The sequence below is a fragment of the Muscardinus avellanarius genome (assembly GCF_963383645.1).
Source record: "Muscardinus avellanarius genome assembly, chromosome: 3".
NCBI classification, from domain to species: domain Eukaryota; kingdom Metazoa; phylum Chordata; class Mammalia; order Rodentia; family Gliridae; genus Muscardinus; species Muscardinus avellanarius.
Window position 1 is genome coordinate 121,518,212 of NC_137788.1, and position 144,179 is coordinate 121,662,390.

The 144,179-nt window shown below is 42.9% G+C and overlaps 2 protein-coding genes across 2 annotated transcripts; both read left to right on the top strand.

The window, feature by feature from the left end:
• Positions 1–27,276: 27,276 nt before the first annotated feature.
• Positions 27,277–63,291, top strand: FMO5 (flavin containing dimethylaniline monoxygenase 5; the record flags this gene model as incomplete). Its single annotated transcript, XM_080692279.1, has 8 exons — positions 27,277–27,434; positions 37,853–38,041; positions 41,169–41,331; positions 43,037–43,179; positions 47,298–47,497; positions 50,725–51,077; positions 59,521–59,593; positions 62,943–63,291. Exons 1-8 carry the CDS (start codon positions 27,300–27,302, stop codon positions 63,289–63,291), a joined length of 1,605 nt encoding a protein of 534 aa, XP_080548405.1. The 5' UTR covers positions 27,277–27,299.
• Positions 63,292–69,481: 6,190 nt separating this feature from the next.
• Positions 69,482–84,231, top strand: PRKAB2 (protein kinase AMP-activated non-catalytic subunit beta 2; the record flags this gene model as incomplete). The annotated part of the gene is made up of 7 exons (XM_080692617.1): positions 69,482–69,625; positions 74,199–74,365; positions 75,564–75,657; positions 76,087–76,207; positions 80,544–80,677; positions 81,296–81,364; positions 84,154–84,231. 7 exons carry the CDS (start codon positions 69,482–69,484, stop codon positions 84,229–84,231), a joined length of 807 nt encoding a protein of 268 aa, XP_080548743.1.
• Between the last annotated feature and the right edge of the window lie 59,948 nt (positions 84,232–144,179).

Genomic DNA, 144,179 nt, shown 5'->3' on the forward strand with positions numbered 1-144,179 from the left:
TGTTACCTAATCCACTTGATGGAAGAGAAAGTCAACTTGAGATGTGGCTTCTGGACTGCCTGGCCTCGTGCCAGTCTGTTCCTGGAAGTGAAGCATCGCTGATGCAACTTGGCAACAAACAACACACGGGCTGTGCATGTGCTTGACTGACCAAAATTCATAGGGAAGAACGAAAGATCCAGAATAACCGAAGCAATTCTGAGCAAAAGGAGCAATGCTGGAGCCATCCCAATACCCACATTCAAATTAGACTACAGAGTTACAGTAACAAAACCGCACAGTACTGACTTTGCCACAGACACACAGACCAAGGGACTAGAGCAAAACACAGACAAACTCACACAGAAATAATCAGGAGATCCTTGACAAGGAGGTCCAAAGCATATGTCGGAGAAAAGACAGCCTTAGAAACAAATGGGACTGAAAAAACTGGATGCCCATGTGTTGAGAAAGAAAGCAGATCCTTAACCCTGCACGAACGCCAGCTCAAAGTGGATCAGAGACTTCAGAATTAGACCAGAAACTTTGCAACTGCTAGAAGAGAACACGGTCAGCACTCTAACACAGAGGTGCAGGCAACAATTCCTCAAAAGTACTCCTATAGCTCTGGAAATGACACCATTAATAAAAGAGACGGCATCAAATTACAAAGTGAAATCAGGTGTGGTGGTGCATGCCTGTAATCCCAGTACCTGGGAGACCACAGGAGGATGGTGGAAGGTTCAAGGCCAGCTTCAGCTACACACACACACACACACACACACACACACACACACTGGAGTTGTATTTGGCCACAAAGAAGAAAATTATCTTACTTGCAGGATAACTGATCAAACTTGAAAGTATTATGTTGCACAAAATAAGCCCCACACGAAAAGACAAGGGTAGTATGTTTCTGCTCATATGTGGAAGGGAAAGAAAAAATAGGAAAAATAAGGGAAAGGAGGGTGTTATCTCATGACAGCAGAAGACAGACCGGTAGACCAGGGGAAGGAGACCAGGGGGAGGGAGGCAGGCAGGCAAGGAAAGGAGAGATAATGGGATATAAAATGTACAAATATGTCACAGTGAATGCCACCACATTATATATAATTATAATGTGCCAATAAAAACTATAAGAAAGCAAATAAAAAAGTAAGAACTTAAGTAAATACTTAAGAAGGAAGCCAGGGCCAGGTGTGGTGGCTCATGCTTGTAATCCCAGTGCTTGGGAGGCTGAGATAGGAGGATCACACAGGTTCAAAGCCAGCCTCAGCTACTCAGTGAGGCTCTCAGCAATTTAGTGAGACCCTGTTTCCGTATAAAGTATAAAATAGGTCTGGGAGTATAGCCCGGAGGTAGAAGAGCCCCTGAGTTCCACTCCCAGTATCACAATAAAATAAAATTAATTAAAAATAAAATTTAAAAAGAAGGAAGCCAAGCATGGTGGTACATGCTTGAAATCCCAGCATTTTGGGAGGCTGAGACAGGAAGACAGTGGTTTGCAAGCAGCCTTAGATAATTAGTGAGGCTCTTTGCAACTCAGTGAGACCCTGTTTCAAAATAAAGAATTAAAAAATAGGGCTGGGGCTGGGGGTGTAGCTCAGAGGTAGAATACCCCTGGGTTCCATCCCCAGTAGCACACACACACACAAAAAAAAAGGAAAGCTTGGTTTGTATATAAAATCACTCACAATTATGATTTCAAAAACCTATATACATGAAGCTCCATATTTGTATCTCCCCCATTCCCAGAAAAAATAAGAAACTTATACACACACTGAAACACACACAGAAAGACTGGGAGGACAGAGAATACAATCACAGATACAGGATTGTGGAGGTAAAATTTTCTTTTCTTTTTGCATAGACTGTTTCCCCAAAAGTTTTACAGAGAATATGCTCTACTCCTACAATCAGAAGACTACCTAGGAGTTTCTTAATAGACTCACATAGAATAGTTCCTTTGAATAGCTATTTATCTGGAAAAGAGGAATTACAAGCCAGGTGTGGTGGCACACGCCCTGTGGTGGTGCACGCCTGTAATCCCAGTACTTGGGAAGCTGAGACAGGAGGCCTGCAGGTTGAGGACAGCCTCAGCTACTCAGCAACTCCCTCAGCAATTTAGTGAAACACTGTTTCAAAAAATAGCCCTGCGTGGGCAGGCTTGTAATCCGTGCACTTGGGAGCAGAGACAGGAGGATCCCTCTGGTTCAGAACCAGCCTTGCTGGCTTAAGAGACCCTGTTTCCAAATAAAGAAAATATAAAAAATAGGTCTGGGAGTGAAGCCCGGAGGTAGAAGGGCTTCCAGAAACCCCAGTACCACCAAAAATAAATAAATAAATAGATAAATAAATAAATAAATAAAAAACAGGAGTGGGGTGTAGCCTGAAGGTAGAATGCCTGAGTTCAATCTCTAGTAAGGAAGGAAGGAAGGGAGGGAGGGAAGGAGAGATGAAGTTTACAAGTCATAATATTCAGTAGTTATTCTTTGGGCTACAACTACATTCTGTTTCTCCTTACACACACACAAACACACACACACACACACACACACACACACACACACACACACAGCCAGTTCATAAACACTGGCTCATAAACCCATTACTCTCACTAAGTTTCCTATTTGAACCTGTATTGATTGTTGATAAGAGCTGTATTAATTGGTAATAAGAACAAGCTTTCATACTTAGGCAGAACAATAAAATCGTTTTTTCTGTCTCTACGCTATCAGCTAACAGCTGTAGCCAAGACTGACCTTGGTCAGCTAAGAGTTAGCTGTTAGCCCAACTGGACAGTAGAATTATATGGATTTTCACAATAGTTTAGGCTAAAGTAAAGAGAAAAGGCAAACTATGTTAACCCAAGAGTAATTGCTAATTACACAAAATAGTTATAGCCCAAAACTTTCATACCTTAAAAGACTATATTCCCTTGGGAGGCTGAGACAGGAGGATCGCACAGGTTGCAAGCCAACCTCAGCTACTTAGTGAGGTTCTCAGCAACTTAGTGAGACCCTGATTCCAGGTAAAATATGCAAAAATAGGTCTGGGAGTATAGCCCAGAGGTAGGACGCCTCTGGGTTCCACCCCCAGTACCACCACACACAAAAAAATACTATATTCCTGTGTCTTTCTTTTCTTTATTGTAAGACAAGTTTTTAACATAATAAGCAACTTTTTAGCAGAGACAGAGAAGGCTACCGACTCACCATGGACATAGGTAGACAATGCATGCCTTAAAACAACAAAAAAAAACTAAAACCAAAGACAAAGTAGGTTTCTTCAGTGCAAATCCCTGACTTTGTTACTCACAGCCACTTCTTCCTATACAGGCCTCTGTTACTTTGTTAACCAAGTAACACATTTTGATCAGACTCATCTGTCCCTGTGAGGAAAGGTTTTTTTTTTTTTTTTTTTTTTTTTTTACACAGCAGAAATAACTGGCAAGCCTGTATCTGCTTTTGGTGGACTACTGGCTAAGCAGGATGGGAGGAAGGAGAAAATCTTATAAAAAAAATGTTACGTGTTCAGAGGCCCCAGTGTCTTACCTTCAAAGCACTCCACTATGTCTTCTCTGATGTAATGCTTTATTGATCTGTCCCTTCTTCTACTTTGTAATAATAAACTTTGCTTAAGCTTGCCGCAGTATAGTTCTATTTTCTAAACTAGCTAAGAACAAGAATGTGTCAGTGCTTCAAAATGTATTTGAAAATAGCGTTGGTATATCGAAGTCAGCCACTAAGCCAAGCAAGGGAAGAAGGGATGGGGAGGGAATAGGGTGGGAATTGGGTAGGGGTTAAATCAGTGATGTGTACATGTATGTACACACAAGTTCTTTACCCCAATATGATGTATGAATATAATGCACCAATAAAAAAATTTTTTAAATAAAATCTTAGAGAAAAAAATAGCGTTGGTATTAATGTGCTGGCATTGGACAATAGCTTTGGTATTCATGTACTGGAAAATGAATTTGATATTAATGTATCAAAAATTAGTTTCAAAATATAAAAAACAGTCAGGGCCTGGTTACTGCCAGGCACTCAGGCAACTGTTATAATGCAGAGGTCCCTCACTGAAAGTAACTAGGAAGTTAGACAAGAATTGTTGGGACCAACAGCCTTTATATTCTATACACAGGTTTACATAATAAATAACTTACAGCAGATGGGCTAGAATTCCCCAAGAATGTGGGAAGAGGGTACAGGCCTCTGCCAAAAGGGGCAGATACCACATGACCCCTGACTTTGTTCATCATTCTGGTCCTAACAAAGACCTAGGCCTACACCTGCATGCAGGCAGGAAGGCTTTTGGGCCAAGCAAGAAATCTCCAGAATCAGAATTCCCATAATCATAAAAAGGGGCCTGCATGGAGTTAATGGGCGGGCTTACACCTAGGTCAGAAGATTATTGGTTGAGTAAGATGAAGGATAATGTAACTTTATAAAAACTGTTCAGTATCCAAAAACTTTAGTAACTTATTTTCAAGTTACTCCCCTACACTTTCCCCTTTGGGTTGTAGGGCTTTATTAATCTGTCCCTTTTTTCTGTCTTTGTAATAATAAAATTACTTAAGTTTACAGCAAAAAAAATTTAAAAAAAAGAGTTCGGGCTATTCTTTTTCTAAAATCACTCAGAACAAGAACCCATGGTTACATCTTATACCGGTACCGTTTCAGAGCCCAAAAGGGGCACCATAACAGTTTTACCTTAACAAAGAACTCACGCCGACATCTCAAACCATTACATTACTCACCTTACCCCTTCTGCTCTACTCTTTTTCATTAAAACAACACATATTCCCCTGCAAGTCTCTCCTGATGGATTACCTGCAGGGGAATATTATGTGCTCGCATTGCTGAGCCCTCTTTCACGCTTTCAAAGTACCATTTCCCAGTACCACTTGCAAGTAAATGGGCAAGCACATAAGCATATAAACTATAAACATAAAAACCTTACTGGAGACATGCTGGACACAGAAAGGCCAGTACATACATGGACACTTAAATTGAACATGCACTCCTCCAGACTCAGGAACTACGGGATCTGCATCCGTCCCTCCTCTAAACAGAGCCCAAGCTGCACTTTTATTCCCAGTAATAATAAAACTTCACACTTTCCTGGTATTGAGTTCACTGGACGAGTTTACTGAGTATTTGTTTGTACTTTTGAGAGCACCCAGAGTCTAGAAACTCTGGGTGGACAGGCCCTATAATTTGTTTTCCTTATGTTTGTACCCAGTCTCCACTGGCATGCTCTCGAGAGCATTTCAATAAAATAATGAAAAACAGCGATAGTAGTTATTATCATTGTGTGTGTGTGTGTGTGTGTGTGTGTGTGTGTGTGTGTGTGTGTGTGTTACTTGGGATTGAGTCCAGGGGCGGTCTACCTCCAAGCCACACCCCCGCCAGCCCTTTTTATTTCCTGGTTTTAAGAACCTGGGTCTGGCTAGGTGGCCGAGTCTTAGTCCAGCGTTGCTGGGCCGGCGTCTGGTGCCTGGCCTGCGCCCGCGGAGGAGGAGCAGGAGGAGCAGGGGGAGCAGGGGGAGCTGGAGGAGCAGGGGGAGGAGGAGGAGCTGGAGGAGCAGGAGGACCTGGAGGAGCGGGGGGAGCAGAAGGAGCTGGAGGAGCAAGGGGAGCTGGAGGAGCTGGAGGAGCAGGGGGAGGAGGAGGAGCGGGGGAGCAGGGGGAGCTGGAGGAGCAGGGGGAGCAGGAGGACCTGAAGGAGCAGGGGGAGCAAGGGGTGATGGAGGAGCAGGGGGAGCAGCGGGAGCTGGAGGAGCTGGAGGAGCAGGGGGAGCTGCAGCGGCCGGCGCTCAGGGTCCCGCTGGACCTGAGGCCGCAGCTCTTATGACGTCCGCAAACTCCGCTTGGCCAGGACCCGGCCCCGGGGAGAAACGCTCCGCGCCACCCCAGCGCGCACATGCCACGGAGAAGAGGCGGAAGTCGGGAGTTTTGAGAGTTGCAGTAGCAGCAGCAGCAGCAGAGCCACCCCGAGGCCGCGCGCCGCTGCACGCACGCCCCCGCCGGCCACCTACCCGTCAGGCCCCATCGCAGCAGCTCCTGCTCCTGCACCCGCGCCCGCGCCGCCTCGGGCCAGGCCCGGGCCCGCAGCGCCCGCAGGAAGCCCGGCGCGGCGCCCTCCATCGGGCCAGAGGCTCCGCCCCGCGCCTCCCCGCCCTGCGCGCCCGCGGCCGCCGCCAGGGGGCGCTGCGCCGCCCGCTCCAGCCCTGCAGCCCGGGAGGGCGGCGCGGCGCCCGGGACCACGCCCCTCGCAGGCGGGGCAGCTGTTCCCGCTAGCAAGAAATGGTGGTGGCGCACGCTTGTAATCCCAGTACTTGGGAGGCGGAGACAGGAGGATTGCAGATTTGTGGCCAGCCTCAGCTACTTTAATGCACATCTCAGCAACTTAGTGAGATCTGTTTTAAAATAAAAAATAAAATAGGGCTGGGAGTGTAGGTTGGAGGTAGGATGCCCCTGAGTTTAATTCTCAGCAACACACACACACACACACACACACACACACACACACACACACACACACACACCTCTGGAATCCCCTTACCTGCTCCCTGGTAGAAACAGGCCCAAGAGACCCTTTGAATGGTGGTAAATAAAAATCAAATCACTAAAGACGTCATGCCACTGTGGACCTCTTTTTTTTTTTTTTTTTTTTTTTTTTTTTTTTGGTGGTGGTGGTGGTGGTACTGGGGTTCCTGGAAACCTTTCTACCTCTGTGCTACACTCTCAGACCTATTTTATACTTTTTTATTTGGAAACAGGGTCTCTTAAGCCAGTGTGGCTGGCTTGGAACCTGCGCGATCCTCCTGTCTCTGCCTCCCAAGCGCGGGGATTACAAGCTTGCGCCACTTCGCCCGACTCCACTGTGCACCTCTTAAGTATATTTTGAGGACCATATTGGAGTGTTGTACGAATTTAGGAGCCACCATGACCCGAAATCAGCTTTGAATAATTTAGTAGCATACCACTACCACTAATATAAATAGAATAATACTAACAATAAAGTAACTGCGCTTATTGATGTAGTAGTTGGTGCTGCCTTAAGGACTTTACACATACTTTCTAATTTAATAATCATAACAACCTGATAAATAGGGTGACTGGGAACACTGGAGCAGGAGCTGTATTATCCTCTGGGTAATGCCATCAGAATACCATTTCCCTGTAGGCAAATCCAGGTGCTTCCTTCTTTGATAAATTCAGTGTGTGTGTGTGTGTGTGTGTGTGTGAGAGAGAGAGAGAGAGAGAGAGAGAGAGAGAGAGAGAGAGAGAGAGAGAGAGAGAGAGAGAGAGAGAGAGAGAAGAGAGAGAGAGAGAGACAGACAGACAGACAGACAAGACAGACAGACTGGGGATTGAATGAATCCAGGGCCACAACCCTAGAGCTTTATTTTTGTTTTGAAACAGGCTCTCACTTGGCTGCTGGAAGTCTTTCTACACTGCGGAGGCTAATCTTAAACCTGTGATCCTCCTGTCTCAGCCTCCCAAGCACTGGGATCATAGGCGTGTGCTACCAGGCCCAGATACTAAATTCACATTAAGTATGCACTCCTCCCCCACTAAAATAAGTTTGTTTTAAGCTACCAAAGAGATGAGTTCAGGCTGATTTCATCATAAAACCTCAAGCACTTCTTTAAAAAGCTAATTTTGGTGTCTTGAATCATTCTGTAAATACTGATTGAGCCATGTACTTACTATGTATGAGGCATTTCTTATAATACTGAAGATGGATGGAGGCTACTAATCTCAGGGAGCTTATATTTTAAAAAGAAAAGACAGATGCCGGGCGTGGTGGCGCACGCTTGTAATCCCCGCGCTTGGGAGGCAGAGACAGGAGGATCGCGCAGGTTCGAAGCCAGCCGCGCGCGCTGGCTTAGGAGACCCTGTTTCCAAAATGAAAATGGAAAAAATAGGTCTGGGAGTGTAGCCAGGAGGTAGAAGGGCTTCCAGGACCCCAGTACCACCAAAAAAAAAAAAGAAAGAAAGAAAGAAAAGAAAAGAAAAGAAAAAGAAAAGACAGACAATCAAAGAAAAATCAGATAGTGACCAATGGTAAGACAAAGAGTATAGCAGTGAACATAGCAGGGTGACATGACTTTGTACAGCATCCTCCTGATGCTGGAGTCCTAGGCCAGAGGCCTGACTCTGGCCAGAGATCTGATTTCAGATCTGCCCATTTTGTCTCAAAAAACAAATGGAAAAAGTAATGGTAAAAAAGAAGGGAAAGAACTTTAGTCTATAAAACCGTCTTGGGAAGACAAATGAGGTCAAGGGCCTCAGGCGTCTCTTCTGGGTGCTGACACAGCTTTAGGTTTGTTTGTTTGTTTGTTTTGTTTTGTTTGTGGTACTAGGGATTGGATCCAGGAACATTTTACCTCTAAATTGCACCCATAGCCCTTTTTATTTTTCATCTTGAAACAGTATCTTTTTAGGTTGCTAAATTGCTGAGGTTGTCTTGAGCCTGCGGTCCTCCTAGCTCATCCTCCTCAATACTAGGATTACAGGCATGCACTAGCATGCTCTGGTCCTTCAGAGCTGCAGAGTCTTACCCATTTCAAGTAAAGTGCCAGTGGCTTTAAAGTGTATTATTCTATCAGAACTGTGATCTTGAGAGGGGGAGGCAATTGGGTTCCCATGAGACTAGAACTCCGGTTTAGAGGAGCAGCCTCGTTGTGGGCGATGTGCTGCCAGGCTCACTGTTCCGATGGAAAGTGCGGGGCAAGAAGTAAAGATATCTTGGCACCACCCCAGGACACAAGATACAGGCTGTAGTAGAAGCCGGAAGCTGGCACTGCTGAAAATATCTTGGTTACTCTTACCTTGGTGTCTTCAGCTTTGAGAGAGTGGATTACCAACTTGAGATGAATCCTCCTTAAATGATCAACATGCCTGCTTCAGTCCGCATTCCCCCTGCCCAAATACTAACAACCACACCGTAGAGGAGGCAGCCTCGTCATGGCGGTCAGCCCGCCAGGCTCACTGCTCCTGTGGAAAGTGTAGGCCAAAAGGCAGAGGAAAGAAGCTTTGTTTGTTCACATTTCTGGACGATTTAGTCCAGGTTAGACCAGGTCACAAGTGCAGAACTTAGGTCATGGCAGCAGGAAGAAGAGAGAGGCCGCAGCCCCGCTGACCTCCTTCCTCCAACCACAGCCCACCTGCTCACCTTACCACTCGGTAAGTAGTCCCACTGACCAATCAGTGAGTTTCTTCACTGGTGAGATTAGAACCCTCACGATTCACTTATTTTGCCTCTGAATATGTTTGCATTGTCAATACTGAAGCTTTTCCAGAAGACATTCTGTGTCCAAACCATAATAATGCCTATGTGCATAGTTCTCAAGGCTCTGACCCAAAGGTTAAGGAAATAAAAGGGACAAATAAAAAATGAAGGCAAAGGTGCCAAGCTCTACCCTGCCTTTAGATATCCATTGGGCATCTGAAGGCCTATGTGAGACAGTGCTTTTTAGCAAAGGCAGCCTCTCTAAGTCTCTGTCATACCTTCCTATGTAAGTGTTTTCTCCCAACCTTACATCTGATGTCAGTCTCAGTCTTAGTGTGTGCTGCCATGCCCTACTCTTTTGAGTAAGTTTTGCATCCTGGTTTCCAGGTTTGACTTAGTCTACCCTCTCCAAATTCTGGTTTTTTTTTTTTTTTTTTTTTTTTTTGTGGGTCTGGGGATAGAACCCGGGGGCATGCTACCTCCGAGCTACAACCCCTGCCCTATTTTTTTATTCTTTATTTTGAAACCGGGTCTCACTGAGTTGCAGAGGGCCTCACTAAGTAGCTGAGGCTGGCCGCGAAAAGTGATCCTCTGGTCTCAGCCTCCCGAATGCTGGGATTACAAGCGTGTGCCACCACGCCCGGCTTCTCCAAATTCTAATCTGCTAAATTTACTGGCTCAAGAAGCAATATAAATGACCTTCCCCTTAGACAAAAGGATGCTTACTACTGTTTAATGTAAACAGAGAGTGTCATAGCTATAAGCTAAGAGGACAGTTGGTATATTGAGTCTGGCATCTAAAATACAGTTGAGAGAGGTAGCTGAGGGACTCCAGGTCTGCAAGAAAGGTAACACATTGAAAGTTTTACTTTGAGCCAGGCATGGTGGAACATGCTTGTAATCCCAGCATTTGGGAGGCCGAGACCGGAGAATCACAGTTCAAGGACGGCCTCAGCCACTTAGTGAGGCCCTTTGCAACTCAGTGAGACCCAGTTTCAAAATAAAAGAATAAAAAAAATGGGTCTGGGATGCAACTTGGAGGTAGAATGCCCGGGTTCCATCCCCAGTACCAGAAAAAAAAAAAAAAAAAAACTACCCTCGATGCTGTGTGAATGGGGTCTGTAATGGAGGAAGGATAGAAGAAGTGAGGTCAGTTAGGAGGCTATTGCTATAATCTGGGCAAGATGTGGTCATTTGTAGACCAGCCTGTGAGCAGTGGAGGAGCAAGTAGATGTGTTGAACAGGGAGAGCCCACACAATTTACTGGTTGACTGTCTGGAGGAAAACGAAGAGTAAAGGATGCTTTCAGGGATTTGATATGAGTCTCTGGTAGAATGGAGTTGCTATTTGGTAAAAGGAAAACAGAACAAAGAGGTGTGAGGAACATCGAGAAATCAATTCTGAGCCAGGCGTGATGGCGCACTCTTGTAATCCCAGCATCTGGGAGGCTGAGACAGGAGGATCTGAGTTCACGGACAGCCTCAGCTACTTAGTGAGGCCCTTTGCAACTCAGTGAGACCCTGTTTTAAATTAAAGAATAAAAAATGGGGCTGGGGGTATAACTCGGAGGTAGACTGCCCCTGGGTTCCATTCCCAGTACTGCAAAAAAATTTTTGTGTATGCTGGTGAGTATGCAGAAATTGGGAAACGCATACACTGCTGGAAAGAATATAAATTAGTACCACCATTAAGAAAAAATAGTATGGAGGTTCCTCAAAAAACTAGAAATAGACCTACCATGTGATCCAGCAATCCTATTACTGGGTTTATGTATATATCTCCAAAAGAAATAAAATTTCTGTACCAAACAGGTATCTGCACTCCTATGAATATTGTGGTTCTATTCATAATAGCCCAGATATGGAATCAACCTAGGTGTTCATTGGTGGTTGAATGAATAAAGAAAATGTGGCATATATACACAATGGAATATTATTCAGTCCAAAAGATGTTGAAATCATGCCATTTAGAGCAGAATGGATAGACCCAGAGGACATAATGTCCAGTGAAACATAATGTCAGGCACAAAAAGACAAATACCACATGTTCTCACTTAGGTGTAGAAGCTTTAAAATTTTTATTTCACAGAAGTAGAGCATAGAATAGTGATTACCAGAGGCTGGGAATGGGGGAAGGGATGAAGAGAGGACGGTTAGTAGACACAGGAATGCAATTGGATAGAAGGGTCACTTCTAATATTCTCCAGCACAATAGGATACCTATGGGGGACAATAATTAATTGAATATTTCAAAATAGACAGTAGAGAGGATTTTTAATGTTTCCCAAATAAGTGATAAATGTTTGGAGTGATGAATAAACCAATATCCCTAATCTAATCACTACACACTATATACATGTGTTGAAATATCATACTGTATCCCATAAATATGTACAATTATGTCCATTAAAAATTTTAAAATACATACATTGAAAACTTTCTATAAAAAAGAATTTATATTTGAGAAAAGAGAGTACAGTTTTGAACAAGGTCGCATGAGACAGCTATGAGAGAATCAAGTGGAGCTTTTGAATAGATTACAGAATAGACTAGTCTGGCATTCCAAGGAAATATTGGAACTGAATATAAATATGGAAGTTCCATCCTACAATTTAAGAGTGGAAGATAAGATTCATGGATAGAATACCCCAAATGATGACTGGACCTATAAAAATACTAAACCTTGGGCAACTAACATTTAGAAGTAGAGAAAAGTAGCAGAAGAAACTGAGAACAGCCAGTGAAATATTATGAGAATAAGAACACGGTATCCCTGAGGCCAGATGAAGAGTGATTTCAAGAAGTTATTGTGTCAAATGCAACTGAGAGAGAAAAGACGGGGCAGAACAATAACCAACAGACTGGCAATAGATGATGGTCATGGGTGGCCTCTACAAGAATAATTGCTGAGCCTTGGTGGAGTCCAGAGCCTGATTAAAGCAATTTTAAAAAGAGAGAGAGAGAGCAGGAGGAAAGAAAGTGGAAACTGACTGTCTCCACTCTTCTGGAGAGTTTTGATGTAAAAAGAAGCAGAAGCCAGACAACAGTAACTGTGGTGCCAAGGAAAGGTTGCTTTGCTTTAAGCTGAGTGATATTAGAGTATGTTGCACGCGGTTGGCAATGACCCAGGCAAGGGACAATCTGATGCCACCAGATGATGTCCTTGAGCCAGAGGAGATGGGCGCGAATGCATGAGTAGAGGGTTCACAAGGAGCATTCATCCGCTGGAAATGTAGAAGGAACAGTCTAAGAACAGATTTGGGCCAGGTGTGGTGGTGCGCACCTGTAATTCCAGTACTTGGGAGGCTGAAGTGGGAGAATCATAGGTTCAAGGCCAGCTTCAGCAACTTAACAAGAACCTCAGCAACTTAGCAAGACCCTGTTTCAAAAAATAAGAATAAAAGGAGAGTAGGGGATTACCTTGAAGATAGAAGGATCCTGGGTTCAATGTACAGTACAAAAAAAATTAAAAAGGAAAAATGAAGAACAGATTTGGTTCTGCTCTCTCCGGGCCTCTCCTGGTTCTTTCTGTTGTTTAATTGCAATAAGAAACAGTGCTATGGGGATGAGGGGTCAGAGGTTTGAGGACATAAAGAAATGGTTGCCTAGGGGAGTAGAGAGTAAATCGACTAGAGCAATATGGGAGCGTTGCCAGGAAGCAGCAAGGGCCACTTGAATTTGATGGTCCAGAGACTACCCAGCATGGTGTGTGTTGGCTGCAGATGGGAAAGAGTTAGAGAATTTTTTTTAAACCGGGGTTTTATATTTTCCAGGTAAATACGTTAAAGAGTGATTATATGGGTCATATTCCCAGTGTCTGGAGTAGAGGTGAACAAGATAGATAAAATCCTTGTACTTATAGAGCTTAGGTTCTAGTGATTGAGAAATATAAAAAGTGGGGTATACAAATAAGTTATTGGGTAGTGTAGTGCAGAGGAGATAGCGCTGCTATGGAGATCAATGTGGAGGTTCTTTAGAAGACTGGGACTAGAACAACCATATGATCCAGCTATCCCACTCCTGGATATCTTTCCAAAGGAGTTGAAGTCAGAATATTATAGAGATACATACATATCCATGTGGATAACAGCACAATTCACAAGAGCTAAAGTATGGAACCAGTGTAGGTGTCCAACAACAGATGAATGGGTTATGACACTTGAGTGTGTACACACAATGGCACTTGACTCAGCCATAAAAAGAACACAATTATCTAACTTGCAGGAAAACAGATGGATCTAGAGAATATTATGCTAAGTGAAATTAATATCAGAAAGTGAAGGATCATATGTTTTCTCTCCTATGTGGAAGCTAGGGAGAATTTGGGAAACAAAAAGGACCCCAGATAAAGGAGGAGAAAATCTAGTAGAGTGATGGAGGGGGTGTCGGGGAGGGAGGTGGAGAGCGGGAAAGGATGCTTTATGAGGAAACACCTCAAATAACACTGTGTGCATAAACAGAATCGTCACTGCCAATCTCAACAACATGTATGGGGCAGGGAAAGGAGTGGGGTGAGATCAGGAGGGCAGCTTATTAAATGTTGTGGGACATACGTTTCTATCACTGAATCTCATCATGATATATAATTACAATGCACCAATAAAAGTATAAAATAGTAAGGCAAGGTAATGAAATTGACAGCGAGGCTGGGAAACAGCTCTGGACAGAATAGGTGGAAGGGAATGACGCTGAAATGGGGACATTTGAGCTGAGATCTAGGAGATGAGAAGCCAGCTTTGTAAAATCAGAGAGAAAATGTGTAGGGCAGAGAGACCACAAGTGCAGACATCAGACAGGATCAGTAGGGGAATAATGGACTGTGCAAATGAGTGAGGGGGCAGCATGGTGCACACCTGTAATCCCAGCTGTGCAAGTTCAAGGCCAGCCTGGGCATGCGTGGCTGAGGGACAGAAAAAAGTAGGAATAGACTCCCTGGATAACTGAAGGGATGTTTTCACCGCTACTGAAAGATTAGGAGAGATAGAAGCTGGGTTGAGGAAGGGAAGATAATACATTAGCCTCAGGGTATGTTCTATCTGTACCTAGGAGAGGGCCTGCCTCACAATATGCACTCCATAGCATTATTAAATGTTTGACTGAGGTGCTTATGGAGCAATCCTAAAACCTAGGACCTACCATTGTTATAATCTTTTTTTTTTTTTTCCCAGTACTGGGGTTCCTGGAAGCCCTTCCACCTCCGGGCTACACTCCCAGACCTATTTTATATTTTTTATTTTGAAACAGGGTCTCACGTCAGCGAGGCTGGCTTCGAACCTGCGTGATCCTCCTGTCTCCGCCTCCCAAGCGTGGGGATTACAAGCGTGCGCCACCACGCCCGGCTATTGTTATAATCTTGAGGTGCAGAGAGGACATCTCATAGATGGGCAAACCAAAGCTTAGGAAACTTGTTTCAGTCAATGTTAACTGCCAGATAAAATCCAGCCCTGACTCCTTTTCCCTTCATTGCTCAGGTTATATAATTATGCTGTTTAATATTAAATATTTGTTTTATTTCTTCACAGATAAGGTATTTCCTCTGGCAACAGCAATCCGATAAGATGAATGGTCATCAAACCATGCCGTGAATGGGCTGTAGCATCCACAACCCCAAACAGAATAAGCATGATAAAGTGCAGGTCAGTGACCAGGTCATGTTTCATTCCACAATGTCCCTGCATTGTCAGGTAACAGTAGGGCACTAGCTGGCAGCAGCCAGTGAATCAGACATGAAGCTTGAGTAAGAGCTATGACCACAGGGGAAAATGTGCCCAGACCTCTTTCTGAGTACATGAACTTGGACCTTTGGACTCAGGTTAAGATTGGGTCAGTGTCCTAGAATGGAAAATAAGTCACTCTGGTGGGATGAAAGAGATTTGGCTTTTCTTTCTTCCAAGAAAGGGTATTTTGTCTTCATCTTTGGCCTCAAACTTACATAACAAATGTGAAGACCCAGAAAGCCAGGAAAAAGAGAATGTACATTTGAATATACCAAAGAGAATGTACATTTGAGTATAGCAATAAATGTTGATAGAACTCTTGCTCAGTTGCCTCAGAAAATTGCCATCCCCTTGAATATCAAAGGTAAGGGGACAACACTGGAATAGTATCAAGTAACTCACTGAGGAACACAGTTCAGAGTTGTCAGCTGCTTTGCACCAACACTGAAGTTCTTAAAATTTTGAAATTTGGCCATAATTCTTTTTGAACAAGGTGGTACTTATTTTCCCTTTTGGGGGGAGCATCAAACCTAAGGCTTTTCACATGCTAGGCAAGTATTCTACTGCTCAACTATATCACTAGCCTTTTATATTTTATTTTGAGACAGGGTCTACTACCTTGTACAGAAGGGCCTTGAACTGTGATTCTCTTGTCTCAGCTTCCCCATTAGCTGAGATTAAAGGTATGTGCCACCTGTCTGATTTAATCTTCTTTTTAACTGACTACCTTTGAAATTAATCAAATGCAATTGTTCACTGTCCAGCAGTAAAAAAAAAAAAAAAATCCATGTACTCCATCTAGCTGGCCCTTGAAGATTTTGAGTTTGCTGGCAGTGGGTATTTAATTTTTCTGACCTCATTCTACATAAGGAGCAGGTTATCCCAATAATAAAAGTAAGTTAAGCCAACATGTGCTGCATGGTTCAGCCTTTATAGAAATGTCTTTATACAGTGTAATCTTCCAAATGAAGAATATAATCCTAAGAACTCCCTGTGACTTTCCTTCTTCTCTGGTTGGCAAGAACCCAAAGCCATCTTATGCCCTAACCCCACAGAGCCACTGGGTTTGACAGCTGAGCATACCAGTCACCTATATTCTGTGTTCTTGAGATACAGTTGTAATATTGAGCCAAGGGAGACTCCATCACCATCCCCACAAACTACTCAAAAATGGTATGTTCAGTAATCTTTATAATCCAGGTTTTTTTTTTAACAATCAGATATTTCTTCTGAAAGGCTTTTAATGGATAGTAATTTATAGTGAGAATGATAGTAGCCCTCCAGTAATACTGTTATGAAGACTAAACAAAAGCATTTTGTAAATAAGAAACTAAACACAAATTGTTAAGGACCACAATGCTTTAGCTGGAAATGAGTCCAGGGATTATCCAAGTGTTTGCATCTGACCATTGGAGACTCAAGAGATCATTGTTGAGGTGCCATGGTAATGTCATTAGCTTGGGAGGTCCACAGGCATAGAGCTTTGCCCATTTGCATGGTCCACACATGTGGGTCTTAAAGGTTCCTAATATGAGTCCTATAATTCCTTAATATGGTTGTTTTATTTTATTTTATTTTATTTTATTTTGTGGTACTGGGGTGGAACCCAGAGGCTTTCTACCTCTGGGCTATACTCCCAGACCTATTTTTTATACTTTATTTGGAAACAGGGTCTCACTAAGTTGCTGGGAGCCTCACTAAGTAGCTGAGGCTGGCTTTGAACCTGTGAGACCCTCCTGTCTCAGCCTCCCAAGCGCAGGGATTACAAGCGTGCGCCACCATGCCCAGCTTCTTAGTATAGTTTTTAATCCTGAAAGCCTGATAGCTAACTGGTTCACCTTATTTTCCTTGAGAGGTATTTATTCCTTAGTCCAGATGAGGGGGGTTCTGTTTGTCATGGGGATCCCTGACTATGTCAGACCTGCCAACTTCAATGCATGACTTTCTGAGGTCTCTCTGGTTGTCAATAATCCAAGTCCCAAGAAAGGGAAAGAAAAGTAGATCAGGGCTAGCCATTTACTTTTAAATAGGTTAAGCAGAAGTTTCTCACATTGGCTCTTCTTACAAGAGAATTTAGCAAGAACTAAGTCATAAGCATACACACAGCTATAAGAAGAACCAGAAAATGCAGTTCCTCTTTGGGCAGCCACATTCCAGAGGGATATATTGTGTTGTAAGAGGGGAAAAGATTTTAATCAGCTAGTAGTGTCTGCCTCCCTGCTTGCCATTGGCATTCGGTATTCATCTTTTTCCTTATTCACTCATTCCCACTCCAAGGAGGACAACTCCAAACCCATCCAGCTACTATACCCAGCTCAAATCCTGGGATGTCTGAGGGATGCATGATTCTTTCTTCTAGATTCACGTGTGGCTCCTTGTGGCCAAACGATTCGTTAACTAAAAACATAAAATACACCTGTCTTGTTTAAGCCCCGATAAACCTTGGTAAAATAGAAATAGGATGGTGGTGTGTGAGATGTACTGTTCTTAGTGTCTCTTGGCACTTCCGCTACTGTAGGTCATGGGAGGAAGCCAGTGGGATGTTAATTCTTCTGAAATATCAAAGGAGAAACATGTAGGTAACTGGAAAATGAACACTGCTGTTTTGTTTTGGAGAAAGTAGCATCAGATATTGCCCACAAAAGGCATTCTATTTGGTGGAGAGAATCCAGAGTAAATTTAAATTAAATGGCTGCCCTTTGTGTGTGTGTGGTACTGAGGATTCATCCCAGGGGTATTCTACCTCTGAGCTACGTCTCCAGCCCAATTTTATTTTTTATTTTGAAACAAGGTCTCGTTAAGTTGCAGAAGGCCTCTGTCTTAGCCTTCCAAATATTGGGATTACAAGTGTGGGCCACTATACCTGGCAGTGGCAACCTTTTGATGTAAGAAGTATTTCATTAGTTCATCTTTATGTAACTATTGAGAGATTAGTAATACTTTAATGAATAACTGTTTTGATGAAACCAGTTATTAAAAACCAGATTTTAAAAAGTTAAAAAAAATGTATTACCAAGGGTGGGAGGACACACACACACACACACACACACACACACACACACACCATATCCCTCCATTCTTGTGCCTCTGTTCCTTTGTTCTCATTAGGTAATGTTCACTCCAGGTGTTCCTTGCGGTGTGCATGATTAGTATGTTTTCATATAATTTTGACTGTATATTAGGTCAAAATCTTCTTTATGGACTTTTGTGTGTGTTGGGGGCGGTTCTGGGCTACATCCCAAGTTCTGTTTATTTTTTTTCATTTTGAAATAGGGTCTCAGTAAACTGCTGAGGTTAGTCTCCAACTCTTCAACCTGTGATCCTCCTGTGCCAGCCTCCCAAGTTCTGGGATTACAGGTGTGCACCACCATGCCTGGCTGCAAAAGACTATCATAAAACACATTTTAAAGTAGTTGAAAGACTTCCGGGAAGATGGCGACCGAGGGAAGCAGCACTTACTAGTCCTGCTGACACCCGATCTCTATTGCCTCAGAAACAGCATTCTACAAAGCCAGATACACTATCAGTAGAGAAATTAAAATGATAAATACAAGGGACAGAAAAGAAGAAGATTAGAAGACCGACTAGAGAGCAGAAAGAAACCTATCCACCTTATGGCAGTGGGTGCTGCAGCAGTGCCATCTTGTTTCACAGCACCTGACTCCAGAGACAAAAAGGAAAACAAGGGCCTGAAGCAGCAGAAGATCAGTGGGCTTATAAGCCATCAGTTCTTCCTGCGCAAACACCGGCTACAACTTCCAGCAGCTGAGCTCACCATGCCTTCCAGGGATCCTGAGCAGGCTTAACACAGAAAAGAATCCCACATGCTTCACAGCCAAGGGTGTCGCAGCAAGCGCTATCTTTCCAGCAGCCCTCCAGAGATCCAGACCAGTGCACACCAAAATTGTAAGTGAAACTGCAGTCCCAGTAGAATGACTCCCAGCGCTGCACCCCCAGGGACTCACACAACTGCGATAAACTCCCTGGGTCTGGTCAGGCGTGGTGGTGCATACTTGTAATTTCTGCACTTGGGAGGCAGAGACAGGAGGATCATGCAGGTTCAAAGCCAGCCTCACTGGCTTAAGAGACCCTGCTTCCAAATAAAATATAAAATAGGTCTGGGACTGGAGCCCAGAGGTAGAAGGCTTCCATCTCCAGTACCAACAAAAATAAAAAAGGAAAAATTAACTCCTTAGTTATGAGATTTTGTGGTTCAGCCTAGCAAAGGAATAGAGGCAACGAGATTACCACACCCTCCAGAGATCCAGAGCAGTGCTCAATAAGTGAAGTCGTGGTTCCCATGGGAAAACGCCCAACCCAGTGCCTCCAGGGACTCATGCAGCCCTGATAAACTCCTTGGATCTGAGATTTTTTATTACAACCCAAAGAAGGTGGAAAGGGGTGCTCTGCTGTTGGAAATAGCAGAGGCTCAGACAGACTCAGGCTCTGATCAGTGGAAAGTGTGGGAAGAGACCTATGCTTAACACTAGACCCAACTATTAGGATCTCCGGGATCACCACAAACCTCCCAAGCATGGTGAACAGGGAGAAGCCAGACCAGCCCAGCCCTAGCTGTGGAGAACAGAGACTCTCACATTGAGTTTGGTTTCAGAGGCATATGCCACCAACAGTGGAAGGGAGAGACCGACACTCCAAATCTGTGGAAAGTGTGGAGGATGACTTGTGCTTAACTAAATCCAGCCCCATTGATACAGACCATCTACATAGACTGAGAAAGACTCAGAGAACCAGACTCATGGCAGGAAAGGTGCCAGTGGCACTCGGTATCTGCACAGAGAGAAAGAGACCGCAGAGGTGCTGTCTGCTGAATAGTCATTTATTTGTAGGGTTGCATTAATTTGTTGTTGGGGAGGTTTTGTGTTTTTTTGTGTGTGAGTGTGTATGCCTATTTTTTTACCCTCTTCCCAAACCCTCTCCCAAGCTTCTTCCCTTGTACATGCTTACTCTCTTCTCTCTATCCCTTTTCTATCTTTTTAATTCTTTTTTTCTCTCTCTTGTCTTGTATTAAATAAATCCACTTCATATCACTATGCCAGAAACTCTACATTGGTTACTAGAATATGACTATATTCTTACTATTTCTAATCTCTAGTGTATACTACCTTATCAAACTCATGTGCTCACTCTATTTGACCCTATCTGAGGCTTTACCCTATTCTGCCATTTTCAACCTCATTTCTCTCCTCACTCAACCTTCACTGTTGAATACAACATAACTTGCCCTTGGATATACCAGCTAACACCTAGAGACTGAGAGAAATCTATCAAAAGCAACAGATACAAACTTCTGAAATCATAAGAAGGAGGGATAACAAGGAAGTTATGAACTCCCACAACCACACAATAACAGGACCTGATAAAATAGAATTTCAGAGATCTCCAGCAGGTCAAATTAGGAATGTAACTGTAGAAATAATACAGGACTTCCAAAAAGAATTTACAGAACCTGAAAGAAAAAAAAGGATGCAATCATTGAAGTGAAGGCATCGATTCAAACTATAAACAATTGATTAGACCACATGGAGAATAGAATCTCACTCCTAGAAGACGATCGCTACAAAAATGAACGCAGAGTTTATAACTTAGAAAAATCAATTTGACAGCATGAATTGGATACTGAAGAAATATGGGCCCATATTTAAAAAAGAGCTAACCTAAGAATAATTGGCATAGAGGAGGGAAAAGAAGGTGAAACCAAAGGAATCAACAATCTTTTCAAAGAAGTAATAGAACTTTTTCAAACATAGAGCAAGAGGTCAACACACAGGTACAGGAAACTTATAGGATCCCCTTTAGACAAGATCAGAGAAAAGGTTCCCCATGCCACACAATAGTCAAACTGACCAATGTAGAAGCCAAGGAGTGAATCCTAAAGGCAACAAAACCAAAAAACCAAGTGACATTCAGAGAAAAACCAATTAGCATCAGCAACAAGAACCATGCAAGAATCACAATAACTGACTTTAAAATATACTACAAAGCTATAGTAATAAAAGCAGCATGATAGTGGCACAAAAACAGATACATAGACCAATAAAAGACTCAGAAACAAATCCACACACTTACAGTGAATTGATTTTTGACAAAGGGGCCAAAAACGCACACTGGAAAAAAGATAGCCTATTCAAAAAATGGCATTGGCAAAACTGGTTAACCATATGCAGAAAAATGGAAATAAACCCCACTTTCTCACCCTGCACAGAGTCCATTCAAGATAGATCAAAGACTTGGAAATTAGACCAGAGACCTTAGAGCTCCTTGAAGAGGGAATAGGTTCAACACTGCAACACATAGGCAGAGATAAAAACTTTCTCAACAAGACCCCAATGGCACTAAAAGGGGAATCAATATATGGGATTGCACGAAACTGAAGAGCTTCTATATAGCAAAGGAAACTATCAAGAACCTCAACCAAGAGCCAACAGAATGGGAGATTTTTGCCAGCTACTCCTCTGATAGAGGACTAATATCTAGAATATACAGAAAACTCAACAAATTCACCACTCAGAAAACAAATAACCCAATCAAAAAATGGGCAAGTGAATTAAATCAGACACTTCACAAAGGAAGAAATTCAAATGGCCAATAAATGTATGAAAAATGCTCAACATCATTGGAGTCAGAGAGATGCAAATCAAAACTACCCTGAGATTTCACTTAACTCCAACTAGAATGGCAATCATTCAAAACATGAACAAGGCTGGGAGTGGTGGCGCATGCTGCCGGAGCCAGCCAGCAAGAGTGCGGGTTCTGAAGAGAGGCGTGAGGAGGAAGAATTTTTAATTCTAATGTGGGGGAGCCACCAGCCTACTATCTCTACTGGTTGATCCCTGTTTGTGGGTCAATATTTCCTACGGGGCGATGACTACACCTGGGTCAGTATTTTCTACTGTGCCGACACTCCTGGCCAACACAACTTCTGAGTCAATCTCGTCTTTATTGCGCCGACGCCGACGCTAGGTTTCTTTTTCCAGAGGTATTTATACACAGCTACAGGTCAATCAACATTCTTGTGCCATCACCATCGGAATACAATACAGACCAATCCAAAGCACATACATTACAGGTAGATTAATCAATACCCTCGTGCCATCACCACCTGATCTTCTCCCCAAACCTTGTTGACTCTGGGCGAAGGACAGTCAGCTGAGTCAGAGACAATAATTTAGGGGAAAGCCTTAATGGTTCCCCACAATCCCCCCCCCTTTTTTTTTTACTATATTCAAAGAAGACTGTGCCTGTCTTAGGTTGTCTCCTTCAGGTATCAAGGATTACCCATCTTTTGATAAGCTGTATATCCTGTTTTAGGTTTCCTTGTCCTAAGGAAATCTTTCCCATCATTGGCTACCAGCCTCTTAAATGGGTGTACTTTTTAAATGTAAATTGTGCGCTTTTGTTAAATAAAAATGTTTTCACTTTGTCCTAAGACCACGTGTTGTCCTGAGTCTCTAACAAACAAGGTATTGGGAATATTAGTAAGATAGGCATTTCAGTAAGACATTTTCTCAGTAAGACATTTTCTCCAATTAACACAATGATTTTTACATGTTGAATCTCCTTAATAGATAAACAAGTTGTTAGTGGGCTAACATTTTTATTTTTTTTTCCCTGGGTAACCAGGGCCCAACAAGACAAAACCATCAATAGCACATTTACTATCAGTCTTTGTCTGTCCAAAATAATCAAAAGTACCAATTCTTTGTCCAAAATAATACTATCAGTCTTTGTAATATAAATTCTCTGTCCAAAATATCAATCTCTGTCTCTGTACTATCAATTCTCTGTCCAAAATATCAGTCTCTGTACTTGTCTGCAATACCACGGTTGTCAACCGCAGACATCCCATCTTCCCAACATTTTTACCAGTTCTTTGTCCAGCATAACCAAAAGCTTCTGCAATGGGTGCAAAATTCAAAGCAAGAAGTCCCAGCAATCGTGAGTTGTCACTGAAGACAGTGATCTCCTGCTGCTCCTAAACAGCTGGATGAAGTATGGGATGATCTGGAACGTAAGCCCATGTTTCAGTCACCAGCATTAATCTGAGAGTCTTCTATCTTTCCTTAATCTGTATGTCGCACAAGCCACTCAGGTATTATCTTCATCCTGTGAAAAAACACAAACATGCCCTCTTCCCCATATTAGTACGGGGTCAGGACCTTTCCAAATTCCTGTGTAAGGATCTTTCCATTTTACTAAAGCAAAATTGTTTTTGGAGGATGGATGCCAATGTCTATCTGCTGCTGTGCGACCAGTTTTTTTTGCATTCAAAAAATTAAGAATAAAAAGAGCATGATTTAAAGAGTTCTGTGGTGAATGGGGATATAACTCCCCCTTTTATTTATTTTCAAGGCATTCAAAAAATTAATAACACCTCCTTGACCCGGTTTTGTCGGCATTTAAGAAATCTAATAATGCTTCCTTAACCATCAGGGTCTTCAGTATCTGGGAAAACTCTGAATCCTCGTATCTTCTCCGTTTTTTGCAGCCCGATTTATAGCTGCTTGAAGTGGTGATATTATAGAAAACAACTCATCTCTAGTTTCTTCCTTAGGAAGCTTAACACAAAGCATCTCTTAACATATATACAAAAAACAAAAAACTAATTTTTTGACCCATTGTATATTACAATATTTTTTGACCCATTGGATTTTTACAACTCTTACATTGGGAACTAATCTTCTGACCTATCGTCTATTACTATTTACAGGTTAGGCATCTTCATTTTCTATCTTAGTTTCTTTCTTCATTTTTGTCTTAGTTTCTTTTGTGCAAAGCTTTACTTTAATGACCGATTATATATTACAAAATTCCCACGTTTCACCACTACCAAAAATCTTTGAGCACACTACTTTTTTATTCAGTGGTGTCCTTCACAGGATCCTCAGTTTCAGAATTTCCCCGTACGGGCCACCACCTGCCGGAGCTAGCCAGCAAGAGTACGAGTTCTGAAGAGAGGCGTGAGGAGGAAGAATTTTTAATTTTAATGTGGGGGGGCCACCAGCCTACTATCTCTACTGGTCAACCCCTGTTTGTGGGTCAATATTTCCTACGGGTCGATGACTACACCTGGGTCAGTATTTTCTATTGTGCCGACACTCCTGGCCAACACAACTTCTGGGTCAATCTCGTCTTTATTGCGCCGACGCCAACGCTAGGTTTCTTTTTCCAGAGGTATTTATACACAGCTACAGGTCAATCAACATTCTTGTGCCATCACCACCAGAATACAATACAGACCAATCCAAAGCACATACGTTACAGGTAGATTAATCAATACCTTTGTGCCATCACCACCTGATCTTCTCCCCAAACCTTGTTGACTCTGGGTGAAGGACAGTCAGCTGAGTCAGAGACAATAATCTAGGGGACAGCCTTAATGGCTCCCCACAGCATTCTTGTAATCCCCGCATTTGGGAGGGCGGAGACAGGAGGATCTCGCAGGTTCGAAGCCAGCCGCGCTGGTTTAAGAGACCCTGTTTCCAAAAATAAAAATAGGTCAGGGAGTGTAGCCCGGAGGTAGAAGGGCTTCCAGGAACCCCAGTACCACCAAAAAAAAAAAAAAAAAAAAAAAAAAAAAAAATCCAACAACAACAAAAACCATGAACAAGAACAAATGCTGATGAGGATGTGGAGAAGTAGGAATTCTAAAACATTGTTTGTGGGATTGCAAATTAGTGCAACCAACCAATTTGAAAAACAGTATAGAGGATCCTCAGAAGAATGGGAATGAAGTTACTATTGGATCCAGCAATACCACATCTGGGTATCCACCCAAAAGAAAGGAAAACAAACTAGCAAACTAATGCGTGTGTATCTATGTTCATAGCCGCACAATTCACCACAGCCAAACTATGAAAGAGTCAAGATGTCCATCAACAGGTGAATGGATTACAAAACTGTGGGATATGTACACAATGGAATTTTACTCAGCCATAAAGAAAAACACAATTACATCATTGACAGGGAAATGGATGGAACTGGAGGACATTGTGCTAAGTGAGATTAGTCAGTCACAAAAAATAAGAAATAGAATGCTTTCCCTAATATGCAAAGCGGAAGAAATGGGTAACAGGAGGAACTCTTGATGAAAAAGGAGATTTTATAGAGGAGCAAATAAGGTGACCTAACTGAGAGGATGGGAGGGGGGGAGAGGGAAACTCTCTAAAGCACATGATGTACTGCCGGGCGTGGTGGCGCACACTTGTAATCCCCGCGCTTGGGAGGCGGAGACAGGAGGATCGCGGTTCGAAGCCAGCCACGCGCACTGGCTTAGGAGACCCTGTTTCCTAATAAAAATGTAAAACTAGGTCTGGGAGTGTAACCTGGAGGTAGAAGGGCTTCCAGGAACCCCAGTACCACCAAAAAATGTCAAAATGTAAAGGCAGTAGCTGGACAAAAAGAAAAAAGTGCCACTGAGAGGTGAAAATAGTAAAAGAAAGACTCGGGGCTACACATGGTGTAAGAGCGGTATTTGTAGTGATTGAGACCAAGCCTGAAATTGGCTGCCTTTTAAGCCCTTTGAATTACAAAAGGTAAACCCTAAAAAATAACAACCTTGAGCTTGATGGGTCAGTAAAGCAGCACTCGACTGCCTTGGCACTGAACCAGCATGAGTAAAGTTGACTCAGGGATTCGTAGAAAATGAACGAGGATCAAGAGGATCGGCCGCAACCCGTGCCTGAGACCTATGACCCCATACCTGTCCACCTGGAGCCCCGGGCTGGAGCGCCCTGATCGGACCCAGTACTGAAAAGGCTGTGTGCATTACATTGGCAATTTAATACAATTTTATATTTTAAAAACTTAGTTACATTTCAAATGTGGGTATTTTGTGTTTTCAACTTGTCCTGTGAAAAAAAGCACTTTTTAAAGGTTTTTTTTTTTTTATTGAAATGATCTGTGTATGTTTTGGTTTCCACTAAACTGTAAACTCCTGTAAGTAGGAACCATATCTATTCGTGAGTTCTGTTCCCAAGAACTCAGCTCAGTACATGGGATGGGGATGTTCTTTCTCCTCCTCCTCCTCCTCCTCCTCCTCCTCCTCCTCCTCCTCCTCGACAAAAAGAAAAAAGTGCCACTGAGAGGTGAAAATAGTAAAAGAAAGACTCGGGGCTACACATGGTGTAGCCGCCTTCTTCTTCTTCTTCTTCTTCTTCTTCTTCTTCTTCTTCTTCTTCTTCTTCTTCTTCTTCTTCTTCTTCTTCCTTCTTAGGGAGGGCGGCTGCGGGCCGCCTTCCTGGGAAAAGTTACCCTAAGAACATTCAAGATGGTCCAATGAGAGTGCCATCCTCTTTAAAAGAGCCGTGCCAGCTGGGTGTGGTGGTGCACATCTGTAATCCAGTACACTGGAGGCTGAAAGAGGAGGATTGCAGGTTCGAGGACAGCCGCAGCAACATGGTAAGGCTCTCGCAACCAAGCAAGACCATGTTTCCAAAAAAATTTAGAGAAGGGCTGGGGGTATAACTCGGAGGTAGAATGCCCCTGGGTTGAACCCCCAGTGTCTCTACCCCATCACACACGCACAGACGTGCCCCTCCAATTCTAAGGCCCTCTTGTTCTACAATCTATCTCTTGCACTTAGTAGGCTCTCAACGCACGTTTGAAGGACTGAATTCGTTTTCTTAAATAATTTGCCTTTAGGTTTTGGTGTTAAAGTAGGAATAACTAAACAGACACGTTTACACACTCTTTTTCTCTCCCTCGCCCTCTCTTTTTTCCTTGCTCTACTGGGGACTGAATCCAGGGGCCTTCTCCCACTGAGCTACATCCACAGCCCTTTTTACTTTTTATTCCGAGACAAGGCCTCACTAAATTGCCCAGGCTGGCCTCGAACTTGCTGTCCTCCTTCCCGCCTGGGCCTCCTGAGTCGCTGAGATTACAGACTTGGTGACTTGGGGACTTGAAAGAAATCCTGCCACTCGCGTAGCTATTCACCTCGCGGTGGAAGGGAGGGCGGGGACCGGCTGCTGGAGCGGATCCCTGGGCAGGCGGATCCCTGGAAAGGCGGCTGAGGGCTGGGAGGCCTAGAGTTTCGCGTCAGTCTCAGCGAATCACTTAAAGGGAAAAGCAGGAAGTGAAAGTGGCCGCGAGCGGGCGGGGAGGGGCCGGGCAGCTGCGGTGCCAACCTCAGCGGTGGGAGATGGGCGCTCTTCTACCCCAAGCGGGTTCCGCCCTCGTCTCCTTCCAATGAGCGGCAGGTGCGCGGGCGGCGGGGCTGCTGGGTTGCAGGTCTTTAAAGAGGGCCGACAGGGCGGGACGGACTGGCGGCGCTTACTTCCCGGCTCTGCTTTCTTAGGACAGAAGACCCTGATCCAGCCGGGAGACATCTCCGGAGACCATGGCGCAGAAGAGAATCGCTGTGATCGGAGGAGGAGCGAGCGGGCTCTGTTGCATCAAGAGCTGCCTGGAAGAGGGCCTGGCGCCCGTGTGCTTCGAGAGGACCGGGGACATCGGGGGGCTCTGGAGGTACCAGGTGGGTCTCCTGCAGCCGGGTGCCTGCGCCCATGAAGCGGGGCAGCGACGAAACTTGCAGTACAGTTCTGCCTGCTGGCGCTCAAGTCTGCGGCGGGTTCCTCTTTCCCTAGTCTGGCAGCAAAACGCTTCCCAGATACGACACTGTCTGTGAAAGCCATACAGAGATATTTTCATTTTAGGAGTTCTGCCGCTATCCAGAAGAGATAAACACTCAGGTCATCAACTGACTATTAGTGCACCCTAGGGGTCGTTTCTGCTCTGTATTAGTAGGTAAAAGAGCTACAGGTATCCGCTTGCGACTCCTTCCAAGAATCCCCACTTTTTCAATCTTTTTTTTTTCCATTAAAAAAAAAAAATCCAGTTCATTTTAGACAACTTTTTGACAGTCCTAGACCTTGGATTGAATATAAAATTTATGGCCTTGTTTGCTTTGAACGCCTTCCCTTAGGACGTTCAAAGTTCTTGGTCTTCCAGAAGAGTCAAAGGGGCACCTGGATTTTCTTATCTTTGCCTATTCTCACAGGTGTGTGTGTGTGTGTGTGTGTGTGTGTGTGTGTGTGTGTAGAACTGGGATTGAACCAGGGGCATTCTACCGCTGAGCTACACCCCCAGCTGTATTTTATTTTTGGAAACAGTGTCTCACTGAGTTCCCGAGGGTCTTGCTAAGTTCCCAAAGCTGCATGCAATCTTCCTGTCTCAGTTCTTCCAAATACTGGGATCACAGGCATGTGTGCAACCATACCCAGTTCCCCACAACTAGTAACAGTGTAGAATATTAACTACTTAAATGATAGTTATGCTTATTAAATGTCAAAGCTTAAAAAATGTCCAAATTGTTTTACTTTTCAACTCATTTTCTTAACTATTAGATGACATTGAGGTGCTCAGATGTGTTTCACAGTTTATAAAACTAACACAGTGGCTGTGTGAACTTTTTAGCTTAACAGGAATACCATCCTTTTGCATCAGTACTCTGTTTGGGAGACTAACTTTATTTGACGGTAGCCCTAATTCAGATCAAGCATGCATGCCCTTAGCAGATCCCTGCGTATTTATCATAATCAGTCTTGAGCAGGGTTGAAAAGCTAATGACTTAGTTTCAAGCAATCAACAGTAAATTCGACTCTTGAAATGTAGCCATAATACGGTGCGGAGCATTGTACTGGTTCCAAAGCCCGTGTCTGTCATCTGCTTGGAGTGTGTTTCTTGAGTAAATGATCTAACCTCTTGGTGTTGCTGTTTCTTCATCCTTAAGATGGGGATAATAGCTTGGGCACAGGGGCGCATGCCTAGAATTCTAGTACTTGGGAGGCTGAGATAGGAGGATCACAGGTTCCAACCCAGCCTCAGCGATTTAGAGAGACCCTCTTTCAAAATAAAAAATAAAGCAGGGCTGGGAACTGTACATTGGAGGTAGAATGCCCCTAGGTTTAATTCCCAGTACCACAAAAAGGGGAGAGGATGACAGCAGTATCCACTTGATAAAATTATCATGGGGAATGAGTGAATGGATTATATCAATCACTCATAATAGTGCTGGGCACACGGTACTACATGCCACTTATAATTTAGGTTTAGAGTGGGCCCCCACATTTGAGGTCTCTGCTAAGTATTCTAGCCAGGTTTGGCACCTACTGAACAGGGATGATATCAGTTGAAGAAGGAAAGAGGTTGGGAAGACAGCCATTATACTGCCTGAGTATCAGATTTCTGGTTTTTATCTCTAAAATAGTTTAAAGTTCTTCTCTGCTAAAAACATACTTTATTTTTTTATTCTTCTTTTGGCAAGATTTCAAAACCTTATGAGCTACTTCATTGAAAATAAACTGTTTCATCATAACTCTTTGATTTCTGTTAAGGTGGACCATACCTTGACAAACCACCATTGTATTCTACAGCCCGGTATGGTAGCTGGCATATAGAAGCTTTCCCAATATATGTATGCTTATTAAATAAATCTCTGAGCAGCGAACTATCCTGAGAAGCTGCTTAGAATACTTATTCAGGAAGAGACTCTTAACCTCACATTTTCTCTGGTTGCAGAGCCTGAGGTATTTAAATATTAATAAAGTTGAATTAAACATATTTTACATTCTGATAGTGGCTTCCTTTCTCTGCTGTACCCTTGCTTGTTATGCAGAATCGTGCTATTCCTTTTCCCACCCCAAACCTTTTTTTATTTTCTAATCCATTAAGGGTTATATATAAAAAATTAGTCCAAGCACTTTGGGATTCCATCACTGGCTGACAGATGTTCATTAAGAATATTGGAGACCCCAGAAATTCTGCTCTCTCCACTTTCTGATGGGTCCCTGGGAGTTGGTATGTTTTCTTCTTTGATATCATCACATATTTCCTTTCCTCTTTCTCTGTTCCACCCGACAAACCAGTATTTGGCTCCTTCTTGCATAACTGAGTAGTGTGTGTGTGTGTGTGTGTGTGTGTGTGTGTGTGTGTGTGTGTATTTTAGCTGACTACTTTTTAAATGATAATTATACCTCTGGGCATGGTGATCTCTAATCCCAGTACTTGGGAAGTTGAAACAGGAGGATCTAAGATTCGAAGCCAGCCTCAGCAATTTAGCTAAACCCTGTTTTACAATTTTAAAAAATATCATAAAATGGGGCTTGGAGTGTATAGGTCAAAGGTAAAATGCCCTTGGGCTCAATCTTCAGTATCACAAGTACTCAAGATTTTAATCTTAATCAGTTCTTGGTCTCCTTACTAAAATTAGATACGACATGTGAAAATAGGTACTAATTGTCCTATCAGTCAATTTACTTTGATATTTTCTTATAAATGAAATAGCTTAAAATGATATATTCCATGTGAAATGATGAGAATTTAATAAGTACTGTAAAATAGATTATGTTGTAAAATAATCTTTAATACCTTTTGTCAGCCTGGGAACTTTTTAAGTCCTGAACGCATACCAAAGCAGTGCTTTTCAAACTTTACTACCTCCAGAATACACTCCCAGACCTATTTTTTATATTTTATTTGGAAACAGGGTCTCACTAAGTTGCCGAGAGCCTCACTAAGTAGCTGAGGCTGGCTTCGAACCTGTGTGATCCTCCTGTCTCAGCCTCCCAAGCACAGGGATTATAAACCGTACCCCACCACGCCTGGTGGAATGGAAGATTTTGATTGAAATAATATTATAATGTTTTATTGTGTTAGTGGCTTGAAGAATAGAAATAAGTGCATACTGGCGTGGAGGTAAGATCTGTGGTTCAGGAGTCCTTTTCCAGTTTTTATTCCTCAGACAATCAGTCACAGTCCCCGGAGCTGTGGGAGCAGTGAGTGTTCGGGATTAGTGCTTTGAGCTGGTGTAAGGGCACTCAGAATGGCCAGCATTTGTCCTGTAGTCGTAGGCTTTCCCGTAATACAGCTTCTAATAAAACTAGGTTGTCCCAAATCCCTGGTAATAATTGTTTATCTTTATACCAAGAAGATTAGGAAAACATCAAAATCTTTATGTGGAATATGCGCAGATAGGCTTCATGGGGTTCATGCTGTGAGACCCAAAGTTCTTATGAGATTGCCTAAAATGAAAAACAAAAATGTCAGCAGGTGGTTCCATGGGTACTAAATGTGTCCATGAGAGGATCAAGCCCACTTTCATCATTGAAGAGCAGAAAATTATTTTGAAAGTGTTGAAGGCAGAAGTACAGAGCCAGAAAGCTAAATTTAAAAAAAAAAAAGCTTCTTTGAGTAATAAAAAATCAAAAGGCCTCTTTTGTGTTTAAAAAAAAAAAAACGATCTGTGGTTCAATTTGCCCAGTGGCCCCAAAAACCTGCTGTGGTAGTATAACTGTTCTCCATGTGTTAAACTTTGACACTTTGGAAGGCAGGGGACAGATTTATGTTTTGTGGCACCTAACATTGTATCAGAGAAACTTTAGAGATAACATTTTAATTCCAAAATGAGCCTGCCATTCTTCAATTTAATGTTTTTAAAAATGTGCTTGTAGCCAGGCATGGTGGTGCACACTTGTAATCCCCGTGCTTGGGAGATTGAGACAGGAGGATCACGCAGGTTCGAAGCCAGCCTCAGCTGCTTAGTGAGGCTCTCAGCAACTTAGTGAGACCCTGTTTCCAAAATATAAAATAGGTCTGGGAGTGTAGCCTGGAGGTAGAAAGCCTCTGGGTTCCACACCTAGTACCACACACACACACACACACACACACACACACACACAAAATGTGCTTGTATGCAAATACCATGTCTAAATAAACTTTTAAAGTTTAGAACAGTTTTATGTTTATGGATTAGGAAGATAGAACTGAGAATATTCCCCTATATTAACATCTTACATTAGTATGAGGTAATTTTCATAATTAATGAAGCAATATCACTAAGCCCATACTTCATTTGGATTTACTTAATTTTCCTAATGGCTTTTTTTTTGTCCCAGAATTCTATTCAGGATACCACATTATATTTACTAGTCATATCTCGCTAGGTTTCTCTTAGCTATAATTTCTTAGATGCTTCTAGAGTGAGTTGTGTGTGTGTGTGTGTGTGTGTGTGTGTGTGTGTGTGTGTATTCAGGAACATTTTAGCTCTGAACTGCACCCTGACCTATTTTATATTGTTTTGTTTTAAAACAGTCTCTCTAGGTTACTGAGAGTCCTGCTACATTTCTGAAGCTGGCCTTGAACCTGCAATCCTCCTATCTGGGCCTCCCAAGTACTGGGATCACAAACATGCACCAGTGTACCAGGGTTCTCCTAGTTTTTGATACCATCAGCAGTGATTGTTTGTTTGTTTTGTGGAGCTAGAGATTGAAGTCGGAGCCTCACACCCGCTAGGCAGGAGCTCTACCACTGACCTACATCCTCAGCTTCCACGGGCAGTTTTGAGGAGCTCTGGTCAAATTTTTTAGAATATCTCTCAGGAGGGATTGGCCTGATGTCTTTCTCTTGATTAGACTGAGGTTATGGATTTTGAGAGAAGGCCCATGGCAGCAAAGTGTCATTTTTATTCCATCATATGAAGGAAATGTACTATCAGAAAGACTTAATAGTAACATTGTTGAGTTACTCTTGATGCCTCCCTAGCAGTAGAGTTAGCAAGGCCCTTTGCTACTCAGTGAGACCCTGTTTCAAAATAAAGAATAAAAAATAGGGCTGGGGGTGTAGCTCGGAGGTAGAAGGTTCCTGGGTTCCATCCCCAGTTCGAGAGAGAGAGAGAGAGAGAGAGAGAGAGAGAGAGAGAGAGAGAGAGAGAGAGAGAGAGAGAATTGTTAGCAGGATGTTTATTGGGATTGTGTTATATCTACAGATCAGAAGAGCTAGCATCATAACAGTATTGAATATTCCAATCCCTGGACACAGAATATCTTTCTATTTCTTTGAATCTTTGCTTTTCTTTATCTTTTTTCTTAGTTTATTCAGTCCGGTACAGTTTTTTGTTAGATTTATACTGAAGTATTTAATTTGGGAGTGTTCTTATAAAAAATTCCAATTGTTTATTTCTGGTCTATAGAAAAGTAAGGGCAATTGACTTTTATCTATTGACCTTTGTATTTTGTAACCCTGCTGTGCTCACTTAATACTTCCAGGAGCTTTAATTTTTTTTATTTTTTGGGATTTTCTACATAGTCATATAATCTGCAATTTAAAAGTTTCTTCTCAACTGTATCCTCTTTATTTCCTTTTATTGTTTTATTGTACTAAGACTTCTACTAAATGTTGAAAAGAAATGATGAGAGGATACCCCAACTTTGTTCCCAATGTTAAGGAAAAGTGTTAGCTCTAGGTATTTTGTAGATGTTCTTTATTAAATTGAGAAAGTTTTCTCTATTCCTAGTCTGTTGAGAGTTGTTATCAGGTGGATGTTGTACAAAATAAGATTTTAACAAAAATAAAAGGGTAGGCATAGTAATACCTGCCTGTAATCCCAGTACTTGGGAGGCTGACGGAAGGAGGATTGTAGGTTTAAGGCTAGCCTTAGCGGCTTAGCAAAGCCCTCAGCAACACAGTGAGAGCTTGTTTCAAAATAAAAAATAAAATATGGATAAGGGTATAGCTCAGAGCAGAACACCCTGGGTATAAGCCCCAGCACCACACACACACACACACACACACACACGCACACACGCACACACACACACACACATACACAATTAAAAACTGATTTAATTAATGCATCAACTGGTCTTCTCTGTTTTAAGTTTTATATATTTAAAATGAATAGCCAGAGCCAGGCATGGTGGTGCTTGCTTGGAATCCCAGCTCTTGGGAGGCTGAGACAGGAGGATCACACAGGTTCGAAGCCAGCCTCAGCTACTTAGTGAGGCTCTCAGCAACTTAGTGAGACCCTGTTTCCAAATAAAATAGAAAATAGGTCTGGGAGTATAGCCTGGATGTAGAAAAGCCCCTAGGTTCCACCCCCCAGTACCACAAAAATAAAATAAAAAATAAAATAAAATAAAAAAGTAAGTAAGTAAATAAAATGAATAAGATAGCCGGGCATGGTGCCACACGCTTGTAATCCCAGTACTTGGGAGGCTGAGACAGGAGGATCGCGGTTCACAGACAGCCTCAGCTACTTAGTGAGGCCCTTTGCAACTCAGTGAGACCCTGTTTCCAAATAAAGAATAAAAAATAGGAATGGAGGTGTAGCTTGGAGGTAGAATGCCCCTGGGATCCATTATTAGTACTGCAAATTAAAAAAAAGAAATATTCATAAGAGATCCATCTGTTAGAAGAAAGTTTACACAAAGAATAACGATATAAACATAGGTGGACGTGGATTTATAATTGTCACATGCATTATAATATATATTTTGTAATTAAACTATAAATTTAATTTTGTGATACATATTACTTTTTTACTTGTCATGCGCCACTTTTATTATTTATTTATTTATTTATTTACTTATTTATTTATTTATTTATTTTGGTGGTACTGGGGTTCCTGGAAGCCCTTCTACCTCGGGGCTACACTCCCAGACCTATTTTATATATTTTTAAAATTTGGAAACAGGGTCTCTTAAGCCAGCGAGGCTGGCTTCGAACCTGCGTGATCCTCCTGTCTCCGCCTCCCAAGCGCGGGGATTACAAGCGTGCGCCACCACGCCCGGCTGTCATGCGCCACTTTTAGTGTTCTTACGTAGGTTTCAAAATCATAGTTCTTGGTATCTAAAGTTAATTCCCATAGTTATGTAACTAATTCATTCCAAGCATTTACTGAGAACTTGCTGTATTTCAGGTACTGTACTGATGACAGAGATATGAAGGTCCTTCTCAGGACCTTCCCAAGGATGGAAATGCATGCATAATCATGGAGCATGTTTAAGTTACCTTTGGGGCAACATGAATGGGGAGTTTGGGGGGCTTAGAGTGTCTACCACTCTAGGGAGAACAGGGAAATCTTCTCCAAGGAAGTGATATTTGATGGGGCATGAATACTATATTGGGATTTTTCAGAAAAAGTAGTAATGTGTGCAAAAGTTTACAGTTGTGAAAGAGCCTCGAATGTTCCAGAAACAATTTAATGATTTAGAAGTATTGGATTCCTTAAGGAAAGCATGAATTACAGGCCAAAAGGTAGATCAGGCTCCATTATGAAATGTGCTCAATTTCAAAATAAGTAGTTTGGTTTTCCAGCGGAAACAATAGAAGCCACTGGGCCATGGAGGGACAGGATTGGCTTTGTATAGAGCAGGATCCTTGTGGAGTGATGTACGATAAATTCTGTAACATGTTGAGATGCTACAAAGTTACTGAGCCATTGGTAGACTTGGGGGACATTTTAAGTTGTTTTCAATTAATATAAAGTTAATTAAATATTTAATAATAATTGCTATTTTTTTGTGGTACTGGGGTTCCTGGAAGCCTTTCTACCTCCGGGCTACACTCCCAGACCTATTTTATATTTTTAATTGGAAACAGGGTCTCTAAAGCCAGTGCAGCTGGCTTTGAACCTGCGCGATCCTCCTGTCTCCACCTCCCAAGTGCAGGGATTACAAGCGTGTGCCACCACGCCCGGCAATAATTGCTTTTTTAAATAATACAAAAATAGATACTTTTATGCATTGAACTCTTATGTTATTTTGCAATTTTCCTTAGAATTTTTGAGAAATGAGTAATATATCTTATTCACAGTTTTTGTTTTTGGGGTGTGTGTGTGTGTGTGTGTGTGTGTGTGTGTGTGTGTGTTGGTAATGGGATTACAAGCATGTGCCACCAGGACCAGCCACATTATTTTAAAATACAATATACTAGCTGAGTGTAGTGGCACATGCCTGTAATCCCAGTATTTGGGAAGCTGAGACAGGAGGATCATAGGTTTGAGAACAGCCTCAAGCAAATAGTGAGACTCTTGTCAACTTAGTGGGACCCTGTTTCAAAATAAGAAAAAAATAGGGCTGAGGGTTTGGCTCAGAGGTAAAATCCCCAGGAAACAAAAATAAATAAATAAAAATAGAAAATACGATATATTTCATTAATTTCTTATATATTAGGTGAAATTTGCTTCTTTTTCTGCATATACCTTTCTCAAAGCAATTCAACAAAATTGAGCATTTACTGACGTGATTTATAGTTTTAAATATTCTTGGAGAAAACCATGGCTACAGCTCAAAGGGCTCGCAGTGTAGTAGGGGAGATATGGAATATACTACAAGACATTTTTTGAGTACTAAGCTGAGAAATAGAAAATTTATAGGAAATGGGACAATACGTAAAATTTTCATTAGACACAGATATAGTCACAGCTACCTTAAAACTTATTCTTTGGATGGGCCACGTATGGTGATTCACATTTAGAATCTCAGTAATTTGGGAGGCTGAAGCAGGAGGTTTGCAAGTTTGAGGCTAGTCTGGACAACTTAGCGAGATACTATCTCAGAAATAAAAAGAATTGGGGATGTAGCTTAGCGGTGGAGCATCTTTGGGGGTCTATCCCTTGTACCATAAATGAAAAAAAAAAACTACTCTTTAAAAAGTATTAAACCTATGGAAAACTCCCTCTTAACTGGGCACTGTGGTGCATGCCTGTAGCCTCAGCTACTTAGGAGTTTAGCCAGAAGGATCCAGCCTGGGCAGCATAGTGAGACCCTATCTCAACAGAAGAAATAAAGTTCTGGAGACATAGCTCAGTGGTAGAATGTACCTGAATTAAATCCCCAGTGCCAGCTAGGCATGCTGGGCTCATGCCTGTGATCCCAGTACTTGGGAGACTAAGACAGAAGGATTGCAGGTTTGAGGCCAGCCTTGGCAATTTAGTTAGACCTATTTTTTTTTTTTTTTTGTACTTGGGTGATTTAACCCAGAGACATTCTACCTTTTTTTTGTTTTTTTTTTGCAGGTCTGGGATGGAACCCAGGGTTATTTAACCTCTGAGCTACATCCCCTGCCCTACGTTTTATTCTTTATTTTGAAATAGGCTCTCACTAAGTTGCAGAGAGCCTCACTAAGTAGCTGAGGCTGTCCGCGAACCACGATCCTCCAGTCTCAGCCTCCCGAATGCTGGGATTACAAGTGTGAGCCACCATGCCCAGCTGACGTTCTACCTTTTAAGTAATACCTCCAGTCCTATTTTATTTCTTATGTGGAAACAGGATCTTACTAAGTTGCGGAGGGCCTAAGTTGCCGAGGCTGACTTTGAACCTGAGATCCTCCTGTCTCAGCCTCCCCAGTATTGGGACTACAAGTGCAAGCCACCGCATCCAACTTGAGAGACCTATTTCAAAATGAAAAGGGCTGGGAGTGGAGCTCAGAAGTAGGCTGCCTGAGTTCAATCCCCAGTGCCACATACAAAAGTCCTCAGTACTGCCAATACCCCCAAGACAGAAAAGCCCTACGATGCAAAAAGTATAACGTATGTGAGAAAAATTAGAAGGAACTTGAAAGGAGAATCATGAAAACCTTACTAGTAGCCAAGAAGAAATGAAACTGTGGATTACGGGGTACAATGGGCACGGTCAGCTTAGGATTCCTACACTGAGTCATTCTTCAATAGGAGTGGGAGGAAACAAGTCTGAGTGTAGACAGATCTAACAACCATCCTCTTTTGTGGCCTTTGGATGCCTATGTTGAGCTTCCTTACAGAATGGTCGTGTAGGCTGAGCTTATTACGTGGCTGCCGGCCTCTACCAGAGTGCGCCTTCTACGAGACCCAGGTACTTAGGACTAGTTATGACTTAACTTGGACGTCATTCAGTGCCATTTCAACTGTATGCAGTTGGACAAAAGGAAGTCATAAAGAAACTCAGGTTCAAGGGATACAAATACCGGGACTTGTGGAGGTGTGAGTGTGTGTGTGTGTGTGTGTGTGTGTGTGTGTGTGTGTAATTTGTTTGATTGGTGTTTCTTTCAGAAAATTTCTTCAAACATTTATTAGCTGTTTGCATATCATGAAGTTAATTCTTGAGTTGCTAAAAAAATGTGTTTTCCTTATTGTAGGATAATCCAGAAGAAGGAAGAGCCAGTATTTACAAGTCAGTGATCATCAATACTTCTAAGGAGATGATGTGCTTCAGTGACTACCCCATCCCGGATCACTATCCCAACTTCATGCACAACTCTCAGGTCCTGAGCTACTTCCGGATGTATGCCAAAGAATTTGACCTCCTAAAGTATATCCGATTCCAGGTAGGAATTCTGTGGGTATCTTCTTGTTTGAAGTTGTTTGTCAAGCCAGTGAGTAACGAGGCTTCATTAACAAGTGCTCACGTGTAAAGAATGGCTTGGTACACAGGTGTCCAAAGACACCTCTTTTTGTTCTCTCTGTACCAAAAAATATACATCGTATCCATGGAAAGGACTCTTTTCTGTATATTTTGACAGTATGTGCAGGAACCCACCTGCCAGGGTGTTTTCAGTGTGTTTCATGCTCTGTAGTTATAATAAAACAGAAGAGGGGACAGGTAGGTAATGAGGATGTTAAAACCTTCTGGTCGGGGCTGGGATGTAGCTCAGTGGCAAAGCGCCTGCTTTGCAGGTGTGGCGCTCTGGGTTCGATCCCCGGTTCCAAAAAAGACAAAAAAAAAAAAAAAAGAACCCCTTAAAAAAAATAAGCTAAGAACAAACAAACAAACAAAAAAAAAAAAACCCCTAAAACCTTCTGGTCCCATAGCTTGTCTGCTATTGCCTATCTCTTTAATACTTTTGGAAGCACTTTCTAATTAATTATTTTACGTGGCAACCACAAAAACATGGTGAAGTCGTTCTTGAGGAAGTTATGGAGGAAGCAAAGACGTTAACTGTAGTGTAGAGGGAAGGCCATGAATCGGGGAGCAAACCCTGAATTCTGAGTCTTGCTCTATTACTAACTAACTTATGATCGAAGGCAAGTGTCTACACTTTAATGTATCTTAACCTTCTTGTTTATAAAACAAAATGATCACTTCTGGTTCCTTCCTGCTCTAAAGTCTTCTGTATGTGATTTTTCTGCAGTTTGCAGTCCTGGCCATGACACATCCTGTTTAACAGTAGTGATAAAAGGGCAGTATCCAGGCACCTTCCAGGGTCAGTTGTTCACAGGCAGTGCTCTGCTTTTTACCCATTTAAGCAAAACTTCCGGAACAAGTTACTGTAGTAGGCAAAGAATACATACATAAAAAAAACAACTTCATCTAGTTAAGGACACATTCAATAAAGAAAAATTGTATTGTACCTTTACTTACTAAATGTAAGTAGAATGATAAGTGTGGTAGATATGTAGACATGACAGCTCAGAGGAGGAGTGTTTAACCCCATAGAGCATGGGCCATCAGGCTCCAGGGAAGGGCTTTTTGGAGAAGATAATATCCAAGCTGAGTCTTGACGAGTAGGAGTCTGTCAAATGAAGAAGAAGTAACAGGGTGATCCAAGCAGAAGCACTGGCTTATATAAAAGCTAAAATCACATGATAGGAAGGAAATACAAATAGTGCAGGAAGGCTAAAACATAGGTGGTAATCTCTATTCATCCACCAAGGTAGTATAGCCAAGGCCCTAGAAACACATAGAAATACATTCTTGGTGTGTCCTTAGGCTGGGTAGAGTAACTCATATTTATTGTTCTGTTTTTGTACGTGTGTGTATGGTACTGGGGATTGAACCCAAGGGCAGTCAACCTCTGAGCTACACCCCAGCCCTATTTTACTTTGAAACAGGGTCTCACTAGGTTGATGAGTCTCACTATTTGCTGAGGCTGTCCTCAAACCCATGATCCTCCTGTCTCAGCCTCCCAGTACTGAGATTACAGGCATGTGCCATCATGCCCAGCTCTTTTTTTTTAAGTTAACAACTATTAGATAGGTCACATTTAAGAACAAATGAAGAAATAAGTACGCCAATATTTCATGACAACTGCTTTTGCTAAATCATTATTGTTTTTATATGAAACTCAAGTTTAGCTAGGTATCTTGTATTTTGCCAGGTAACTCCAATATTACAATATGTAACCTTTGAATTATTCATGCATTTTTTTTTTGGTTTACAGATGAAAATCTGAAAATCATATACAAATTAGATAGTCTCTGTAAAACAAGAAGGTAACCTCAAGCTCTTTACAGAGTGACTAAAAGTACATCTAAAATGGAAACGGTGCTTTACATGGGATCTTTTAGGAAGTATTTAGAATAGATGTAAATGGCATTAATGGTAATTATAGGAGAAAAATTCGACTTTGACTGAGAGATCTAAGAAAGCTATATTGAGAAATACTGCTCGGGAACTATATAAAAATCTAAATAAAAACTAAACTCTCTCACACACACACACACACACACACACACACACACACACACAATTATACCACTAGCCGGGCGTGGTGGCGCACGCTTGTAATCCCCGCGCTTGGGAGGCTGAGACAGGAGGATCGCACAGGTTTGAAGCCAGCCTCAGCTACTTAGTGAGACCCTGTTTCCAAACAAAATATAAACTAGATCTGGGAGTATAGCCCAGAGGTAGGAAGCCTCTGGGTTCCACCCCCAGTACCACCAAAAAAAATAAAAAATTATACAGCTGATAGTTGGACACAGTGGTGTACACCTGTAACCCCAGTATTACAAGGCTGCAACAGGAGGATCTGAGGTTTGAGGCCAGCCTCAGTAACTTAGAGAGACTGTCAGCAACTTAGCAAGACCTTATTTCAAAATTTAAAAAATGAAAATGACTAGAGGTATAGCTTGGAGGTAGAATGTCCCTGGTTTCAATCCCCAGAACACACACACACACACACACACACACACACACACACGATTATACCACTACTCTCCCATCTCATGGCCTCTTTCTTTATAGTTACTTGTAAAATGGGCAAAGGGATTCCTTTACATAAAAAAGAGCCACTGAGATATTTTTCAAGCCATCCAGCGAGACCAGGACATGGGGTAAGAAGACATCAGAGGGGTGTGGATGTCTGGGATCAGGGAGGAATAGGTATTTAGTGAACAGTATCACAGAAACCCAGGAAAACCCAGGCTTTATTCAGGCACTGCAGAACTTTATAGTGTAAACCCAGAGACCTAGTAATTTGTACTTTCCTAGAAGCATAGGAAATATAACAATAGCTTTCCAACTCTATTTTGCTTCTTCAGATAAATTGTCTTACTCACAGCACGACCCAAAACAAAACAGTTCCTTGTGGACCATAAAAACCATATATCCTTGCAAGGGCCCATGAAGTAGCAGCGCCTGTGGTATCAGCCCTTTGTGTAATATTCGGTAGGGAGGGTCATGTCAGGGAAGATGACCGCTGTATAGACCCCTGTGGCTATCACTTTTCCTTTTAGACCACTGTGTGCAGCGTGAAGAAGAGGCCTGACTTCCCTACTTCTGGCCAGTGGGAGGTGGTCACTGAATGTGAAGGAAGAAAGGAGACGACCGTCTTTGATGGCGTCATGGTTTGCACCGGCCATCACACCAATGCTAACCTGCCCCTGGACAGCTTTCCAGGTGAGTGCCGCACCAGGAAGGAAACTGGCCCCCGAGCTGTGCCTGTGACCCAGTCCTAAGGAAGGGACAGGATGCCCGTGGTCTGAGTGAGTCAAGCCCTATTGATGCACGTTCCCCTAAAGATGTCAGGGTCATTTGTATTACTACCATTTAGGGGATAGGGCTGATGGCAAATTTAGAGGTTAGAGGAAAATTAGAGCTCTATCAACAGTCACACATTGCACATCCTTGACTTTTCAGTCAAGGATGGACTGTTTGTAGGATGGTGATCCCATAAGATTTCAATGGAGCTTAAAAGTTCTTATTGTCGCCGGGCGTGATGGCGCACGCTTGTAATCTCCGCACTTGGGAGGCAGAGACAGGAGGATCGCGCAGGTTCGAAGCCAGCCGCGCGCGCTGGCTTAGGAGACCCTGTTTCCAAGTAAAAATGTAAAAATAGGTCTGGGAGTGTAGCCCGGAGGTAGAAGGGCTTCCAGGAACCCCAGTACCACCAAAAAAAAAAAAAAAAAAAAAGTTCTTATTGTGGCCGGGCATGGTGGCGCACGCTTGTAATACTCATGCTTGTGAGGCTGAGACAGGAGGATCGCTCAGGTTTGAAGCCAGCCTCAGCTACTTAGCGAGGCTTTCAGCTACTTAGTGAGGCTTTCAGCTACTTAGTGAGACCCTGTTTCCAAATAAAATATAAAAAAGGTCTGGGAGTATAGCCCAGAGGTAGAAAGCCTCTGGGATTTACCCCCAGTACCACACACACACAAAAAAAGTTCTTATTGTCTAGTGATAGCTGTTATAACGTCATATGTAATGTAAAACATTACTCACCTGTTCATGGTGATGCTGGCATACACAAGCCTGTGCTGTTGCTTGTACAAAATTATAACCCATACAATTATGTATATAGCACATAATACTTGATAATAAACAGCAACATTACTGGCTTGTATATTTCCTATACTATACTTTTATTTTAGAGTGTACTTCTACTTATTAAAAAAAGTTTACTGTAAAATAATATGCCATGTACGACCAACAAGAGCCTCCCTAGCTCATGTTTCCCATATCGGGTGATGCCAAGTGATTGACCTGTACCATCTAGTTCTATGTTAGTACATTTATGATAGCTGTATATATTCCCATCAAGCGACACATGCATATATTTAGTTTCACAATGACTAATGTGAAATGGTGGGAATGAGTGGGTATTTAAGGGAATGAACAGACAAAAGAGAATGATGGTTTTCCGAGACAATTTGGATCTGTGAGTCTGCGAATCCCCAAAACAAACTACTTATGCTAAGGAAATCACAAGGTACCAGTCTGAAACTCCGGAAGAAAAACTTAACAAACGTATTAAAAAAGGCAATAGAAGCTGGGTGTGGTGGTACACATTTGCAATCCCAGTACTTGGGAGAGGATGGCGGGTTTGAAGCAAGCCTCGGCAACCTAGCGAGACCTTCAACAACCTAGAGAGACCCTGTTTCAAAACAAAAAATAAAAATGGCTGGAGGTATAGCTCAGAGGTTGAATACCCCTGGGTTCAGTCCTCAGTACCCCTCCCCTCCATAAAAAACAAAGAGTAGCTGAATAAAGGGAGAACCTGTGGAGATTATATGCTTCAACTTTAAAATTTTGCAAAATAAAAGTGATTTGTTAAATGACTTCCTTCATATAAGCCATCACCCATTAATTACTTTTCCTTCTTTTGCAGGAATTGAGAAGTTCAAAGGGCAGTATTTCCATAGTCGAGACTACAAGAATCCAATGGGATTCACTGGAAAAAGAGTCATTGTAATTGGCATTGGGAATTCCGGAGGGGATCTGGCCGTAGAGATCAGCCACACAGCCAAGCAGGTCTGAACGCATAACTGCCTTCTCTGCCTCACTCAGGCTGCACTCTCGCCAGGGATGTAGACCCAACAGAGAGCACGGGGTAGCACAGGCCCTCAGCACCAGCCACACAGGGCGTGGCTTCCTTGCCTTGGTTGGTAGCATCATGATGGGTCTGTCTGTCAGTTGGCCTACACTTAGGAGCTAATTCATTGCTGCAGGCTGCAAGCCCAATCCTAGTGGGCCTCTGGCTTTGGTGAAGACCAAGCGTTTGCTGGGAGAGGGTTGTGAGATTGTGATCAGTGTGACTCTTCCCTGTTGGCCAGGAGAGCACCGGGGTCTCACGTGTAAGAACGCATGCTGTGGCCATTGTGAAACTTTACACTCACAGATGGTAGGTGGATTTTCCTCTTCACTCCCCAACTGGAAAAAAGAAGCAATCTAATCTTTCCAACAAGCTTTCTCAGTGAGTAGAGAGCGTCCACCTGGAGGCACATGCAAGCAGCTCGTGGAAGCACAAACAGCGTTCACTCTAATAGAATTTCGATTTCCTTGCTTGGGTTTCTGTTTTGTTTTGTGTTTTAGCTTCTGTATCACAGATTTTTGAGCCAGGAAGAAAGTGTCTTTACTGTAAACTCCTAGAAAAAGACATCTCATTATTATATTTTGTTATCCTCAGTGAGTCCTAACTTAATGGCAATTAGGTAAATGCTTAATTGTTTCTCGGTACTTGTTATGCTGTGCTTCTCTATGAATGTACTGCAAATTATTATTACTTTTTTTGTGGTACTGGGGGTGGAACCCAGAGGTTTTCTACCTCCTAAAATAGGGCCCTAAAATAGGGCTATAATCCCAGCCCTGTTTTTTAAATATTTTCTTTGGAAACAGGGTCTCACTAAGTTGCTGAGAGCCTCACTCAGCAGCTGAGGCTGCCTTCGAACCTCCGCGATCCTCCTGTCTCAGCCTCCCAAGCGCGGGGATGACAAGCGTGCGCCACCACGCCCGGCTCAAATTATTATTTTATGTAGATGCTTAATACTATCATTTTGTTAAATGGCCCATATGTAGCAATTCTGTTTGAAGACACTTCTTAGTACAGTTTTAATCTGTCACCACAAAAGTGATGATTTCCTATGTTGGTCTATGAGTTAATTCCAGGAACAGTATTAGGAAGTAATTAATTCTATACAGAAGTAAGAGGAAAACATGGGTGAACGTTATGGGAAAAGAGTGTACAGGGCAGGTAGTGGGAGCGTACAGGAGACGCTTCTTCCCTGTCTTGCCTGATCTCAAGGTCATTTCGGAGGGAGCTGGGCCTTACCGCAGGGGCCTTACCCGCACTGGGGAGTTACAGAGTGCCCAGGAAGAGTGTTGAGGTTGGAGGTGAAGCCTGGGGAGGTGTGCAGCAAGAGCTACATCTGCAGAGCAGGCGCAGCACTGTCACGGCGGTCCTGCAGGCACTCAGCCTCATTTGCTTTACATATTAGATTATATTTATGGGAAGTTGTGTGCAAGTTGAAACCTTTTCATGAGTCTATACATTTTAAGGAATCAGGAAGTTTTGGTATAATTCCTTTGGTTAATGCTTTTGTGAAGAAAAAAATATCCTTTTCTCATGAGATTAATTTCATGTAAGATTATATTGATTAAATAATTTTCATTACTTATTTTCTTATAAAGCCAGCCTTGAAGGCATATTTTTGCTTAATACAAGGTCTAGATGGAAAAATTGAAATAATAAGTTTGATAGCCATTAGGCACTTATTTGGTGCTTACTGTCTACCACACTTTTTTTTTTTTTTTTTTTTGGTGGTACTGGGGTTCCCGGAAGCCCTTCTACATTCGGGCTACACTCCCAGACCTAGTTTATACTTTTTTATTTTTGGAAACAGGGTCTCTTAAGCCAGCGTGGCTGGCTTCGAACCAGCGCGATCGTCCTGTCTCTGCCTCCCAAGCGCAGGGATTACAAGCGTGCGCCACCATGCCCGGCACTACCACACCTTTTATAAATATAATATTAAATTCTCACAGCAGCATTGTGAGATGTGTATTGTTGTCATTATATAATAAATAGGGAACTTTTAAATTAAGGTTCTCAGCGTTAACCTGCTCGTTAAAAGTTATATATCCCACATATAAAGCCGTTTGACTCCTGAGGCCGGGCATGCTCCTTCAGCTGTGACCTGTAAAGCACTTCATTATGATAGTGCTTAAATGGCCACCTTTAAGAGTGTGTATATGAAGGAAAGGATCATCTACTGTAGACAGGCAGCTTGTTATAAGAGAGCGGAGACAAAAGACCATGAAGCAATGCACTCATCTGTCTTAGAGCTCCAGAAACCAACTCCAAAGGTTGAGTAATGTAGAAAAAGTAGTGATACTTTTGCCTGGGAATTGAATATCAAACCTTAATCAGTTCCAAACATGGAATTTTAGCTGGGAAAAGGCAGGAAAAGACTGACCAACTTCCTACAGTGCTACTTGTTATCTTACTTTTCTTCCCTTTACACAATAATAACAATAACAAAAATTTCTTAAGTACAGGCTTGGGAGTCATTCAAATGTAGGTTGGAAATTCAGTTTTCTCAACCTATTCATCCTCTTTACACCTCTCAGCCATAAGATAGGGAGAGTTGTAACCTTCTCAAGAGATTGTGTTGATTAATAATACAAAGGGCTTATGGCTCGTGCCTGCAATCCCAGCTATTTGGAAGGCTAAAGAAGGGAATTGCAAATTTGGAGCCAGGCTGGCAACTTAGCAAAACTCCGACTCACAATTAAAAATAAGCTGAAGATGTAGCTCAGTGGTAGAATGCTTTCCTAGCATGTTTAATGCATGGGTTTGATTTCCAGCACCAAAAAAAATAAACATATGTATAAAAAGGACTTACTATAATGAAAGTGATAATGATGTGTTAGGGAGACTAACGGATGTACAGATACACCTCCCACATCATTGTAAATCAGAAATAGAGGGGTTTTAAAAATAATAACGTAGCCGGGCGTGGTGGTGCACGCTTGTAATTCCCACGCTTGGGAGGTGGAGACCGGAGGATCACGTTGGTTCGGAGCCAGCCTCACTGGCTTAAGAGACCCTGTTTCCAAATAAAAAATATAAAATAGGTCTGGGAGTGTAGCCCAGAGATAGAAGGGCTTTTAGGAACCCCAGTACCGCCAAAATCATCATCATCATCATCATCATCATCATCATCATCAATGTAGACAATGTCAGCGGCAAAAGATGGGGGCAGAGGTGGATTAAGCACCTCCAGTGGCTTTCAACTTCACCATTTGACAGGTGGTAAGTGCTAAGGAAGTTCAGAGGCTGAAGAGAAAGTGATCAGCCTGACAGGCGAGCAGAGTTCTCATTGTCATCGCCCATGATGTCCTCGTTATCCTGATCCTAGGAGGATTAAGAGGAGAGAGGGTTTTGAACAGAAATGGAGGGCTGGATTGCAGCAAGACATATTCTTGGACAGTGAATAAACCAATTTAATTATAAATGTAGTGCTTGGGAAGGAAAATGTCAGGACTTTAATATATATGTGTGTGTGTGTGTGTGTGTGTGTGTGTGTGTGTGTATACTTTTATTGGTGCATTATAGGACAGAACTTTTTTTTGGTGGTGGTACTGGGGTTCCTGGAAACCCTTCTACCTCCAGGCTATACTCCCAGACCTATTTTTATATATTTTTATTTGGAAACAGGGTCTCTGAAGCCAGCAAGGCTGGCTTCGATCCTGCGCGATCCTCCTATCTCCACCTCCCAAGTGTGGGGATTACAAGTGTGTGCCACCACGCCCAGCTAGGACAGAACTTTTTTAAGAGACTGTATGGGACTAAAAAGCCAGATTAGCCGGGCATGGTGGTGTACGCTTGTAATCCCAGAATTTGAGAGGCTGAAACAGGAGAATCATGATTCACGGACAGCCTTCGCTACTTAGTGAGGCCCTTTACAACTCAGTGAGACCCTGTTTCAAAATAAAGAATAAAAAAATAGCGCTGGAGGCGTAGCTTGGAGGTAGAATGTTTCTGGGTTCCATCCCTAGTACTGCCAAATAAATAAATAAATAGCCAGATTAATGAGTTTGAGCTTAGTCTTGTGAGCCAGAACGAAAGTTAAACAATGTCTCCCACACCGCAGGTATTCCTCAGCACCAGGAGAGGGGCTTGGATCCTAAATCGTGTAGGGAGCCATGGATATCCTTTTGATGTGGTGCAGTCTTCTCGACTTAAATATTTTTTGTCAAAGATGTGTGGTCCAACACTATCAAGTGCGTATTTGGAAAACATGATGAATAAAAGATTTGATCATGCAATGTTTGGCCTGAAGCCTAAACACAGGTATGTTCCCAGGCAGGAATGGAGTTGGTAATGACCAAGCAGAAGAATAAAACTGTTCACACAGGCTAATAGCAGAGCTACCTCTACCCAGACATTAAGTAAATCCATAGACTCTAAAGTTAGACCAGGGTCTGCTATGGATTTTCAGTCTATTCTCCTTGGCATCATGAATCATTTTCTCCTTTCCCCAAGGAAGTTCTTTTTGTATGATCTCCAACAGTAGCAAAGTGGCAGCAGAGGGCAGGGCATTATTCATGCATTCACCCAACAAACAGTGGGTACCTGTTGTGTGCCAGGAGGTATACTGGGCATGAAATGCAGTCGGAAAAGACACAATGGTGATACTAATACAAATAATAACACCTTTTTGAGGACTTCCTAAAAGACAAGCACGGTTTTAAATGAGTTACTTGTGTTATCTCATTTAATCCTCAAAATAGCCCTAGAGGTTAGTACTATTTTGGTGTTCATTTTGCAGATAAAATTCGAGACTTAGAGCAACTAAGTGATTTGTTCAAGGTCCAAACAGTATTAAATAGCAGACTACAGGGATGGATCTTGCCTTAAATACACTGGTGAGAAGAAAGAATATGATCAGGTAGTGCAGAAGTTACATATATTCCCTAGGAAAAAGGGCACTCTCCTAGAAAACCAGAACAGGCTTATTGTACTTAACATGATGAAATCCATCATCTAAAATACTGGCATACTAAAACTTCCAGTTATCCCAATGATATTCTTTATAGATTTTTTTCTTCTTCTAAACCTAGAATCCTGAAATGTATCAATTATACCATTGTCTTTAATTACCATTTCTTTTTAATCTTTTTAAATCTGAAATAATTCTCCATTCCTCTGTGTGTGTGTGTGTGTGTGTGTGTGTGTGTGTGTGTGTGTGAATGGAGAATTGAACTCAGGTGCATTCTACCTCTGACCTACATTCCCAGCCCTTTTTTATTTCGAAGCAGGGTTTTGCTAAGTTGTGGGTCTCACTAAATTGCTATTACTGAACTCAAAATTGTGATCTCCTGTCTCATCCTTTCAAATACTGGGATTATAGGCATGCATCACCACGTCTAAATTCCATGTCTTTTTTTTTTTTTGACATGGACCTTTGTCTTCTTTCTTTCTTCCTGTCTTTCTTTTCCTTTAAAGACATTTTTTTCATTCTAAAGGCATTTTTATTATAAAGCTACTTTCCCATTGAAATTAACCTGCAGAATGATAATTATACAGTGTTCTCCAACAGTCTTTCACCCAGTTAATTTAGCGTGCATATCTTTTGTAATTGCAAAACAAATTGAGGTTTTATGGAGTAATAAAAGATAGCCAAGTATATGGGGTTATGACATAGCATCCTAATTACACATGTGATGTCTTCGAATAGCAAGAAGCAGATTGTACCCCAAGGCCTGCACAGAGATTGGTGGAGTTAGACTACCTGGCAGAGGTGAAAGAGGGCTTGAATACAGCACCAGCCTCATCAGATGTTGAAGCCATTGTATGCTCTATTTAAATAAAAATGTTCAGGCCAGGCGTGGTGGCACACGCTTGTAATCCTCGTGCTTGGGAGGTGGAGACAGGAGGATCTCACAGGTTTGAAGCCAGCCTCGCTGGCTTAAGAGACCTGTTTCCAAGTAAAAGAAAAATACAAAATAGGTCTGGGAGTGTAGCCCGGACACAGAAGGGCTTCCAGGAACCCCAGTACCACCAAAAATAAACAAATAAATAAATAAATAAATAAGTTCGAAATGAATACAATCCAAAGCCACTCAGATTTTAAGCAAGTGAGTGACATAATAATTTATCTTAGAATAAGCATTCTGAAGATGTTATATGAGGGGATATGCAGGGAGCCCTTAAGATTGCTATGCCAGTCCAGGTTAGATGGATTTTCAGGGAGAAAGAGCAAAGGCTTGGTGAGAAAATACAAGACAGATCTGTGGCTTGGAAATGTATGCGGCTCATGGTATGGTTAGTGTAAAAGAGGAGATAGAGAGAAATAGGTGAAAAATATAAGGTTGGAATACAGAATAGAATCTACCTAAAGGTCATTAAAAAGTCAAAGAAAATTAAATCCAGAAAATCAGGAATTAGATTAAACATGTAATATTCCTAAGGCTTGGTCAGGAGGATGATGGGGTGAGGATTCTCAAGAGCCTACTAAATTAGGATTCAGGAATTAAGACTTTTTAAAAAAAAATACTGGAAACCCGTTTTATTTATTTATTTTGGCACCCTTATCCTATGCCATCCCTAGGAAACACTACTTGGCAAGTCCAAAGCATCCTAAGGGAGATGGTAGAAAACCACTTTGATATAAATTCTGCGACCCTAGGCTGTATGACACTGGGCAAGCTGCTTGACCTCTCCAGGGCTCAGTTTCCTCATCCGTACAGCCTGGCTCATGATGCCTGTTCTGCTTTCTCATAGAGTTTGTGAGAGAATCAGATGAGTGAAGCCGAGTGTGCTGGCGCACACTTGTATTCCCATTACTTTGGAGGCTAAGACTGGAGGATTGCAGGTTCATGGTCAGCCTCAGCTACTTAGTGAGCCTCTCCACAACTTAGTGAGACTCTGTTTCAAAATAATAATGAAGAAAAATTATAAATTTAAAAATGAAAAAAAATGGGGTGTAGCTCAGAGGCAGAATGCACCTGGGTTCAATCCCCAGGACCTCAAAAAATCAGACAAGTGGGTGCACAGAAAATCATTTTGCAAACTCTAAATTGCTATACACATGCCATATATTACACAGTTTGGGAAATGATGGTCTAAGTCTACCTCTTGGTCCTTTGGAATCAGAAGTAGGACTGAACGGAATGTTGACAGCCCAGACATACAGATATTTGGGTAGAAACAATTGACTTACGGCCTTGTCGTATACCACAGAGCATGACTGTCACCGGAGGAGCACATAGGCACTCCTCAAGTAAGACTCTGCTTCCTTCACTCCAGTACCCTCCCATTGCAATGCCATCGGGGGCATGACTTCTGCCCCCACGCTGGTATAAAGCAGACCTTTCCTACATTCCACAGACTAAGGGGAAACCACTGGTATACTGTTATTATTTAATGACCCCCACCAACGCAGATTTTTACTTTCGTGGTACTGATTTCTTCTTTTTCCGCTCTCGCTCCCCTTCTTCCCTCCCTCCCTTCTCCTCTCCTCCTTTCTCGTGGCCACTCTCATTTCTCCCTTTTTTCTTCTTTATTACTGTTCACAGAGCTCTGAGCCAGCATCCAACAGTGAATGATGATCTACCAAACCGTATCATTTCTGGCTCTGTGAAGGTGAAAGGGAATGTGAAGGAATTCACGGAGACAGCGGCCATATTTGAGGATGGCTCCAGAGAGGATGACATTGATGCTGTTATCTTTGCCACCGGCTATAGCTTTTCTTTTCCTTTTCTGGATGATTCTGTCAAAGTGGTCAAGAACAAGATATCCCTGTATAAAAAAGTGTTCCCCACTAACCTGGAAAAGCCAACTCTCGCAATCATAGGCTTGATTCAGCCCTTGGGAGCTATCATGCCCATTGCAGAGCTCCAGGGACGATGGGCCGTTCAGATATTTAAAGGTAAGTGACTACGCAAATTGATGACTGTTACTTGGTGATATGTTTATGTTCATGCTTTTGAATAGCCAGAGACAGTGTGTATGAGTGACATATTATTTGCATAATATCCTGACACAAAGTTAGTAATGAAGTTTTTTTTTTCAAGGTAATTTAAAATACTATTAGTAGTAATCTAAATTTCTATTTAGACTCACAGACATGCCTCAAAATCCCCTGGGAATTTTTTCCAATTGTGGCATGCTTTGATTTCATTCCTGTTGAAGCTGTTTTAATTAAATAGTCTGGTATAGGGCAGGCATAAGATCTCTGAGAAGGACGTTCTCCCAGATGATTCCTGTGTGTACTCCAGAGTAGAATTCACTCATCCAGCTTATAAACAGCTGGCATATGTTTGTTAAGCAAGAGAATTTCATCTTTTATTACAGAGAATGTCAAATGTAAAAAGTGGTTTGACTTAATTTCATCCAAAACGTAAATTCCAGAATGTAGATTATTCTACCTTTTAAATCCTCACTTCCCACCGGGCGTGGTGGCGCTACCTTTTAAATCCTCACTTCCCACCGGGCGTGGTGGCGCACGCTTGTAATCCCCACACTTGGGAGGCGGAGATAGAAGGATCGCGCATGATCAAAGCCAGCCGTGCTGGCTTAAGAGACCCTGTTTTCAAATAAAAATATAAAAAACAGGGGTCTGGGGGTATAGCCCGGAGGTAGATGGGTTTCCAGGAACCCCAGTACCACCAATAAATAAATAAATAAATAAATAAATAAATAAATAAATAAATAAATAAATCCTTGCTTCCCCCATTTATGTCTCTTCTTTCAGCTTTCTTTAGGAGGACATGGGAAAAAACTTTGGAGTTTAGGATAATAGGTTTGAGATGAGTCAACAATGAGTAGAACAATGAGGCTTCCAAAAGGCTTGATTACATGTAGCATCTTCAAAAGATTATAATGTTGCCAGCTGTGGTGGCACACATCTATAATCCCAATACTTGAAAGCCTGAGACGGGAAGATCACAGACCTTTTAGAGGCCAGCTTCAGCAACTTAATGAGACGCTGTTATAAAGTAAAAAATAAAAAGGCTGGAAGGGTAGCTCAGAGGGAGAATGAATGTCCCATGTGTTCAATTCCTAGTACCAAAAAAAATATATATATATATAATGTCCTACAACATCATAAGTATCAAACTTCAACTGGTCATACCACACCTAAAGATATTATAAAAGTGAAGCTGGAATCACTGAATCAGGAGAGAAATACGAATGGTTTAAGGGATTTGAGAATATACCCTTAGAAGAACAGATGAAATTGCTGGAGAAGACAAGACTTGGGGGAGACAGAGTTTTCTTCAGATACTTGAAGATATAGCTCATGGAACAAGGAATCAGTTAAATTCAGTATAGCTCCAAAGGGTCAAATGAGAACCAAAAGTAAGATCTTGAGGGTCACATAATAATCAGCTCACCATTTTTTTTTTCAATATTGGGGATTGAACCCAGTAGCATTCTACCTGCAAGCTATACCCCCAGCCCTATTTTTTTTTTATTTTGAAACAGGGTCTCATTAAGTTGCAGAGGACCTCACTAAGTAGCTGAGGCTGTCCTCAAACCTGTGACCCTCTTGCCCCAGCCTCCTGCCATGCCCATTATGCCCAGCCTTCAGTTTACCATTAAAAACCAAAACAAAATATTTTTCTATCAGCCAGTGCCATTTCAAGATGGAACAGGTTGCCTCTGAATTGATGAGTAATCCAAGCCCAATAGGTAAAGACTACCAAATACCTAGATGGCCATTAGGACAGAGGAGTATGGAGTAGCCGGAAGCCGCAGAATAGAGAGAAACCAGACTACCCTTAAGGTTCTTTCTAAAGAACAGTCTTAGCAGGGAGTGGTGGTGCACACTTGTAAACCCAGTACTTGGGAGGGCGAGACAGGAGGATCCAGGCTGAGGATCTATCCTCGGCTACTTAGTGAGGCCCTCCCCTCTGCGACTTAGTGAGACCCTGTTTCAAAATAAAATAATAAATAATAAGGCTAGGGGTGTAGCTGAGTAGAGTGCCCTTGGGTTCCACCTCCAGTACCGCAAAGTAAGACAGTCTGGTTCTATGATTGTTGCAATAAAATGTATGATCATTATTAGTGTTCAATTAAAACTATTCAGATATTTTGTTGGAATTATCACTTCACTAGACAAGATTATTCTTGCCTAGTGAAGACCTTCATGGTAGTGGGGAAAGAAAGATACAGTGATATGAGACTTGGCTGATCAAAAACCTTTCCAAATTTCTGTCACTTCTCAGTTCCTCCTGGTCTGTTGGTATGTCCTGTACTATTTGAGAGTACTGGACCAGCAATCAAATGCAGTAGCCTATTAGGTTGGCTTAACTCTAGTCATATTAAGTACATCTTTCCCTTAAGTAAAGTTAAGTAAAGGGCGAAAATTTCATTAAAACAAGCCATGGCATCCTGGAACTTTTTTTTTTTTTTTTGGTGGTACTGGGGTTCCTAGAAGCCCTTCTACCTCCGGGCTACACTCCCAGACCTATTTTATATATTTTTTTTTAAATTTGGAAACAGGGTCTCTTAAGCCAGCAAGGCTGACTCCGAACCAGCACGATCCTCCTACCTCCGCCTACCAGGCGCGGGGATTATAAGCGTGCGCCACCACGCCCGGTGGCATCCTGGGATATTTTAAGCCACTGGGACTCTTTTCCAGAGCCAAATGAACTCCTAAGAGGAATAGGGGAAATGAGTAATTAGGAAGACTCTGGATTATAGCCGTGGGTCAGGAGATTTTTAGGAAAAATGTATGTAACTCCCAGCTTCCTTTGGTAATAGAAGCGTACTGCTCATTCCTCTAGCTTTTGTCCAATACCTAGAAAGGATGGAATTATCAGAAGAATCCCTAAGACTTTACCAAACTTCCAACAGGATCCCTGAGTTTTTTATTTTCTCTGTGGCATACCTGCATATTTGCCAAATTCTTATCTTTCTCATCTCTGAATTTGACCTTTGCTGTGCCAATAGAAGCCCCTAGGATTAGTTTCTCTTAGTCTTTCTTTCATGGCTTCTCCACTCAGCTTGGCCCCATCCCTGGCTGTCCTCCCTACCAAGTCCCATTTCCCCCCTCTGTTCTCTGGAATTACTGCTCTGTTGTCTAGAAGATGTTCCACCCTTTCCTAGAACACTGAGCCCACTTCCTTGCCTTGAATGAAACCTAGTTTCTTTGTTTTTGCCTCTTTTGCAGCCCTTACAAATGTTCTTTCATCTAGCAACTTTCTTTCCTTGAAAACCTTACCAAGAGCCATGTGGGGTGGCACATGCCTGTAATCCTATTAGGCTGAGATGGAGTATCGAAGGTTCAAGGACAGCCTTGGCAACTTAATGAGACCCTGTTTCAAAAACAAAAAAAAAATAAAAAGGTCTGGAGGTTTAACTTGGTATAACTTGAAGGTAGAATGCCCCTGGGTTCAATCTCTAGTACCAAAAAAAAAAAAAAAAAAATGATAGCAAGTTATAACAAGTCTCTGAATCACAAGAAGGCTAGGATAGCATTCAAGTTCCTCTACAAACTGAATATAATCTGCTTTTTCAGGCCCATACTTTGGTAGTCTTTACCACCCATCTTGCAGGCTTCTAGAAGCACTGAATGACTTACCCACTAAACAGCAAACACAGCAGGTACCCTCATACCTAGTGCTTCTGCTTCCACTAGTCTCTCCTCTTAGTAGGTCCTTTCTTTACTTCTTTTATACAGAGATGGCCTTTATGCATAGTACAAAGGCATCCTGTACTAGTACATGGAAAGCTTTTCAAAGAATCTTGTTTGTCTTTCTCTTCCAAGTCTAGACCAATGCCTAGCACATAGGAAGTGCCTAATAAATGTTTGTTCAAACACATACCAGTTTGGCCTAGAGGTAAATAAAGCTCTCTGTGGTATAGTAAAACTTCTTATCTGACGATCTCAGCTAATCGACTACTTTGAACAACTTCTAGTCATGTTAAAAAGCAAGACTGCATAGCGGACACTACTTGTTACATGGTCCTGTCAAGGAAGGTTGCTGCTGCAGGCAGCTACCAAAAAGAAGTCTCTTGCACAAAAATGACTGTAGCAGAGTCAGATGTGATAATATGGAGGAAATTATATTTGGGTGGTTGGAGAAGAGACAGCTTGACAATTCTCCTGTCCATCGGCAGCTGCAATTTCCTTTTCTAGAAACTTTAAATAAGGTATCATAGAAGATGCTTAGACACAGAAGCTAGTAAAATGTCACGAGTTAGCCGGGCGTGGTGGCGCACACTTGTAATCCCCGCGCTTGGGACGCTGAGACAGGAGGATCACACAGGTTCGAAGCCAGCCTTAGCTACTTAAAGAGGCTGAGCAACTTAGTGAGACCCTGTTTCCAAATAAAGTATAAAAATAGGTCTGTGAGCATAGCCTGGGGGTAGAAAAGCCCCTGGGGCTCCACACTCAGTACCACCAAAAAAAAAAAAAAAAAAAAAAAATCGGGCTGAGGGTGTAGCTCGGAGGTAGAATATCCTGGATTCCATCCCCAGGACCGAAAAAAAAAAAAAAAAAAAAAAAAATCATGAGTTAAGATAGGGAAGGACAGTGACCAACTTAAGAGCAAGGAAGGGTTAAACAGAGATGACATCAAAGAACACACTATTGATTTCATCAGGTCCCTTGGAATTTGTCCACTTGCAGACAGTCCACCCAGCCAAATCCTGTGCACTCAGCTTGAGATAGTCTAAGATGTTAATCTCAGTGTGTAGTTCTAAGATTTAGATAGCTCTTGACAGGCCTGGAGTGGAGGGGCAGGATGGCAGCCAAATCCCTTTCGTAACATGGTCTTTATACTGAAATGTGCAGCAGCATGTCTGGGTTGCAGAAAACTAGGATTACACAACTACAACCTGCCTTAGGCCTGAGAGTGGCCTGAAAGGACGACTTCCATAGAACTATAATTCCAGCTATTTTCCTTCCCACCTTGTCTTGGTACCCTTGAAAAGGGAACTTCAGTTCCTCACCATTCTCCAGCAGAGTTCCTCAGTTAACATTTACTGGTCTCTCAGTGCATAACAGGCACTCTTCTAGGTGCTGGAGATGCAAACATGACCACACAGAAAGTCCCTATTTCCATGACTCCCAAGAGTTATGGAAAGAAGACAGATAAGTAAGCAGACTCTTAGGTATGTCCACTGATGCCACAGGTAGTCACTGTACCCTAAACAGATGCTCCAGTAGCAAGGTACAAGAGTGGCTCTGGAATCAGTGGACAGTAAGTCCCCAGTCTCCCACAGCTACACACTTAAGAGGACACAGAAACCTTGACTATAAGAGGGAGAAAAAGTATCAATATTATGCAAAGTTGGGGGAAATTACAGAGTAAATAAAGTTCTAGGGACTGCAAGAACTCAAGAAGATTGAAAAGTAATGTTGAGAATTAAAGAAAATGAAGGTAGAGATATTCATGGAAGAAAGATCAAGAAATCCTTGGGTATCATGTGTGTTTGTGTTTAACAGAGAACCACTAAGGATTTTAACTGGGAGAGGAGAAGTAAAGTCAGATCTGTGATTTAGAATATGTGTTAGTGGGGGACGGGGAAGTAGATCAGTCAAGATAGCCTGTGGTCAAGGTTCAAGAATTCATGAGGCCTTTAAACCAAAATAATGGTCATCTAAAGGAGTAAGAGGAGACAAACTGGAATGAAATTTCACAGGTACATTTGAAATAATTTGGTAACAGAATGCATGATGGGAATAATAGAGAAAAATCTGCCCAGAGGCTGTGGCTACTAATATAAATCGGGAATAAAAGAGGGGTAAAACGATAAGAAGGAGGGAGATAAGAAATATGCTACAAATAACATGCATCTAAGCAAGGAAATACTGCAAGAACAGAATTACTTGAGTGAGAATGGATCACAGGATATTGTACATATTTTTGTCTATCTAATTTATACAGATTTTTGTTATTGTTGTTTTTATGAATTGGCTCCTTCTCATGGCCAAAAAACAGAAATCCTCCTTTATAACATTTCTCGATGATAAAAATAAAATTTGTGGTGGTACTTTGAGAAATAATTTAGAAATCAACTCTCAAAATGTGTTTCTTGAGCATCTAGAGATCTTTGATCAATCTCTTGAAGCATTTCCATGTTACTTGCATTTATAAGTAGTAATTCTTATGAATAAAATGTGAAAACACAGAGAAACACAAAGACTAAGTCCTGTGTTTCAAGAGAAGCACATCACAATAGTTACTGGAGGATTCAATTGTGATATATTTGTACTTGCATGTAACATAATTTGATCCATTTCACTCCCCAGAACCTCCCCTTTCCTCTACCACTGATGCCCTTCCTCTACTCTACTGGTCTCCCTTTTATTTTCTTGAGGTTCATCCCCACCTCATCCTTTTTTGCTATAGCTTCCACCTAAGAAAGAAACATACACAGCCCTTGACTTTCCAAGACTGGCTTATTTCACTTAACACAATGTTTTCTAGTTCCATACATTTTCCTGCAAATGACATAATTTTGTTCTTTTTTATGGCTGATATGTTCTAGAATGTTGTGGAGTAACACTTTAGGATTAGATGTGACTAAAATTTTCTTTCTCTCTCTTTTTTTTGTCCTCCTCCTCTTCCTCCTTTTTTCTCCTTTTCTTCCCTTTTCTCCTCCTCCTCCTCCTCCTCCTCCTCCTCCTCCTCCTCCTCCTCCTCCTTCTTCTCCTTCTTCTCTCTCTCTCTCTCTCCTCTCTCTCTCTCTCTCTCTCTCTCTCTCTCTCTCTCTCTCTCTCTCTCTCTCCCTCCCTCCCCCTCCCTCCCTCCCTCCCTCTCTCATAGTGGATATTAAACTCAGGGGCATTCTACCTCCAAACTACATCCCCAGCTCTTTTTGGTTTTTGTTTGAAACACGGTCTTACTAGGTTACTAAGAGGCTCACTAAGTTGTGGAAGCTGGCCTCAAACCTGAGGTCTCTGCCTACCATGTACTGGGATTACACGCATGTGTCGCCACACCTGGCTGTCACTAAATTTTTTTGCATGGCACAGGCTACATATCTGGGCATAAGGCTAATTGAACTAGAATTGTTTGTATTGGCTTAAAATACTATTCTGCCTTTGTCTACCCATGTCCTTGATGTTAAATCCTATTAACAGAACTGTTTGTATAATATTGCTTAAATTTATCTGTCATGATTGCGTATTATGAGTTGCCCTTGGCTTTATCCCCCACTCTTTTATTTGATAAGAGTTTAGAAAATAAGGCTTATCTTATCTTCCATAGGAATTGAGTGTAAAATATGATTGAGAGTTTATTTTTACATCCTTCTCCCTCTTTGGTATAAAACCTCGTTGTTATCAAGATACCTATTTAGGTGTGTCTCCTCACTCCCCTGACCTTTGGCTTTTAATTTTTAATTAATTAATTATTTATTTATTTTGCGGGTCTGGGGGTGGAACTCAGGGGCATTTGACCTCCAAGCTATACCCCCTGCCCTATTTTGTGTTCTTTATTTTGAAACAGGGTCTCACTGAGTTGCAGAGGCCTCACTAAGTAGCTGAGGCTGTCTGCGAACCGCGATCCTCCGGTCTCAGCCTCCCGAATGCTGGGATGACAAGTGTGCGCCACCACGCCCGGCTGGCTTTTTTATTTTTTGAGATGGGTCTACGTTGCTCAGGCTGGTCTCAAACTCCTGGACTCAAGCGATCCTCCAGCCTCAGCCTTCCGAGTGCCGGGACTGCAGGTGTGTCCCACCACGCCCAACTTGCCCTCAACTTTGTGCCTCATTTTTCATATGCTCTTAAAGCCATTCATCATTTCCCCCTTTTGATATCTCATTTCCCAATGCAAGGACCATGTTAGGGAGAAGGAGATATTGGTTGGAAGGCAGAGTAGGACAGAAATGTACCCAAGACAAAGCAGAATTGAGTAAGCTATATATGTTAATGCAGATGAGTAGATCTTCTCTGAAATGCCCAGTGTTTTAGACTTCTGATTTGGGTGTATTTGTATCTACATAATGAGTTATCTTGAGTAGGAGGTCCATGTCTGAACATGAAACTCACATTTTTTATATACACCTTGCACACGTAGCCAGAAGGCAACTTTACACAATAGTTTTTACACCTGTGTTTTGACTGTGACCTATCACATGAGAGCAGGTGTGGGATCTGTCTTGTGGGATCTTGTTGATGCTCAAAGAATATGGGATTCAGAGCATTTCAGATTTCTTATTTTTAGATTAGGGACATTCAAACTTGTATCATTACATTTTGGCAATGGTCAGAGCAGATGATTAAGCAAATTATAATCTGAGTACAGAAAATCATCCTGTATTTCTTTGAATTCTTCATAGCATAGTAATTTTTAATAAGATCATTATTCCTACCGAGATAATTTTACACACAAAATTTTAATTTTCCTTTTTAGGGCTAAAGAAATTGCCCTCACAAAGTGAAATGATGGCAGAAATAACTAAGACTCAAGAAAAAATGGCAAAAAGGTAAGAAATTCTCCCAGCTTACTTCCTCTACGTATTTATTAATGAGAACAATATTGTACTACTTTGGGCACATGTTTGTTTAAGGATTTAGATTAGATTTTCATGGAAGGGGGAATAATCATTTATGATAATAAAGTGTAAAAACAGTACCAGTAGTTTCAGTGTGGATGGGAAAGGAAGAGAAAGCTTAAGAAAAGTGCTTAAGTGTTTAGGGCCCAGAGAAATGTCTAAAGGAGACAGTCAGGCCTGTTAGCTTGAGAAGAACTACTTGCAGTGCTCCCGGAACTGCCGGAAGAGAGTAGAGTGACAGTGAATCAATGAGAGGTAGATAGAGTTGAACTTCAAATCTATACATAGATTTACAAATCTATGGTGACTGCTGGGTTGTCTGTCATTGGGCAAAAGCCCACACAGGTCACAGTGGCTCCTGGTGTGGAAAGTCACGTGCTTTTGGAACGTGGTAACATTAGCTGCTGAGTGCTTTGGTGAATATAGTGATTTAGCAGTCTGAACTCCAGAACTTGAGCTTAATTCTCGGGTTGTTTTTATTTGGACAAAGTGATTGATTGTTCCAAGGACAAAAGGAGTTTTCTGCAACTAATTCTACTAGCATACCTCACCCCATCTCCTTGGAAGAAGAACTAAGTTTTTATTTAACCTTGTACTCTTACATGGTAATCTTACACAGTAGTTTTAGTGCACCTGTACTTTGTCTGTGACTTATCACATGAGATCAGGTGTACTCTTGGAACCTTACAAGGTTAAATAAACCCAGGTGTTCTCCTAGTTTCCTCCTTCCTTTTACTGCCAAACACCTAGAGTCAAGTTTCAGCATCCTGTGCTCTCGAGCCTCACCCTTGGCTTCCTCCTAGGCCCCTGAATTTTAGCTCCCCTTTGCACTTCCCCCCATGAAGGTCCTTCCCCAGCAACTTTAGATTCCTCCCTCGAACTACTGAGGTTGGCATTTTTAAACATTCTTCCTTCTTGTAGAACTTTCTTTCCTTTCTTTTCCGGCCCTGAACAATCTCATTTAATGATCTCATTAAACTTTTCTGCTGCTTCTTTTCTTTTTAGTTATCTTTGTCTAACCACCTCTGTCTATGATGAGCCCAAGGATATAATCTCACCTTTCTTGGGGGTCAACTTTGTACACACATTGAGCATTTCATACACATAGAGTTTACTTAATTTTCACAACAACTTTGCAAAGCAGGAACTAGTGAATTCCTTTTGTGAAACCTTCGTGAATATGCCAGCTCTTTTTTGTTATTGTTTGGGCACTATGGGTTGAATCCAGGTACATCATACCACTGAACCACATCCCAGACCTTTTTAATTTTATTTATTTATTAACTTTTTTATTTATTGTGGAACTAGTGGTTGACCCCAGAGGCATTCTACCTCCAAGCTATACCCCCAGCCCTTTTTTTCTTAATTTGGAAACAGGGTCTCACTAGGTTGATGAGAGTTTCACTACTTACTGAGGCTGTTCTTGAACCTGCAATCCTCTGGTTTCAGCCTCTCAAGTACAGAGATTACAAATGTTTGCCAGCACGCCTGGCTTTTAATTTTTATTTTGAAGCTGAGTCTTGCTAATAAGTTCCTGTCTCAGTCTCCTAATTACTAGATTACAGGTGTGTGCCACTGTGCCTGACATGAATACACTAGTTTGTGATCGATTACTATAGAATACATAAATGCTTACAAACCCTTGAGCTAACAATCTCCAGAAAGGAAGGCATTCAAAATCTGTCTCCTTTCTTCTAGACTCTAATCCTACTGAATAAATTCTCGCTTGACCACCTGGAATTCCATCTTATCCTTCTGCCTCAAATTTATTTTCTATCATTGTCCCTTTCCCGATCTTCATTTTGGATTCGTCATCTTGATTAGCTTAATTCAGCTTTTCTCTTACTTTCTGTCCCACTGCTTTCTCACTGGCTCCTCCCCTTCTTACCCTCCCCTCTTTGTAGAAAGTAAAAAGTGAAAGTCTCCTGTTAGCTCCCCAAATACCACTCCTTCTACACACCACACTGTTGATCACATTTCCCCCTAACAAGTCTTTTTAGCTCGTCACGTCTGCACTTGGCACACTCATCCCATCTTGCTTCATCTGGAGGGCCATTTCCTCTGGTGGGATACGTCACCCTCCCTCCTCCTTTGAGGATTCCATATTACACTGGTCCTGGGAAGCCCTGCTCTGTGGAAAAGCCCCCACTCCTTCACCCCACTGCCCTCAACATAAATGAGTGTGCCCTGTTTGAGAACGTTTTGTGGTGAGGTCTCTTTCGCCATGCCAGAGCCCTCCATGTCTGGACCCTCTCTGCCTGCCTGTCTCCACTCCTGCTCTAACCGTATAGGCAATGTCCATGAATATTGTCTGCCCATTCCTGTTTTATAGCTTCAGTCTCTGCTCACCTGATTTCGAATATTTTTCTCTTTGTTCTCATCTTATTTATGCCTCTTATATCCTTCTAGAACCTATTTTTAAAATTATTTTATTGGTGTATTGAAACTATGCATCTTAGGGAAGTTCGAGGTGTTTAAAAAAAACCATGCACACAGGTCTTTGTGTATTTCCCTACACATCTCACTTGCTCCATCTCCTCCCTCCCCAACTTGTAAATTAATACAACCACTATGGAGATCAGTATGTGTGTTCCTTAAAAAACTAGGAATGGAACCATCATATGATTCTGTTATACCATTCCTCAGTATCTTTCCTACAGAACTAAAGTCAGAATGCAATGATAACATGCATACTCATGTTTGTACAGCACAATAGCTAAATTATAGAACCAACGCTGGTGTCCATCAGCAGATCAAGGACATAATTATTACAGCCCATTTTATTTATTTATTTATTTATATTTTTATTTTTTGGTGGTACTGGGGTTCCTGGAAGCCCTTCTACCTCCAGGCTACACTCCCAGATCTATTTTTACATTTTTATTTGGAAACAGGGTCTCCTAAGCCAACGCACGCAGCTGGCTTCAAACCTGCGCGATCCTCCTGTCTCTGCCTCCCAAGCGCAGGGATTACAAGCATGCATCACCACGCCTGGCTTACAGCCCATTTCAAACTATGCTCTTTCTACATTTCTATTTAGCAGTCAAAACCCACAATATTTAGTAAAAGCCATATATCTTCCGTTTCATGTATTTCTGTCTTCTCTACTCTCCTTAGATTATAAGATCATTTAGGGTAATGACAAATGTCTTATCTTTCTTCCTATTCTCCTCAGTCAGTTCTTATCCCAGTTTCAAGCCAATAGCGGGTCCTCAGAAAGCACTGACGAATCCATTGACTGACTTGTTGATAGGCCATGACTTCTGTCTCTCTGTGTTAGGTATGTGGAGAGCCAACGCCACACAATTCAGGGAGACTACGTAGAAACCATGGAAGAGCTCGCTGATTTGGTGGGGGTCAGGCCCAATCTCCTGTCTCTGGCCTTCACTGACCCCAAGCTGGCATTACATCTATTATTCGGACCCTGTACTCCACCTCAGTATCGTCTACAGGGCCCTGGGAAGTGGGCTGGGGCTCGCAAAACGGTCATCACCACGGAAGAGCGTATCAGGAAGCCTCTGGAGACGAGAGTAATTGAAAAAGATCATTCCCTGGCTTCGACAGTGACAGTGGGCACCTTTATTATGCTAGCTGTTGTTTTCTTTGCTATAATGTTAGCTTATTTTTAGATGTCCCATCATCAATGCCCTGATTCACTTTTTCCTACAGTAAAATTCCAGTTCTTTTTTTATTTGTATTGATTCATCTCTTGACCCATCACTTTTTCTTTCCAATAATTCCTAGACTGTGAGCTGAGGTACTTTTTCAGTCATCTTTATATTGAGTCATTTGCAGAGTTCATGACATGTGGTGTGGTAATCCATTTAATAAAGGCTTATTGTTTATCAAATGCTATGACTCTTAAGTCAGCATGAATAAAAAATGGCTGACTCCATGTAGCTCTTCTGATAGGAGTTGGTCTATTAGAAGCTCCCTCTATTTTGCTTGTATGTAATATTATAACTAAATGTATATTTTCTGAGCAATAAAAGAAATAATGGTCTTATGCTGTGTGTATCAAAAACAAGACATTTAATACCTGAGACATTTTGTTTTACTTGCAACTCATTAATGGACCGATAGCTGGTCATTGTTACTCCTTTTTTTCTAAGCAACAACTTTACTTTCTTAATAAAGAAACTGTTCATAGCTTTCTAGGCTCGTGGTCATTTTAATATTTTAGCATCTGCAAATAGGTTTTACTTGGTTGAGAAATTTGGGATTTTAAAGTAGCTTTCCTAAGAGCTAGGCGTGGTGGCACACACCTGTAATCTCAATACTTGGGAGGCCGAGACACGAGGATTGCAGGTTTGAAGCCAGCCTCAGCAGATAGTGAGGATCTCAGCAACTTGAGACCCTGTTTCCAGATAAAATATAAAATAGGTCTGGAGGGGTAGCATGGAGGTAGAAGGCCCCTGGGTTCCATCCCTGTACTACAAAAAAAAAAAAAAAGGTAGCTGTCCTATATATATTTTTTTTGATCTCTTAGTTCACGTATTAGGATCCAACCAGACTGTCACTTAGGAAATAAGTAACTGCCAACTGCTGGAGTGTCATCTACAAATGTGATTTGAACTCATTGAATGTGACATGAGAGGTAGCAGTGGTTAACTCTTAAAAGAATTAGATCAAATAGTGAACAATAATAATCAGTGATTGAGGAGATTAAGGGGTACTTAACATTTTGAAATATTTCCGGGGCAAATGTTATTCCAGAAAATATTCTAGAACAGATCACTGATCTGAATCACTATGAGTCTTATGTTCTGTTGTGGTTTGAAACAGAAGCACCTCTCTATGATTTATTTATTCAATCAAATACAAAACTTAACAAATCAAGCTCTTAAGAAAGAGGGGTATATGTCTTCCTTGATCCTCACTGCCATTTATCTTTGCTTTCTCAAATTCCCCAGATCCTTTGAAGCACCCACAACCTCTCCTGGCTGTAGTTTTTACATACCCATTTTCTCCCCTTCATTCGCTGAAGATCTGAGCACCAGGCTCTATGCCTATCTCTATAGACATGACTCATCCTACAGTTGAGCATCTATGTAGGTGATACTTTTGCCAATCCAATGTACTAGTTAGGATTTAGGTTCAACTACATATTATAGAAAATACTCAAAAAACGACTTAAACAAGCTCAATGTGTATTTCTTTCTCATAAAAAGTCTGGAAATAGATAAATCTGAAATGGTATAATAGCTCCTTTTTCTGTTCAACTATCCTTAGTTACTACCTTGTCCAAGATGGCTAACGGAGCTCCAACCATTTTATGAATGTCCTACACAGAAGAAAGGAAAAATAGAAGAATGAAACACCGCTTTTAAGGAGACTAAAAAGAGGTTCAATATAACATTTCTACTTACATCTTACTGGAAGAATTTAATCACATATCGTGTGTGTGTGTGTGTGTGTGTGTGTTACTAGGGATTGAGCCCAGGGGCATTCTACCTCTGAGCTACACACCTATACCTATTTTTTATTCTTTATTTTGAAACAGGGTCTCACTAAGTTGCGGAGGGCCTAAGTAGCTGAGGCTGGCCGTGACCCCAGGTCCTCCCAAGTTCTGGGATTACAAGCATGTGTCAACATGCCCGGTAGTCATATATCTTTAGATACTAAGGAGACTAAGAAATGCATCTTTATACAATGTGTCAATGTCAAAAATCAAAGTTCTCTCGTTAAGGAGGAAGAGAAATGGATGCCAAGGTAGAACCCAACACTCTCCATCTCACCTTTTAGTCCAATGATTTCATGATCTGCCTCAGCCTCTCTCCTGACACCCATGATCATATCTAAGACACCATTACTGCTAATAACGGCAATGCCACTGAAATCTCAATGTGAAACATCCTGTTCTCCAAAACCATCCCTCACCTTCTCAGCTCCTTCACTCTGGTACTCCAACATCACCAGTTCTTGGACCACAAGGGCCCTGTTTGCTGTCTTTACTTTCCAGCCTGCCTGGTCCAACACTATAATGCCAACCTGCTCTGTACTCCCAGCTCCTCTGCTGTCTTTCTGTTATTTATTTATTAATTTATTTTTATTGGTGCATTGTAGTACATAATCTTAATGGGGTACAATATGGTAGAAGCATACATGCACACATCACTCATTTAGCCCTTCCCCACTTCCAAACCCATTCCCTCTTCCCTCCTCTCTTCTCATGTGTTGTCTTAATGATTGACTTGATATGTTTGTGACTGTGCAGCATGTACTTTAGAAAATTCTCCTCTTCCTCCTCCCATCCCCCTTTTTCTTCATCTTTTCTTTCTCCTTCTTCATCTAGAGTTCTTCCTATGACCCTTTTCCTCCCTAACTTCTGAATATTAGGGAAAGCATCAGGTCTTACTTTTTGTGACTGACTAGTTTCACTTAGCATAATGTTCTCCAGTTCCATCCATTTCCCCACAAATAAGTAACTTTGTTCTTCTTTATGGCTGAGTAAAGTTCCATCCTGTACATATCCCACAGTTTTGTAATCCATTCATCTGTTGATGGACATCTTGGCTGGTTCCATAGTTTGGCTATGGTGAATTGTGCAGCTATGAACATAGATGCACATGCATTAGTTTGGTAGTTTGGTTTCCTTTCTTTTGGGTGAATACCCAGAAGCGGTATTGCTGGATCATATGGCAAGTTCATTCCCATTCTTCTGAGGATCCTCCATACTGTTTTCCAAAGTGGTTGCATTAATTTGCAATCCCACCAACAATGTATTAGAGTTCCCACTTCTCCACATCCTGTTGTTAGTGTTTCGAATGATTGCCATTCTAGTTGGAGTTAGTAAAATCTCAGGGTAGTTTTGATTTGCATCTCTCTGATTGCTAATAATGTTGAACATTTTTTTCATCATTTATTGGCCTTTTGAATTTCTTCTTTTGATATTAGTTCTCTATTGGAGGAGTAGGTGGCAAAAATCTCCCATTTTGTCAGCTCTCTGTTGAGGTTCTTTATAGTTTTCTTTGCTTTACAAAAGCTTTTCAGTTTAATTCAATCCCACCTATCGATCCTCCTTGTAATTTCTTGTAACCTGAACAATTTTCCATTCAAGATGGATCAAAGACTTGGAAATCAGACCAGAGACCTTGCAGCAGCACATGGGCACAGGTAAAACTTTCTCAACAAGACCCAAAAGGCACAAGAAATTAAAAGGAGGCTCTGCTGTCCTTTTGCATACTTGCTTGGTTAAACTTCTCCTTTGGTACGTGCCTGCACCCAGACAGTTACGTAGGATGAGACAAAAAGAGCTCACACTGAGTTGGCATGTCTTAAAGTCATAACCACAGCTTTCCCGCACCGTCTGCCATTCCTACTTTTCTGGTTGATTAATTCATACCTTCCAACTGCTCAAACCTCAGATGCTCTGTACCCTCTCACGACAGGCAGCTGCTTTTGACCTCTAAGAAAACAGAAGTCAGAATTGCTTAAGTCCATGGGAAAGACCAAATGAGTTGGGGTGTAGACAGGGAAAGGTAAGGATAATCACAAAGGAGGTACCTAGGAAGTCAAGAATTTGGAGGAGAAGCTGGACTTGGTAGCAAGTGCTTGCAATCCCAGTACTTGGGAGGCTGAGACAGGAGGCTAGCATGAGCAACTTAATGAGATCCTTTTCAAATCTCAAAGATAAATTAGGGCTGGGAGTGTAGCTCAGATGTAAAATGCCCCGGGGTTCGACCTGTAGAACTATAAGCGATACAATAAAAAGGGGGGGGGGGTGGGTGAGCAAGAAGTGGTGGTAACATTCAACCCTTTTCCCGCCCTTCTGTACCCTGCTTTGGTTAAGAGCCAGAGAATGATTTTATAAGGAACAGAACAAAGAGTGGGGAGCGGTATATGTCAGACTTCAGTGGATTTTCAACTTCATAGTATAAAAATGAACTTTCCAACAAACAAAGCTGCTCATTAGAAAGCATGGCTCTTGTGACTTGGGATTCCCCTCATTGCCTGCTTCCCCACCTCAAGTGGCGCCATCTTGTTAGAACCCTAGTAAAGCTGTGCTCATTGACCCTGACTCTGCAAATGGATATTGAAAGCTTTCTCTGTCCAAGGTTTGTGCAGAATATGGAAATTGAGCAATCTCGGGTTTGCTTTTTACCAGCTGAGCAGGCAGCCACTCCTGCTTTCCTGTGCTCTTGTTAAAGTGGAGATCTGATTTCCTACCTGGGATGGGATCGCTGCTCCTGCATTTCTAACACGCTCCAGGGTGCTGCTGGTCCTAAGATACATGTAGAATGCCCAAGGCCTCTAGCATGGAATGAGATATGCAGAGAATTATGATACAATCTAAGGATCTGTAAAGGTCTTGGAGTTGTCTTCATTATCACAGAATCCTGGATCCCTCCTGTACCACTACTGGGAATGGCCTAGGAAGATTTGAGAAAGCTATGATTATTATATTTCAAAAATCTGTGAAAGGACTTGATTTCTGCCTAAAAGCAGACAACTATTCCAATGTAAATTGACTGGAGAGGGGAGCTAGGGCTTCCTCTTTCTAAAAGACAGATCTGCACAATCTAGCTAGGATTGGTTTTGGGGAAACTTTCCTGGGGACCCATTAGGGTAGGAGGGGTCGACCTTCATGAAAGGAGACACCTTGCCACACCTTGCTGGGGGAGGAACCTTACCAGGATGTTTACTAGTCAGAATTACAGTAAACAAGATGGAGGTCATGGAAAGTCCAGTCCACGAGCTGTATTGGGGGTGGGGCATTCATTTGAACCAACCCCCCTTGCCATTCTGGCATGGGGCTGTAACTATCTTCTGTATTTCTATCTTTTTAATAAGCTTCTTTAAATCTTCAGCAAGAGTCCGGGCTAATGTGTATTGATGCTTAGCTCAGGACAAGAACCCTTGGTTTTTCTGTTTGTTTTCTGCGTTTGGGGTTTTGTTGTGGTTTGAGGGAAATTGTGTCCAGGACCCTAACGGGTCCGGGAAAGTTTCCCCAAAACCATATCATTTCCACACCGCAATCTATTTCACCCTAACACCTCCCAGCCGTAGAATCTCTTGCCCTTTCTATACCTTTTGCATCCCTTCTGTTTAGTTGCTGCCCTCTTCCTTGAACTTAGCTTTTGCACAAGTACTAGTGGCACACGCCCTTCCCTAGCCTCTAAAGGCATTCTTCTCTTGAGAGTAACTTTTCACGAATTGGTGAAGGTCTGTCTCCCTTTCGCTCCACCTTGCATTCTTCCTTGGGACCCCAAGTGGGTCTTCCCAAGCACTGGTTACAGCCTCTCTGCCTGAAGGGAGTTCAGGCAGGCCCTCCCTGCTCCTCGAGGTCCCGCCTAGTGCCACCCCTCCCTGCCTAGCGGCCCCTCCTTGGCCCCTCCCGCCCTCCCCTTGAGGTCCCCATTCCCCTCCCTCTGTCCCCTCACAGTTCCCCTCTCCCTCCCGCAGGTCCCCCCTTCCCCTCCCTTCCTCCCCTAAGGGTCCCCCTCCCCTCCCCTCCCAGGAGGTCCTCCACCCCCTCCCCTGTTCCATGCGATCTCCCCTTCCCCTCCCCCTCCTTTCCTCCTCCCCCTCCCTCCCGGTCCCCTCCCCTCCTTCCCCCAGAGGTCCCTCCTTCCCCTCCCTTCCGTAGGTCCCCCTCCCCCCTCTCTCCTTTCCTCCCTCCCATGCGGTCCCCTCCCCTCCCTCCCCTCCCACCCGCGCGGTCCCCCTCCCTCCTCCCCTCCCCTCCCCCTCCCCTCCCTCCCGGCCCCCCTGCGCGGCGCGGGAGGCCGCGCACCATCGAGGCGGCGGCGGCTAGAGCGGCCGAGCGGCGCCCCGGAGGACGCGGGCGGCGGGCGGAGCCGGCGGGCGGCGGCGGCCATGGGCAACACGGCGAGCGAGCGGCTGTCGGCCGAGCGGCACGGCGCCAAGGCTGCGCGCGCGGAGGGCGGCGCGGGCCGCGAGCACCGCATCCTGGTGGGCAGCACCGACGACCCCGCCGTCTTCAGCCTGCCCGACGCCAAGGTGCGCGGGGCGGGGGCTCCGGCGGGTGCTGGCGGTCCCGCCGCCCCGGTGCCCGCGCTCGGCCGCCGCGGAACTGCTGGGTTCCCGGGACGACGGCCGAGGCCGGGTCGTCAAGCCGCCGGCCCTCGCTCGGGGTCGTAATTTGCCTTGAGATGGCGAAAGGTTTCTTTTCCCGACATGTCTGTGTGTGGGTCGGGCTTGCTCCTCGGGGTTCTTTGCGGTCCTCTTCTAGCCCTCGGCAATGGCTGTGGGCGGCCGCCGCTCGCTCACCCGAGTAGCCTTGGGGATCGGCAAAGGGCACCCTCTGGTGGGTCCCAGCCGCGGGCTTTACAGCTGTGCTGCTTCCGCGCCAGCCGCGCTGCAGGTGTGCGAGCCGGGACCCCAGGTGTGCGAGCCGTGAGCCCCGGGTGTGCGAGCCGGGACCCCAGGTGTGCGAGCCGTGAGCCCCGGGTGTGCGAGCCGTGAGCCCCGGGTGTGCGAGCCGGGACCCCAGGTGTGCGAGCCGTGAGCCCCGGGTGTGCGAGCCGTGAGCCCCGGGTGTGCGAGCCGGGACCCCGGGTGTGCGAGCCGGGACCCCAGGTGTGCGAGCCGTGAGCCCCAGGTGTGCGAGCCGGGACCCCGGGTGTGCGAGCCGGGACTCCGGGTGTGCGAGCCGGGACCCCGGGTGGGCGAGCCGTGAGCCCCGGGTGTGCGAGCCGGGACCCCCGGGACCCCGGGTGTGCGAGCCGTGAGCCCCGGGTGTGCGAGCCGGGACCCCGGGTGGGCGAGCCATGAGCCCCGGGTGTGCGAGCCGTGATCCCCAGGTGGGCGAGCCAGGACCCCGGGTGGGCGAGCCGGGACCCTCGGGTGGGTGAGCCGGGACCCCGGGTGGGCGAGCCGGGACCCCCAGGCCCCCACTCCCCAGTAGTTCATCAAGTTGCCGGGGCCTCCAGGCTCGACCACAGCTCCCTTGACAGCTCACAGCTGCCCAGCTTCAGGAGTTTCAAGAAGAGGCAACTTGTGTTCACCCTACAAAAAGAGACAGTGGGAGCCCAAACCGGGGTGATCATCCTCGTGTTTCTTATCACTTTTAGAACTGTCAGCATCAAAACATTTCATCTTTCCGCGTAGGCTGTCCGGGGTGGCAGGAAATCGGAGGGATTGAGGATGTTGGGGTGTACTTAGTATTTCTGACATTTCCATCACTTGCCACTGAACTGTGTCCAGGCTTTAGAGAGTAATTACAGTTTTATTTGCCACAAGTGCTAGAACGTGAAGTTTGGGTTTTGCAGTTTATCTTCTTGGATTCCGTAAGAGCATCATCACAGAGGAGAAGTGAGAGCCAACCCAGTTTTAAACAGTGATCAAATCATGAAAGGGACGTTTTTTGTTTTTGTTTTGACTTCAGTTCCTTTCTTCTCCACTTTGGGATTCATCCTCATCCTTTGGACTGTCTACCTGGCCATGTGAATTACTTCCTCCAAATTTTCTCATGGCGATCAGCCTCGTATCTTTACCCTCTCCCTACATGGATAACTCAGGATTTAGGTACAGTGTATTCGTCAGATGGTGACTTTAAGTCATTGGTGTGCTGTGTGATTTGGGGCCTATTTTGAATCATTCTTTCCCTCACCTCAATCTTGCCATTTGTGAAAGAAAATTAGTTCAGATAAGTCAGATAAGTCCTGAGGTCTCATCTAGAATTTTCTAGTTCTCAATCTACCCTCTTCAAGATTTCACATTTTTACTTAAACATATTCAAACTATAGTTTTTATGGTCCTGCCTTTTTCCCTGGTGGCTTTGCTGACTGTTTACTTGGAGTAGATAATCTTTCAGCTGGTCATTCCTACTACAGAAATGTCCTGTCATAAATGGGAGGGCATTGGTCCAAAGCAAGGAATAGTTAGCAGCTTTCAGTTCTAACCTGAAAATTCTGTCATAAAGTAATAGAAACAGTGACAGTGAGGCCTATTTTAGTAGACAGCCTTTTTTAGTAGACAGATTCAGCTGTTCTCAATCTTATTTGCTTATCAGAATAACCTGAGATTTGTTTAAATACTTTCTGGGAAATTTTCAACATTTACAGAGTAAGGGCCACAGTATAAGAAACTCTATATACTGGTCATAGTTTTAAACATTGATCAAAATCATGAATGAATGTGTATCATCTATACCCAAATTCACTGTATCAATCACCAGTTATTTTGAAGCAAATTCCAGACAGCATAACAAATATTATCTGTAATATTTTACAATATACCTTAAGGGATGAGGTCTTGGCTCTTTAACATAATCACAATATTATCTAGGAAGCTTTTTAAAAATAGACTTCCAGATCGCATATCTGAATTGGAATCAGAGAGTTATTCTTAGGCATATGTAAAAATTCCTGTGACTCCCATGCAGCCGGTCAGGCTGAACGCATTACTTTGAGAATATGGAGACCATGGTTTCCTCTTCAGCAAAAGTCCCTTCGGTTCCCTTTCTCCATTCACTTTGCCATTTTCTTTTTTCTTTTTTTGGTGCTGGAGATCGAACCCAGAGGCATTTTACCTCTGAGCTATACCCCCAGTCCTATTTTATTTTTTAGTTTGAAGCAGGTTCTCACTAAGTTACTGAAGCTGTCTGGTCTCAGCCTCCCAAGTACTGGGATTACAGGCATGCACAACCATGTCTGGCTTTACTTGGTCGTTTTTAAAATAAAATAGGTTCAGATAATTTGGAAGGTCTTATTTAATCTTTTTGTTTATCTTTTAGTTCGCAATCTGTCATCTTCTCACCACATTTTTACTTTGGTTTATTGTAGTTTCAAGGAATAGTGAGAGACATTAAGAAAGTAGACTTTCATTTGGTGGAGGCAAAGCCCAAAGGAATAATTTTTAAACACACTTAATTTTGTTTGGTAATACTTTTCACTTGATATTCAACAGTGTTAGTTACCCTTTTTTTTTTTTTTTTTTTTGGTGGTACTGGGGTTCCTGGAAGCCCTTCTACCTCCGGGCTACACTCCCAGACCTATTTTATACTTTTTTATTTTTTGGAAACAGGGTCTCTTAAGCCAGCTCGGCTGGCTTCGAAGCAGCGCGATCCTCCTGTCTCCGCCTCCCAAGCGCGGGATTACAAGCGTGCACCACCACGCCCGGCTATTTACCCTTTTAACCAATCACTTAAGCCAATCTAAGGCAGGGGTTTTAGCAAACTTTTTTTGTAAAGAACCAGATGGTAAATATTTTACGCTTTGCAAATCATACAGTATACGTCATAGCTCCTCAGCTTTGCCACCGTGGTTTGACAGCAGCTGTGGATATAAGTAAACAAATGAGCATAGCTGTTCCAGTAAATGCGTCATAAAAGCATCTGGCTATAGTTTGCCCACACCTGGTCTAAAGGATGATAATAAAAAGTAAGGAGTTATTTTTTTTTCAGAATCCTACAAACCTTATTTGATATATATAACAATTTTGAAAATTAGAGTTTGCTTAAAACCTGTTTTTTTTATCTTTTGCTTCTTAATGCTGTAAGATTTGCATTTCTACTTCTGAAGCAATTCACATAAGCTTGGCATAAGTGGGCAAGTAAGATTTCATAAACATTTTTTTGCCTCCTTCTCCTCCTCCTTCTTCCAGTACTGAGGATTAAACCCAGGGCTCACATTTGCAGGGCAAATACTCTACCACTGGGCTGTATCCTCAGTTCACCACTTCTTTGTTTGATGAAATCAGTGATTGGGTTCCTAAATTTTAATTAATTTATTTGCAGTTATGAGGATTGAACCTCGGGGGCTTCTTACATGCTAAGTAAGTCCTCTCCCACTGAGCTACATCAGCCCCTGGATTTTAAATGTTTAATGTCCTGTCTTTGTGTAACCTAGTAGCTAGAATAGTTTACGAATTAGTTAGGAATTTGCTTATGTATTTGCAATTTTCATTACAGTTGATAATTGAGACCTGTTTCTATTTGCCTGTGAAAACATATGCCTGACTTCTTTCTTTCTTATTTATTTATTTACTGCGGGTCTGGGGATGGAACCCAGAGGCATTTTACATCCGAGCTACACCCCCTGCCCAATTTTTTATTTTTTATTTTTTTGAAACAGGGTCTCACTAAGTTGCGTAGGGCCTCACTAAGTAGCTGAGGCTGTCCGTGAACTGCGATCCTCCGGTCTCAGCCTCCTGAATGCTGGGATTACAAGCGTGTGCCACCACGCCCGGCTTGCCTGACTTAATTTTTAATAAAATCATGTCTTGCGTTCATTTTTTTTCTCTTAAGAGATATTCAGAAGTATAACATAAATGCCTGCCTGCTTATGCATTAAACTGGCCACAGGGACTAAGGGTTTTCTTCTTTTTGAAGGCCTTCCTAAGGCTGTGAAAGTATCAGTGGCATGTGCAGACTCAGAACTTAGGCTATTATTTAGGCAACACTTGAGCATAAGCCATTTGACCACTTTGAGTCCTAGATGAATTATTTTTTCTCTAGTTTGTTCAAAATCTGATACAGTTTCTACTCTTACGGCTTGAAATCCAGCACTCTTTTCTACGGTACAGTCTTGGGTCGCAGTTTATTCCAGAGATGACCTACTCCTTCTTACAGCTCCCTGGGGACAAAGAGTTTGTATCATGGCGACAGGATCTGGACGACTCTGTAAAGCCCACCCAGCAGGCCCGGCCCACTGTTATCCGCTGGTCTGAAGGTGGCAAGGAGGTCTTCATCTCTGGGTCCTTCAACAATTGGAGCACCAAGATTCCACTGATTAAGAGGTGAAGACAAATATCTTGGTTGCATCTCAGGGTCCAGAAATAGGGACCTGATTTCCTTTCTTAGAAGAGAGACCAGGCCAGACTACTTTTCTTCACCTGCAAAGGACTCTCTTTAGAATGGACCTTTTCTGTGACCACTTAGATATCTATGGCATTGTTTTTATAATCTCATCAGGAGCCAGAGATGTTTCACCACTTAGAATATCATTGCCTTGGGGGATTTTTTTTTTGTTTTTCGGTGGTACTGGGGTTCCTGGAAGCCCTTCTACCTCCGGGATACACTCCCACGGGCTACAATCCTAGACCTATTTTTTTTTTTTTTTTTTTTTACTTCTTTATGTGGAAACAGGGTCTCTTAAGCCAGTGAAGCTGGCTCCGAACCAGCGCGATCCTCCTGTCTCCGCCTCCCAAGCACGGGGATTACAAGCGTGCGCCACCACGCCTGGCGGATTTTTAACAACTTTGTGGGTATTGGTATTCCACAAGCCTTTCCTCTGCCTGGAGGAAGTCTTCTGTAACTGGCCTACTCCTGTTGCTCTGACTTCTACAGAAACATTGTGAAGTTCTAGATAATAATGTTACTTGTTGCTTGCAGAGCAATAGTGAATTAACTGGGTGTCAAAATAACACTTTGGGATGGGAGTGGTGGCACATGCTTATAATCCCAGTCCTTGGGAGGCTGAGACAGGAGGATCATAGATTCATGGCCAGCCTCAGCTACTTAGTGAGACCCTTTTAAAATAAATAATAAAAAATAGGACTGGGGGTATAGCTCAGAGTAGAATGCCCCTAGGTTTAATATCTGGTACCACATACAAAAAAACAAACAAAAAAAGGCTGGCCACTATGTGGAACAAGTAACTTGAAGCACCTCTGTATCCTAAACCTAGCTTTATTTATTCTTTCAAGGAGGCTGTTCTGCTAGACAGAATAGTTGTACTTAGGTGAACCATTTGGGTGGGATCAATGACTTTATTATTTCATGCAGTATTGATGAACTAAAGCTATTGGAAGGGGTTGGCAAGTATATGTCTTAGATAATGTAAAAATGGATTCATACGTTATCTTTGACCGGAGGGATGTAGTGGCTCAGCAGTGTGAGAAGTAGTTGGTATGATACTATGATTGCCATTTGTCTTTTTACATTCTGTCTTCTAAAAGGAAGTTGGCCTGTTTCACCTTCTGTTTTCTCCTGCAGCCATAATGACTTTGTTGCCATCCTGGACCTTCCTGAGGGAGAGCATCAGTACAAGTTCTTTGTAGATGGACAGTGGGTTCATGATCCATCAGAGGTAAGGCCTTGATCTCTAGGGGAAGCCATTGACTTAGCAACCTCATTCTAACTTTTACTGCTAGCAAGACGGATAGGTAGTGATTCCCACATTAAGAGTGTTTGTATCTTGGTAAAAGATGAAGGTACTGAGTATGTTGATCTTTCTTTTTTTTTTTTTTGGTGGTACAGGGGATGGAAGCCCTTCTACCTCCGGGCTACACTCCCAGACCTATTTTTTATATTTTATTTGGAAACAGGGTCCCTTAAGCCAGTGAGGCTGGCTTCGGACCTGCACGATCCTCCTGTCTCCACCTCCCAAGCGCAGGGATTACAAGCGTGCTCACCATGCCTGGCATCATTTTTAATTTATAATAAAGCAGAGAGGAGGATGAGTGGAAGAGATGGATTTGAAAGGGGATTTAGTCACTTTTTATGTTCACTGTTTCAGCCTGTGGTTACCAGCCAGCTTGGCACAATTAACAATTTGATCCATGTCAAGAAATCTGATTTTGAGGTGTTTGATGCTTTAAAGCTGGATTCTATGGAAAGCTCTGAGACATCTTGTCGAGGTAATTTTATAGTATTTGCTCTCTCTCTCTGTGTCTTCCTTATAATGCATATTCTTTTTCAAAAGTGTTTTTTAAATTTTCTTTTGTATTTGCATTTCTTCTCAAGAATCTTCTGAACCATAAACATATCTGTACATACACAGTACACACATATATGTATACGCATATGTATATATGCACATATATATGTCATGTGTTTGTGTCATGTGTATTTTATTCCAAATTCTTTAACCAGAATCTGCAATTAGACATTTCCTTTGCATTGCAACCCAACACACACCACACACACACACACACACACACACACACACACACACAACAGGAGGAGGGGAAAATACTCATGGTCTAATGTTTGCCTTTATTGAATGTAAAGCACTCTGTTTTATCTTTTATAGCACACTCATGGGTATAGCCTATAGTTTGAAAAGATATTTGTAATAAGATTTTAGGTTTTTCATTGACCTTTGGTGGATTATCTAGCAAAGGCTAAATGTCACTAATTTGTCTCATTAAGATGCCCCACTTAATCTTGCCAGCTTTAGAACTTATTTGACAATTTTATAGCTTTATGAGGCCCTATACATTAATTCATTAACTCTTTGGAGAAAGTGTGTTAAAACACACACACACAATTTTTTTGTATATTATAGAAATTTTGTAAGTTTTTGGTTAAAATAATTCCTTGGTAGAAAAAAAAAGACCTGTATACTTTTGTTTCCTATAATATTTTTTCCAAAGCCTTTACCACTTCTTGCATTTAGTGTGTTTTGAAAACTACATTCATAGTTACTGTTTTGTTACATTACCATAAGAGATATGCCTGTGGAAAGAACTGTGCACTATATTTCCACTGAGTATACTTTTCTCTCCTGAAATCAAACCTGCTTCTGCTACTAACTAGTTTTGCCATCATGAAAGATGCTCAGTTCCTTACCAGTAAAATCAGGGGCTTCAACTCTTAAGAATTCTCAGCAACTAAAATTATTATAACTATATTATATCTTATGAGGTTCTGAAAGTGTTTTGAAAAGTGTCAAAGTGGGACACATTATTATTCTAGGGCATACAGGTAGCTTATGCCATTTCTAAAAGAATAATCCACGATATCATAATTCTCTAGTAAGGAAAAATGTGAAAAATATCATAAGTTCAGAAAGTTAAGTTGAGCATTCTTCTTGACTGGTGGGTCAGTGACTTAAAAGGGTTTAAAAATACTGAATTAAAGCCGGGCATGGTGGCACACACTTGTAATCCTCACACTTGGGAGGCGGAGACAGGAGGATCGTGCAGGTTCGAAGCCGGCTGTGCTGGCTTAAGAGACCCTGTTTTCAAATAAAAAATAGGTCTGGGAGTGTAGCCTGGAGGTAGAAGGGCTTCCAGGAACCCTAGTACCACACACACACACACACACACACACACACAAAATACTGAATTAAATTATCAGTCTAGCTGGGCATGGTGGCACACACTTGTAATCCTCGCACTTGGGAGGGTAAGACAGGAGGATCACACAGGTTCAAAGCCAGCCTCGGCTACTTAGTGAGGCTTCCAGCAACTTAGTGAGACCCTGTTTCCAAATAAAATATAAAATAGGTCTGGGAGTATAGCCCAGAGGTAGAAAAGCCCCTGAGTTCCACCCAGTACCACACACACACACACACACACACACACACACACACACACACACACAAAGAGTCTATTCATATCTAAATTTTTCATTTTATGTTTCTGGCAAATCAACCAATGAATACTAGGTAACCACAATGAAATAGAAGACTAGCACACTTCTGATGTTTTTCTCTTCTCCTTTTTACCTAATTTCCCAACCCTTGGAGGTAGGCTTAGATTACATTTTATTAGGAGACTGTAGGTATTGGATTATTTTGTTTGTTTGGTTTCTTTTTGCACTACTGGGGATTGAACCCAGGGGCAAGTCACACATATATATATATATATAATTTTTTTTTTCCGGGTCTGATGATGGAACCTAGGGCATTCAACCTCAGAACTATACCCACGGCCCTATTTTTTATTCTTTATTTTGAAACAGGATCTCACTAAGTTACAGAGGGCCTCACTAAGTAGCTGAGGCTGTCCTCAAACTGTGATCCTTCCTCCAGTCTCATCCTCCTGAATGTTGGGATTACAAGTGTGTGCCACCACGCCCAGCTTATTTTTTTTTTTTAATAATGAAAAATAACGTCTGGTATGGTGGTGCACACTTGTAATCCCAGTACTTGGCAGGCTGAGACAGGAAGATCACAGTTCACAGCCAGCCTCAGCCACTTAGTGAGACCCTGTTTCAAAATAAAAAATAAAATAGGGCTGGAGGTGTATCTCAGAAGTTGAGTGCCCCTAGGTTCAATTCCTAGTGTCCCCCCCCACACACAAAGGAAATAAAAAGTGTTCTGTGTATTTTCAGCAGTGTTTTGTGAGTCATGTGAAAAAATAACTGAAAATGTTTGAAAATATCCAAGGTCTATATATTTTTAAGATACTAATGTAATATCACAATATTGCTACTTTTTTCATTTTATCTTATATATTTAATGGAAATCTGAGTTCTTAAAGTAAACAGGTTATTAAAATCTTTTTCACTGGAAACTATAGAGCTATTAAAACTTTTTAATCAATTCTCATTTTTAAATATTTTCTTCTATTCTTGTCTGTATATATTTTCCATTTTAAAAGTAAAATTTATATACCATGGATTCACCCTTTTAAATTGTACAGGTCAGTGGTTTTTAGTATATTCAGAGTTGTAAAACCATTCCCACTAATTCCAGACCATTTTTATCATCCCCAAAGAAAGCCTGTAAGCATTAGAGGTCATTTCCTGTTCCTTCTTCTCCTATGCCCCTATCAACCACAAATGTATTTTCTGTCTTTATGGATTTGCCCTTTCTGGGCATTTGATATAAATGGAATCATAAATATGTGGTCTTTTGTGTGTGCTACTTTTTACATAGCTTAATATTTTCAGAGTTAATCCACATTGTAATATCTGTCAGTTATGGGTGAATAAAGTTCCATGGTATGGACATACCATTTTGTTTATACGTTTATTATTGATAGATATTTGGATTGTTTTTACTTTGGGCTATTATAGATAAGGCTGTTATAAACATTCATATAAAAGATTTTGTTTGGACATGTGTTTTATCTTGGGTAGACATCTAGGAATATAATTACTGAGTAATAAGTTAACTTTAGTTTAACTATTGTGTGTGTGTGTGTGGGGGGGGAGTCTTGGTGATTGAACTCAGGGGCATTTACCTCTGAGCTATACCCCCAGCCGGAATTTATATTCTTTATTTTGAAATAGGGTCTCACTAAGTAGCTGAGGCTGGCTCCAAACCTGTGATCCTCCTGTCTCAGCCTCCCAAGTACTGGGATTACAAGCGTGTGCCAACATGCCCAGCTTAGTTTAACTCTTAGAGGAACTACCAAACTTTTTTCCAAAGTGGCCATCCTAGTTTAGCTTCTCACTAGCAATGGAAATACTGTAGTATGAAGGTTCTTTCGCCACATCTTTGCCAATACTTTAGTTTGTCACCATCCTAGTGAGTATGCAGTGGGATCTGGTTTTGATTTGCATTTCCCCAGGGACTACTACATACGTTTTTTGTTTGTTTGTTTTTTATGGTACAGAGGATGGAATCCAGAGGCATTCTACCTCTAGGCTTAACCACCAGCCCTTTTTTATTTGGAAACAGGGCCTCATTAAGTTGATGAGAGCTTCACTAAGTTGGTGGTGGTGTCCTTGAACCTGCTGTCCTCCTGTGTCAGCCTCCCAAGTGCTGAGATGACAGGCATGTGCCACCATACCCGGCACATTTTGTTCTTATTCCTGCAATCATTGTAGTACCAAATAGTCCTGGAGTTTATAAACTGTTATCTAGTATTTGGGTGAGAAAAGAAAAAAAATCTAATATCTTCACAGTATTTGAAATTTTATAAGGCCTCTTCAAATTCATTACCTCTTTAATTTTTTTTCCAGAAACATTGTGAAATAGGGCAAAGATGATTTTACTTTTTGAATGAGGAAACTGACAGTAGTAAAGGGATTTTCAAAGGTCCTGTGGCTGATGAATGGAGCCTAGGCCTTGGACCCTTCATCTCTTCAAGGCATCGTGTTGTTATGTTGAGAACTCAGGGCTCATGCCCAGAATGACTCAGACTTTTGCTGCTTGGCAGTCGTAGACACTCTAGGTCTCAAGTTAATGATGCATGACTTCTACTATATTTAATATTAGTGGCCATGTATTGCTAGCTCTTTGCATGCATTCTTACTTAGTCCCCTACTTTTCTTCATGTTTGCATAAATATCTTTCAGACCTTTCCAGCTCACCCCCAGGGCCCTATGGTCAAGAAATGTACGTGTTTCGATCTGAGGAGAGGTTCAAATCCCCACCCATCCTTCCTCCTCATCTACTCCAAGTTATTCTTAACAAGGACACCAATATTTCTGTGAGTATTCCGGAGTATTGCTGGGGCATCTGCTTCTTCAGATACTGATGTACAAATGTATAGTTGTCTGTGTTCCTAAGAAAAACAGGACCAGACTATGCTAGAACTAATTGTTGAGATTTCTATTCCAATATAACACAAAGAGTACATATCATTTGGGGGTATATAAAATAATTTAACAATCTTTGCGTATAATTAACATCTCTATTCTAATTGATTCTGACTAAAATGAATCTTGCTACTTAACAAATCTTCCGTATTTGCCATAGGCAAGATTTTGTTTAACTGCATCTTATAAAGAAGATGATCAGATGTTGGGGTGTATGGTTTCTGCCATGGACTGAGAATTTTTCAAATTTTTATCAGAAAAGTGTATTATTAAGATATGTGCGTAGGTACATTATTTAAAGGAGATAAGATGTTGTCGTTTGTCCTGTTTGTTGTGCTGGGGATCAAACCCAGGGTCTCGCGCATGCTAGGGAAGTGCTCTACCACTGAGCTACACCCCTGTCACTGGTTTAGAGTTCTTATTGGTCCCAAAGGGCTCTGCGGAAGAGGAAGCTCTTTGGTTAGTCTGTGCACTTAATCCCATTAAGTGTTACTTTTTTTCTCTCTAAGTGTGACCCAGCCTTACTTCCTGAGCCTAACCATGTTATGCTGAACCATCTCTATGCATTGTCCATTAAGGTAAGTGGTAGACCTGGTTCTTCATAGCTCCCTGAGATGAGAGGGCAAGGGGAACACATGACTGGAATCTTTACACCACCCACTTACTTCAGTTCGAGCTCCTTGCAGTAGGAGTCTATCTGCAGAAAATCAGGTTTAGCTTCCAATTCAAGGAATGCTTGACTGTGCCTGTTAGACTTCTGCGTCTTCAAATGTGGAATTGCTTTCCTTTCAGGTGCCTCAGTTGTACAGACACAAGTGTTTGTGTCTCTCCTTGTAAAGCAGGTGGAGGAGGAATGGGACTCAATTTGCCCCGTTCCTCCCTCTTGCTCTAGAGTCCTCTGTGGTTTCTGTGTTGCTCTAGAGTCTGGGTTGAAAATATCAGTTATGCTGCCTTGTGCTTTGACTATTAGAATAAAGGTATATAGCTCTGGCCCATCATTATGAGAATCACCTGGGGAATTTTATGGGTGTGCAGATTCAGTTACTTCATCCCCAGAGATTCTGAATAAGTGCATCAGGGTCAGCCTTGGGAGCCGGGGCTGTAGTCCAAATACTTGAGAGGCAGAGACAAGAAGATTGTAGGTTTGAAGCCAACCTCAGCCACTTAGACCCTGTTTCAAACCAAAAAAATAAAATAGGGCTGAAGATGTAGCTCAGAGGCAGAATGTCCCTGTGTTCAATCCGGAGTGAAAGAAAGAAAGAAAAAGAAGGAAAGAAAGAAAGAGAGGGAGAGAGGGAGGGAGGGAGGGAGGGAGGGAGGAAGGAAGGAAGGAAGGAAGGAAGGAAGGAAGGAAGGAAGGAAGATTGGCTTCTATGATTTTCCTTTAAGCTGTTTATATTTCTTAGGTGTGCAGCTAGATTAAGAACATCACGGATATAGCTGTCTTCAAGCTTATGTGGTATTATAGAAAAGTTTTAAATAATATTGTTAATTTCTTTTTTATAACAACCCAGTGGGGTATTATTTTTAATCCCTTTTTTACAGATAACTCAAGGCTGAGAGAGGGTCAAATCGCTAGTAAGTACCAGGGACCAGGATCGAGATCCAGGCCTCATCCTCATTCCGTGTTCTTTCCTATATGTCATTTGCCAGGTCTTACCAAGTAGGTCTTCCACCTGCTTCTCATTTCTACAAAACCATTCCTGGAATTGACTTTGTGTGTGTGTGTGTGTGTGTGTAGTTCTAGTATTTGAACACAGGGCTTCATTCCTGGTAGGCAAATGCTCTTTTAAGTCCCACGCCTAGCCCTTTTAATTTATTTTTTATTTTTAGACAGGGCCTTGCTGTGCTGCCCAGGCTGGCTTTGAACGTGCAGTCCTCCTTCCTCAGCTCCCAAGTAGTTGGGATTATAGATGTGCACTGCCTTGCCTGGTGCAGTTGGGTTTTTACCTGCCTTGCTTATGTTATATTTAGACTGTATCAGCGTACTTGGGCTACAGAATGTTAACCTGAGATGCATTCGTTGTGGGGAGGTAGGAGGATACACTGGCGTCTACACTGGATTGGCTTGGGTTCCTTGGGATCTACTTGAATTTTTGCCTCCTGTAACCATTGCTTAGTGGTCACTGATGTCACAGGCCTGTCCATTCCTCCCGTGCAACAGCCTGGAAAGTGGCATCTCTTTACTCTCCTTACTGGTTCTGATCCAGGTGAAGGTATTGGCTACTGCAGTTCAGCTTGACTTTGATCCATTCATGGTTCTCTTCGATTATTTAGTCTGTTTGGAATTAATCCATTGGATTAAATAGCCCCCCCCCCCATGGTACTGAGGATGGAATCTAGGGGCATTGTACCTCCCAGCCCTATTTTTTTGTATTTTTATTTTTGTTTAATTTTTATCTTTTTATTTTTTTGTGGTACTAGGGGTGGAATCCAGGGGCTTTTCTACCTCCGGGCTATACTCCCAGATCTGTTGTAAACTTTATTTGGAAACAGGATCTCACTAAGTTACTGAGAGCCTCACAAGTAGCTGAGGCTGGCTTCAAACCTGTGCGATCCTCCCTGTGTCTTCCTCCCAAGGGCGGGGATTACAAGCGTGCGCCACCATGCCCAGCTAGTATTTTTATTTTTTGAAACAGGGTCTCACTGAGTTGCAAAGGGCCTCATTAAGTAGGCTGAGGCTCTTGAGAACCACGATCTTCCAGTCTCTGCCTCCCAAATGTTGGGATTACAAACATGCACCATCACGACCGGCTTGAATGTCTTTCTAAGGAGGAGTTTATGTATTTGTTTTTAAGAATAGAAGGGGATTCCTCAGGTCCCTCTGTATCTGAGAGGACTTTTTGAGTTCATTCCTGGTAATAAATGGAAATTAGACCCATTTCAGGGCTTGGAGATGGTTTTTCAAAAGGATCATTTCAATTTATTCTCATTGCATTTAAAATTTTCCTTCTAGAAATAGATGCCAGGATATTGTTCCTTTTTCCTTTGCTAGTTTTAAGCTCACTATTGGAATTTGAAGTGTAGAAGGGAGCGAGGTAGAAAACTTAGATTTCATTAGCCCCTTTTATGGGTCATGTATTGTCAGATATCCTCCTGTCATTGTCAGACACCTTCACGGTAGGTGTTAGCCTTTGTATGAGAGGAAGAAAGAATTAAGGGTATTTAAGTAGATTACCCAAGACCAAAACTACAGCGACAGTAGGAGTTTGGATTGGAACTGAAATTGATCTGGCTACAACGATAGCCTCTTTCTGCCGTATCAAATAATCTCTGTTAAAGTGAGTGGCTGAAGGACTGCTGGCCAGGCACCACTGCCCACCAGCTTCACTGCTGAACTGGCTGCATATGCTGCTTTTCTTTGCAGGACAGTGTGATGGTCCTTAGTGCAACCCATCGCTACAAGAAGAAGTACGTCACTACTCTGCTCTACAAGCCCATCTGAAGGCATCTCTTCATGTCTTGAAGGATTTAGAGAAGCCTCTCCCCTGCCTTCGGACTGACTGGTTTATCTGAGACTGGCAGGCTGATTTGCTTTGAGGCTGACGCGTGTGTTTCAGAGCCTCTGAGTAGGGTGCTCTGCTTTTGCATTCGGTTGCAGATGAGAGCTTTGTGAGTTCATGGAATTTATTTTAAGAAAAAAAAAGCATATATATATATACATATGAAAAGAAGGTTACTGGAAGCCTCTTAGCCCCAGCTAGATGTATTCTGTGTCTGTGGGTACTCGCCAAGACCTGTTTGGGGGAGTGGCAGAAAAACTGTACAGGAAGCTTTTTTTTCCTAAGATGAAAGAAGAGCTGATTTTTAGGATCCTTGTTGGGTGAAGATCCTACCACCGCTCTCTGAGCATCCAAGGGACAGACTTGTGCTAGGCGCTGACCTACTGACAGCTGTCTCTTTCGGCAGTGGCTTCTCATGCATGAGTTCTTTGTGTTCCCACCTGTGTGGCACAATCTGAGTTTTTTATATAACAGATGCCCTGCAAGGACCCATTTTCCTCTCATTTCGCATTCTTCTTTTAATAGCCTCCTTAGGGTCCCATACCTGACTCTGCTAAGACAAACTCACAGGGTAAGTGACCCCTTGGAAAGTTATGTGACCCACCTTAGAGACTAAGGCTGCTAGAATGTCCTTTTTAGCCCTCCAGAGTCCAGGCCACTTTGTTACCACTTGTGTTAACTTCATCAAAGAAAATGTGGCTCAGCGTTATAAGAAAAGCAGAATGCAGAAGATCTACTTTTTAATATGCTGCCGCTGCCTTGACTGTACGGCACATTCCCACACGTTTTCCCATTTGGTCTGGCCGTGTTTCCAGCCTTTCTTTCTCAGAGCAGACAGCTCTGCAGATAAGCATGGAACCAAGAAAATTTCCATACCTTCTATCCTTGAAAGATTTTTATGTGCCTGCATTTTTCTTTCATTAAGAAATAACTTTTCAATGGTTTTAAGATACTGTACTGAAAAACCTCAGGCTTTTGATAAGTGGTTCTTAAGATTTTCTTCTTTAGTCTAGAGAAGTCTATAAGTTATATTAGTATGGCTAGCCTTGTGGACATCATTACACCAAGTACCTCTCTAGATATAAATTAATTTGGGTTATATATAAATTGATTTGGATTATATATAAATTGATTAGCACACATAATGGATTCCCTTAGCTTAAAGATATATGACCAAAAGGTAAGAAAGTACCCCTGATATTCCTAACTATGAAAAGTATTGCTCTTTGTACTAAATGTTAACAAGCCGCCCCCTTTGCCTCTTCTTTTTAAGTATGTTTGATGATGAAGTAGGTTACTGATTTTCATCTATGGACTGAAAAATATTCAGCACACCCTTGGGGTTCAGAGACAGAATGTTTTCTTTTTTATTTTTTTCCCAAGTATCTTGGCTCTTCCATTTTACAGATAAATGCAAGTCAAACATTGAACACTGAAGCAGGCCAAACTGTTGATGGTTGAGAGACGTCTTGACTGCTAAGATGAGCCCACCTACACTGGAAGGGTTCCTACAGGTCAGTTTAGCTACCTCCTGTTTTCCCCATGCAAAGCTGGCAATACAGTTGTCTCTGTATGTAGACCTCTTTGATCCCAGGTATGAGGCAGTGAGGTGTGGGGTTGTTGTTACAAGAAATACAAATTCCTAAGTGCTTTGGTGGTTAATTCCTGAGAGTGAATACTGCTCTAGCCATCCAAAGCATCTTCCACAACAAAAGGCTTTTGTGGACAACCTTTTATGGTCCAAACCACTTTATGAATGGAATGGAATGCCATTTTAAAAATCCAGACCAACTCCTATTGCAACCAACTCTCAGGATTTATAGGTTTTAATTGTATCAGAATTTTGTTGTAGCCAATGCCCATTAAGCAAGCAGGCCATCTAGTGGGATTCCATATCTTGGTTGTTACATGGAGGATTCTGTTGTACTCCTATTTTCTGTCAACAGAACTGAAATGGAATTATGTGTTCACATATTTAAACTTTCGACTCCGCATAGGTCTCAGTAGAGTGGAGCAGGAAAAGGAATGTCTTCAGTTTCTGTCAGCCAGAGACTTCTGTCAGTTGAGTCTGGCTCCAGTGACAGTAGGTTTTGCTGATCTTCAGGCATTTTTAATCTAGAAGTGTGCAGAGAGTGTTCCCCCGCTCTGAGGTACAGCCTGGTGTGAAACAGGAGCCTGCCTGCTGGTACAGAAGGGATGGGTAAGAGGAGCTGGGTGATGACTCATTTGACACCCTTTTCTGTGCTGCTGATACATGCCCCTGAGAAGCCCAGTCTTGGTCTATTACCAAGGAACTGTCTAGAGGGGAGAGAGGAAGGGAGAAATATAGCCCAAAGTAGGACTCTTTCATCATTTTATATTGGATAGTTAAGGGGATAGTTTATGTGTAAGAAAGTGGTACATTTTGAAAATGAATAAGGGCAAAAAAAAAAAAATGTAGGCCCCCTCCCCCAGTTCTGGCCCATGAAAGGTTTGCTGAGTCAAAGCTAGCAGAAGAAAATAGCCCTGAGGGAGGGTGGACCTTAACCGCAGTGCGGTGGAAAGGAAAGAAGGGTAACTGAGCGGAGCTGAGGGATGAGCGAGGAAAAGGCCGATTAACACAGACTGAAAATAGCCTTTTTCAAACATTTAAATCAGACATAACTTGGTGGTCCCCTTGGAGCTCTTTGTTACAAAAGCATGTCGAACATCGCCCCTCTGCCTCTTGCTGTTTCTGTTCTCTGTCCTTTGCTCTGCGTTCTCTCACTTGTCAAGCAGACTTCGCGAGAGTCTTAAGTCAGATATTCCCTGAATCACATAGGTTAGTAATCTCACTGGTGTGGAGCATCCACACCCTGGCGTTCACTCACTCTAAGCTCAGACTTGAAAAGGACTGAACCACTGTAGGCAGTGCCACTGCATATCTCCCCTCAATAGCGCTGGCTTTTTAAAACATAGGCTTCTATGATAGAGAAGCTGTATAAAAGAAGAATCCAAGAGAAGTTTCTGAGAGGATCTGACAAATGCGGCCCACTCACTTGCTTCCAGTTATTTTTAGTTTCTTGTAGATCTAATGGACCTGAGATGAAACCTTTGAAAAGTGTCAGTACTCCATGCATGCTGCAACAGCAAACTTCGGAAAGAATCCGTATCTCCAGCTTGGGTTTATGAAACACTCTTGATAGAATTCCTGCTTTGAATTGGGGACAAAGGGCTTTTTAAAAATTTATCCTCAACTAAAAATAATATGCAATAGTCTGTGTTTATGTGTGTTTGAAATACATTCTGTTCTCAGAGGTCTCTACATCCGCACATTCTAGTGATTTGGGACATAGGATTAAGAGCAGTTATGCAGTTTGTTCACACATTATTTTAACTCATCCTTAAATCCAAGTTCTTGATGTCTTCTACGAGGAGCGGCTTCAAGAGAGAGTTAAGAGTTCAAAGTACCAGTTACCATGGGATGGAGGACCTGGTAGGGGTAAGGGTCTTTCAAAACTTCTTGGATCTGGACATTTGTCTCTCCTTTAGTGCTCGTTGTAACTGGAGATTGAAAGACCAATTTATGAAATGAAATGAAATTAAACTTTTGGAGTAAAGAGAAAGGAAGGAAGGAAAGAAAAAACTCAAGTCTGTTACTTGTAGGATCCAATTATTAGCAATGCAATCCCTCCAGGATTCTAATTTAGGCTTTGTCTGATTTATTTTTTCTCACTGTGTTTCGAAGCAAATAAGCTTCATCAATAAGTTATTTTTATGAGTTACAACATTAATTGGAGTTATCTTGAATTAATTGGTATAGTATAGTACTTTTGCAGTAAGATTGGTGTGAAATACTAAACAGTATGAATTTTGTAGGTGTCGGGTTAAAGGGTCAGGTGATACCTACATTAAGTATTATGTTAGGCATTGATAATCTTCTTGTCTCTTCCCCTCTACTGAGCACTCTGCCTACCCAGCCTGTGGTTTTAGGACAGCCAAAGCTCACTGTTGCTGATTAGTCCTAATCTCTGCACTGGGTTCCGTGTTTGAACTTTGGTAAATTGATGTGTTGTTGGTATTACAGCGAAGCACTTGGAATGAGTGTAGCTCTGTGTCTGTCATAAAGGGGGGTAGACTATAATTTGAAGGTAATTAAATATGGAAAAACCCTCCTTTGAATGGTGCTTTTTGTAACCTTTAATGTTGAGCTAAAGAGCTACTTTTCAGTATTTCACTAAAAAGTGGCATACAAGTATGAATTTTAAAGCTTTTCTCCAAATGTAATTTGTCACTGGATTCTGAAATGCCTGAAACTTATTATAATGTAACACACATAGAAATGTGTTTTTCCACAAACGTATTTAATAAAAGTATTACAAAGCAATAATATTTGAGTTACTTACTGATTGTTCTGCCTCGATAGTCTCAGAATCTAAAGAATGAAAACTGCCAGACAAACACATTTGGGTAAAGGGAAGAGTCATGAGTGCTGGGAACACCGGTGATGCCCTTCTTCTGCCAGTGATGCCCTTCCTCTGCCGCTCTTCCTCCTTTGTTCCAGACTGTGCCGGCACTAACTGCAAATGCAAACCGAGCCAGCAACTTCTTCTCAGCTTCTTTGGCTCTGTGCTGAATTAGCTGAGATTGGCCAGTGCCACCATCCTGGCCGCACATCCATGTCACCTACGGGTTCTGTAAACGTACTGATGCCAAGTCTGCTGCCTCCACCCAGTTCAATGGAGATCTCCAATGTGGGGCCATAGGTCCAACATCTGTATTTTTTAAGTTCCCCAGATGATCCTACTATAGGTTTGGGGTTGAGGAGCACTATCCTGGACCCTCTCTAGTTATCTTTCTCTGTTGGATATATAATTCAGTATATATGAAAATAGATTATACATTTTATTCTGAGAGCAAATTACTCTCTTCAGATGGTCTTGTTCAAGGCCACGAGTATAATACAACAATTTTTCTTTTCAGATACATTATTTCACGGGTTTTTACATAACTGGCCTCTGGGCTTCTTTTCCTAAAATAACGAAGCTCCCTTATATTTGCTGCTCTAAAAATTCAACCGAGTTGAACTTCCTGATGGGAGACAGGAAATGACAATGTGGGAGGTACTGCAGTTTGAGAAGAACAAGGGAGTTAATGGAGTGGAGATGTAACACAGAAGTACATGTAAGGAGAACCTGTGATAATAGGAGTGGACCAAAGCAGTTAATCTCCAGCCTGACAGGCAGGCCCTGAGGCTGCCTGTGGACCAGAGTTAGTGGTGGATGTGAGATGGGCTCTACCTCTGGAAGAGTGTTTTAAACATCACATGTCCTAGTCACAGAAGCGACAAATTGGTGCCATCACGGCCAAACTTGCATTGACATGTGCTGTGCAAAGCTTTTTTTTCTGGCATATTTGGCTTGGGGTCTCTTGCATCCCTTCCAATTCCCCCTTTTCCCTGCAGTGACAATTATTGATGACAGGCGGCCCGGGTGCAGCCTCAGGCTCTGTTCTTATTCCTTCTGGCCTCTTGGTCACTTCACTTCGCAGCACATACACAGGTTCCTAGTACCACCTGTCTGCTGAACTCATTCCCTGGGTCCAGGGCTGAAGAGAAACTCTGTGTTCTACTACCAGCTAGCATTCTCTGGGCATTCCTTGTGCTCTGAAGGAGACTTCTTCCTTCAGCCTTTTTGTCAGAAGTCAGAAAGTCTAAGATTTATATCCTGTATATTTTAAAACCCAAAGTAGGTTTTCACAGACTTCTCAAATATTTCTGAACGAACTCACTTCACTATAGTTTCCAAAGCCCTCGTGTGTGTGTGTGTGTGTGTGTGTGTGTGTGTGTGTGTGTGTGTTATTGTGGTTCCTGGAAACCCTTCTACCTCCGGGCTACACTCCCAGACCTATTTTATATTTTTTTATTTGGAAACAGGGTCTCTTAAGCCAGCACGGCTGGCTTCAAACCTGCACGATCTGCCTGTCTCCGCCTCCCAAGCGCGGGGATTACAAGCGTGCGCCACCATGCCCGGCTTCCAAAGCCCACTTAATAGTGTCACATTATGAGAAGGTCAAGTAAAGATATTGGTCATCTGAAAAAGTCTAGATTCCTATAGATCTGTGTACCTGGATCTGAAGGGAGAAACTCTAGCTCCAGACCAATTGATATTCAAAACTGTGACCTACAGTTCTTAACTGAAAAGGGGCTTTTGCTTCAATTAAATTCTGGGTCAGTTATGGTTTTGGTGTTGGAATTGGGTAGTAGCATGGTTATTGCTTGCAATAGGATCTCAGGAAGTATGAGAAAGGGAAAGAGGCCAGGCTACGGACATTGTAAATAGCATGGCTCTTTGGAAATGTGCTGACCTGCAGATGGGCCCCCCCACCCCCCAATTAGCAGAACTGCATTCTAAAGGTTATCTGGGAGAGTGGCTTAGAGTGAGAATATCTGCAGATGATGTAAAAGAATCTGATAGTCCAGAGAGCTACCAGATCAGGAGCTTGTCTCAGCCCAGGAGTCTAAGGAGTAGCATCTTATTTGTAGATGCAGCAAAGAATGGTGGCAGCAAGAGAAAAGTTAGAACTGCTCAGTTTGAGCTGAAATTACTAGCCATGTTATCCCCTGAGGCCCTTTGCTGATTCTTAGCACAGGCTGTGGATTGATCTCTGCCCATCCAGTGGTATCTGATGGGGAAAGTAAAATCGGCAAAGCTCTTAGCATTATGGCCTAAAGGAGGGATGAGCTGGAAACTTGAGGGGTTTTGAATGTGCAATAGTTTTCTCCAAAAGACACCTACTGTGTGAGCAGTCGAAGAGACACCACAAAATCTTTTAAAAAGCAGAGTAAAATATCCTAAAGATAGCTGTGCTGAGACAGGAGGATCACAGGTTTGAGGCCAGGCTTATCCACATAGAAAGATCTTGTTTCAAAATAAAAGGTCTGGGAGTGTAGCTCAGAGGTAGAATGCCCCTGGAGTCAGCCTCCAGTATCAAAGAAACAAACAAAAGAAAAGAAAAAAGCCCCCAAACAACAAAAAACCAATCTATATATACATAAAGCTTTATGATACTAATATGATAAGGAATAATAAGAGCAAGGGGACTTGACTCAAACACATTGTCTCAAAATATTTCCCAAGTACTGGAGTGAGGTAGGGTGGTATAACTCAATAGCTTTCCAAGAATATTTGCATGGCCAAATGGTTTCCAAGTTACAAATTTTTGGATGGCCATATGGTTTAGTTGATTGCTAAACTGAGTTCTGAAAGTATATACCAGAACAAAACTCAAGAATATAAGAATACAAAAATTACCCAGCTCTCAACAAGGTAAACAGCTGCATGGATGATCGACATCTCATCATAAATTATCAGGAAGCCAGGAGTAATGGTGCACACTTGTAATCCCAGCATTTGGGAGGCTGAGACAGGAAGATCTGGGTTTGTGGCCAGCCTCAGCTACTTAGTGAGGCCCTTTGCAACTCAGTGAGACCTTGTTTCAAAATAAAAAATAGGGCTGAGGGTATAGCTCAGAGGTAGAATGTCTCTGGGTGGTTCCATCCCCAGTACCACACACACACACACATTACCAGGACACTTCTGGGCAAGGTAGAGTAACATACTAGATTTACCTTCCCACCCACAATAACTAACAATCCAGACAAAATATATTAAACAATAGTTTTCAGATATTGTCATAGTCCATTTGTGCTGCTATAACAATACCTGAGACTTGGTAATTTATAGAGAACAGAGATTGGCTTATTAGAATTCTGGGGAGTGGTGAATCCAAGATAGTGGGCAGATATCTGGCTAGAGCCCCTATACAGACAGGGGAAGAACAAGTGGGGAGACAGAGGCAAAAAACTCACTCCAGTAACAACAAACCCACTTCCACAATAGCAGTATTGGTGTCTTTACAAGGGCAAAACTCTTATGGTCTACCTACCTCTTAAAAGTCCTACATCTTAATATTGTTAAATGGGGATTAACTTTCCCCACACCTACTATTTGGGAGACATTTAAATTACCATAGACATTCAATACCATGCAATGAAGGTACCCCTGAAATGTTGGAAACAAATGAGCCTTTAGTTGATTGCTCAGCTTACTACTCTGAGAATTTCTGGGTTATGACTGGAAAACTGGGTTTCTATCCTGCCTGAGTTGGAGTATAAAATAGAAAGGTTTTGCATTAGTTGTGGGTAACAGTTATCCTAAGACTAAGTACTGGTAGTAGGTAGAATAATATAGTCCTCCAAAGATGTCCAGAAAATGTTGGATTTTTGGACTCATGTAGGAGTAGAGATAACTTTCTCCAGATAGCTCGGCTGTCTGATATTTCTGTTCTCAAATGCAAATAGGCTCAAATAACTTAAAACAAATACTTTTAACGTTCTCTGTTTCAGTCAGCATTCTCACTGCTATGACCCCAAATATCTGACAACCACAACTTTGAAGAAGGAAGATTTACTTGCTCATAGTTCTGGAGGTTTCGGTCCATGTTAGGCCAGATCACATCTGTGGAGCTCAAGACATGGCAGGAGTGGAGGGACCCTGCTCTTACACCATGGAGGCCAGAAAGAGAGAGAAGGGGTGTGGTGGGGGAGAGAGAGAGAGAGAGAGAGAAAGAGCAAAAGGAGCCTGGGTCATACATAGTCCCTAAGGCCACACTCCCAGAGACCCTCAGCAACTAAGTCCTGGCTCCAATATGGCTGCCTTGTAGAGGACTTCAGGTACTGATTCCATGCTCTTTAAGGAACATGACAAATTAATCACTCTTCTTTCTGCTCTTCCATTTACTGCATGTAGCATCTCCACTGGTCCAGGTGTCTTGGAACTCTTAGAACTCAACTCAAGAGTTTAAAATTCAATAGATCAAACACTATTCTAGTTACCTCAGGGGATACAAAGGTAGTTTTTACAATGTCTGACTTAGAAGATATTATGGAGCAGTAGAAATTCAATAGGAATCAGTAACCTTGATTTTTTTTCTCCCAGTTCTACCCTATAGAAAATTGATAATGAAAGACAAGATGTTCACTAAAGAAGAATCTGCTATAATCTTAAAGTATAGGTAATCCCTCAGAAGTTTCTTGGAATAGAGTTCAAAGGCATCTAAATTAGAAGGGAAGAAGTGAAATTACTTCTGTTCATAGTTGACAAAATCATGTATGTATGTATGTATGTATGTATGTATGTATGTATTTATTTTGTGGTCCTGGGGATGGAACCCAGAAGCATTCTATCTTTGAGCTACAACCCATCCTTATTGTTTATTATTTATTTTGAAATGGTCCCACTGAGTTGCAAAGGGCCTACTAAGTAGCTGAGGCTGGATGTGAACCCAGACTCCCAAATGCTGGAATTACAAGCATACACCACCATGCCTGGCTTGACAAAATCCTACATGATGGCTCACACTTGTAATCCCAGTACTTGGGAGGCTGAGACAGAGGATTGCAGGTTCACAGCCAGCCTCATCTACTTAGGCCCTCCACAATTTAGTAAGACCCTGTTTCAAAATAATAAAAAATAGGGCAGGGAGTGTACATTGAAAGTAGGGGTAGAATGCCCCTGGATTCCATCCCTAATACCACAAAAAAACTCCCTAAGAAATCTTACACACACACACACACACACACACACACACACACACACACACACACACGTTAGGACAAATAAATGAATTTACCAAAATGACAGAATTTACCAAAATTACAAAAATGATTTTGTAAATTAATTTACAAATCAACACACAAAATTCAGAGTATTTCTATACTTTTAACAATGAAAAAAAAGGAAGTGGGTAGAACAGTCCCATTTACACTAGCATCAAAAAGACTAAATTAGCCGGGTGTGGTGGCGCACACTTGTAATCCCCGCGCTTGGGAGGATCGTGCAGGAGGATCGCGCAGGTTCGAAGCCAGCCACGCGTGCTGGCTTAGGAGACCCTGTTTCCAAATAAAAATGTAAACAATAGGTCTGGGAGGGTAGCCCCGGAGGTAAAAGGGCTTCCAGGAACCCCAGTACCACCAACAAAAAAAAAAAAAAAAAAAAAAGACTAAACTACTTAACAGATTAATGACACCAAAATCCCATGTGATAGTTCATGAGAATCTCTGGGCAGAGGAATAGGGCACAAGAAAATCTTTTTTCCTCACATTCTCTAGCAGAGTAAATAGATAATTCAAGAACTGAAGAATGGATGACTGGTAATTGGCTCTGTTTCTAGCTAAGGACTCTGGATTCTAAAGTCTTGGAACTGGGAGCCCTGATTGATATGATTATCAAAGCAAAATGTCTTGAAAAGGAGTGACAGAATAATTAGGACAAGGTTTCTCAAAATGGAGTGGAACATTGAAGTGGGAGAGAGAAAGAGGCATTCTTATTGTTTAATAAAAGAATTTCATATTAAAATTTTACACTTGGAAGAAAATATCTACTATTTTCATAATAAAGACTAATGCTCAATAACTCCTTGATAGGTGGGGATATGCATTAGGGAGATTTTATATTTTACATTACTAGAGATTCATTCTGAGGCTTCATAGAAGTTACAAGTGTTTCAAGTCTTAGTGACTGGGAAAAAAAAGCCAACATCTATTCTGATATGATTCAATTATAGATTTGAATTTTTTGGGAACAAAAAGCTAGTTTTAGAAACAAAAGCTCTAGGTTCTAATGTCCCTTGAGAAGAAATGAGAGAGAAAATGAGAAAAAGAGTAAAATCCCTGAAATAATGATCCACCTGTAAAAGTTGAGGAGCTCAACTTCTATTAGCAATGCTCCTGTGTTGGAGATGGTTGTCAGGCAGGATATGAACCGCTGATGATTGCGGCCCTGAGCTGTGGTCAACATGCTTCTGAGCCTTTTGCCTTCAGGAGTTGGCTGCTCCTGGCAGTCACAGAATCATGCAAAATGTGAAAGGGTGGAATGATGCTATATAGCTATGTAACCAAATTTTACAAGGAGATCTTGATACTATTGGTAGAAAGCATAATATTTACATTCAAAAATCCCCAAGGGAAATGTGGAAGCTGTTCAGATTCACATGAATGAAATAGTTTAGAAAATTTTGGGGAGAGGAGATCAAGAGGTATGGCATGAAATTGCAAAACTTTAAACTAATAAACACAGCTGTGCCAAAGGAAGCCTTTGTTTAAAGGAGCACATGGTAACTAATCAACAGTGTCCAATGTAGGGATGCTGCAAGAAAGATGGTGGGGTTAAATATAACCAACTAGACTTGAAATACTTTCCAGAAGGTATTTTGTACAATTCCTGAACCTACTGAATAAAAATAGAAAAATTCCAGGCTTAAATGTCTACAGTTCATATTGTCTAATATTCATATTGCTTGTCACAAGCAAACATTGAAAAAGAACATGAAATGTGTTATTTGGTAAGCTAATTAAATAAAAAAGGTTATCAGTTTTGTAGGTTGAAATAAGGAAGAAACAAAATATTTTCTTAAGCCAGTTGAAAACATGTATCCTTCAGTCTACATTTTAAAAGCTTTTTCACATTAGATTTCACAGCTGCACAACTGAACTTATAGGTCTGTAGCTTACTAAATGCCCAATGTTATTTATATTAAACCTCTGCTATTGAGGAAGCTATTTGTAGTAGGTGAGGGATGATTTAATGCCATCTTATCTGTATATACTTAAGCTTAGTGGGTACTCCCCATATTAGCAAGGGTTACAGCTTAATGATTTAATTGGAGCAAATCTCAGTATCATTGGATCATTATAGATTTGGTTTTTTGTGTGTCTTCATACAGGTTTGCATTCTTACATGCAGAGATTATTGGTTGATAGAGAATTATCCAAAGCCATTCACTTACACATGTGACTTTTTATTTTTCCTTACATAGGGCCTCTTCAACATATATTAGAAATTGAGATTTCTAGCTGAAGAAACTTCAAAGGAAACAGTAAAAGACTGCATTTAATCCTTTTAACTATTAATAGTATAGGAACTAAGCCAGGCGTGGTGGTGCATGCTTGTAATCCCAGAATTTGGGAAGCTGAGACAGGAGGATCACAGTTCAAAGATAGCCTCAGCTACTTTTAAATCCCTTTGCATCTCAGATAGACCCTGTTTCAAAATACAGAATAAAAAATAGGGCAAGGGGTGTAGCTCAGAGGTAGAATGCCCCTGGGTTCCATTCCCAGTACCACAAAAAGAAAGAAACAAAGAAACAAAGAAACAAAGAAACAAAGAAAGAAACAAAGAAAAGAAAAGAAAAAAGAAAAAGTATTACAGGAACTAGACTCATGTGAGCAACTTCCCAGCATAAGCTAATATCCTCATTTCATACAGACACTTGTCTAAGTATGCAGCTGACTCTTTTTATCCAGAATGAGATAACTTTATGGAAATAGATTAAGATCAATAAAACATGAGTTAATTACTAAGGCTTATGGCTCAAAAGAATCAAGTGTGATTAATGCCCTCTTTTTAGGGGTATTTTAGAAAATTCCCTTCTTTTTCAATATGTTTCAACTATTTAATATGTTCCAAGTGCAGGATTTATTTTTACAAATTGAAGTGAAACACTGTTTAAATGGCATCTTGTGTCTACTGATCCTTTGGGTCTGTGAAAAAAATATCATGTGGAGATGTTAGTGTAAAGATTCCAGTAGAGTAAAAAAATTATGAAGGAGGCAATCAGCCAGAAATATGTTTTATTCAGTGCCCTTTGGGATGGGTCCACCAGTCATGGGGAAAGGGACCATTCCCAATTGGCCTTTGGAGTCACCTGGGTTCCAGGGCAGAAGTAGTTCTGTTTTAAGGCTGACATTTTGGGGGGTGGGACTAAGCATGGGAACGTCAATTCTCTTGCGACTCTCGTGGAGCAGACACTCAGCCTCCAGGGTTCCACTTCCTGCCTTTGCTGTGAGATCACATGGGGGAGGGGAGGGATCCGACTTATCATCCCAGCCATTTGGTGATAATGGGCAGAGACTAAGTCTTAAGCTACTTCTTGCTGTCAGGGGGCATTGTAGGGGAACCCTTGGCCAGAAAAGGTTGGGTCCTCCTGAAGTGGGCAGGTGGGAGTATGGCTGCAGCAGGAGTCAGAGGTTACCCAGGACAGCTTGATGATGTGTGTTCAAGGAGACTTTAATAGGTGAGGAGCTATTAAAAGATAAGGCAAATCGTGAGAGCAGGTCCCAAGTTCGGCAGGAGCCCACTAGCTACTGGCCTTTGCCCGGAAGGGAAGGAGCCCAGTAGCAGCTGGCCCTTGGAGCCCTTTGAGATATGAGGTATACTGTCACTAGATTTATTAATATGATAGTAGTATTTTTCCTGAGAAAACATGCTATTGGGTCAGGAGCATCAGTAACAAATTTTAGAGTTTAATACTTATGGCTGCCTGGCATCCGGAGAGGGAGCACACCATACTATGTAAATGAGTGGACCTGCTAAAATAAAAACATTAAAGAGAATTATGCCAAGAAAAACGGAGCTTAGTGGGCCCCAACACTGTACAATAGAATTTGTCATGAGGATGTTGTAGTAGAGCCCTTTTTAGACTTGGCCTGAGCTTTAGGCAGAACAATTTTGTCCTGTAAAAGGTCTGTGGTGCATGGGCAGGAGAGCTTGCTGTCAATCCTTTGTACCAAGATCGGAAAAGGAAATCTAGGATCTGAAAGGATGGAAGGACTGAGCAGGCAACCAAAAAGGAGACTGGCTTACCTGCTACCTGGAGAGTTACCCTGGGCTGGCAATGAGGATGGAGGTTGAGGGGTCCAGGAGCCGTCAGTCTTTGACCAGGCCAAGTAGGGCCAGCGATGGGGCCTGGTCTGGAAAGGTGGTCTCCCTGTTTTGAGGCACCTGGGGCTCATCGCTTTTCCAAGGGCACTCACTCTTCCAGTGTCCCTCCTGGCCACACTCTGGGCACAGTCTGGTTGGTGAACATGTCTGGGGGCAAATGCATGTCCAGTGGCCAGTAAGTCTACACTTAAAACAGGCTCCTGGAGGTGGTTGTCATTGCTGTCCTCCACCTTTATGTGGCGCTCTTCACCCCAAGGGCTGAGCCTCCTCTCCTGGCTACAGGGCAGCTACTAGGGCTTGGTCTTGCAAATCTGCCTTCTGGTGAAGTTGGAGTGTATGCTCCACTTCTGCCTGTTTGTCTCTGGGATTAAAAACTTTAAATGCCATGTTCACTAAATCTCAGATAGGAGTTTGAGGTCCATCCTCAGCCTTTTAAAATTTTCTCCAAATATCAGGGGCTGATTGCCCAATAAAATGAGTTACCAATACTACAGAGCCTGCCTCAGAAGATGGATCTAAGCAGGTATACAGGCAGGATCAGCCAATTAAGAAAAACAGCTGGGTTTTCATCTGGACCCTGGGTGATTTCCTTAAGCTTATCATAATTAACCACTTTGTGGGAGGCATCTTTCATGCCATCAAGAAGGTACAGTATCATGTAATTTCTGTTTATTTCCTCACCCCTACCATTATAATTCCAGTGGGGGTCCTCAGAAGGAACTGCAGCTGTTCTGATAGGGAGCTGTGGATTGGGTAGGTGAGGCTGGTCGGCCCAATCCCGGGCAGCCCTTACAATACGGTCACGTTTATCTAGAGTTAAATCAGAAGTTAAAATAACATGAAGATCCCACCAAGTTAAATCATGCTTGTATGATATGTTGGAATTCTTCAATAAACCAGATGGATTGGTAGAAAAAGAAAAAACCCAGTTTCTTTCCAATTTGAGCAAGGTCAGGGAGGGAAAAAGGAACATGGATGCAAACTATACTTTCTGCACCAGCCACTTCACGAAACAGGGCCAAGAGAGAAGGGGGGGGGGTCTCTGGAATGGGTACGGTGACCTAGAGGGGTAGGTGAGGGGGAGGTAAAGGTTGTTCCCTTAAGGGAGGAAGATGGGAGGGAAAGGAGTGGGTTACAGTGGGAGGCTGCCCCAGAATAAGATGGTGGCTGTGGTAGTGAGGGTCAAAGTCCTCTTGTGGGTCAGAGTTTTCAGAAAATGGGGCCTGTAACTCCACTGGGTCAGACTCCGACATCCACCTGTCACTAAGAAATGACGACTGCAAGTCAGCAGAATTACAGCCTGTAACCCAGAAAGACCACCAGGTGGCACCTGTGAGCTGCCATGTGGTGACCAAGATGGCAACTACAACTGGCGAGAATCCCCAGCCAGCATGACTTGGGAAGTAGAGCAGGAAGGGGTGGAAAGAGAAAGCCGGGAACGCATGCAAAGAAAAGCCTGCATGTAAAGCACTTCCAACCATTTACCAGACCGTTTGCAAAAGTTACTGAGATCAGTCAACATTCTAGATCTAAAGTACCAAATTCCAGCTACCACAAACCATTACCTAACTCATAAGTAGGCCAGACCTTGGTGCAGAAAAAATTAGCCACTCGGGACACAATTCCCCGGCCAAACCCAGAGTTTGGAGATAACCAGGAAGCATCCTAGTGAGGTCTGGGAGTCAATTTTGGAGGGCTTATTACCCCCCATAATTGGTCAGTGTGCGAGAATGAAAAACAGGAAACAGGTGTCCCCGAAAATCCTGCTTAATGTCTGGAAACAGGAGGTCGTAGCTGAGAGGGACATCTCCACCCTCTTTACACCACCGAAGGGCAGCCTGGCTGCCCCAGGGGACAATGGACACCGAACGTTTGGATTTTTAACAGCCGTGAGCCCAAGTCTGGGAGAGGCTAAATGCCCGCTTGGCCAGGGAAAGGGAAGCTTACTGGAGTGAAGTGTTGCCGGCTAGTGCCAGCTGTGGCAGAAACGTGAGAAGCTGCTGGGCTGGGGCTGTTGCAGAGCTGATGGGTGGAGTTAAAAATGGCCTTGGTTCTCCAGGTCAGTGGCGCTGGGTAAAATGGCTGCCGGGGCTCGGTGCGCTGCTGCCAGGGTGGCTGCCAGGCCATGGTGTGGAAGTAAAATGGCTGCCAGGCTGGCTCAGGGTGGATGGGACAGAGCGGTGGTCAGCGAGTGAAGCTGTGCCTGCTAGCCGGGAAGCAGGGTGGATGTGGGGCAAGTGGCTGGGTAAAATGGCTGCTGGGTAAAATGGTGTGACTGCTGGGTACAAGGCGGAATTAAAATGGCGCCGAGTGCACAGCAGCTGCCAGGTGAGTGGTGTCCTGGCTGCAGTGAGCCTGGCTTGGGCGGGCAGGACTGAGTGGCAGCAGGAAGTGGAGCTGCGCCTGCAAACTAGGCTGGGCCATCAAAACGTCCAGAGGTTTCCAGCATGTAGCCAGAGCGATGATCAGATCATTGGAGGTCAAAACAGAGGACGGAGGCAAAGAGCAGACGGAGCAGACGCAGGTGGTTTTCAGGCCTGGGGCAGACGCAGGGCAGGTGGCACTGGTGGCCGGTGGCCAGCGATCAGGTGGCTGGCGGCTAAGCAGGCAGAGATTTTGGCCACACCTGCGTGGAGTACACCCCCGGTAGCAGCGGGTTGGAGAGTATAAGAAGAAAAAAAATGAAAAAAATATTAATTTTTAAAAATAAAATTAAAATAAAAAATAATCATCCCGGGGTTGGTGTTAGGTATTTAGGCGCAATAAAAAAGGTGTGAGAGACTGGTGCGCCAAAAGAAAAAGAATTTTAATGCAGTCTCCTTCAGGGTTAAGAGCTGGACCGCTCCTGAAGACATCCGAGCTCCTCCGATGCAGGAAAGAAAATACCCTTTCTTTTAGAGTTTAAGTCGTGTGGAAACTCCGCCCCTCTCCCAATATCGCCTGTCTGGAGATATCGCCCAGCAGAGTCTCCTCCTTTTCTAAGGTCCCACCCCGCAGGACCCAACCTGTCAGTTGGCACCAGATGTAAAGATTCCGATAGAGGCAAAAAATTACGAAGGAGGCAATCAGCCAGCGATCTGCTTTATTCAGAGCCCTTAGGGACGCGTCCGCTGGTCATGGGGAAAGGGACCAGTCCCTATCAGCCTTTGGCGTCACCTGGGTTCCAGGCCAGAAGTAGTTCAGTTTTAAGGCCAGCATTTTGGGGGCTGGGACTAAGCGTGGAAATGTAGATTCTCTCTCAACTCTCTCAACTCTCACAGAGCAGACTCTGCCTCCAGGGTTCCAACTCCTGCCTTTGCTGCGAGATTACGTGGCGGAGGGGAGGGACCCGACTTAGCAGTTAGTATAGATTATAAGTGATTTAATCACTGAGAACATTTAGAATAATAATTCTATAGAAAATAATAACGGATTCGTTGTCCGAAAGATACACTCAGAACAATTTAACAATGATTAAACATAATGCAAAGTGCATGTATTAAACTTACGTTTTCATGATCTTGTAGTGACTTACAAATAGACAATAAGCCTTTAGTCTTCCCACTGTAACACAATTAGATATGCTATATCAACGACTATGCCACAAGTCTTTTTAATATGGCATACAAGCTCACTATATAGCAAAATGGCTATGTTCTCCTTTAGACATGATTCCTGCAAAGTCCTCTTATGAAAATGGCCTCTTACCTGAGGTATGGCTTATGGAATTCCAGATTTACAGGTAAAAGATGCCCCTTTCTATTGGATAGCAATATTGACCAATGTGAGGACCTAGGGGAGAGAGGGGCCATCTAGTTGTATATGCAGCAGATAAATCCTGGCAGAGGTAGTCTGGATGGTTCTGAGTTTTTAGTATCAGTAAAACTGATAAGAGGAAAATACTCCTTGCGCTCACAAACAAACTATGACCTGGAGACTTTAGTATTTATATTACCTATATGTTAAAAACGATGTTTTTATCAATTAACACTTTTTTTACAGTCATATAAAGTGTGTCAAATAAAATTCAAAGTAATTATATTGAACCAGAAAACTTCTAAGCACTTAAGTGAATGAAATTATTCGCCTTGAGAGTACAAATTTGATTCCAAAGAGTAACTAGGGTAGCAAAGCTAACATTTTGCCTCGACATTGTTATGAGTAACCATGTAAACCTTACTCTACAGTCAAGGAAACAGACATACTTAAAACCCAAAGTAAATAATAAAGAACAGATTCACCCTGTTTATTTACTTATTTATTTATTTTGTGGTACTAGGGATGGAACCCAGAGGCTGCACCCCCAGCCCTATTTTTTATTTTTTATTTTGAAACAGGGTCTCACTAAGTAGCTGAGGCTCTTTGAAAACCATGATCCTCCTGTCTCAGCCTCCCAAATGATGGGATTACAAGCATGCACCACCATGCCTGGCTTAGTTTCATTCTTTAAAATAAATAAAAAGGAGTTGGCCCTGTAAAATAAATAAAAGCATAGTTTCTTGTAAGCCTGGATTGCTGAACAGAAACAATCTTACTACTTCTTCCACAATGAGTAGCTAATATTCTTTTATTTTTCTTTTCTTTTCTTTTCTTTTCTTTTCTTTTCTTTTCTTTTTGCATGTATGGGGATTTAACACAGGGACATTCAACCTCCGAGCTACACTCCCTGCCTTATTTTTTTTCTACTTTTTATTATTATTATTATTATTATTATTATCATCATCATCATTATTTTTGGTGGTGGTACTGGGGTTCTTGGAAGCCCTTCTACCTTCGGGCTACACTCCCCAGACCTATTTTATATTTTATTTGGAAACAGGGTCTCTTAAGCCAGTGCGGCTGGCTTCGAACCTGCATGATCCTCCTGTCTCCGCCTCCCAAGCGCGGGGATTACAAGCGTGCACCACCATGCCCGGCTTTATTCTTTATTTTGAAACAGGGTCTCTTGCTGGGCGTGGTGGTGCACGCTTGTAATCCCTGCACTTGGGAGGCTGAGACAGGAGGATCACATAAGTTCGAAGCCAGCCTCAGCTACTTAGTAGTGAGGCTCTCAGTAACTTGGTGAGACCCTGTTTCCAAAAATAGGTCTGGGAATATAGCCTGGAGGTAGAAAGCCTCTGGGTTCCACCCCCGGTACCACACACACACACACACACACACACACACACACACACACACAAATTGAAACAGGGTTTCACTGAGTTGCAGAGGGCCTCACTAAGTAGCTGAGGCTGTCTGGAAACATGATCCTCCTGTCTCAGCCTCCCGAAAGCTGGGATTACAAGTGTGCTCCACCATGCCCTACTTTAACATTCTTTTATTAAGTAGGACTTTCCCTCTTTAATCTATTCTTTGAGGATACTAAATGGATCCCATTATGTTTATATAGTATACGTATTTTATGGACTCCCTTCTTGTTCAATATGTTGTAAATACATAATAATTATGATTATTTTTGAGGCTTCAATGGCCTCCAGTTTGACCTGCTATACTTGGCTTCTGTGATCTTAAGAAATGTCCCTATTAGTCTTTGGGCCCAAGATGTTCCAAGCTTACCTTGTACTTTTACTTCCCAAACCCCAAAGAAGCATTTTTTAAAACAAGGGATCTTACATTCCTCTAGTCAGTGTGCTCCCTGCTGCTGGGTGCCTTTGCTCGAGGGTATCATGAACATCATGAATTCACACAGATATCTCCAATCCTAACTCCAGGCCATAGGTTTTATTCATTTTTAATGTATTGGTGTATTGCAATCATACCTCATTATGAGGTACAAGATGATAGAGACACACACTCCTCGTTTAGCCCCTCGCCAATTCCTACCCCATTCCCTCCCTGCTCCCTCCTTGTGTTAAGCTTAGGGATATTTTATTTTTCCTTTTGTGGTATTAGGTGTAGAACCCAGGGATGTTCTTCCTCTGAGCTACACCTTCAATCTTATTTCATTTTACTATTTTCAGCAGGGTCTTGCTAAGTTGATGAGGTTGGCCCCAAACCTATGATCCTCCCAGCCTCCCAAGTACTGAGGTTTCACGCATGCACCACCACAGCAGGCCACCACACTGTTTTCCTTAACATTTCTCATGTCATTTTTTTTGTCCTGCTCCTCCCAAGTTGATAACTCTGTTTTTGAGACAATATCAATGTGTTTAGTATTTTTTTATCCTGTTAAGAATTATAAAACAGTTCAGAATTACTATACCCTTCCACTGCCATCACCAAACCTACTAAGCAAAGTTCAAGATGTCCTCAAGATAAATCAGACTATGAGCTGGGTGTGGTGGCGCACGCTTGTAATCCCCGCGCTTGGGAGGCAGAGACAGGAGGATCGCGCAGGTTCGAAGCCAGCTGCACTGGCTTAAGAGACCCTGTTTCCAAATAAAAATATCAAATAGGTCTGGAAGTGTAGCAAGAAGGTAGAAGGGCTTCCAGGAACCCCAGTACCACTAAAATAAATAAATAAATAAATAAATAAATAAATAAATAAATAAATAAATAAATAATCAGACTATAAGTATACAAACAAGGACTGCCTTCAAACCTTACTTGAGCTAATTAAACTCTATGTGGCTCCATTACCACTGACATGGTCACATCCATTTGTTCTGCTTCTGTTTGTCAGCTTTAAGGTGAGCCTTTCCACTCTTTATATGGAATGTATAAAATACAGATGGGGTTTAAAAATAATTATATTAGAATGTACTTAAAAAGTGTCTCCTATTTTATATCTTAATATCTATTCCCATGCACTCCTAAATAAAAACACTCTTATTATTTTCGCAAAATATCGTTCCTGAAAAGCAAACATATCTAATTCCTCTGTTTTGTTAACATATTTCTTTCTATTTTGCATTTTTTCACATAAAAACCACATCCTGGACATAGCTCTGTAGCACTTCTAGAGATCCCCTCACACAGGCTGCAGTGTTCCATTACGTGGGTTCTTGGATGTGGGAAATGAGGTCCAGTTATTATGAGATCATCACCCAAGTGATCAAACCCTCATTTCACAAGTACAGACCAGTTTTAGGAAGGGAAGGTGGTTTTGAGAGGGATTTAGAGGAGAAGGGGGTCGGGATGGACACTAGTTGCTCAGCTCAGTGGCCAAGCCATTTCCAGTCCACAAGCGGCGGCCACAGCTCTGCCTTCAGTCCCTGGGATCTCTGGCTCTCACAATTCTCTCTATAGGGAACATCTCCTTCCCTCCCCGGATCAAATCGATCTCATACAGGCATCTGACTCTTCTTGCTTTTTCTTTTTTCTCTGGGAAGTTGAGGGCCTTATTTTCATGTTCTCTCTCTCTCTCTCTCTCTCTCTCTCTCTCTCTCTCTCTCTCTCTCTCTCTCTCCAGAGATTGAGCCCAGGTGCATTCTACCTCTGAGCTACACCCCCGGCTGTATTTTTATTATGAAACAGGGTCTCCCTAGGTTGGTGAGTGTCACTACTTGAAATGCTGGCCTCGAACCTGCCATCCTCCTGTCTCAACCAAGTATTGGGATTACAAGTGTGGGCCACCACTCCCGGCTTCCTTTCTCTTTGTAAATACACGAATCTATTCTCTTTCTAAGTTATTCACACGATAAAAATAAAAAATAGTGAAAACATAGAGAAAAAGTAAATTCCGCTCCTTTGCACTGGCTTCCCCAAGAGTAACCACTGTTAACCATATATAAACCACAGCTCGCCTCCTCTGCAATTCCTCTCTGATTCTGACCTGTACAACTCATTCTCAGGGGCATGCTCCAGCCTAAGGCCATGCTCCACTCCCGAGTTTGTATGTCTCTATACTCAGATGTTGAGTGTCTAAGCCTCTTAACAGGAGGCCCCGGGGTCTCTGCAGAAGGTGATAGATAGCCTACGCCAAGGAGCCATATTTGAAAGACTATTCACATTGTGAATCTTCCAGTGCCGACAGGTGCCTTCCCAACCTCTGCTGGTGGCCAGGAAGGATGTGCACACCGGTTTCTTCCTGCATCTAACTGGGTGCTAGTTAGAGGATTTCCACGCCTTGGTTTCTCTGGCACCTGCAGCCTCGACACCGAACGCGGCGCACGACGTGACCACCAGGGGGCGATCGGGAACCATCGCCTTTTTCTCTTCTGGGGCCAGAAGGGGGCGGCCGCCGAGCAAGGTGGGTCAGTGGGACCCGACAGGAGGATCCGCGGGAGCTTGGGGCGGCCCGAGGCTTTCTTTGGAGTCTCCAAAGTCCAGTGCGGAAGGGGAGGTCTGGCCAGGACCGTCTCGCTCAGGTTCCAGCAAAGGCCGGGAGTGCTGAGCAGAAACGCGTTACCGGGCCGCCCTTCCTGGGCTGGGTCCGCGGTGCGCGGTGCAGGGTGGAGAGGGAGGAGCAGGGGGTGTGGGATGTGGTAGAGAGGGCGCGGGAAGGGGGAGGAGGAGGAGGAAGGAAAGAGGAGAAGGGGGAGGAGGAGGAAGGAAAGAGGAGGGGAAGAACGGGAGGACTTTAAGAGCAGAGGGGTCTGGAATAAAGGAAGAGGGGTCTCCTTAAGTTCCCTAAGGAAAGTGGCGGCGCCGGCTGGATCACGCGAAGAGGCCCAGTGCCAGGAAAAGCCAAGAAACACTTTTTCGGGGGCGGGAAGGGGGCAGGGATTTTATGCCAGGGCAGGAGACTCCTGCACCCCAGGACGAACAGGCTCCTGCCTGTCCTTGCAAACTGGATTCCACCTCACCCTGAGACAGCCCTGAAGAGCCAGGGAGAGGGATCTTGAGAATGGGCGTCCCCCTCTGCTGTGGATTCATGGTGTGTGTGTGTGTGTGTGTGTGTGTGTGTGTGTGTGTGTGTGTGTGTGTGATGTCCGACAAAAGCACCTGGGGGGGGAGAAATGGGGGCCACGACAGAGGCAGAGAACAGACCCGCAGCCCTATCTATAGCAGCCAGGACACTGTCGCCGTGGTTCCCTGGTGTAACGTGGGCACTCCGAGTTCAGATCGGGGCGGGACTGTCCATCCCGTGGGCCTCCCGCCTCCCTGTCCCGGCTTGGGCAGGGCTCGGGTCCAGGGGCTGCTCCAGGGCCCCGCGGCCTCCAGTCGCTCCCCGGGTTTGCACTCGCAGCCTGGTCTCCGCGAGGGCTGGCTCCTACACACGCTGCATCGCAGGAGAGTCTCAAGTCAAGGAAATCTGGGTGACCCAGCCCGGGATGCTCGCTGGCCTCGGAGACCCCACCCCGCCGCAAGGGCCCAGGAGCCCGCAAGCCTGCCCTGTCCTCGGGACTCTGCCGGGGGGCGGGGGGGGTCTCCTGCACTTCAACAGCGGCCCCCAAATCCTGCGCCCCGGCTTTCTCCTGCCCGGCACCTGAGGTTCTATAGAGGGTCCTCTGCTCTAATAGAAAACATTTAAACACTAAACCATTTCTCAGCTCAGTAGTGGGGTAAGACCAGATTTCCAGGTCGAGGGTTCAAGTGGAGGGATGGTTTCATTTCTTTCTCCCACGCCAGTATTTTATAGGAAGACGCTTTGTATCCAGTCTGGGAGAATCTGAAACCCCAGACTCAGCCAAAAAGAGAGATCTGGGGAGGAGTCTGGGTGGAGGAGTCCGCGCCTCCCCACAGAGTTCCTTCCCTGGCGCAGGCAGCTCGGGGCCCCTCTGTCTCCGGGCTCTCCCTTCTCAAAACTGCCATACCCTCCTTGCTTCTTCTCCGGCGGAGAAGACCACGAGAAATTTATCTTCCTTCCTTCTTATGTGTAGAAAAATTTAGGTAAGGATTTGAAAGGATTTCCTCCCTAGTTGAAATGCTGTCAGCCAGTACTCGGATTTTGGGGCGGGGGGGGGGGGGGGGCTGGGGATGGAACCCAGGGGCATTCGACCTTCAGGCTGTACCCAGGCTCTGCCTTTCATTCTTTGTGGGCAAAGAAATAGCTTGTAATGTAGAGTCACTAATTAGCTCCCTGCTGGCCTCCTTGAAGCCCAGGCCCACACCTCCCCTCCCTCCCCTGGCTGCCTGCGGGGCCTGGGGAGCTTCGGGTTGAGGGCAGAGATTCAGGCCCTGAGGCATCAAGTTAGAGACCAAGTCTGGAGCCTTGTGTGGTGGCGCACGCCTGTAATCCCCGCGCTTGGGAGGCTGAGACAGGAGGATCGCACGGGTTCGAAGCCAGCCTCAGCTACTTAGTGAGGCTCTCAGCAACTTAGTGAGACCCTGTTTCCAAATAATATATAAAATAGCTTGGAGGTAGAAAGCCTCTGGGTCCCACCCCCAGTACCATCAAAAATAAATAAAAGAGACCAGGTCTGGCTGGATCTGTGAGCCCCTGTGTACACCCAAGGACTCCAGGCCAGGTCAGAACTGTGCCAAACAGTGCTGGAGGTGATAAAGGCTTTCTCCACACAGCAACACAGACATTTCTACTCTTAACGCCTCACTCAGGTCCTCCACCTCCTCTCCTTCTAAGTCCTTTAGTTCTTATTTAAGTTTCGTTTTTAAATGAAATTGTATGTTTGTAGTTAGGTCCTATTCTCTCCTGTAGAATCTCACCAACCAACCATTTCCAACTGCCCATCCTCTAGGCAGACTGGACTGCCATCTGGTGCCTGTCTGGTGCTTGGAGGTTTGATTTTTGTTTCTGTGGTCCCCCCCACCCCGCGGCCTCAAAGAGAAGTTATTCCATTCCTTCCTTTCCCCATCAAAACTGTTCTTCTAAAATTGGATACAGAGAAGATTAGCAATACAGAGAAGATTAGCATGCCCTCCCCCCTATGATGATACACAAATTTGTGAAACATTCCATATTAAAAAGAAAAAAAAAAAAAAACCCTGTCTGGTTTTTGGAGGGGGCAGGTTCCTCTTTTCCTGCAGTCCTTCCTCTGTCCCCAAAGTTATGAGTACTTCCTAGCAATGTGCTAAATTCACTCTCTAACTCTGGCAGTTTTCTGGTGAACTCCTTGGGATTACCCGCAAACATAATCGTGTCATTGGCAATGAAAGAAAGCTTTATATCTTCCTTTCAAATCCTCATGCCTTTGCTTTCTTGCTCTTTGCTCTGCAATACTGAACAGAAGTGGTGAGAACTGATATCTAAGGCTTTCCTCATTATGCATGGAATTAGCTATAGGTTGTTTAGAAATACCTAAAAATATCAGATTGAGGGGTTTTTTTTGTATTCCTAATTTGCTTAGAATTTTGGACATGAATGGGTATTGAATTATATAAAATAATATTTCTGCATTTATTAAGATGGTGATAGAACTTTAGCCTTAATTTTGTTGGTGTAATTAATTGCATTGTTAAAAGGTAGTGTTACATTCCTGGGATATAATCCACATGGCCAGAAAGTGTTATCCGTTCTGTAATATTGTTGAATTTACTTTGATAATATTTCCTGCTGTCCTTTGTGTCTCTATTCAAGAGGAATATTAGTTTGTAGTTTTCTTACCTTAAAATGTTCTCATGTGGATGAGAGAATGCTTGCCTACATTGCACAAACCCTGAGTTTGATCCACAGCACTACAAATATAAACAAATAAATATAAATAAAAATTAAAAAATATCCTTCAGTGGTTAGTTTGGGATCAACATTCTAATGGCCTCATAAAATGGGTTTGACAGTATAATCTTTTTCCCATGTTATTAGAAAATCTTTGCATGAGACTGGTACTACTTTCTTAAATATTTGGTAGAAGCCATATGGGCATGTGTCTACTTGTTAAGATTTTTATTCATCAATTTCTTTCATATTTATAGAGATATTGAGATTTTCTACTTTTATATGAATTTTGATAATTTTTATCTAAGCTGTAAGATTTATGTGGCTTCATTAATCACCTTCTTGGTGCCAGGTGTGATGGAACATCTAGGAATTCCAGGATTTGGAAGGTTGAGACAGAGGATGACAGGTTCACATACAGCCTTAGAAAATTAGCAAGGCCCTTCACAATTTAGTGAGACTTTGTTTCAAAATAAAGCATAAGCCAGGTGTGGTGGCACACACTTGTAATCCTGGCATTTGGGAGGCTGAGACAGGAGGATTGCAGTTCACGACTGCCTCAGCTACTTAGTGAGGCCCTTTGCAACTCAGTGAGACCCTGTTTCAAAATAAAGAATAAAAAATAGGGTTGGGGGTGTTGCTCAGAAGTAGAATGCCCCCTGGGTTCCATTCTCTGTACACCCCCCCCCCACACACACAAAAAAAAAAACCTCACAAAAACCAAAAAACAAAATAAAGCATAAAATAGGGCTGGGGTTATAGCTCAGAGGTAGAATACTTCTGGGTTCAAGCCCTGGTACCATAGACACAAATTGCCTCTTGCAAATCCTTCTGGCTCCCAATTCCCCTTTTCCGGTCTTTCCCCCCTAATTCTTTCTTTCATTCTATAAATTCAAAAGATGATTCTCTAAAAAATCCAATTTAATTAATATCTCTAACTATGCTAAGTATGAAAAAAAGAAGCTATGTATTACCCATGTCAAGAATGGCATGGGCCTGGTATGGTTCCACATGCCTGCAGTTCCAGTACTTGGAGGCTGAGACAGGAGGTTCATAAGTTCGAGTCCAACCTTAGCAACTTAGAGGCCCTCAGCAACTCAGGAAAACCATATTTCCAGATAAAAATATAAAAAAGGTCTGGTGTGTAGCTCAGAGGTAGGATGCCCCTGGGTTCAGCCTTCAGCACCACACACACAGACACACACACACACACACACACACACACACACACACACACACAACCTGGATATCAATAAAGGACCTTACGACAGCAAAACAAACTGCCCTACACACATAATTTCAAGGGTGGATCCATCTCTTGAAAATGCTAACTACTAAACTCACCCAAAATGAAATAGAAAACCTATTTGAAAAGGGCTGTAGCTATTGTTGAAATTGTATTCATAATAAAAAGAAATTCCCAGAGCCAGATAAAATGCTGTCAACATTTAAAGAACAAATTTTTACCACTTCTACATAATTTCTTTTAGAAAATAGAAGAGAAAGGAACACTTTCCAATTTATAAGGTGAAGCCAGCATGACCCTGATACTAAATCAAAGACTTCTTTAAAAAACCCTCAGAAAACATGTATAATAAAATAATAACAAATTAAATCGAACAATATATAAAATGAGAAATACAACAAAATGGGTGTGATAGTTAAGTTTTAATGTGATTGACCTGCAGTTTTTAATTTTAATTTTAATTTTTAATAAGTGGAACATAGCTGGGCATGGTGGCGCACGCTTGTAATCCCTGCGCTTGGGAGGCTGAGACAGGAGGATCATGCTGGTTTGAAGCTAGCCTTGCTGGCTTAAGAGACCCTGTTTCCAAATAAAAAAAATATAAAATAGGTCTGGGAGTGTAGCCCAGAGGTAGACGGGTTTCCAGGAACCCCAGTACCACCAAAAAAAAAAAAAAAAAAGTGGAACATATTGAAAGTGGTGTACATTTAGATTGTGCTTCATGCATTTCCCCCTCCATTTCCCTTCCCCCTCCCAATAGAGAGTGTCCAGGTTAATCATGTTGTATTTATGTTATTACACATATTCTATGTAGCTCCTCCATTGAACGACCTCAGCTTTCTTCCTCTCCTATCCTTCCATTCAAGCTTTGCTGAGATTTCTCCTCCATCATCTGGAGTCCCTCTGGTATTACCACTAATCCCTAGCTTGGGCATATTAGAGAAAACATATGTCCCTTCTCTTTCTGTGCTTGACTAATCTCACTTAACATAATGTTCTCTAGTTCCTTCCATCTTCTTGCAAATGCTATTATTTTATTTTTCTTTATAGCTGAATAGAATTTCATTGTGTGTATTTCCCATAATTTTGCAATCCATTCATCTGTTGACGGAAATCTAGGTTGATTCCATATTTTGGCTATTACAACTGTGTTGCTATGAACATGGGTATGTATATGTTAATGCAGTTCTCTGATTTCAACCCCTTTCGAAAGATACCCAGGAGTGGTATAGCTGGATCAAATGGTGGATCTATTCCCAGTTTTCTAAGGAATCTCCATACTGATCTCTATAGTGGCTGAACTACTCTGCACTCCCACCAACAGTGTAAATAAGTTTATCTTTCCCTACATCCTCACCAGCAATTGTTGTTGTTTGATTTATTTATGTTTGCCACTCTGATTGGGGTTAGATGGAATTTCTCATATAGTGAGCCCTTTCTGGTCTAAATTTCAGTTCCTATTCCAAAGAAAATATTTTATTTTCAGTAAGTGAATATCCCTGGGATCTAAGCACAGGTGACGTGCTCAATCTAAACCAAATGGAAGTCTCACAACTCTGGGGATTGTTATTACTGAGTTGCTCAAAGTTTTCTAACTTGTAAAACAAGCAGGGAATTTTTTGTATATCTCTTCTGTTATTGGATCATTTTTACTCATTCAGTATTTATTATTGCAAAGCAGCATACATTATAAAAATGGAGATCAGATAAAACTAAAAAATAAATAGATATATCCCATTATTTTTATTGTGATCCACATACAAATAATTTATCTCAGAAATTTCAGATATACATATTTCTACAATCTTGCCCTGCCTCTTCCAATTTATGCCATAACTATTTCCCTAATTTTTTATCAATCTGCCATTTGTAACAGAAAGTGCCATGCAAAACAGATTACAAACTATTTAATGCAGAATTCTTGTATAGAATGAAGTGCTGAATTCTCTATGTTAATAGACACACAACTCACATATGCCAAAGTATGGAACCAGCAAAGATGTCAATCAACAGATGAATGGATTACAAAACAGATTAATGGATTTCACTGTATACAACAAAATTTTACTCAGCCATGAAGAAATGGATAAGGGAAATGGATGGAATTGGGAAGCATTATGCAAATTGAGATCAGTCAGTAACAAAAAGTACAAAATTAGATGTTATCCTGAATATGTGGAAGCTAGGGAGAACAAGGGTCATAGGAGGAACTCGAGACAAAAAAAGGGAAATGATAGATGAGCAAATAAGGTGACCTAAATGAGAGAGGTAGGAGGGAAAAAGAGTGAAATTCCTTAATGAACATGATGTACATTCATTCATAAACAATTCAAAATCAATCAGTAAGCCAAACATGAGAAGGGAGGGGGGAGGGAAAGGGATGGGAATTGAGAAAGAGCTAAATGAGTGATGTGTGCATATATGCCTCTACCAGCTTAAGGTACATGACTGCAGTGCACCAATAAAAAAATAAAAATAAAAAAACTAAAAGAGTAACAGAAGCCCGGTATCATGGCGCACGCTTATAATCCAAGCATTCGGGAAGCTGAGACCTGAGGATCGTTGTTCGTGGACAGCCTCAGCTACTTAGTGAGGCCACTGCAACTTAGTGAGACCCTGTTTCAAACTAAAGAATAAAAAACAGGGCAGGGGCAGGGAGTGTAGCTCGAAGGTCAAATGCCCTTGAGTTCCATCCCCTAACCTGCAAAAAAAACCAAAAATAAATAAATAAATAAATGAAATAAAAAAATAAAGTAACAAAAATTCAAAAGTTTTTTCTAACTCATTGTTTTTATACCATTTCTTCTCAAAATCACTCCCTTCAAATAAAACTGTCAAAGAATAAAAACAGATGCAGTAAATTCTGTGTGAGATATTTCTTAGCTAGTTATACTAATAGAGTTTATCATCATAACTAGTCACTTAATGCCAAATTTGTTTTACCTATTAATGAAAGATTTCCGACTCTGATTATATGTAAAGGGTTTCTTTTCAGGGTGAATCTTTTGATGTACCTACAGTGAGCACTCAAGTTGAGTGATTTCCTGCACTGATTATATTTATAGTGTTTCTCTCCAGTATGAATTCTCCTATGTTCAGTAAAGCAAGAATTTTGCTTGAAGGATTTCCTACACTCACTACATGGATTGGACTTTTCACCAGAATGAGTTCTCTGATGTGCAACAAGTCCATCGATCTGGCTGAGGGATTTCCCTCACCTGTATGTGTTTTCTGATGAGTGACAACATTATAACATTTCCTGAAGGATTTTCCCATACCATGTGAATTTGGAGGTTTTTTTCCAGTATGAATTCTTTGGTATGTGATAATGTTGAAACTCTGGATAAATAATTTTCCCATTAATTGCAATCACAGGGCTTCTCTCCAGGACAGATTCTTTGATTTGCAATATTTTGTATCTGCCTGAATGACTTCCCACACTCTTTGCATTTATAAAACTTCTCTCTCTCTTTAGTGTGAGTTCTTTGATAAACCACATCACATGGCTCTGGTTAAGCAATTTCCACACTTATTGCATCTCTAAAGCTTTTTTCAGTATGAGTTCTTTGGTAGGAAATCATGTGTGAATTCTCCCTGATGGATTTCGCACATTCCATAGATTCATAAGTTTTCTCTTCCTTTGAGTTCTTTGATGTGTAACAACATGTGAGCTCCTATTAAAGATTTCCCACAGAGTAGATTCAAAATGTTTCTTTTCAGAATGAATTCTCAGATTTGGAGAAAGGGATAAACTCTGAGATATTTTACTACATTTCTATCAACTCTTCAGGATTTTCACTTTGAGTCTCACTCTTGGAAATCTCATAAATTACAAAAAATATGATGTGAGTTTTAACATACAATACATGGATATGTAAATAGTTTCTTATATTTATATTTATATTTCTTTTTTATATTTCTATATGCTGCTTACAAGAAACTTGTAAGACAAAGATAAACAAAGAAACTTACAGACAAAATATACATAGGCCAAAGGTAAAAGGGTAAAAAGATAATTTGTGCAAATGAAGCCTGAAAAGAAGCAGGGTAGCAACTCTCATATCCAACATAGCAGATTTTAAGTTAAAATTTATAAAAAGGGATGAAGCATGTCATTCCTTACTAATAAAAGGAGAAATTCAGCAAAAATATTAATCTGATTAAGGGTTGCATTTGTCTGGAGCCTAAGGATTCCAAGGATGGTAGGAGACAGGGCAAGTGAACAGGGTAGAAACCATATATATGCGCCCAATGTGGCAAAGGCTTCAGCCACAAATCAGGGCTCCTGGTCAGCAGAAGGGCCACAGGGGAGAAGCGTTACAGGAGCCAAGAATGTGGAAATGCCTTCCTGTGCACCTCATGCCTGCACAAACTTGAGCGGTTCCACAGGGGAAAGAAGCCCTCAGCGTGTGATCAATGTGGCATAGGATTCAGCTCTGGCTGCACCTGCGCACCTACCAGAGGCAGCACACGGAGAGAAAATGAGAGGTCACCTGAGTGTGCAAAGGGCTGCAGATAGACCTTCCGTCTCCTTATTATAGGTACAGCGCTATTTCCTCATGCATGTATTCTTTATTCTTTTTGTGGCACTGGAAATTGAATCCAGGTGTCCCCTGCACAGAGGCACAAACCTAGAGCCCTAATTTTATTTAGAAACAGTTGTTGCTGAAGCTGGCTTCATACCTGTGCTCCTCCTGTCTCAAGCGGGCACTGAGATTATAAACATGTGCCACCATGCCCAGCATTAATATCTATTTATGTTGCAAACCTTCTGGATTTGTTTTCTTACTTTCATTTTTCAGTTGCTCACTATTCTTGAATAGAAACATGATTTATGTCAGGGGGTGAAGCTCAGTGATGGATGGCTTGACAGGCCTGTGCAAGGACTGGGGTGAGAAGAACAGCAGTTTCTGGCCATAAAAATATATTTAGGCAGATTTTGTGATGAATTTGTTTTGTAAGCAGCCTGAGGACCTGGATGTTGCAGGCAGGAGGTATTGGGTGCAGGTTTTGAGGGTTTGAATGGGGTGTACACAGGAAGAATCTGGCCTTGGAGGTTGGGGAGGCAAAAGGGAGAGCAGGTAGAACCCAAGAGACATTGCACTGGGCAGAATAAGCTTGAAGAGTTCATGTGTGCTGATGAGGCTTCTAATATACTCATGAGTTCATTGGGTGTGGTGACTTGATTTCAAAGAGTTGAGGGAACTTAGGCTGCACTATCTGAGAATGAGTTGACAAATGACCCCTATATCCAGTGTGACACTGCCCATCGTGTTTGAGCTGAAGACTACAGGCTGGGGTGGTTATTTTTTGCAGCAGGTTTTGGTGCCAGTCTGGATTCCTTTCTACATCTAGGCTCAGGTTTTCTAGAGGGAGGTGGGGTTAAGAACCATGGTGCAGAGGCCCAGACTCTGAAGGAATCAGAGTTGAAATTGCACATCTAAGCCTGAGAGGGGTAGGGATGTGAAGAGACCCACAGGGCACCTGCCCAAGAGGTTGGGCAGAAACATAGGTGGTAACTTCTAGTAGTGCTGATTTTTTGGTTTGGAAATGGTAGCAACAGAGGTTGGTCTGGAGACTTTAGCTGTGCAGGTATATCCCATATGGGCAGGTTTGGGCCATAAGAACACCAGTGAAACTCGATGTGCCCCAGATGCACCATCACATTGGTTTTTCAGGTGTGTGGCATCCTACCAGGAGCCCTTTCACCTGAGGAATCCCATTTCGCACCCAAGCTCCACATTTTGTCTTAGCAGTCATCCTACCACCACCACCCAGACATCAGAGCTGCTGGGCCACCATGGGAGATCTGTATCACAACTTTCATGGTTGCCCCATTTTTCTCCCCCTATTTGAGGGTTCTGTGGCAGTTGGGGGATTGAACCCTGGAGAGGCTGTTGTCAAGGAACAGGCAGCCCTCCTGTCTCGGCCTCACAAGTATAGTACCCATTTGTAAGTGGTACCCTGGTTTCCTGTGGGGACCAGAATGGTGGATGTCTGGGCACCTGACAGGTGCTTCCTGGGTGACTCCCAGATGCTGCCATGCCAGCTGCAGTCTCTGCAGCCCAGAGCACAGATGATGCAGGTGATGTGAATGTGGAGGGAGTGGCCGGAGCCGCCTGCAGCCAGGCCGTCTTCCACTCCAAGTGGGGCCTAGCCTCACAGAGGAGCTCCAACAGATGCAGTACCCGGCCACCAGGCTTGATATGGATCAGCAGGAGCCTGGCTGTTGGTGTTCCATTTCATGTGGAGTTTGAAGCCAACACCACCTGCCAGTTCAACAAGTTCCAGAGGGGCAGCTGGAAAGCAGAGACCTGGCTCCCTGTGCTGGGTGAGCTGGTGGGATGGGGAATGAAGGAACCAGAGTAATTGCCATAAAGGCAAAGGGGGCACAAGTAGAGCAGTGTGGGCTCCACTGCAGATTCCCCACTAGGACCAAAGGAGAGGGCAGGGCAATGGTGGGAGATGGGTTGTGGTCCAGGGAGAGAGCAGAGACCCCAGGAAGGGAAAACCTTGCAGCCCAAGTGCAGAGCATGAAGGAAGGACTGCACATGCAGATCCTGAGCTCCGGTCTAGCCCACCATTGTGAGCTTTGGCAGTAGTGTCTTCTGGACTCTTTCTTTGCTTTTGTAACAGTATAGAAATTTATCTAGAGGTATCCTCTGTTGAAGGAGACACTTTATTTTCTTTCTTTCTTGATACCAGGGATTGAACTCAGGGAGCTCTGTGCTATACCCCCTTTGCTTTCTTTAGTTTTTTCTTTTCTTTTTTTTGGAAACAGTTTTCACTACACTAGGCTGCTGAGAGTCTCAGTAAGTTGCAGAGTCTGAAATTGAACCTGCGATTCTTTTTTTTATTTTTTTATTCCCTTTTTTTTGGTGGTACTGTGGTTCCTGGAAGTCCTTCTACCTTTGGGCTACACTCCCAGACCTATTTTATATTTTTATTTAGAAACAGGTCTCCTAAGCCAGCGCACACAACTGGCTTTGAACCTGTGTGATCCTCCTGTCTCCGCCTCCCAAGCGCAGGGATTACAACCATGCACCACCACGCCCGGCCTTGAACCTGCAATTCTGTTTTAGCATGCCAAGCAGTGGGATTAGAGATGTGCATCACCATGCCCAGGTAGAAGGGGACACTTCCAGGGCTGACCCTCTTGGCCTGTCCCCACCAGCTCCTTATGTCTGTTAGTTTCTGCTCCTGCTTTTGTTGGCAAAGGAAAAGTTGAATCAGAGATGAGGGAGGCCAGGTAGCCACGTGCCCAGCAAGGAGAGCTGCCTGGACCCCGGGGCATCTCATGGAATCCTGGGATCATTTTCATGTGTACCAGAGAAGGTATGGTAGACACCTGAGTAAGAGATCTTGGTTTCTCCATCCCAACCTCCAACACCCCTAGGTGCCAGACACCTGCCTAGGCATTCTGGTGAGTCACTCAGCAAATGTAAAGTGCTCAGAACAGTGCCTGGTACAAAAAATAGCACAAATGGCATTTCCTGTGGATCCAGAAAACCTAGGGTTCTGGTTCTTGGTTTTAGGTTGAAGAATAAAGAGAACCAGTGAAGGAGAAAGCCTCCCTCAGCAGTTACTCGGGGCATGACAGGAAGAGCCCCAGGAAATCTCAGGACTAGCAATCACCAGAGTGATGGTTTAGGTCTAGTGAGTAGGATTTTGGAGTCACAAGGACCTTGTAGTGAAGCCCAGTTCTGCCACTTCCTGCTCAGTGGCCTTTAGCCAGTCGTGTTCCTTCTTCATTTCCTGTGCACAGCCCTCTCATTCCCAACTTCAGACTCAGATTTGTCTTCTGAGTTTTCCATCCCAGTCCTGCTCTCTCTTGGTCATTCCTGTCTGGGGAATACCGATCTCCCCCTGGAGCCCTGTACCCCATGAAGGCAGGGTCGGAGTGTTCTCTGTTATTGCTTAGTGCCCAATTTCCCAAGCAAGCACTATTTATTGAGCACTCATTATGTGCCAAACAGCATTCTAGTAGTTGGCTGCATATATCCTTTTATTTTTGTTCTTTCCTTTTTATTGTTTTTTGATATCAGAGGATGAACCTAGGAGAATTTTACCTTTTCTTCTTTTACCATTTTTCATTTTAATTTGTTTTGTAGTAATGGTGATTGATCCCAGGAGTTTCTACCTCTGAAATTGATCCCCAACTATTTTTCCATTTTATTTTTATACAGGGTCTTACTAATTTGCTGAGGCTGGCCATAAACCTCTGATCCTCTTGTCTCAGCTTCCCACTTACTGGATTCGCAAGTGTATACCACCATGCCCAATTTCTTTTTGTTTCAAAACAGGGTCTTTGCTAAGTTTTCTGGGCTTCTTTGAGTTTTTTTCTGTCTTCAAACATGCGATCCTCCAACCTCAACCTACCTAATACTGGTATTACAGACCAGTACCACCAAGCTCAACTTTTGCTGCATATATTTTTATTTCCCATAAATTCTTCATTATCCATAGTTAACAAATAAAGAAATTAAGGCTTGTCCAAGGCCACCCATCTACTTATGACAAAGCTGGAATTTGAACCGGGCCATCTTGAACCCTTCAGTAATCCTTCACTGCTACTGGGGTCTGTGGAGCGACCAGAGGTAGAAACTGACCTGCCCCATTGCTTCTCTCCCTAGCATGACTCTGGAACACTGTGGAAGCCCAGATGCCCTTGCCAATGACCTATTGTGTCCTTATCAGGAGGCACCTCCCCACCTGAGTCACCTGGTCATCACACCTGAGTGGGACTCCCAGTGAGAGCCAGGTGACTGGAACCATGGCCGGCACGTTTGACCTCACCAATTTCTTGATGCTGTTGTCCTGGAACCAGGTACATGGCGGGGATGTCATCTGTATAGAGGAATACCAGAGTTGGGAGGAACCAATTGTCCTGCCTATGACCCTCTGTGTACACTGAGTTCTGTGTGTGATCTGCCTCCAAACCCACTGTCTGCACCTCAAGCCACATATAACACCACCACCACCATTTACACTGGCTACTCAGGTCAGATTCCATGCCTCTACCCAACTGGTCAACCCTGGTTCCCCTAGCCAGTGTGGATGCTGACACTCCATACTGTTTCTGTTTAGCACAGTATATGACGACTTTCCTCACATGTCCTCACTGGCTCTACCAGCCATTATCCACACTGTTGTGCCCATAGTTCATACCCAGGCCATAGTCAGCATTCTACACTGTTTCACCATTGTCTGCACTGGACCTGTTCACAGGAAGCAGTGCTGCCCCCAATGTACAAAGCAGCCACTTAGGGACCAACTGGGGAACTTATCCTGTCCTCATGTTGCCTACACTGGCTCCTGTGACCTCATCCACAGCCTTTTTTTTTTAATACTGCAGATTAAACTCAGGGGTGTTCTAACTCTGAGCTCTGCCCCCAGCCCTTCTTATCTTCTATTTTGAACCAGGTTTTCAACAAGCTGCAGAAGCTGGCTGCAGAAGCTGGCCTTGACCTATGAATTTCCTGTCTCAGCCTCCCAAGTCCTGGGGTTACAGATGTAACTCACCAGGCTAATCCTGCCCCACATGTTTTTACACTGACTTCTTGAGCTTTTCCTACATTGTACTCCCAGGGTGGTCTTCAAAACCCTGCTCAGTGCTGTCTGCACTGGCTGCTCAGTGGACTGTCTCCCTCCACCCTGCATTGTTATCCCCTTGTTCTCTCTGCATAGCAATCCACACAGTCTCCTTGTTTACTCCTCGATAGGATTTCCTTTTTCATCTAGAGTTCCTCCTATAACCCATTTCTTCTTAGGGAAAGCATCCAATTTCTTATTTTTTTGTGACTGACTGATCTTGCTTAACATAATGTCCTCCAGTTCCATCCTTTTCATTGAAAATGATGTAATTGAGTTTTTTTTATGGCTGAGTAAAATTCCATGTGTACATATCCCACAGTTTTGTAATCCATTCATCTGTTGATGGACATCTTGGCTGGTTCCATAGTTTGGCTATGGTGAATTGTGCAGCTATGAACATAGATACACATGCATTACTTTCGTAGTTTGGTTTCCTTTATTTTGGGTAGATACCCAGAAGTGGTATTGTTGGGTCAAATGGTAGATTTGTTCCCATTCTTCTGAGAATTCTCCATACTATTTTCCAAAGTGGTTGCACTAATTTGCAACCCCACCAACAATGTCTTAGAGTTCCCAATTCTCCACATCCTCGCCAGCATCTGTTGTTATTTGTGTTTTGAATGATTGCCATTCTAGTTGGGGTAAGATGAAATCTCAGGGTACTTTTAATTTGCATCTCTCTGATTGCCAGTGATGTTGAGCATTTTTTCATGCATTTATTGGTCATTTGAATTTCTTCTTTTGTGAAGTGTCTATTTAGTTCACTTGCCCATTTTTTGATTGGATTGTTTGTTTTTTTATTGTTGAGTTTCATGTGTTCTCTGTATATTCTAGATATTAGTCCTCTATTGGAGGAGTAATTGGCAAAAATCTTCTCCCATTCTGTTGGCTCTCGATTGAGGTTCTTGCCAGTTTCCTTTGCTGAACAGAAGCTCTTCAGTTTCATGCAATCCCATGTATCAATTTGCCTTTTAGTTTGTTTTGCCTTTGGGATCTTGTTGAGAAAGTATTTATCTGTGCCTGTGTGTTGCAGTGTTAGACCTATGCCCTCTACAAGGAGCCTCAAGGTTTCTGGTTTAATTTCCAAGTCCTTGATCCATCTTGAATTGACTCTTGTGCAGGGTGAGAAAGTGGGATTAATTTCCATTTTTCTGCATATGGTTAATCGGTTTTGCCAACACCATTTGTTGAAGAGGCTGTCTTTTTTCCAGTGTATGTTTTTGGCCCCTTTGTTAAATATCAATTGGCTGTAAGTGTATGGATTTGTTTCTGGGTCTTCTCTTCTGCTCCATTGGTCTATGTATCTGTTTTTGTGCCAGTACCACAAAAATACCTGATGTTAAACTATACTACAAAGCCATTGAAAAACACATTCAATGGCTTTGTAGTGTAGTTTAACATCAGGTATTGTGATTCCTTCTTGGTTTTTGTTGCTCAGAACTACTTTGGCTATTTTGGGTTTTTTGTTGTTCCAAATGAATTTAAGGACTGATTTTTTTAATGTTTGTGAGGAATGATCTTGGTAATATAATGGGCATTGCATTAAATCTGTAGATCACTTTTGGGAGTATGGCCATTTTTAATGATATTTATTCTGCCTATCCATGAACATGACAGATCTTTCCATCTTTGAAGGTCTTTGATTTCTTTTTTTTAATGTTTTATAATTTTCTCTGTAGAGGTGTTTTACCTCCTTGGTTAAGTTCGTTCCTAAGTATTTTTTTTTATGGGAGATCCTGAATGGAAGTGTTTTCTGAATTTCTCTTTCAGTGGATTTATTGTTGGTGTACAGAAAAGCTTCTGATTTTTTGAGATTGATTTTGTATCCAGACAGTTTGCTGAATTTGTTGATCAGTTCTATGAGCCTTATGGTTGAGTTTGTTGGATTTTCTAAATATAGTATCATGTCATCTGTAAATAGTGAAAGTTTGAGTTCTTCTTTTCCTATTTGCATTCCTTTGATTTCCTTTTCTTGCCTTATTGCTCTGGCTAGAGTCTCTAATACTATATTGAAGAAAAGTGATGATAATGAACATCCTTTTCTTGTTCCTGTCTTTAGGGGGAATTCTTGACATTTTCCCCATTTAGTATGATGTTGGCTGTGGGCTTCATGCAGATTGCCTTTATGATGTTAAGATATGTTCCTTCTATTCCAGTTCTCTGCAGTATTTTTAACATAAATGTATGTTGGATTTTATCAAATGCTTTTTCAGCATCTATTGAAATGATCATGTGATTTTTGTCTTTGATTCTATTTATATGATGAATAATAGGGATTGATTTTCGTATATTGAATCAGTCTTTCATCCCTGGGATGAACCCTACCTGGTCATGGTGTATGATTTTCTTGAGGTGATTTTGAATGCGTGTTGCTAGTATTTTGTTTTATAGTTTTGCATCCAAGTTCATCAGAGATATAGGCCTGTACTTTTCCTTCCTTGAACTGTATTTATTCTGTTTGGGTATTAGTGTGATGTTGGCTTCATAGAATGTATTTGAGGGAGTCCTACTTTTTTCTATTTCACGAAATAGTTTGAGGAATATTGGGCTTAGCTCTTCTATAAAGGTTTTATAGAATTCACTTGGGAGACCATCTGGTCCTGAGCTCTTCTTTGATGGTAAGCTCTTTATTGCTTTTTCAATCTTTTTGATTGTTATTGGTTGGTTTAAGTGTTCTCTATCTTCTTGACTCAGTTTAGGAAGGTTGTATTTATCTAAAAAGTTGTCAGTTTCCTCCAGCTTTTCCATTTTGTTGGAGTATAGTTTTTCAAAGTAGTTTCTGATAATCCTCTGTATTTCTACACTGTCAGTAGTAATGTCTCCTTTTTCATTTCTTATCCTCATAATTTGGGTTGATTCTCTCTTTTATTTTTAGATAGGTTGGCTAGTGGTTTGTCTATCTTGTTATTTTTTTTTCAAGAAACCAGCTTTTGGTTTTTTTTTATTTTCTGTATTTTTTTATTCTCTACTTCATTAATTTATGCTCAGATTTTAATAATTTCCTGGTTAGATTGTTCCTGTTTTTCAAGGCTTTGAGGTATGTCATTAGGTTATTTATTTGAAGATTTTTCTGGTTTTCTTATGTGAGCACTCAGTGCTATAAATTTTCCTCTTAATACTGCCTTTAAAGTGTCCTGGAGGTTTTGATATGTTGTATCTTTGTTTTTGTTTGTTTTTAGAAATTTCTTGATTTCACCTTTTTACGTCTTCTATGACCCATTCTTCATTCAGAAGTGTGGTGTTCATTCTCCACATGTTTATGTGGTTTCTCTGGGTCATCTTATAGTTGATTTCTTGTTTCATTTCATTATGGTCTGAAAAGACACAGGGAAGTTTGTAACATTTTTTGAATTTGCTAGTGCTCATTTTGTGTCCCAGGATATGATCTATTTTGGAGAAGGTTCCATGAGCAGCTAAGAAAAGTGTAAACTCTGCTGTGGTTAGGTGAAAAACAGGTCCATTTGATTAATGGTGTTTTTTAGGTTTGAGGCATCTTTACTGACCTTTTCTCTAGAAGATCTGTCTATTGGTGTGAGAGGGATGTTGAAATCTCCCAGTATTATTGTACTGGGATTTATGTGTGACTTATGTCACAAAGAGTTTGTTTATGAAAGTAGCTACACCTATGTTTGGGGCATAGATGCTGATTATTGTTATTTCCTCTTGCTGAATTGTTACTTTTACCAGTAAAATATGATCTTCTTTGTCTCTTCTAATAAGTTTGGGCTTGAAGTCTAATTTGTCTGATATCATCATTGCTACTCCTGCTTGCCTTTGTGTTCCGTTAGCATGGATTACCTTGCTCTAGCCTTTTACCTTAAGTTTGTTTCTATCTTTATTTGTAAGGTGTGTATCTTGTAAGCAGCTGATATATGGATTCTGGGTTTTAATCCATTTTGCTACTCTGTCATTTTATTGGGGAATTGAGGCCATTCACATTCAGTGTGATTATTGAGATATGATTTGTAATTCCTAACATGTTAAGATTTTCTTTCTGTTTGAAATACTGTTTATTCTTTGTTTAGTTGTCTGCTGGATTGAAATTCTCATGGATTGAAATTCTCATTTCTCTGGTTCTGGCATGTATTACCTATTTCTTCTTTGTAGTTAATCTCTTTGTGTATTTTCTCTAGCACTGGTTTTGAAGATATAAATTCCTTCAGTTTCTGTTTGTCATGGAAGCTTATTTCCCCATGTAATTTGAAAGATAGTTTTGCTGGGTAGGAAATTTTTGGCTGGAAGTTGTTTTCTTTCAGATTTTGGAATATGTTATTCCATGCCCTTCAGGCTTTCATGACTTGGTTTGGGAAGTCTGGAGTGATTCTAATTGGTTTGTCTCTGAATGTCACTTGGCCTTTTGATTTTGTTGCCTTTGAGATTTTCTCCTTGGCTTCTGCATTGGTCATTTTGACTACTATGTGGTGTGGGGAACCTTTTCTCTGATCTTGTCTAAAGGGAGTTCTATAAGTTTCCTGGACCTGTGTATTGACCTCTTGTTCCATGTTTGGAAAATTTTCTGGTATTACTTCTTTGAAGAGATTGTTGATCGATCCCTTTGGTTTCACCTTCTTTTCACTCCTCTATTCCAATTATTCTTAGGTTAGCTCTCTTAATGTGCCCATACTGCTTCAATGTTGAATTCCTACTGTCAAATTGTTTTTTCTATGCTATAAACTATGCATTTGTTTTTGTAGTGATTGTTAGGAGCGAGATTCTATTCTCCATGTATTTGAATCGATTGTTTACAGTTTGCATTGATGCCTTTACTTCAATGATTGCATCCTTTATTTCTTTTAGACTCTCTAAATTCTTTTCGAAAGTCCTGTATTATTTCTACAGTTATATTCCTGATTTGATCTTCTGGAGATCTCTGCATTTCTGTGTTATCAGGTTCTGATATTGTGGGATTGTGGGAGCTTAATTCTCCATTGTTGTTCCTCTTTCCTATGATTTCTGAAGTTTGTGCCTTCTCTGTTTTTTTCTCTGGGTCACAATGACTTTACTTACTTGCTCTGGATCTCTGGAGTTTGTAGTAATCTCAGCCACCACTACTCTTTTGCTGGGTTGTATCACAAAGTCTCAGACCCAGGGAAGTAGTCGAGGCTGCACGAGACCCTGGGGGTGCCGGGCTGGGTGTTTTCCCAGGGGGAGCTGTGACTAGGATGTGGTATCTCTGCCACCACTACAACTTCACTGGGTTGAACTGCAATATCTCAGACCCTGGGAGTTTATCAAATCTGCGGGAGACCGTGGGGGTGCAGCCCTGGGATTTCTCCTGAAGGAGCCACAATTTCAGTTACATTTTTGGTGTACGCTGGTCTGGAGCTCTCACAGGCATGGTGAACTTGCTAGCTCTGTTGGCAATATGGCGCCACTGCCATGCCCTCAGCTGTGAGGCTGGCATTTATTTCCTTTCTGGTTTTGAGCTCCCCTCTGAATCCCTGGAGGGCATGATGAGCTTGTCCACTGGAAGTTTTAGAAGGTCTTTGCGCTGAAAGAACTGCTGAATTACAACCGATTGATCACTTCAGCTGCTCACTTCAGCTCCTTGTTTACTTTTTCCTCTCTGGATCCTGGTGCTATGAGGCAAGATGGTGCCAGAGTAGCTCCCGCTGCTGCAAGGCAGGCCAGTTTATTTTCTCTCTCTGGTTGTATTTCTAGTTGTCTTTTTCTCTGTTCCTTGTATTTATAGTCTTTATTTTTCTATTGATAGTGTTGTCTGGCTAGGTAAAGTTCTGATTTTGTGGCCATAGAGATCGAGTGTTAGCAGGACTCATAAACGCTGCTTTTCTCAGTCGCCATCTTCCCGGAAGTTGCCTATGTGATTTAAATTTAAATTTCCTTTTTTTTTTTTTTGGTGGTACTGGAGTTCCTGGAAAGCCTTCTACATCCAGGATGCACTCCCAGACATATTTCATATTATTTTTACTTGGAAGATGGGTCTCTTAAGCCAGCGAGGCTGACTTCAAATCTGTGCAATCCTCCTGTCTCTGCCTCCCAAGCATGGGGATTAGAAGCATGGGCCACCACACCCAACTTTAAATTTTCTAATATTCACTCCTTAAACGAAATGAAAGAAGCTGTGCATGGCAGTGCATGCCTATAATCCTAATGCTTGGAGGCTAGACATGAGAAAGGCAGATTTGAGGCCAGCCTCAGCAATTTATGGAGACCCTATTGCCTTTTTGTTTTTTTGCAGAAAAGGAGTTATACTGAGGATCAATTCCAGAGACATTCTAACTTTTTAAATTTTATTTTGAAATGTGGTCTCACTAATTTGCTAAGGGATACAATGAATTAGTGGGGCTTGCCTCAATTTTGCAATCCTCCTATGGCAAGACCCTGTTTCTAAATTAAAAATATAAATATGTCTGGACGTGATGAGGGGTTTAGCTCAGAAGTAGATTTCCCCTGATTTCAATCTCTAGTACAAAATATGTGTTTTATAACTGGGTACTGTGACATACTCTTGTACATGAAGTTGTGTAAGGGTATGGGTGATTTTTATGGGAGTGGTACATAAAGCATGTCCGTGTGTGTGTGTGTGTGTGTGTGTGTGTGTGTGTGTGTGTGTGTGTGTGTAGAGCATTAGAATGTGCCAGTGTAGTCAGTGTATAAACTTAGATCTGTCAACACTATCTGTTAACACACTGGGCTTCTAGGCTTTCACCACTATAACCCCCAAAACTGTCTGCAGCTGCTGTTTCTGCACATTCAGTTACTACACTGATTTCCTCAGCTGCTGTCTATGCTGCACACTCTCACAACTGGCACTGGGTCTGTAGAAGTAGTTATATGCCAACTCCCACTGGCTTCCCCCCACTCTGATAAAAAGCCTTGGCTCTCACTGGCTCTTCTCCTAAGGATTAAGATGAGATGACCCTGTCATTCCTGTTTGGGTGGACAAGTGGAACACTACAGCAAGATCAGCCAGGACTCTTTCCTGTAAGGCTTTTCGGAGCCTGAACGTGCTTCTGGGGATTAGATGTAGCCAAGAAGCTTTTGTTCACGGGACACCCAAAATAGACCAGGCCCTGTTCTAGAAAGGAAGATTCTGAGAAGCCCCTGAAATCCTAACCAAGGACACCCAGGCTTCTGCTCTCTGAAGGAATCCATCCCCTGGACTCCTGCCAGGCCTCTCCACCTCAGGCTGCACCCCAAACCTCCAAGGCCTTTTCCTGCTCTGAAGTGAAACCAACATATTAGTATACCCTTGGCAGTCTCCCACTTCTGGGCCTGTGTGTTCTTTCCTCCAGAGCCCCCTGAATTCCCCATCTCCATCTATGCTGACAGCCAATATCTTGCCTGTAGATGGACTGCCCTGTCCTACAATGTCCACAGCAACTCAGTACCTATGGGCCAGGACTGAAACACTTGAGTGGGGACACCCAGATCTAGGTCTGAGGGAGGACACTGTGCCTGAATCCCTGGGTGTGAGGGAAGAGGGCTGGGGCCTGGATCTCTGGGTCTGAATGAGGAGGGCTGTGGCAGAAGGGGGATCCAGGAAAGTAGAGAGTGAGAAAGAGCAAAACTCTGGGTCCCAATAGTGTTGGTGGCAGAGTGTGTGCACTGGTTCATCCAGGCAGTGGTGGCATTTGCCCGAGGCTTAGTACCAGCACTCCCCTGTGGGATCTCAACACTGCAAGGTCAGCAAACTTTCCCTACCTGGGTAAAAGGCTAAGTTCAGGGCTAGGGTCAGTGGTTAGTATAAACAAGGCCCTGGTTTCAGTCCTGGGCACCACAAATCCAAAACCAAGAGGTGGAAAGATCAGCCATAGTTTGCAGAGAATCTGTTTCTGTCTCCAAATTGCATCCTGTGGGGCCCAGGTTACACCACCTCCCTGTTACCTGGTGAACCTCCTCGATTGTCTCCACTGGTCACTGTGTAGATGAGAAAGCTGAGGCTCACAGCAGTAAGGTTTCTCCAAATTCAGGAGGTTGGATACAAAGACAACTTTGTTGGTTTTTTTGAGTTTTTTTGGTTTGTGTGTGTACTACTGGGGATTGAAGTCAGAGACATTCTACCTCTAAGCTACATACCAAGCCCTTTTAAATTTTGTTATTTTGAAATGAGATCTTGCTAAATTACTGTATTCTGGCCTCACCCATGTAATTATCCTTTCTCAGCTTCCCACCTACTGGGTTTACAGGTGTGTGTCACCAGGCCCAGCTAAAGATTTTCAATTGGTGTTGCACAATGACACTTGAGCTGTTTTTTCTTGAATCTGCAATCTTCCCATCTCAGCCATTTAAGCCCATTTCTAGATTTTAGTGGAAATAGGTAGTATATTCCAAGGGCTTAGAGATGAGGTTTTATGATCCAGGGACAAAATAATAAATCTTTCTTTGGGCAAGGTTAATTCTTTACTGTTTAAGGGATTGCATGGAATGTTCCAACTACCAGAAAAGTTTGGCCTCTGGTGAGGAACATCCAGATGTCTGTATTGGTCATATATCTATGGTTATAAGAAGTAGTCACTGAGCCAGGTCACCAAAAGAGGACTGGAGGCCATGACTCAGGCTTTAAGCAGCTGCCTAGGGTTGTTTGAGGACATGGATCCTCTGGTGAATGGATGTGAACTTGAAGTCAGGGATGTCAGCTCTAGCAACCTTCTACCAGGACCTGTGTCCCCAGAGAGCATCTACAGTGAGCTGGGATTAAAAGGAGGAGGACTACATGGAAAGACAAGTCATTGCCATCTAGCAGTATATGCCCACAAGGCAGAGCTACTCCATAAGTTTCTCTCAAAGGGCCTTGGAGCCCTGTGAGGTGGTGTGCATCTATAGTCCCAGGGACTCAGGAGTCAAGGTGGGAGGATTGAAACTTTGAGGCCAGCCTAGACAACACAGTGAGACCCTTTCTCAAAATAAAACATAAAAAGTACTGGGGTTGGTGGCGCACGCTTGTAATCCCCGTGCTTGGGAGGCGGAGACAGGAGGATTGCACAGGTTCGAAGCCAGCCGCGCTGACGTAAGAGACCCTGTTTCAAAAATATAAAATAGGTCTGGGAGTGTAGCCTGGGGGTAGAAGGGCTTCCAGGAACACCAGTACCACCAAAAAAAGTGCTGGGGGTGTAGCTCAGTTATAGAGTGTCTCTGGGCTCAATCCTAAGTAACACACACACACACACACACACACACACACACACACACACACAGGATGGAGTGACCCAAGAATTTATCTAGATGTGTATCCCAAAGAATAAAAATCAGGTATTCAAACTATTTGTATGCAAATGTTCAAATCAGTACCCTTAGCAAATGCCAAAAGGTGAAACTGATGTAGATACACATCAAATGGTTAATGGATAAACAAAACATAGTCTATCCACACAGTGGGATATTATTTTGGCCATAAAGTACAGATCTGCCATAAGTTAAAGGAACCTAGAGGACATGGTAAATGAAAGAGGAAGGACACAGCTTTTCACCACAGGTTTGGGACCAGAACACAGGTGGCGTGAAAAACACCACTAACCCCAAGCTAAAATAAGCTAAGAAAGACTCAGATCAACTTTGATTTCATTGGACATGTGGATTCCATCAATTCTTCTGATATACTGATGTGATGGTGTCAACAAGAGAACTTCTGAGAAATTTTGACAGGTGGATGTGGAGGTTGGCAAAACTCCTTCCAGTGAGCTTAGCTCTTGGAGGAACCAAAAGCTGAGCATGAGTGTTGTATCATCTTTGACATCTCTCTGTGTAAAGTTGTGACCAGCAAATATTATGACTATCATGGATACCCCAGAATCAAGACACTTTATCAAGAACTTGATTATAGACACAACTCAGGCAGACTGTGCTATCTTGATTGTTGCTGCTGGTTTTGGTGAATTTGAAGCTGGCATCTCCCAAGAATGGGGAGACCCACAAAATACACTTCTTCCTTATTTACTAGGTGTGAATCAAGTAGTTGTTGGTGTTAACAGAATGGATTCCACTAAGGCACCTTACAGCCAGAAGTGCTATGAGGACATCAATAAGGAAGTCAGCACCTACATTAAGAAAATTGGCCACTACCCTGACACAGTAGCATGTAAGCCTGTTTCTGGTTGGAGTGGTGACAACATGCTGTAGACAGTGCTAATATGCCTTGGCTTATGGGAGGAAAATCCACTCAGAATGACACCTGTCTGTGGAACCTCACTGCCTGAAGCTCTGGATTGTGTCATGCTGCCAGTGTGTCCAGCTGAGCAGCCTTTAGTGCTGTCTTTGTGTTCAGAGTTGAGACCAGTGTTCCCAGCCCTGGCATGGTGGTCACCTTTGCTCCAGTCAGCATCACAAATGAGGTGAAGTCTCTTGAAATGCACTGCAAAGCTTTGAGTGAAGCTCTTCCCAGAGACAGTGTGGGCTTTAGTGTCAGTAATGTCTATATCAAAGATGTCCCTCGTGACAGTGTTGCTGGTGATAGCCAAAATAACACTGCTGGAAGCAGCTGGTGTCATGGTCAGGTGATTATCCTGGACCACCCAGGGGTGCTTGTTTTTGAACCCCATGTAATTCATCAATGTCTTGACTTGACTCCCGGTCACTATCTGACCTACTCCATCTACCCAACAAGGGCAAGAAACCTCATTCAGACAAGTGGCAGAAAATGTGGCTTGAACCTTCCTTGCCTAACATGCTTCATGCCCTGGGTTCTTTTCCTGGCAGAGAGAGGGAGAGGGAGAGGGAGAGGGAGAGGAGAGAGAGAGAGAGAGAGAGAGAGAGAGAGAGAGAGAGAAGAAGAAGAAGGAGGAGGAGGAGGAGGAGGAGGAGGAGGAAGAGGAAGAGGAGGTAGACAAGAGAAAGAGGATGAGGAGAAGACTGAAATTGAGAGATTATGGTAGCCTCCATTTTAGCTATATTTAAAGATTTTTCTGAACTCTTGACTGTTTATTTTTCTGTCTTTTGTGTTTTGACCAGAAGATGGCAGTGAGAGTGGTTTTATTCAGTCATATACTCGGGTTTCTTTTCTGGGCAGAACAGAGATTAGCAGTTTCAAACTCTCACCTTGGCTCTAGGAGCCCACCTGGATCAAGACCTCTGGTCTTTTGGAATCTCTGCTATACTGCAGTGATTGACTTGGGGACTGAGGCATTTTCTCCAGGGTAGGTGTCAGAATCGGGGATGGGAGAACATCTATCTAGCAGGAATAGAAACATGAAGGACAGGCATCTGTTAGCAGCTGGCTGGAGTGAATCCTGTGGAAATAAGAAGAGATGCTCCAGTGGACACTAGGCCCACAGTCAGAAGAGACAAAGCTGGTCCATCCTAATGGAAGAAGGGATTCAGAAATCTGAGAAATAGTGGATAATTTCTCTATTTACATGGATCATTTTCTGTTCAAAGACGTATAGGGCAATGTCCATCCAGTAGGTGTGTGGGCAAGGGTGGGGGAAAGGCTGGTTGATGAAATCTCAGGGTAGACAATTTCACCCTGGATGCCAGAGAGTCAGCTGAGAGTGTCAAAAATGCCAGGTCACTGAGTAGGGTCAGGATGAGGTCAGCTACCAGCAGAGCTGCACAAGGTCAGGTGGGCTCCGCAGGTGTGGACAGCTGAGTCTACATCCCCCTGATTTTTAGATCATGTGGCTCTATGGCCAAAGGGATTGGGAACAGGATATTCAGGTTCTACCCCTGAGCCAAATTCATCTAACCACTGGAACTCCCAGGGAGGCCTTCTGACCATGGACAGCTTTCTGTTAATCTGGAGATACAATCAACCCCAGGACTTAGAGCATGAGCAGATCACTAGATGTGCTCTGTAATAACCCCCAGGGTTGTTATGTTCCTGTTTGTGTTGTGGTGGTGGTGTCCTCTCCTTAAGGCTTAGGCAGTGATGGAGAAAGGCCCAACCTGGAGAAATTCCTCAGGGTGCACTCAGCCTTGGAGACACATGAATGTAACTTCTAAGAGGAGGAACGGAAAAGTGGGAGCATCTCAAGTAGATGGAAAATCCTCACCAGAAGGTTGCCCTGCTACACTTGGGTCAATCTGATCCATGAGGTTATACCTGTAGATGGTAGTGGGAAGCACAGGGATTGGAGCAGCCCTGGTCTGCTCAGCCTCTTTCTGTGACCAAACCTTCCTGTTCCATACACCAGCACATGGAGGGGACCTTGTAAGGGGAAGCCCAGTCCCATCCGCTCTGTTGAAGGAGTGGGACTGCTTTACAGAACCTTTTCTGTCCTGGGTAAAGTGCTGGTTTTATCTGAAAGGATCACTGCATTTAGAGTCCAGAGGGCTCAGCATTACACCATAGAATCACAAGGACAGGGATGTTCAACTTGCTGTATGTGTACAAATCCTTTCTCAGCCTTCATCTTTCTGCAGAATTTTCTGAAAGAAATATATCACCAATTCCTAACTTCCTATTGTGGATTCTTCTCAACCAGAGAGGGGGTCTCAAAGCCAGAGGTGCTGACCTCAGGACTAATCTTTTGCCAGGCGTGGTGGCACACGCTTGTAATCCCCGCGCTTGGGAGGATCATGCAGGTTCGAAGCCAGCCGCGCTAGCTTTAGAGACCCTGTTTCCAAATAAAAAAAAATATAAAATAGGTCTGGGAGTGTAGGCCAGAGGTAGAAGTGTTTCCAGGAACCCCAGTACCACCAAAAAAAAAAAAAAAACTGTTCTTTTCATGCCTGTCTGGTGGTGCTGGGTGTGGCCTGCCTGGGCCTCACTCCCTATCCCAATTAGGGTGGAAAGATTCCTTAAATACTTCCTCTTTTAATCCTTTGGTTTCAACTCTTGGCCATACTCAGTCCCTTCTTCCAACTTCAAAGATGGAACTCTGCTCCTGGGACCAGAAAGTCTGACAGGGACACCTGTGTCTCTAACCCACCTCACTAATTGCACAAGAACCTGCAGTGGTGTGCTGGGAGGACGAGGAAGTGGGAGAATAGGGGAGAGTCTGGACAATATTTTCTAGAATTTATGCTGTGCCTGCATTATTTGGGGTCCAGCTGGTGAAGTAAATGTGTGCTACCTGGGGGCTGGCCCACTGCTGGACACTTGGTGGCATGAGGGCAAGATGTGCTCTTGCTTTGCATTGAGGCCTCGCCACACCTTGCTTTTCTTTACTTAAAAATTACCACCTCCAGAGTACGCCAGACCCCCGAAGAAACCAGGGCCCATTCACAAGGCCCTAGGTCCCGGGTGGGGGTCAGGCGGAGCACGCCGGATCCCTGGAAGAGCCGGGCCCAGGTCGCAGGACTCTGGGCCCCGGGCAGGATCGCGAAGAGCTCGCCAGACCGCCGGGAAAAACCAGGGCCCAGTCGCAAGGCCCTGGGTCCCGGGCGGGGATCAGGTGGGGCATACCGGACCCGCTGAGAAACCAGGGCCGGGTCGCAGGATCCTGGGTCCCGGGAGGTGATCAATCAAGGCACGTCGGAACCCCTGAGAAACTGGGGCCTGGTCACAGGACCCTGAGACCCAGGCGGGATCGCGCAGAGCACACCAGACCCCCGGAGAAACCGGGACCTGGTCGCAAGGCCCTGGGTCCCGGGTGGGGTCCAGCGGGGCATGCTGGACCCTCTGAGAAACTGGGGCCCAGTTGCAAGACCCTGGGCCCTGGGCGGGATCACGTGGAGCACGCCAGATCCCCAGAGAAACTGGGGCCTGGTTGCAAGGCCCTGGGCCCCAGGCAGGGATCAGATGGGGCATGCCAGACCCCCGGAAGAGCCTGGGCCCAGGTCCCCCGGGCGGAGTCATACAGAGCACGCTGGACCCTTTGGAGAAACTGGGCCCGGGTCGCAGTGCTACTGAGTGCCTGAACCTCCTCAAACCACACATACTGTCTTCTATTAAAAAACAAAGGAAAAGAAAAAGTAAAAAGAAAAAAGAAAAATATCAGAGAGGGGTCAAGAAGGCCATGGCAGATGCCAGGATACTGGAGATGCAGACAAAATTTATCCAAATCAACTGGAACTTTTGGAAAAATTCCCCGCGAAGGACAACTGCTTCTTCTCTACATTCTTAAGAATCCTAGACTTCACCTGTAAGGAGAGAGTTTAGCGGAGACCTAGGAGGAAGGCGGTGAAGGAAGTGGTCTCTGCGATGGTGGTGGAGACTTGTATCCAGGAGAGGCAGAAATCTGATCCTACCCACATTATTTTTTGGAGAAATTACACCAAACGCTGAATGCTACTGTCGCGCATGCTTAGGAACACTGGGCAACATTCAGAGTGGAAAAAGAGCTTGGGAAAGATTTGAAATGGTGGAGGCAGTGGCAATGGCAGTGGCGAGTACTCAGGGAAGGCAGAGATCTGATGCATTACACCTGGAACTTTTGAAGTAATAACCCCAGAGACAGAATGCTACCACCACGTACCCTCAGAAAGTGGGACAACCTTCTGGGCAGAGAGGGTGCTTGGATTGGAGCCTGCCGAGGGCTGAGGCCAGCGACAGAGATAGCAAAGCTGGGATTGGAGCCTGCCGTTATGCAAGGCCAGTGCTGGAGCCTCCGAGGCCAGGATCGGAGCCTACCAAGGTTTTAGGCTTTTGCCAGGGCCAGCGAGGCTGGGATTGGAGCCTGCCGTGAGGCAAGGCCAGTGCTGGGGCTTCCGAAACCGAGATTGGAGCCTGCCGAGGAGATAGGCCAGGGCTGGGGCCAGCGAGGCCGGGATCAGAGCCTGCAGTGAGGCAAGGCCAGTGCTGGGGCCTTCAAGGCTGGGATCGGAGCCTGCCGAGGGGTTAGGCCAGTGCCGGGGTCAGCGGCTGGCATCAGAGCCTGCCATGAGGCAAGGCTGCTACTGGGGCCTCCGAGCCAGGATCGGAGCCTGCCGAGGGGTTAGGCCGGTGCCAGGGCCAGCGAGGTTGGGATTGGAGCCTGCCATGAGGCAAGGCTGGTGCTGGGGCCTCTGAGGCCATGATCGGAGACTGCCGAGGGGTTAGGCCGGTGCCGGGGCCAACGGCCAGCATTGGAGCCAGCCGTGAGGCAAGGCCGCTACTGGGGCCTCCGAGGCCGACATCAGAGCCTGCTGTGAGGCAAGGCCGCTACTGAGGCCTCCAAGGCTGGGATCAGAGCCTTCCGAGGGGTTAGGCCTGTGTCGGGGCCAGTGAGGCCGGGATCGGAGCCTGCCATGAGGCAAGGCTGGTGCTGGGGCCTCCGAGCCAGGATCGGAGCCTGCCGAGGGGTTAGGCCGGTGCCAGGCCAGCGAGGCCAGGAGCGGAGCCTGCTGTGAGGCAAGGCCGGTGCTGGGGCCTCCAAGGCCAGGATTGGAGCCTGCCGAGGGGTAGGCCAGTGCCGGGGCCAGCAGCCTGCACCAGAGCCTGCCTAGAGGCAAGGCCAGTGCTGGGGCCTCCGAAATCAGGATCAGAGCCGGCTGAAGGGTTAGGCTGGTGCCGGGGTCAGCAAGGTCGGAATTGGAGCCTGCTGTGAGGCAAGGCCGGTGCTGCAGCCTCCGATGCCTGGATTGGAGCGTGCTGAGGGGTAGGCCAGTGACATGGCCAGTGGCTGGCATCAGAGCCTACCTTGAAACAAGGCCACTACTGATGCCTCTGAGGATGGGATCGGAGCCAGCCGAGGGGTTAGGCCGGTGCCAGGGTCAGCGAGTCTGGGACAGAGCCTGCCTTGAGGCAAGGCAGGTTCTGGGTCCACTGAGGCCGAGATCGGAGCCAGCCGATGGGTTAGGCTGGTGTGGGGGCCAGCGAGGCCAGAATCAGGGCCTCCCATGAGGCATGGCCGCTGCCTGAGCCAGCAAGGTCTGGATCAGTCCACCAGGTAGCCAGGCCACTACTGGGGCCGTCAAGCGTGGAATCGGTACTTGCAATGCGGCATGCACAGAGAAGTATCGCAGAAAATAAAAACCAGATGCTTCCCCTAATCAGGAAATAACTAGGAGGAAAGGAGTAACAGGAAGAGGTCGAGGTATATAAAGGGCCCTATAGTGAAACAATTAAGGTGACCAATCAGAGGGTATGGGATAGGGGAGGATGGAGCCTCTTTAAAATGCAGGAGGTACATAAACAAATGTATCAAAGTTAATCACCAAAAAAGCATGGGATCGAGGGAGGGGGAGGGAATGGGATGGGGGGTGGATGAGGGCTAAGTGGATGATGTGTGCTTGTATATCCTCTCAAGTCTTGTATTCCAATGTGATGTATGATCACAAAGCACCAATAAAAAAAAAGTTACCACCTCAGCAACTTAGCTACACACTCAAACTTACTGAGGGCTTGTTTTATATTAAACAATAAAATGGAGCTGATGGTATAGCAAAGAGGTAGAATGCTCCTTAGTTCAATCCCCATGATCTCGCTACCCTAGCAATACAGGAGAGTAAATCAGGGCAGTTACTCCATTAAGGTCAGATGCAGAAGGAAGAGCTTAATTTTTGTTTGTTAAGTTTCCTTTTGGTATTGAGACTAAAAATCAGGGGCACTGTACCACTTTGCTCCTAGCACACCACTCCAGCCCTTTTTATTTCTTTATTTGGAAACAGGGTTTGGCTAAACTAATGAGTTCCTGAGGCTGGCCTTGAACTTGTAATCTTCCTGTCTCAGCCTCCTAATTACTGGGATTACAGACATGCAATATCACGTTCCACTGTGGTCATATCTACATTATTTGTTCCTTGTCTGGGATTCTTATTTTTTTTATTTTTTTTCTTGGTGCATTGTACTCATACATCTTAACGGAGTACAAGATGGTGGAGGCATACATGCACACATCACCCAATTAGCTCTTACCCAATTCCTGCCCCATTCCCTCCCCTTCCTCCTTCTCATGTTTGGCTTAGTGATTAACTTTGATATGTTTGTTATTTTCATCATGAAAACAGAGAATTTACCTCTTCCCTTCTGCCATCCTCTCAGTTAGGTCACCTTATTTGCTTATCTATAGTATCTCCTTCATTTAATGTTCCTCCTGTGACCCATTTTATCCCTAGCTTTTGCATATTAGGGAGAGCATCTGATTTTGTATTTTTTTGTAACTGACTAATCTCACTTAGCATAGTGTTCTCCAGTTCTATCCATTTCTCTGTAAATGTGATAATTGTATTTTTCTTTATGGCTGAGTAAAATTCCATTGTATACATATCCCAGAGTCCTGTAAAACCATACATCTGTTGATGAACATTTTGACTGGTTCCATAGTTTGGCAATTGTGAATTGTGTAGCTCTGAACAGAGATACATTAGTTTGGTAGTTTGGTTTCCATTCTTTTGGGCAGAAACCCAGAAGTGATATTGCTGGATCAGATAGTAAGTTCATTCCCATTCTTCTGAGGGTCCTCCATACCGTTTTCCAAAGTGGTTGCACTCATTTGCAGTCCCACTAACAATATATTAAAGTTCCCACTTCTCCACATCCTCACCAGCATTTGTTGTTGTTTGTGTTTTAAATGATTGCCCTTCTAGTTGGAGTTAGGTGAAATCTCAGGGTAGTTTAGATTTGCAACTCTCCCATATTTGCTAAAGTGCTTCATTTACCTTAAGCTGTGTTAAAATCTTGGACATCAAATATCAAGGGGATTTCCATGAAGAAACAAGCAGTGAGAGGAAGCATAAAAATAGTTTAATAAGCATAGTTTGCCTCCACTGGGGTCTGGGGCAGCACAGAATATGGGTACTCAAGTCAAAGACATTTGTTGCTAATGACAAGGTGACTCATGGGCATGGTCCCTGAAAACAGTCCCACTTTCATCAGAGCTCCCACAGTGAAATGTCATAAGCTAATCATGCTATAGCATAGGCTTTTGTCTCAGGAGGGGATTTGTTGCATCCTAGGAGAAAGCCGAGCATCCCTGACAAGACATTTGGGCACGAACTGAGTTGAGGTGATTGCAGATTTGCTGCTACTTTCATGTGTTCTTTGAATGAAGACTGGTGAGGGGCTCCTCAGTGCTTGGCTATCAACTGGGAGTTAATTATAGAGAGATGAATATAGCATTACCCAGCATTCACAGGGCTCAGTTTGGGAACCAGTTAGGCCTGAAAAGTGGCAGTGGGTTTGCTGAAGGAAGTAGCCAGTGCTGTGTGGGCAAACACCCATGGCCATGTTTATCCTCCCTTTGTTTCCAACAGCTGGATGACCTGTTTGTCTGGGGATAATGATTCCTATCCTCTCAGAATGTTGCCAACAGCTGGGCTCCAGATTGGCTCAGAACAGTCCACACTGCCAGGGTCTGAAGATGAAACTGATGATATCAGTAGTCATTGGCCATGTTCTGGAGAGCTGGAGAAAAAAGAGTCATGTTAGAAAGAATTATAAATTTTTCCACAGAATTATCATGATGTTCTCTGCTGTCTCATAAACTACTTCCAGACTTTACTGTTCTTTTCCAGATCAAAAGAAATTAAATATAGGCCGTATTTCTAAAATTGAAATTTCTGTTGTTTAATACTCAAATTTCAGACATATAGTGTGGGAAGAATTTAAGCAATTTTCATGCTTTCAGTAAAAAGGTAGGAGGGTAGGAGCTAAAATCTTGGCTTTCTGATATCCAAGTGGTAAATATACAATGATTATTTGCGACCTATTAGAGGGGGTTTGGAGGTGAAAGAGGGAAATTCCCTAATGTTCACGATGTACATTCATAAACATATCAAAGTCAATAGCTAAGCCAAACATTTTGAGAAGGAGGAAGAGGGTGAAGGAGGTGGGAATTGGGGAAGGGCTAAATAAGTGATGTGTGCATGTATGCTCTACCATCTTGTACCCCATTAAGATATATGACTACAATGCACCATAAAGAAGGAAAGAAGGAAAGAAAGAAAAGAAAGAAAGAAAATGAAAGAAAGAAAGAAAGAAGAAAGAAAGAAAGAAAGAAAGAAAGAAAGAAAGAAAGAAAGAAAGAAACAGAATTAGCTAACAGGCTGCTTTGCTCCTTTTAATTTATCCTTACATAGAAAACCTCTGCTTGTCTAGACACTTTGGATTCTAAATCAGTTAAGCACAATGAATGCCTCTGCTGAGCTCCTGTGGGTAAAGCACCCTGCTGTTTCCACTGGGCAATGCAGAGCAAGGGTGCACCAGTGCTGACTAAAGGAAGCTTAAAAGTCTGTTCCAAATGCAGCCAGCCTTCTCACTTGGTGAGAACATCAGTTGCAGACATGGGCAGGCCACCTGGTGAAAGGGAAGATGTCAGCGAAGAACCAAGACAGCACTGGGACTTTGCCTGATAAAGATTTTGGGGAGTTGGGTATGGGGGTGCACACCTGTATTCCCACTACTTAGAAGGCTGAAACAGGAGGACTTCGGCTTCCAGGACCACCTCTGCAATGCAACGAGGTTCTCACCAACTTAGCAAGATTCTATTTATTAATGTTAATAACAAGACTAGAGGTATAGCTCAGAGTCAGAATACCCTTGGGTTCAATCCCAGTACCATACACATAGAGAAAAAAAAACAGATTTGGGACAAATGAAATTTGGAAATCTCTTTCAAAGGTTGTCCCACAGTTGAGGATTATCAGATACTTAGCATGGGTCCCCTTCATGTATTCCATTTTACATCTTAGATAGTTTCAGAATCAACAGAAGTCACGCGGAGAAGGACTGGAATGCCTGCATAATGTATGGTAAAGCAGGGAATCTCCAACAAGGACAGGATCCTGATCAGAAAGTGACTCAAGTGGAATTGGATCCATAACTGGGGTTAATTGTCTCCAAGTGAGAGAACTTTTACTGCAGTTAATAGTACCTGCTAGCAGGGTGTGGTAGTGCACGCTTGTAATCCCAGCATTCAGGAGGTGGAGACCAGAGGATCAAGGTTTGCAGGCAGCCTCAGCTACTTAGCAAGGCTCTTCACAACTCAGTTAGACCCTGTTTCAAAATAAAAAGACTAAAAAGTAGGGATGGGAGTGTAGCTTGGAGGTAGAATGCCCCTGGGTTCCATCCTTGGTACCACACACACACACATACACACAAACAGAAACATATATGGGGAAGCAGAAAAGGGGACTGGGGTAGGCAGGTTTCCTGTATCAAGGGTAATATATCAAGTACTGTGTTTTTCACTTTGAAACTCGCTATGATGTAGAATCATACTGCGCCAATAACTAAAAAGCATCTGGGTGTGTTAGCACATGCTTGGAATTCCAGTACTTGGAAGGCTGAGACTGGAGGATTATAGGCCAGCTTCAGCAACTTGTAGACCCTCTCAAACTTAGCAACACTCTGCTTCAAATAATGAATAAAATGAGGGCTGTGGGGGTAAGTAGAAGGAAAAATGTTCCTGGGTTTAATCCCCCGTACTGCAAACACAAACACACACACAATGCATAAATAATGGAGCACATCAACACTCAATACATAGTTTAGGATCAGCAAGCGTTCTATACCCAATTTATCCTGTGTGTTCCTGGGAAATGTTGCCTTTCCTATTTTTTATTTTTTTATTTTTATGTACTCATGATGGGCATTCTACCTCCGAGCTACACCCCCAGCCCTATTTTTTAATTCTTTTTTTGAAACAGGATCTCACTAAGTTGCAGAGGGCCTCACTAAGTAGCCAAGGCTATCTACAAACCTCGATTCTCCTGCCTCAGCCTCCCAAATGTTGGGATTACTAGCCTGTGCCACCATGCCTAGCTGCCTTTCCTACTTTCATAAGAGCATTAGCTAAATTTCAGAAACAGTGTAATTGGAAGATGACGTGTGGTGAGAGTCCAGCTTTCAAAAGTGGTTGGTGCAATCCTCCTTCTTTCACGTTGACTTGCATCTTCATTGGTTCATGATCACGTGTTGCACACCAAGCTCAGGTGAGTCTAGGGAGTAAACTTAAAAATTTTGGACACGATGCTGGGCGTGGTGGTGCACGCTTGTAATCCCCGCGCTTGGGAGGCAGAGACAGGAGGATCGCGCAGGTTCGAAGCCAGCCGCGCGCGCTGGGTTAGGAGACCCTGTTTCCAAATAAAAATGTAAACATAGGTCTGGGAGTGTAGCCTGGAGGTAGAAGGGCTTCCAGAAACCCCAGTACCACCAAAAAAAAATTTTTTTTGGACATGGACTTCTACGTGGATGTCTCTGTTGAAGTCTCAGATGTGTCCTGGGTGAGGATGAAAGAGTATGGAGGTGATCTGGGGAATAGGCCTCCTCTGCCTGCCCCTCTCATCACAATCTCAGCTTCCCTGTCACTGGATCCCACTGGACGTGGACATCCTGGACCATCAGAGCCCCACACTCCTGACCTTGACCTTCCCAAGTTCTGTTAGTGAAGTTCAACAACGAGTCAACTGCATTCAGAAATCTCACACTGATAGACCTAGAAATACTTCATAACATCTTATAACAGGCCCTGTGTTAAGATATGGTTGAATTGCCAGGTGTGGTGGCGCACGTTTGTAATCCTCGTGCTTGGAAGGCGGAGACAGGAGAATCACGCAGGTTCGAAGCCATCTGCACTGGCTTAAGAGACCCTTTTCCAAATAAAAATATAAAATAGGTCTAGGAGTGTAGCTCGAAGGTAGAAGGGATTCCAGAAACCCCAGTACAACAACAACAAAAAAAAGATATTGTTGAATTGAAAAATAATCACACATATAGCATATTTTTAACTATTCCTCAAATAGGTGGTCATTACATGTACTCAAGTTTATGTACATAAACAAATTTTTTGTGGTATTGGGGGAACCCAGGGGCTTTTATACCTCCAGGCTATACTCTCAGACTTATTTTTATATTTTGTTTGAAAACAGGATCTCATGAAGTTGCTGAGAGCCTCACTAAGTAGCTGAGGCTGGCTTTAAACCTGTGTGATCTTCCTATCTCAGACTCCTAAGGGCTGGGATTACAAGCATGAGCTACCATGCCCAGCTTACATAAACAATTTAAATCACATTGACCTTAAAAATATCTGTGTGTGGCTAGAATTAAATCCCCAAGTAAAATCTATAAAATATAGTGTTTAGTAACATTTTAAAAAACAAAAACAAAGCCTGTAGTGGTAGTGTATGCCTGTAATCTGAGTATTTGGGAGGCTGAGACAGGAAAATGGCAGGTTGGAGGCCAGCATCTGGCATTTAGTGAGACCCTGTTTTAAAATAAGAGATAAATCTTAGGGCTGATGGTATTGCTCAGATTTGGGGAGACTCTTGGTTCAATTTCTGGCACAAACTCCTGACCCAAACAAAACAGTCCAACATAGAGGAGGGTAAGAGTTCATGATATTGAACTTGACTTGGGTTAAGTGAGAAGCCAACAGATGTCCCCGTGAGACAAAATAAGCCAGCATCAAAAATAAAGGTAGCAAGAATAATATTGTTAAAAGGCAGAAAAATAAAAGCACCAATTATTTATTGTGCATGATATGTATTGTTCTATACTTTAGAAATCATGTGGGAAGTACATCATGGCCATTTTTTTTTTGAAGTACTAAATTTGAAATTGAACTCAGGGGCGTTCTGCCCCTTAAGTTGATGAGAGCCATCCTAACTTGCTGAGTCTGACCTCAAACTTGAGATCATCCTGTCTCAGCCTCCAAGTGCTGGGATTATAGGCATGAGCCCCCATGCCTCTTATGATGGTAATTTGACACCTGAATACTTTTACAGTTTTTGTTTGAGGAAAAGCTATGAATCTACTGTTATAGAAACAGTGAAATGATTACTGGACAGGCCTAGAGAATAGGAAATAATTTGTTGGGAAACAACTTCTGCTTTGATGACTCTCTGCATATGGGAGAATAAACAATGAGAAATATGCTCAGTTTTTAGGGGGAAAGAGTCACAAGGTATTCAACTAATGGGACTGTGGCTGAGTGAGAAGTCCTCATTACTGGTGACCTTCCCAATAGACCAGGGGTCCTGTGTATCAGCCTGTCTGAGGAGACTGGAAGAATAAGGTTCCCCACATTCCATGACATCCCCCACTTCAACTTCTGTTACTGCAACTTCTGTTGCCAAGCGCACTGAGCCCTACTTGCCTCATGTTTGAATCAGAGGTGAGGACAAAGCCCTTAGCTCTGAGCTCCGACGTTTTGATCATTTTCTTGTGGATTCAGAATTTCAAGTGTTGTGTGTGTGTTGATCAAGTTTTGTGAACAGTAAGTAAGACAATTACAGCTATTTTCAGCTCTTAGTTCCAGTGAAACATATGTGATTTTCTATGTTGTGTACCCCTCTGGTGTTTGGGTTTCTTTTTCACAGTCCCCAGCTCTACCTCTCCTGCTACAGACGTCATCATGGCAGAATCTCTCAGCATTTTGCCTGATACAAAGGCAGAATTGAACTCATTACTCACCCAGATGCGTTATGAGATTGAAGAGTGGAAAGAGCAGTTTCTAGACCTCAAAGAGAAATTTCTTATATCTGAAGCTACTGTCTTCTCTCTGGCCAAGGAGCTGCAGAAATACAGTAAGTTGAATAGGCTCAGTGTCACCAAATTGATGGATGATCATGTGTTTATATCTAAGAAACAAAATTCTCTCCAAACTTTTTTTTTATTCATCAAAATAAATTTAATGCTGACCAAATTCCTAGAAACATAGAAGTTCATATTTTATCTTCCGTTTGCTGAGGATTAAAAACTGATCCTAAGAAGTCTGGCAATTTCTACTTTACAGTGCAGTGCAGTGTGAATAGGATTATAACCCCATTACTATTTTCTGTGCAGGCAAGGAATCACTGATTTTTCTCAAGTATAGGTCAATGCCTAAAATACTCTCTGTACCATATCACATCCTATAGACATGTTATATCCTCTTTGTGTCAAAATCCCTGGAACTAATGATCTTAAATTCATACTTCTGAAGTACTATAATTGGCACAGCATTGTGCTAGCTATGCTGGGGAAAATGTGGCAATTGCACACTATACCTTTTTTTAAAAGAACTGAAGAGCAGTGTGCTCAGTTTTACCTGAAACTGTGATATCCAGAAGGGAGAACAGGGCGTATGTTGGTGAGGAGTGAGTTCTGCTTTTTGGGACACAGGCTCCACTTATGAGCCTAAAAATGTCCTCTGATAC